The sequence below is a fragment of the Palaemon carinicauda genome, chromosome 45, assembly GCF_036898095.1.
Source record: "Palaemon carinicauda isolate YSFRI2023 chromosome 45, ASM3689809v2, whole genome shotgun sequence".
Lineage (NCBI taxonomy): Eukaryota > Metazoa > Arthropoda > Malacostraca > Decapoda > Palaemonidae > Palaemon > Palaemon carinicauda.
In genome coordinates, this window is record NC_090769.1 from 19,608,772 (window position 1) to 19,737,045 (window position 128,274).

At 39.6% G+C, this 128,274-nt stretch overlaps 2 protein-coding genes and 1 long non-coding RNA gene across 8 annotated transcripts in view; 2 read left to right on the forward strand and 1 right to left on the reverse strand.

Annotated features, from left to right (window-relative positions):
• The window catches only part of nes (lysophosphatidylcholine acyltransferase 3 protein nessy), a 76,085-nt gene extending 36,578 nt beyond the window's left edge, over positions 1-39,507 (forward strand). Inside the window, exons 8-11 of one of the 2 annotated variants that reach the window (XM_068367159.1) lie at positions 9,105-9,249; positions 29,141-29,288; positions 32,815-32,963; positions 36,016-39,507. In XM_068367159.1, coding sequence (XP_068223260.1) covers positions 9,105-9,249; positions 29,141-29,288; positions 32,815-32,963; positions 36,016-36,157 — 584 coding nt within the window. In that variant the 3' untranslated portion in view covers positions 36,158-39,507. Of the gene's footprint in view, positions 1-9,104; positions 9,250-22,834; positions 22,980-29,140; positions 29,289-32,814; positions 32,964-36,015 lie in introns of both variants that reach the window. The other variant, XM_068367158.1, reaches the window with a different exon arrangement.
• An 8,046-nt stretch (positions 39,508-47,553) lies between these two features.
• LOC137634929 (zinc finger protein 143-like) lies at positions 47,554-102,369 on the forward strand. Of its 5 annotated transcripts, none has more exons than XM_068367488.1 (11): positions 47,554-47,626; positions 60,310-60,403; positions 61,567-61,665; positions 64,343-64,545; positions 73,304-73,499; positions 73,637-73,720; positions 82,643-82,761; positions 90,880-91,011; positions 91,364-91,555; positions 101,333-101,518; positions 101,738-102,369. In XM_068367488.1, the coding sequence occupies exons 2-11, from the start codon at positions 60,322-60,324 to the stop codon at positions 101,939-101,941; spliced, it is 1,497 nt and encodes a 498-aa protein (XP_068223589.1). In that variant the 5' UTR covers positions 47,554-47,626; positions 60,310-60,321; the 3' UTR covers positions 101,942-102,369. The 5 variants fall into 5 exon arrangements, with proteins under 5 accessions (XP_068223589.1, XP_068223593.1, XP_068223590.1 ...); XM_068367492.1 differs by having other exon boundaries at positions 101,741-102,369; XM_068367489.1 differs by lacking the exon at positions 47,554-47,626 and adding an exon at positions 47,661-47,692.
• On the reverse strand, positions 81,642-117,134 carry LOC137634931 (uncharacterized). The gene is made up of 4 exons (XR_011042593.1): positions 117,031-117,134; positions 111,409-111,485; positions 101,082-101,250; positions 81,642-81,837 (listed from the first exon to the last, which is right to left on the reverse strand). It is a non-coding gene; the product is annotated as an uncharacterized lncRNA (long non-coding RNA).
• Positions 117,135-128,274: the final 11,140 nt, after the last annotated feature.

Sequence of the window (128,274 nt, forward strand, 5' to 3'; positions counted from 1 at the left end):
AATTTTTCACTATTTTGGCCATGTAGACATTATAACTAATCTCTCTCTCTCTCTCTCTCTCTCTCTCTCTCTCTCTCTCTCTCTCTCTCTCCTCTCTCTCTCTCTCTCTCAAGGACTTTGTTTTGGCTATTGGGGTAGACAGTAGTACTTATACCGAATATAACGCTCTCTCTCTCTCTCTCTCTCTCTCTCTCTCTCTCTCTCTCTCTCATTTTATTTGTAATGCTGGAAAACAATACTACAGATTTAACTGATAATGTTGAAAAACAATTTTGAAAGCCTTGAATGGAAAAAAATAAATGTACTGTTCATTCTATAAAGTTGCACTAGTTGGCCTACGATGTATTTCTGTTGATGCAATGATTGTATAGGTTGTTGCACACCATACAATGAAACAATATTGCATTGCAATACTGTACTTAAAAACACTGGAAATTACTGCATCAGAAATAAGTACCAATCCATGATATTTACATTGTGCCTTTAACTGACATAGTATTTTCATAACTGATAGCAAGTATGAACTACCAAATATAATACCTTTATACATATTTTCAAGTGTCCTGTTTTTCATGATGTAGATTAACCATAATGCTAAGGTGTATTATGGGAATGACATCGTTTGGAAGGTTAGAAAATTATGAAATAAGAATAATGGCAGGTGTAGTGAAGATTACTGAGATAAGAGTCACGACTGGGATGGTGTTGGCACTTGTTACGGATGGATGGTGAGGAGTGAGTGAGAATGGCTTGGGAGGGACCTGTTAGGGGGAAGAAGATGGAGAGGATGGCAGGGAATTAGATGATGAGATAAGGTAAGGATGATATAGAGGGAAGAGGATTCCTTTGATAGGAGGGATTGGAGAGGGCGTATCAGGCAACCGACCCCTTAATTTAGGGATAACGGCGGAGAAGAAAGTGAATGTGAAGATAGAGGTGGTGGAGTTAGTTTTATTGGTAGTGATAGTGCCATTTTTCCATAACCTCTTCTATACAAAATTTCTTTTAATGAGACGCATTTGCACCGACTCGCAGGCGTGCCCTTTTAGCTCGGAAAAGTTTCCTACTATCTGATGGGTTAGAATTATCTTGTCCATCCAATCAGTGATCAGAAAGCTTTTCAGAGCTAAAAGGGCACCCCTGCGAGTCGGTGTAAATTTGCCACACTAAAAAGAATTGACTATAGTCCTTTGTTCAGCTGTGCCCAAAACAATATAGTTCTTGATCAGTTACATCGGTATTTAGCCCAAAATTCGTAGGGAATTTTTCACAATGGAACTATTTTTGTTGTTTGTAAATGCTGGACCAGATTTTCTCATTAACAATAGTCCTGTTGTAGGTAGTATTCAGAATAAAATTTCTAGGGTGTATAATTACATATAGAATGCACATTTATTTCCTAAAAGTTATGATGTTAGCAGAATTATGGTGTACAGATAGAAAAATCAACGAAATAACTGCACTGCTTTTGATGGGGTTCGAAAAGATTTTCCAATATTTGGGTGGTATAACTCAAAAGTTATACTGTACAATACCTGCTAGTGAGTTGAAATTATACTCCAGTGTTGAATCAACATGCCTTTGCACCACTAAAAGCTCTATGAATTATAATTAAAAAATGCAATGCTTCCCTTAAAATTATCTCTCTCTCTCTCTCTCTCTCTCTCTCTCTCTCTCTCTCTCTCTCTCTCTCTCTCTCTCTCTCAATAATAATAATATAATAATAATAATACTGTATATTATTCTCTCTCTCTCAATAATAATAATATAATAATAATAATACTGTATAGGATTCTCTCTCTCTCTCTCTCTCTCTCTCTCTCTCTCTCTCTCTCTCTCTCTCTCTCTCTCTCTCTCTCTCTCTCTCTCTCTCTCTCTCTCATAGAATGAACTCTTACAGAGTTCTCTTGTGCATATAGAAATGTCATGAACCCTTGAAAGTTCCACCATACACAGCACATTTTAAGTTACTTGAATCCTATTATTTAAATGAATCTTACCTGCTATTCATGTCTGTATGACTCGAGCACTGACTATTAAAGAAATTGGAAACAAGTTTTTATCAGATTTAAATTGCCGGCACATAAGCTAACAACTCATCACCAGGTGTCATTATGAGCACGTTTACACTCCTCTCTGTTTGCTTCTTTCTAGAAGCTGGTGAACTACCATTCAGTCAGCTCATGGATATTATTGTGAATGTGAAGGTATTTATAGGATTATTTTGCTTTGCGGGAAGTAAATATCGTTCTTTTGTTTGTATCTATTTTCATCATAGAATTTTCATAAATTTACACTACTGTTTAGCCTTAAGTACAACAGTTACTCGTAAATGTGTTTGGTTTATTGGTAGATTATGGGATTACATGATAGATGTGAGGAATGTAATGTTTATTCTGAGAAAATTTTAACTTTTCATGAGCATCAAGAGAATGTCATGTTCATAAAATTGGGGAAAGAGTTGGGTTGTTGGCCATAGTACTGTACTGTAGTTCAAGTTAAGCTTAGTAATTTTTCCTCAACCCCCTCCCTCGCCATCACCCAATCCTATTTCATATCCACTACCCCCTCTCTCTGTTCTCTTTCTATATTTCCCCTTGAAGTTCAGGCTTATATCTTAAGACACATTGATTTTTTGGATCAAGCAGTAAGGGATAAAACTGGATGCTTTTTATTCTCCCCCTCCGTAAGAATGTTTTAATGCCTCCTTTTTCTACCAAAGGTACAGGTGCATTTCCACCTAACATATCTGAGACCTGGATGGGAGTGCTGTAATTAGCTTGGGATTACGACCACCTTGGTGTTTTTCCCTTGTCACTCCGCCTGTGCCAATTTTGGATACGGTTGCACTCGTCAGTAGGGATTCTGACGTTGTCGCCTTTCTTATGTAAGGTTAAGAGATATGTTAGCATCTCTTACAAGAATTCTGATTTATCAATGGATTGTTATAAGTTAATTAGATCTTTCAATACACTTTTCATTTAAGAAAGAACATATTTAACTGTCGTCAGGTTTCCTCCGATATGAGCCGGCAGACACTTTTTTGCATATTTCATTTCCTCCTTTTTCAACTTCGTTGATGATGAGGGTGACTAATGCCTTTTGTTACCTCAGATTCCTATCCTTCATTGAAACTGTCGCCAGATATAGCCATGAGTCTTGTTCCTTTGGACTACATTTATAAAAGGAATGTCATGTTTACCGGTAACACCATATTTTCCCCTAATTAGGAAGCTTTACATAGTACATCCCTCAATTAATTACATCATTGAAGAGTCTTAGAAATCTTTGATCACTTCCAGGTTCATGGACTAGGAGGGACACAGTATCCTCGTCCACTGACGTTTCAGGTTCGAATCTTTTGAAGTCCCTTTCATATACAATCTCAGGTCATAGCTTCGTCTATTCGCTGTTTAAGGTCCTCCTTTTATCATCCCGCCTGGCCATGATAATACTGTGGCAGGTCACGATATGGTAGTGATCCTTCCCGAACTCTTGAAAGGCGAGGTTTGTGCTCTCCATAACTTTAAAGCAGTGCCAGAACAGGTACTGGGTGAAGGTGTTTTTCAAATTGGATATGACTAGCAGGCTTTTTGGCTGCTGATGGTCCAGCACTTTGCTGCAGTAGAGGGGCTTGAGTGTCTCAATGATGGGGTGGGCAATGGCGGTAGGGTAGTTTATCCACCCTGGCAGGCTCAACCATACCGCTAAGGCCAGTTCTGAGAGACCAGACCAAGACTGGACCCCTATAGGCCTTCAGATAGGCAAAGGCTAGGAGAAGGAAAACTCCAAAATCAAACCAAACCAAACCAAACAAGACCCCAACGGCGGAGCTTCCCAGCGCCGGCGGAAGAGGGCAATGCCTATCGGGCAGGCAACAAGGCGGGCCTTGACATAACAAGAACCCGGCAGCCCGATGCAACCAACATCGGAGAAGCCGCCTGTCTCATATGTCTTGAGCCGCGGTGAAAACGATGTGGGCCAAGTGTGTGTACGTGGCCGTTGCAAAGCCACGACCACCCAAAACAATATACCCAGCTACTGGCATTCTGTCGTTTCCTCCACCCTTCTTCTGATAGGAGGCTGATGGCTAACGACAGAACCCAATACTCAGACACGAGTGGGCGCCGACGACGATTTGGGGTAGTATGGGGTGGAAGGTAGAGGACCTTAATGGTGTAAACTTGAATTGCACAAGAATGTCATCTGCAAGGCTTGGTGGTTGGGCTTGTGTATTGACAAGGACAAGAAGCTCTTGCACGGGTAGGTTATTATCCTGACTACTTCTTGAAGGAAGGGCAAAAGAGCAGGTCTACTCACTGCACAAAATATCCCTGGTAACCCATGTCTTGGGATTTACCCTCCACATAATCTTCAGTTTTTATTTAAGTATCTTATCAGACTTGAAGCTATGGGGTTTTTAGTTATATACGAGTATCGATTTAATCTTACAAATTTTTATGAAATTTATTATTTCTATAAACACAATACTTGCCCCTTATTCATAATGGGCTCGAAGCAAAAAGAGAGGTAAGACTGTAAACACGCTGTCTCAGATGTAACCTGGTGATGAATAGCATTTAACTGATGACAGGGTATTGAAATATGATAAAAACTTTAATTTCCACTTTTCATTTTTGGAAGCTGATGCTTGAAGCATACTTATAGGCATATGAAAGTTAGGTGGGTATTTAAATAATAGATTCTGTAATGAAAATTTGCACCAAAACTTTTGCTTGTTTGTTTTTATAGTTATAGAACTTTTTTCCCATTTGTCACTAATAGATTTCCAGCACCATTGGCTTGTTTTATTGAATTGACATGGAAAATTTAAATGAGAAATTAGATACTAGATACTGTACACTAAATTTTAAGTCACTTTTTTACCTTGGTTTGTTCTGGGACAATCATAATCTTGTTTTGAATCGCTTCTGTTGTACATATGCAGGCTAGTCAAAGCTTCAGAGAAGTTTCATTTAGGTTTATTTTTACTCTACAGTATATTTTAAAAGTCAGTCTGATTATATTACTTATTTTTGGTGTTTTTAAAGATTTTGTTTTAACCATGATGGAACATTTCAAGTTGACGTGAAGCAAATATTGTGTCCGTTCAAATTACAACTATTAGTTCTTACTTGTGCTTAATGCTGATTGATGGGTAGATTAATTGCATGTCAAAAAATTGCTGAAAAGTTAAGTGATGGTTATTGCTTAACCCTTTTACCCCCAAAGGACGTACTGGTACGTTTCACAAAACTCATCCCTTTACCCCTATAGACGTACTGGTACGTCCTTGCAAAACAACTGCTATTTACATTTTTTTTTTTTGCATATTTTTTTTTATCATTTTTTGAGAAACTTCAGGCATTTTCCAAGAGAATGAGACCAACCTAACCTTTCTATGACAAAAATTAAGGCTGTTAGAGCAATTTGAAAAAAAATATACTGCAAAATGTGCTTGAAAAAAAATAACCCCTGGGGGTTAAGGGTTGGAAAGTTCCAAATAGCCCGGGGGTAAAATGGTTAAAGACAATCGTGATCAATCCCCGTAGGGAGACTCTATCTCACCTGCCAGATTCTGTCATTACTGATTTCATGTATAATGAACATGTGTACAAGTGTGCCCAAATTTTCTTTTGATATTCTCTTTATGTTTGTGGTAATTTCTTGTTCCTTTGTTTTTTTATTTTACAAATTTAAATGTCTCATTCGTGAATACTGTACTGCATTTGTCTTGTATCAAGTTGTGTGTCTTTCTGAAACTAATCCTTTTATTGCCATGCATTATTGTTCAATAGTGATTTGTGTATAACTTTCAGTAGGAATGGCTTTGCTTATACAGTATCAAGTTTTCAGAGAACATAAATTAAATTGTCAAATTTAGTCTTTTTTGTCTGTAACCACAATTGTTACAGATTATTTTATTGGTGTATACAGTAGTATCTCTGTTTAAGTTTAAAATGCTCGCATTCTAAAACAATTTTCTAAAAGAAATATGACATTCACTTGATACACTCATTTTCAAAGGAATTTTTAATGGTGATTATTGAACAATTTGTAATTCCTAAAAGCAGAAATTGATAAAAAACAGAATTTTGATAATATTTTTTGTTGAGCTCTCACAAGAAGTATCCAAGTGGGAGTACCTATCTCACATCCTCCCTTACTAGGGCTCAAGTTACTGAAACAGGCAGTTCTTCCTTCTTGTATTTTGATGGTAGGAGTTCAATTGAAGATTCTGGGTTTTTTCTTGGTGGCTGTCTACTCTTGACATGGTAAATTAGGGAACCTTTACTTCATCTGTCAATTGGATGGCTAAATCTGCTTATGGTGAATGTTGCCACCTATGTAGGGAAATAAGTTGACTGAATCTGGGAACAGGTAGGGTATAATTGGTAGGTCTGAAATTCAGATCTGAAGGTTTTCCTGGAAAGAGCATGTAAAATCATCCTTGGATAAGAGCTTATTAGTGCTCTCCTCCTCAACGTTGTTGGTGTCATAATTCAAACGAGATCGGCACTAAAGTGGGTCATAGGGCCACTTAAGCATAGGAGGAATTGTCTCTCAAGGCCAACTGATCACCTGGGAGAGGGTTTCCATGTAAGTTACAGGCAACAAAGACTCTACAGCTGAAAAGACTTTGTATATGGGTTAGTAGTACAGCTCTTATATAGCTTCCTTGAAAAATTTGTTCTTGTAGGTCCTCCAACTACATATTGGGTAGAACTATTGAAACCATTTACATAATTGATGCTGTTAGCAGATTCATAGTTATTGCAAGTCTCTGTCAGAACTTTTCAAATGTATTAATGCTCTAACCAAGGAAGCCAAAGCACCTTCACCTTGTCATGGCTAAAACTGATGTTAGAAAAGATACTACTGTATATAGAATACAGTATAGTACAGTAATACACCGCCCTAATTTGTTAATTGGTTCCACGAAACCCAACCTAGGTCGTATTTTTATCCTTTAAAGTGCCCTATACATTCCCTATGCACATACTGAACATAAAAAGTAATTACGACCCATACCTATTTTATAAAAACCAGATGCATCAATAAGTTTCAATGTGAATTAAAGTATTTTGTGATTTAGAGACAGACATAAGGTATGATGAAATGACACAACTTGAAGTATATATTTGTATTTAATATTTAAGGAGACTGACGTTTATTGAACTGACATAAAGAGGAGTGTATTGTATACTGAATAATGATTACGTACTTGTATGTGTAAGGCGCCACAAGCAAGCATAATCCGTGGGACACGTCTGAAAAGATAAGCAACTTGAAATTTAATCTAGAAAAGCTGCAATAAAAGTTTTTAAAAGTCATTCCAAAAAAGTCTAAAATCAGTAGTAGCAAGAAGTAAGACAGTCTTTTACTGAAAGCAAAGAACACAGAATACAGTGATACAAAAAGCACACAAATATCATTGAATTGGCAAAAAGAACCTCAATTCCAAATAATACAGGATAATGCTTTACAAAAGTACTCAAAAACATCAGTTTGATAAAAACAACTTCTTGAATGAGAGTAATGCTAGATCAGACAGGAAAAGCTAAAAGCCAAGATGTAAGGAAAAACAAACCTGCTTCTGTATAATCGAATCCTAATCAACTGCCTTGAGCTCCCACCCCCCAAAAACATGGATGATAGCTTAGAAAAATTAGCTAATAAGCCTGACATATTTTACATTTAATTTTTCAACTCCGTCCTGGGCAATTGGACATTTTTTACATCCAGTATTTACCTTTCTTTTTCTATTTCGGTTATGAAAATATGGGAATTGTTTAAATCCTGTGGGGGGAGACTAATAGCATGCTGATGTCACAAAAAGTGACAACTTAGCTTCAGGACATTGTAGGCTCTGAGAGGTGTATGTATACTCACCTGTTTGAACTTAGCATCTACTTTTGTTTCATTGACTAGAAAATTCGACCATTATTATAAGTAATTAGGTAACAGGTTTTATGTGGTGAGAGATACTTCTTTTTCAAGTGGTCCTCTATGTAGTTTTGGTGTGTTGTGAAAATTGGAATAAGCGTCTGTCGTGATGGACGGATTATTGCCCCCTAAACTTTTGAGTTCTATGAAGGTCTCTCTTCATCAAAGCTAAGACCTTGGAGAACTAGTCAATTTTTTTTTAGCGAGGCAGATTTGCACAGACTCGCAACGGTGCCCTTTTAGCTCGGAAAAGTTTCCTGATCGCTGATTGGTTGGACAATATAAATCTAACCAATCAGCAATCAGGAAACTTTTCCGAGCTAAAAGGGAACTGCTGCGAGTCGGTGCAAATCTGCCTCGCTAAAAGAAATGGACTATAGTCAATGTCTGCTGATGACCCAGCAAATAGACTTATGCCTCCCCAATCATTAGCTCACAAGGACAGTATGACACTGACAAAAAGTATCATACCGTGAGTGTGTCGCGAACTCGGCCCACTGATTTTGTCGGACATATTCACATAGCTACCCCATAACCCTTAATAGTCATTAACCACCACTTAACTAGTTCAAGCAGCTGTTTGGTACCCAGTTCGTCCACCCTTAACTAGGCATTAGACACAAGTAATGAAAAGAGGTGTGTATGTGTTGAACCTAAAACCATTTTGGATATTTATGTTCTTAGTAGGTTATTTTATACAAGGAATTTAATATGAGACTATGCAGTATTATTAATGAATATCTGTATATGTTTATCTATGAAGTAGTCCACATTTTGAAGTTATTTTTTAGTAATATCCAGATCATTGCAAATGTGCCTATATTTTTTTTTAGTTTGGTCAAAGATTACCTCTATCTGTCTTGTCTTTCCTTAAACTGCATGTCTTATGAATTTTGTCTTGAGTTTTAGAGTTTCTATATAAATTCTATATTTTTTTAGCAATTTTTTATATTTATCTTTAAAGCTATATATAATTATCATGATTGGTGCAATTATTATTACATTGAACATTATTTATTGCTATTAACTATTATTATTTCATTGTTGCCATTATTTTTACTTTTAGTTATTATTACTTAGAAGTGCCATGGCCCTAAGTTCATGGTTACCATCTGTTCATAAGCAGTCTTATTCTAAAGAGTTCTTACTGGCCCCAGGCTTGGCTTTCAATGGCCGGGACACAACTGGAGGCATGCGGTGGGATGGCTGTAGAAACGTCAATGTTCTCCTATGGGAGGGGTCTACCCAATTTGGTCATCTAATTCAGTCCTTCAATTACAACACGAATCAATGGGTTGCGCAGTAAGTTAGTCTGTTGAGATCACTCCAATACTCTCACCAGTTTGGTTGTTCCTGGTTGTGGTTGGGTCCCCTTGGAGGAAGACTGGACATAAAACCACTTTTATTTAGGGATGATGTACTTTTGGAAGTGTCCTCTGGAAGCTCAAAAGAACTTAAGTGTTTCCATTTTTAATTTGTTTTTTTCCCTACTTTAGTTAAGCAAGTACTTGCGTTAGTGTAATGAATAGACTACCCTCAGTAATATGTGGATACATCTGTTGATTTCTCTGAGGTTTTGCTTGGGCATATTCATTATATTTTTAAGTATCTGCAGCTAACCTATCAAATTTTTCTCCTCCCCTTTCTCCTGCTTGAAGTTGTCCCTAGGAATTGTAGCAATATCTTGGAAGAAATTGTAGCAGTGAATGATTCTATGGCTTTTGCATGCTATTTCTTGTACTTTTATCTCCTAACATTTGAGTTCCTGTAATTGTGTCCGGTAATGAGACCTTTAGTTTTCGTTTCCTATTCACATATAATCCCATTTACGGAGTTGTGAAAGGAGCATATTTTTTCTGCGGAAGTGATTTTTGAGCTGTGAATTTTTAGCAATTTTACAGGAAGGTGTACAGCTAAGAGGAATCTGCTTTGAAATAATAACTCCGATGCTGCCAAACAGTTATTGGTTACGTGTTGTTGTGTGTTACATTGTTCATGCTGCTGTATTTAAATGAGTACAATCATGTTATGCATATACTGAACAAATCCTTGTTTTACATAAAACGTAGCTGAACTAGGGTTTTTAAGATTCATGCAGTGTTTAAAAGTATCATTTTCCTTGCTGATCAACATATTTTTCAGAGAAACGTAGTTCACTAGTAGTACAGATTATATTTCTACCAGATGTTTGTGTTTAACCCGGTATTTAGAAAGGATTTTATCTTTTTTTTTTTTTTTTCCTTGAAATATTTTTGAGTTCTCACCCACTATCTCATCTACATTATTACTCATATGGAAAAATTTTATGATTATATAGCCCTTTAAGTTGATGGATCCGGTCTGCTGATAGCTATGCCCACTTTTGCAGGATTTTAATCAGCATGTGCAACTAATTAGTATGTATGAAAGGGGACAGATCAGACTTCTCTAGGCAATCCCTAAAATCAACACATGAGGAGAAAGAAAGGGGACAGATCAGACTTCTCTAGGCAATTCTTAAAATCAACACATGAGGAGAAAGAAAGGGGACAGATCAGACTTCTCTAGGCAATCTCTAAAATCAACACATGAGGAGAAAGAAAGGGGACAGATCAGAGTTCTCTAGGCAATCTCTAAAATCAACAAATTAGGAGAAGGAAAGGGAAGAGATCAGACTTCTCTAGGCAATCCCTAAAATCAACACATGAGGAGAAAGAAAGGGGACAGATCAGAGTTCTCTAGGCAATCTAAAATCAACAAATTAGGAGAAGGAAAGGGAAGAGATCAGACTTCTCTAGGCAATCCCTAAAATCAACACATGAGGAGAAAGAAAGGGGACAGATCAGAGTTCTCTAGGCAATCTCTAAAATCAACAAATTAGGAGAAGGAAAGGGAAGAGATCAGACTTCTCTAGGCAATCCCTAAAATCAACACATGAGGAGAAAGAAAGGGGACAGATCAGACTTCTCTAGGCAATTCCTAAAATCAACACATAAGGAGAAAGAAAGGGGGACAGATCAGACTTCTCTAGGCAATCTCTTGAATCAACAAATGAGGAGAAAGTTGGTGATCCTGATCCTCCCTTTATGAAGCCATGACAAGTCAGTCCTCCAGGTAAAAGCATCGGTGAATATGAAACTAATGCTCTATACGGCTACTGTGACGAGCATCCACGAGAAAGCGTGAAAAGCCAATGTAGAGGCCGTATCCATAAATACCTTCTGCCTCGCAAAGTGAAAATTATTCTTTGGGCATGAATTGACAGAAAAGTAAAAGTATGTATTCCTAAGTCTTTAGATGTGAGAAAAGGTCCCGTACAAATAATTTTTTTTTCTCTAACTCTTAATTCTTCTGAGAAGGGGTCAGTCAAAGAAATTGGCTGAGGTAGCTCTTGTCGATAACTGCTCTAGCCTCCTGAGGCTTCAATATGATGAAGATGCTACTTGAAAGTACACTGTGAAAATTCTTTAAGGGCCCCCTTTACTAACATGAAAGAGACCTCCTTGTCTTGGCTTGGAACTTCTCACTTGGTAGAGTAGGACTCTAAATCAAACTGACATGAGCGATCAACCGTCTCAAAATTAAGATTCACTGTCTGTTCCTATCTCTTTCCATGTATCCATGGAGCTCAAAATTAAACTGACATGAGTTGTCAACCATCTCAAAATTAGGAATCACTGTCTTATCTTATTCCATGGATCCATGGAGCTCAAAATCAAACTGACATGAGCAATCAACCATCTCAAAATTAAGGATCACTGTCTGTTTCTATCTCTTTCCATGTATCCATGAAGCTCAAAATTAAACTTACATGAGCTGTCAACCATCTCAAAATTAAGGAGCACTGTCTGTTCCTATCTCTTTCCATGTATCCATGGAGCTCAAAATTAAACTTACATGAGCTGTCAACCATCTCAAAATTAAAGATCACTGTCTGTTCCTATCTCTTTCCATGTATCCATGGAGCTCAAAATTAAACTGACATGAGCAATCAACCATCTCAAAATTAAGGATCACTGTCTGTTCCTATCTCTTTCCTTGTATCCATGGAGCTCAAAATCAAATTGACATGATCAATCAACCATCTCAAAATTAAGGTTCACTGTCTGTTCCAATCTCTTTCCATGTATCCATGGAGCTCAAAATCAAACTGACATGAGCTGTCAACCATCTCAAAATTAAGTCTTGGTGACTATTTTTATCTTGTTTCATGCATCCGTGGAGCTCAAAATCAAACTGACATGAGCTGTCAACCATCTCAAAATTAAGGATCACTGTCTATTCCTATCTCTTTCCATGGAGCCCAATTTATCTGAGAGCCAGCCCTTACTGAAGGATACGAGACTGGGATGGGAAGAAGAACCTTATCTGTGGTGTCCCCTTCTTCATGGAGACTTGGATTGTTAACTAAATGCCTTTGCAAAATGAAAAAAAAAAAGTGATCGCAGCCAGAGAGGAATGGCAATCTATGATCTAACAGTATTCAATAGAAGGTTTTGTAGAAATAGCACCTTTTTGTGCTATAAAAACTAACACAATTTATATTCGTGAAATTTGATCATTGCCTTAACAGTAATATTTTATCTTTTCTTACTGTATTATAGATACAGGCTTGTCACTAAGCTGTAATCATGGTTAATTGTGAGAATGATTTCAACATTGCATGTGTATGATCATCTTTAAATAAGGCTTGTCAGCATACAGTAATCTCTCACTATATAGTGGTTCACCTATCATCCATCAGTACATTGCTGATTTATGAAGATTTATGTAAATCTATATCGCAGACTCCTCTTTATGTAGTAGTGCAGGTTTCTGATGACATTTATGTTTTATAGTTTTCAAATTTTAATCATGCTTTCTTATAGATACATTAGTCATTTTTGGCGTGAAAATTTAAAAGGCAAATTACAATATCACACGTACTCGTGTAACGCTTGCAATCTCATAATATACGAGCACCAAACTTTCCCCCTTAAAATAATCATTTTATCATATATCTCGTTCATTATGCTTGTTCCTTTTTTAAGAATAGGTTATGGTGAACTAACTTTTTTGTCTCAACATCTTTATCCCAACTTCTAGTTGAACAAGTAAAAAATGTAAGAGAGATTGCGTGGTAAAAGCATTGTTAGTAATGGTTATAGCTATAAACAACCGAACGAACAACAGCTATTCTGTTATAGATAACCGATTCAAATAACTTCAGCTGTTTAGCTTGCATTTCAACTTTTGTACAATAGTAAACAATTTCCGTATTTATTACAAATGCCAATTGGACAAAAACTACCTAAAGAATTGGAAGGAAAAATAAGTATCCTTAGTTTTGCAATCAAGCATTGTAAGAGACTCTTCAGCTATGGTAAGCAGCTCTTCTAGGAGAAGGACACTCAAAAATCAAACCATTGCATTCTAGTCTTGGGTAGTGCCATAGCCTCTGTACCATGGTCTTCGACTGTCTTGGTTTAGTGTTCTCTTGCTTTTCGGTACACTCGGGCACACTTCTATCTAGTTTTTCTTCCTCTTGTTTTGTTAGTTTTTATAGTTTTTATAGGAAATATTTATTTTAATGTTGTTACTATACTTAACATATTTTATTTTTCTTTATTTCCTTTCCTCACTGGGCTATTTTCCCTGTTGGGGCCCCTGGGCTTATAGCATCCTGCTTTTCCAACTAGGGTTTTAGCTTAGCATTTAATAATAATAATAATAACTGTTAAGACTCAAATTATCGTGTATCAGCAACGGTGATTCAAATGCCTCTAAACTTCGATATGCAATTCAAATTTATTATGAATAGAATATGAAGAAGTACTTGTAACCTGTTGATTGGTTTAAAAAAAAACCGTCTAACAAATACATCATTGTAAATGCACATAAAGCTCCATAAACCAATAGGAAATGACACATGTTCAATAAGTCCCCTTCAATATCTCGCGTGTAAACAATGGACTTAAAGGGAAAAACATACTTTACATTTTAGTAGACTGATACGTAACTTATTATGCCCCAGCCCCCTATTAACCCTTTTACCCCCAACGGACGTACTGGTACGTTTCACAAAACTCATCCCTTTACCCCCATGGACGTACCAGTACGTCCTTGCAAAAAACTGCTATTTAAATTTGTTTTTGCATATTTTTGATATTGTTTTGAGAAACTTCAGGCATTTTCCAAGAGAATGAGACCAACCTGACCTCTCTATGATGAAAATTAAGGCTGTTAGAGCAATTAAAAAAAAATATACTGCAAAATGTGCTTAAAAAAAAATAACCCCTGAGGGTTAAGGGTTGGAAATTTCCAAATAGCCTGGGGGTAAAATGGTTAAACATGCAGAGAAAAATACCAAACTAGCCAGCACTCATCCATTTCTTAAAGTAAATGCCCGTTTGGCTTGTAGTTAAAGTATCATATATTTATCAAAGTTTATTTCAAATTGAAAAATGTTTTAAGGATGTATAATAGTTTATAGGATTGCTAGGAATGTTCATAAAATCTTAAGATTTAAATTTATGAAGAAAATACGTAAGATATGAAAAGTTTTGAAATGAATTATAATTATATACCGTAGACTTCAGTGTGTGCCTCCGGGTTTTTCAGCGATCACAGGTGGGCCCGGACCTGAATACCCACTATAGCCGAGGGATTACTGTATGTTGTTTTGATTGATTCCTTTGTTTCATGGTAGTCTCACATTCTAGTAATTGCTCTATTCTACTGTTATAAAGACTTGTTGATGATCGACTCATAACTTTTAAATAGCCAAGCTACGTCCTCTTTGGTCACATCGTTGAAATTTACGTCGCACAGCAACCTCATTGTCGTTACAGATGCTCTCTAGTGTAGGGAAGCCCATGAAATTGTGCAAGTATTCTGACCTTATCTTCTTCCTTCTCATGAGTTTCATAGTAGAAGGCAGGGCTTATCCAAACCATCATTGTCTTATCTGTGTCAAAATGCATGCTTACCTCTAGTTCATATCATGAATTCAGAGTTGAAGGTTTTCCATGCTTCTTGGCCATCCTCTTGGCGTGTCAAAATGCATGCTTACCTCTAGTTCATATCATGAATTCAGAGTAGAAGGCTTTCCATGCTTCTTGGCCATCCTCTTGGCGTGTCAAAATGCATGCTTACCTCTAGTTCATATCATGAATTCAGAGTAGAAGGCTTTCCATGCTTCTTGGCCATCCTCTTGGCAGCTAGAGATACATTCTAACTTACGGCTGGAATAGTTTCCTTCTTCTAAAGAATTTTAAAGAACAGTTGAGTTCCCTACTGCAGTAGAATGTTGAGAGCACTTTGTCTTACATAGCTACACCCCACAGGGTTCACTTTGCTTTGAGTGAAGCTCTAGTATCTTTCTTAGGCTTGGAAACTTCACTCCCTTAAATCGGTTCTGTGTTCTGAAGACACGCTTTCAGGACTTTCAAAGCACCTCTGGTTGGAATGAATCATTATTTTAGTTTATTTCATTCGGAAAATCACAATACAGTACTCAATGCGGCTATTTAAAATTAACTCCTATGCTTACAATGCAATTGTTCATAATTCAATTTGCATACAATACATTCAGTTCTCCCGAGAATTTTCTCAACATGACACAGTAAGATATTAAACCATGGTGATACATATTCTAAAGTTGTCCAATAACAACGGAGTACTGATGTCTACATCACCCAAGTACACTTTTTTTTTAACTTACATTATTGAGATCCTTATTGCAAACTTTTGTTGTGTATGAAAAATATTTTTAAAGTTAATTTTGCAAAGCAAGTATTGTAACAGTATAGGTGAACACATTTGGTAAATAATTTTATGCAAGGAATCAGTGTGACTGAAATGGAGTGCAATTAATGAAAATATCAGATCTTCATTATGACTAGTAGTACGTTACTTTGATCTTTTAGGTCTTTTAATTAGAGTGCTTGTTATGCGTTAATTTCAGGAACGGGCGCTCTAATATTCTAACAGCATTTCACTCTAGTATACAAAGCTTTTATTGTTATTGTGCCATATTATTTTTATATATTAGTAAAAGGAAGTCTTTCAGAATTATGGCATATATAATATATATATATATATATATATATATATATATATATATATATATATATATATATATATATATATATATAATATTATATAAACTAAAAATTCTATAGATTTTAGCATTGTTACTGAAGAGGCATATTAATATTTTATTTCAATCAAGACCCAGAGTAACTATATTTAAGGAACAGAATAAACAAACAGTTGTGTATAAAATCCTTTGTAAAAGGCTTACTAACTATCATTCCTTGCTTGCAAGCATGATGAACTTGTGTTGAATTAATTTTCTAAGTTCAGTATACTGTTCTCCATTTGGTATCTAGTAATTATTAGGTAATGGGAAGAAAGTATATATAGAAACGTAGTCTTCATGCAGCGAATAAATTCATGGGAGAAAAATTTATCGATATTTTGATGTATTAAAAAAAAAAATTCTGTGATCATGTCACCATGACAGATAATGGATTAGTGTGGAAAGTTGTGGTGAGATAGTATGTTGGGAAAACCATTACAGTGTTCAAGGTATGATATATTTTATTTAATTTTGAACGCTTTCATAAGCCGTATGATTAATTCAAAGACCCTTCTAAAGATTCTCAAGTCATTGGAGTATTAAGATTAAGTGTGTAAATCTGCATAAAAGAAAAAAAAAATTATTATTTTACCAATTTTGGATAAATATACTGCTGTTGATGAGGCCTTGTAATATTTATGACATAAGATAACAGTAAGCAGTTAAAAACTGGATAAAATTAATTATACATGGAGCAGCTAAATAGTTCCACTGTACTGTATACAGTTTTACAATTAATTTTGGTCAAGCAAACTGAATTATATTAATCATTATAGGCCAGTGTTTAAATCATTAATGGGAAAAAAGGAATATAATTTAAATTTTTCTATCCAAGTGTCTAACATGTCAACATATTATAGGAGGGCAAACGAAACCATCAAATATTTTTATAAACTTGATATACTCTTATGGTGAGTGTCATGGGCATCCATAAGAATTTTGAATTTTTATTTATATAAGGCTTACAATTAATGTCGTTGATAATACACTCATTTTACATAAGCAATAATCTATCAAGATAAAAGAATAAAGTGATTATAGTTACCACAATCACTCTGCTTGAAGCACCATAGAGAATGAATAACAGACGAATTAGGGTCTAAGCACCATAGAGAATGAATAACAGACGAATTAGGGTCCTCTGTAGTAAAGCAGTGTCAAATGTCTTAAGGATACCAAATACAAGAAAAATTTCTCAATCAGAATTGATGAAACGTTAAAGAACGTTACCTCCCTGTTGATGTCTGAATCTGCTGTAGGGCATTGACCTGGTCTGTTCAAGATCACTTAGATTAAAGAAAGAGTTATCCTTACCGTTAGGACCAGCTCTGGGAAAGTTCATCACGTCGTAAAAGATCTTAGTCCTGTGCATGTATTCGATTGTAAAGAATCTTGCCAAAGGGATTCATTCAAAGTAGGAGATACCAAAGACAATAGTTATAGTTTTTGCTTATCAATTTTGAGCTCCATCTTCAAAATTGGGAAGTTGAGTCCATGATTGTGAACTAGAGGAAGGAAGTTTGTGAGTAAATGTTCTATCTTTAAAATTGATGCAAGTATGAACATTTTATTGTGATATGCATGGGAAAAATATCGGTAGAAGGATCGCTTGTTATTGTTTTCCAGGAAAACTAGATAGATAATTATGTCCATCAAAGAAAGGTTATGTGAGAGAATAATATTTGCAATTTAAATGGCTCCTGAATCTATTTATTATCAGATTGGATTTCATTCTCAATCCTTGTATTCTTAAGGGTCTTTTCAGTGTTCCTTTGGCCCCTAGCTGGACTTGCTTTACATTCTTCTGCTCTACCCCCATTCTCCTTTCAATTCTTTGATTTAGCTGTCCAACCTCTCAATTTTTACCTCTTAGTGTAATAAGAATGGCCTCGCAGGGCCTCAGCACCAGGCTATATATCCTAAATTTATAAATTCAATCCGATATTCTTCTCTGGTGTATCCTCCATATCAGATAGAAACAGAACTTGCCCAGGAAAGGTCCCAGTTTGAAAGAAAGAGAATGGCAGTAAAAGTATCAAATATAATATACAGAAATGCAATTGCATATGCTAGAGTTCTTTTTATGTACAGGAGTCAAGTATGAGGTGTTTGTCAAAAGGCTTAAAAATGGCCTTCAGTCTCCCGAGGTACTAAGGTAAATTGTCATAGATGATTTTGTTATTAGGGTCAGCAGAGGTGATCTAACAAGACTAACTATTAGAATTTTCCATGTTTTTTTTTTTTCAGCAATCTGTTGACTTTGTTAATGTAAGAAAGCCTCCCACTTACGTAATCCAAAAGTTATGTTTTGGGAAATGTTTGGCATTGAAGTTTATTTTGGCCATTTCAAATATTGGATGTTTAAAAGGAAAGTAAACTAGGGAATAAATGTATGCTGATTAGCATTGACTTTAGCGTTTAATTAGGTATCCAGTCGGTAAACGGCCAGTTTTGAATAATATTGAGTTAGACTGAGAAAAATTGCAGATGATTTAGGTTTATGGAAAATATGAGGGGAAAGATTTTTATTTCCAGTTTTGAGACTTGAAACAATGTGATATTGTGAAATCACAGAGGATCTTATGGAAACCAAGTACTATGCTGATTAAACTTTTCTCCTATAGTTCCAGGTCATTAAAGCAAAATTTAAATAAGAAATGACTTCTGCCAAGATTTATAAGAACCATAGAAATTTTGAAGCACTAACTTTTAATCATAGGTATATAGTGCTGATCATTGTATTTATAAAAAAAAACTATATCAGTCTCATTTTTAAGTGTGCAATCCTTGGAGATGCTTTCCCAAGTAATGTTTAAAGATTGTCTGCTGGCTGGTTGGCAGCAAACCTCCAGTTCTATCTTGGTGAAAAACTCCCTTATTTTAGTTATTCATACCTGCAAGTCCCATTGATATTATTCTCGAAGCATAAGCCTCTTGATATTGAAGATAAAAAAAAAAAAATAATTCCTCCTATATCCCCCTGCTCCGAATGACATGCTGGTGATAGATCAGCTTAATTTGAGAGGACAATTCCATGTCTAATAACCTATTAGAGCAAGCAAACTTAATGCATTGTTATAATCTTATATTGCTTGATCAACCAGTTTGGAGTTCCTGAATGCCTTGTTTGCTTTTTGTTTAGCTTTTTTTTTATAGTAACATATAGAGCAGGATTAGCAAGAGATGTCTTCTCTGGTTTTTAATGCACATTTCTGTGCCAAATGCTCTGTGACTAGACTTATCGGAAGACTTCCCTTTGGACATCATGCAAGGGTCAACAATATGATGTTAACCTTAGGTGTGCCGAATGTTCCAATAGTCCCAAGAAACTATGACAAGAGTATGTCAAGTTTGTGACTAAAAGGGTTCATATGTCTATAGTGACTAAGAGTAAAAATGCAGTACAGGGGAAAATTCAGATCAGAACTCTGCTTTTTTGTCTAGTCTTGTATATGGCGGCAGAAAGGTAGAGATTAATGTTCAAGCACCGAAGGAAAACTTAATGTCAGGGCAATTAGTTGGGCTTTAATCACAATTACCATGTCCACTTTAATGAAACCCTTTCTTAATTTTATACCATACAGTACACAGTACTATTTCTGAATCTGCTACTTCGGTCTCGTTAGCAGATAGTTTGTCCTGCTTTTCTTATAAAAGCTTACGTAACTTCTGCCTTGTTAATCGCTATCCTACAGTATCTGGACAATGTTGCTTTCGATAATGAAGTATCTATGGTTGATACTTTCGTTGTTCCGTTGAATTGCAGTAGGGAATCAACTCTTTCAATACACGCTTTGATTCTTTTTGTTTCCTTCCCTTTGTCTGCAAATAAGGGGATTGGTTTCACGATTCCTGAATCTTCTATAGTGCCACCTTTGGAAAACTAGACAGGGTGGGATACTGAATGCTTCAATTTGCCTGAGAGTGATCCTTTGGTTTGACAGCCAATCAGCAGCCAAGATACAGATCAGCGTGCTCTGATTGGTTGTGTCTTCTCTACCGGCCAATAGCGCGCCGTGTACAAAATCATCTGGGCAATTTAGGCTACTCTCCTCACACTTCCTGTGTTTTTATTTTCCATACAGATGCGCAATTCTTTGTTGTGTCAACTCTAGCTTGCTATGTGTTTTTTACTTTCGGATAAATTAAACAACAATAAATTGCTTTCACTGCGAATCCAATTTTTTTTTTTTTTATTACTGTAATTTAGTTTATTAATCTTATAGACCCATAAATGACTATTTAAAAAAAAATTAATTAAAATGTGAAACAATATGAAAATTATCTTCCCGCAGAAACCCGCGATATAAAGAGAACACTGTGATATATATATAGTTTTACGTACTTTGTGTATTTATAAATCCGCGATAAGTGAACCATGATATGGTGAGGGATTACTGTATAATCTCTATAAAGATTTCTGCATATTTTTAATAATAAGGAAAGGCAAGCATATTGCCAGGATTGGTTGGGGGAAAATTAGAGGTATTATGACCATGATACACAATAATTTCATTTAGTATTCCCAGCCATTCCAAAAACTACCTATTGATGACATTCTTATTTTGTTCAAAGGATGTTTGATATTAAAATAGTATATAAAACTAAAAGAAGAGGTATATTTGTGATTGTCCAACTGCAATGGTTTGGACAATATTGTATATACTGGTACAAACATATCTATACCATACAATCAAATGCTAAAATACTTCAGAATTAATAGTGAAGACTATGATGAATCCATATCTAGTAAATGGTTATATTCTTTATACCGATAACTATTATACAAGCCTCACTCTTAAGTACATTCTGCTGTGAGAACAATAATGTCCTTGTGGGTACTGAGCTGGCATTTGAAAAATGTGGATGCAGTGATAAGAAAGTAGATCCCTTCATTGGATCAAAGTACGAGATATCGCAAAAAGACATTTCATGACTGAAGAGCCTATTTTGAAATAGGATGTTGTAGTCAAATACGTGAGACATGATGCGCCTCGTAGATAAATCAGACACTAAATACAGATACTTTAAAATATACAGGAAAATCAAAGTGGTACTGTACCAGAAATTATCTTCCCATTTATTACCTCTGCCATCGAAGTTGGGAGGTTATGTTTTCACCCTAGTTTGTCTGTTGTTTGTGAATAACTTCCTGCCCACAAATTTACTTAGAATAATGAAACTTTCAGGGATGAATTATGTTGAGATGTGGAAGCTATTCAATTTTGAAAGTTTTGGGTAAAAGATCGACTGGATTAACCCTAACCTTAACTCCAGGTTCACATGTGGTTGTCACACTGACTTCAAATATGCCTACCGTCTAAATTGATTCTGAGAAAGGCAATCTTGTTTTGAGAAATAAGCTGCTGTGGCAGAGGTCTGCACTCTGGGTGCTTTTCTAGTTAAATATATGTTTTAGATGCTTACAACCTCCAAAAACACAATAAAAATTGTCTAAAGGCAGTTTTCCTTGAATGTGGTTTTAATGTCGATAAAAGACATGCAAGCCCTCAGTACAGGCCTCTTTGATCAAACAGTGATAACCCTACGGAGACCGCTTAAAGCCAACACAGCAATAGGTTTATACATCAACAACATATTGTGGATTTATATGACAAAACCTTGAGATGACGTCACCTCATCTGAGATACTGATATCATTGAGGTTAAAATCAATTGAGTTTGTCCAATAAAAAGACTTGCCAATAACAAGATGGGCACAAGAAGTGAGCCTTACCTACATTCAACAAAAGTCAAAGCCCATGAATGCTAGATAGACACTTGAGAAGTAAAGTTCTCCACTACTGTATATGGAACAGGAATTTTGAGGCTATGTGGAGATGCAGCCAGCAGATAATCTTTTAATTATTGGGAAAAGGAGTGACTAGGATTTTAAACTACTTACGAATGATGGGTTCGTAAAAAAGGAAAAAAAAAGTGCTAGGACTCTAGTAATGATAGCAACTATTTTGTTATTCATTAAACTTATAGCCTTCAGTTTATGGTAGTATTTCTTTAACTTCAATTTTAAAAAAAACTTCAAGTTAGGAGATTTTCCAAATTAGCTCATGATGCTATTATTTTTTGGCCTTTCAGATCATGTTTTGTGTAGAAATAATCTGTAGTGTGTGGGACAAGCTTGAGCTTAGTAAAAATTGGGCTTAACTGGGAGCTTAATTGCTAACAGAAGGTCTTCCAAGGTTTGATAATTTGCAGGTGAAGAAATTATACTAAAAATGGTGTAGCACTCTCCCCTAGAAAATAAAGATTATTCTTAAGATAGATCTGTCCTTTGTTATGTGCAATACATTGATTTATATTTTTTATTAGAATGCTGAAGTGATACACAATAGTTGTGATACTGTACGTTTTTTCTAGTTTGTATTTTTAGCCTCGGAAATTTTCATTTATAGGCGCATGATTTGGCAGAGCTGTCATTAAAGAGGCCCAGTAGGCATGCTCTCTCTCTCTCTCTCTCTCTCTCTCTCCTCTCTCTCTCTCTCTCTCTCTCTCTCTCTCTCTCTCTCTCTCTCTCTCTCTCTCTCTCTCTCTCTCTCTCTCTCTCTCTCTCTCTCTCATTCCAGTGAAAGTAAAGTACTGTAGTGCAGAAGCTTTTCTTTTACAGGACCATGTAGATTAAGTTTCCTCCAGAGTTTTCTTAGGAAAAAAGTTTTTCCCTTTCCTGTTTATGACAGCTTTTAGCTTTAATCATACTGCTTGTGAGTCCTGTTTCGTAATTTATCCCTTTGGGCCAAGTAATGCGATTCCCTCCCATTCAATCCCGTAGGCCTCTCGTATTCTGGTAAGGATGCAAACGGCAACTGCCTTTGGAACGGCTGTGCTAATGTCAAGATTGGAACATACGAAGGCGCCACAACCTTTGGCCACATGATTGCTTCTTTCAACACTAATACAAACGCTTGGGTAGCACAGTAAGTAGGTGCTTATGCTCCAGCTCCCGTGTTTTTGTGTCGTTCCATTCTTTTTTCTGCTTTCAGGGTAGAGCTGTAGCTACATAAATGTAATTACTTGTTTATAGTTATTATTCGTAATTTCCCCTTGTAGGTTATAGAAAAGTATTTAGATTTCAGGTGTAAAATTTAAATACCCTCTATGCTGAAAGTGAATTGATTTTGGTGTTGCAAAATATATGTGCTTTTGTTGTAGCTAAAGGTGATAAATTCTTATTCTGGGTATGCAATTTTTTTTTTTTTTTCTAAAGTGTATGTAACCTTTGGAATATGGGTAAAAAGTTGTTGAAATACGGTATCTAGTTGACTATTTACACTTCGGAACATTTTTCCTCTGCATGTAGGAAGAATGAGTCGACTGGATCAATATGCATTTTATCGAGGAACAACATTCGTAAATTTCTGTAACTTGAATGACTGCTATATGTACATTGTATTCATTAGGTACATGAATGTCTGTGAAAGGTTAGAAGTATAGCAGTTTCTTAGGGAAGTCATACAGTAAACCTTCAAAGAACTTGACCGAGAAAGTTTTATAGTTTTGGATCTTTAAAAAAAAATACTGTACGTTATATGGCTAAACAAATGTTGCTGGGTCACTACCCAATTTAGTTATGAATTTTGATCAAATCTTTGTAAAAAAGAAATAGTTTACCCTAGTCTTTTCTTCTGCTGAATATCTGAGGTTCCTGGATATAAAGTTTTTGTTGAGATCTTTATGACATCTGGTTCTTTGAGGGTATCTATTGTAATTCTTCCTAAGGTATTGGGAGGATCTTCATTGTGAAGTAGTTATTAGTCCAAAGAAAGTATCTGGCTTTTGATAGCATGCATCTCTGGTTCTGTGTTGTATCATTGTTTAAAGTTAAGGGAAATTACCTTTGCATTAAGAATGCTTTGCAACCATTTTCTTTTAAAGAGTTAGTGACTATCGAAGTAAGGGAATGCTATATTACCTGAGATAGGCCATATACCGTATAGTCACTACTTAATTGAAGTAAGGGAATATTACCTAAGATATGCTACGTATAGATAAGTGTTAATGGTATTATACCTTGGACCTAGAACTGTATTGTGTTATTCCTATTATTTTTCAACCATTTCCCATTTTCCTAATCTATCTTTACAATTTCAACATTTCCTTGTCCCAGTTTCCACTTCTTGTTAATGAAGACATTTTCAGGCAGCTACGAAAGTTTTATGATGTGACTTCTGGCCTTGCGTCATTTTACTAATTCATGATGATAAAGCCTTTTTATAATAGCCACCATTGACGTTTTGGTATTTCATGTCCCTTACGGAAAAAATATTGATGTTTGTTATAATGGGTTCCGTATTTGGTATTTTATGACCACAAAGTAAAATAAGAAAAAGTAATCTCTTGAAAAATATATTATAGGATTTTAGATTAGGGGAATGTTTGTTACCTTTTTTTCTCTTGATGTATCTTTTAAAGGCCAAATTTTAAGTGCCTCCGTATGTATACTATTTCAGTTAATGATTGATTGATATATACAATGCTAATTGGTATGCAGGAAAAGTTACCAAATACAAAACATGCCTCAAATGAATGGTTGTTAGTCTGCATGTATGCAAAATTAGTTTATGCAAACAGAAAATAAGAGAGAATAAAAATGTGAAATAAATCCAATAATCATATATTCTTGAATACATTTTTAAATTTTGTGTGATTTCTTGCGTGGGTTGCGTTGTGCATTATTTCTGTCCGCTGTTCCCCAAGCTTTGCATGCTGCTTATGCAGCTGATTTTGTTGTAGCATTTACAGTGTCTAGAATAAGGTTTGTAATTTTGAGCTTGTGCTGTCTACACTATCATGGTTTATACGGATCTAGAGTGCACAAGTTGTGCGTGTACAAACCATGCTGAAACAAATTAAGTTTATGAAAGTGTTTTCCTATGAATAAGGAAACTAGTGTACAGTTCTAGGTTTGATATATAAGGACAGGAATACAGCTACGTAAGAGACCAAGGCTAGATTTCGTCACCGAGTGAAGATTTAACCTTTCGAGAATATTGTGAAAGACGTTGAAGTGAATTTGGCAAACTATATTATTTCACTTGGAAAGCCTTTGGTGATATCTGTCAGAAGATTACCAAACCTCTCATGGGCCAAAGACAAGGCACTAGTTACACCAAGATCTTGTCTAATGTTAGTGTGATTTGTCCCATTATTGTACAGTAGTTCAAATAAAGTAAAACATTAGTACTTGCTAAAAATTTTTAAGGCAAAGTACCATCTGTAATGAAGGGGGGAAACCACCCCACTATTATCTCCCATCCATCATCAGGAAATCAGAAATACATTTTTTATCCTCATCATGAAAGCATACGTAACAATTCGCAAGTAAAATTAATACGGTAGAAGCAGTTCATGAAAGATCAGCTGTATTTAGAAGGCAATTTTACGCTCGTATAGAAACTTACGAGACTTGTCGCAGCTTGATGATCAGGGATCTGACCATGGAGACATTACTTCTGGTTGACTGCCATTTTCTTTCTTTTTAAGAACTGAAGTGTCTTGAGGCAATTGTGTTTGTTAATTGTGAGTAATGGGTTGTATGTGAAAAGATTATATTGTGGCCGAAATCAGAAGTATAGCCTCTCATATATGAAGGCTTTTAATATAAGCAAGCAGGACAGTAATGAACGAAGTAGATTAAACCTAGTTAGGGTAGGAAATTTTACCACGCTTGCTAATTAGATGTTTATAGTTTAGCCATAGAAATCATATGATCACCTCACAGTATCAAGTTAGAAATGTAGTAGTATAATAAATACCGTTGAGTTTTGTATTGTGACCTTCCTAAAATATTCGACTGTTAATGGTAAGTGTTTGAAACACGTCTCTTGAGGTTTTCAGAATCAATATTTTAAGTTTGTCTAAAAATGTGATATTTGCTACATTAATTCCAATTCATTTAAAAAAAATTTATTTCTTCAGGTCAGCACATTTTAGTGAGCGCACTAAGACTCCGTCAAATACAATGATTGTCGAGTTACATTTGGATTTGATTATTTTTCCTGTTATAGTCCATTTCTTTTAGCGATGCATATTTGCACCGACTCGCGGCGGTGCCCTTTTAGCTCGGAAAAGTTTCCTGATCGCTGATTGGTTAGAATTATCTTGTCCAACCAATCAGCGATCCGGAAACTTTTCCGAGCCAAAAGGGCACCGCTGCGAGTCGGTGCAAATATGCATCGCTAAAAGAAATGGACTATAGTTGATGTACCATGTAGATACATGGTATAAAGGGTTCTTTTGCACATCTGTATTGAATACCTCTGCTTTAGAAGAAATTGCTCTCTCGGGGACTTTGGTCATTGTTACATTGGACTGTTCTCAACTCATTTATCTTTAAATCTCTGCTCTTTTATATGGGTGGCTTACATGTTCTTCTTAGCTTTGCTTCCTTCACTAATTAAACATAATGCTCAGTGCTGCATGTTGTGTTTGTATATGATGTAAGCATGTCCTTTAGATTTAACTGACTTGAGGCATGAGTTCTGTATTTTAGTGCATTATCAGAATTAATTATTTGACTTTGTTGTAACTTTTTATTTTCTGTAAGGTATGTATAAAATAAATTTCTGATATGATGCTCCGTCGTATTTAAGAGTTTTGGAGATTTTTTAAATGTGAAAAAATTACTTTTAGGAAGAATATTTTTATATGAAATTCTATTATTATTTTTTTTTGCCTAATGCAGTAAGTACTCAGAAAGTCAGAAAACTCCATAAGTAGGTATGGATCTTACAAGACATAATTTTCTATCACATAGCTCCTGCTAAACATCACTGCAATTATTTCAGACTTCAGTCTCATACAGTGTCATGTTCGTTTAAATTGCATATTTTTTTCAGTTTTAATTGTTTAATATTGCCTTTGTGTTTATTATTTGTTATTGATTTTATTAGGATTTATAACAAAACAATTAGAGGATTTTTTTTAAATTTCTGGTTGTATTTTGTGAGCTAACTTCACTCTACTGCTATCAAGAATATCCATATTTATTTGTACATAGAAAATATCAAAGCAAATATTGTATAACTTATTTAGAAAATCTCTTATAGAAAACAATTGCAAATAGAGATATGAAACAAAATAGTTAACTTTGAATTGTTTCTAGTAAGTAATGTTTGCTAATTTGAACTGGAAACATCCTGTGAATTTCCATTCAGTACTTCAGAAGTCTAGAATCAAATGCATTATACTCAACTGTTTATTTGCATCCATTTCTTTATTTCTTTGATAATTATGATGTTCATAGTGCTTCTTTCTCAAAGCTTGGTTTGATACCTACATTTACCCTAAGACTAATATGTTTCCCATCTTCTTTCCTTCTACTAGCCTTACCTTTCTTGTGAAATATTGACTTGATCATACAGTTGATAGAAAATACCTCTCCTTGGGTACACCGTAATTCCTTTGTCTTCTAAGTTGACTTGTCACACTTATTTGGTATAGACGGTTGCTTTCCTATATCTAGATTGTAATTTTCTAGTGAGTGTTGGTTTATTAGTGGATTACAGAGGATGTCTTCCTCAGGAATTGTTAGTAATACTTGTGAGAGTTGTTTAAGGGCATTGTTGCTGGGTCTTCATGATTCTCATTCTCTTTGTGTCAGGTGCCGAGGGTAAGATTGTGATTTGAATACAGGTAAACATTGTAATGAATATGAATATTTTTTACAGTTTCTCTAAGGAAGAAGTACTGTATGACAGCTGATATCTGTCAAGGAAATGATCCTAAAATGAAGTTAAATGTTTAGCTCTAGAGAAAATCAAGAAGTGCTAAGCTTGTTGAATATGTACTAATACAGTATTTACTTAAATTTATCTGTACTGTAAGTCAGTGTAGTTTTTTCTGGGGTTTGAAAATACACATGGTTGGGTAATATGAAAATTGTGTAGTTTTTACAACCTTGATAGTGGGGATGTTTTTGAGAACCCAATATGGTAGCTCGAGTTGTAATAGATTGTTTAGTTTACGGTTGGCACTACAGTTGAAAAATTAGTCTTAGATGCGTAATATAGTTTATTATTCTAAGACATTGGAATTCCTATCTCATTCCTCTACTAACATCATCTCCATCAGTGTGTGAGACTGTACACTATGAACATCAGTGGAGTTTCATAGAAATAAATGAAATTTTAATAAGATATATTATTTCTATACTCGCCTGATATTTCCCTCATCCTCATGTCAAGAGGCTGGTGATTTACTTTTGACCTAAAGACTGGAAAAAAGGAAAAAGAATTATGGTGTACCTGCTCTGAAGTAATTGTCATTAACAACCAGATAGTATCAGTAATTCACAAGGGGCATAAGACTATTACAAGGAAAGAAAAAAAAATCAGTTTTAGGTATTAAACCAATCTTTGAGAGAGAATCGCTCTGAGCATCAGGTGGAAATAGAAATAAATTTTATCGTAAACTTTGGTGTTTATTCTTTAGGTTTATTGTATATATTGTATACATTGTATATATGTATATATACTTGTATATATATGGTTATAGCCTGCCTCAGTTTGTTCTATGTGTAATACAAAACATATATATATTAGTTATTACTTGGATGTGTGAAGCAAACAGATGGTAACTGATGTTGAAATAGACTATAACAGAGATTTAGTATATGATCACTGATAGTAGGTAGTGCATTTCTTTAGTGTTGGACATATTTTAAAGTATTTGGTATAAGCTTATTGTTTCCTCAGAGTTATGGTTACAATATGACTAATTATTCAATGTTTTGAATTACATATTTGTGTTTATTTTGTATCTGATATTCATTTATTAATATTCTTTTATCAAGTCTCTCTCTCTCTCTCTCTCTCTCTCTCTCTCTCTCTCTCTCTCTCTCTCTCTCTCTCTCTCTCTCTCTCTCTCTCTCTCTCTCTCTCTCTCTCTACACCTTTTTAGTAAATTTGCTAGAAATCAAATTATGCTCCAAAGGTTAGAGCCCCCTTTAGTCCCACTTGATGAGTACTTACTGTATGTAACATTTTAGTTAGTATAAACTAAGTGCAAAATTCATTACTATTATTTTTATTGAGTTGGTACTAATATGTATTTTATTTGTTCTCTCACTTTTTGTAAGGTATGTCTACAAACGACTGAGATTCTTAAACAACCGTTACATATCTCAAACTGCTGCACTCGTTTTCTTAGCTGTGTGGCACGGACTCCATTCAGGGTATTATGCCTGTTTCTTTATGGAGTTTGTTGTAATGAACTTTGAAAAAGATGTGAGTATGGTTCAATTGTTGTTTGTTAGAATTTTAGCCTTTTATTTTCTTTGTTCTTACACATATACAAAACAGTCGTCCTTTAATGGGAGTATGATTTCAGTGTAGCTGGAATGCACCTTTTAAAATTTTATAGTAAGGTGTCAGTGTTTGGTGGAAGGGAATCCAGCCCTACTCCCCCTCCCATACTAGCACACTCAATTGTCACTTTCATTTCAGCCAGAGAGAAGTATACATGGATCCTCTCCCCTTAACAAAACTTCTGTGGTTAATATTTTTCTTTTTCAAAGTTTGTGTGATTAATATGGAGGTGCCATGTGCAGGCATGCAGACCTGTCCTGGAAACCTCGTTGCAATTGTGGCAGGTATATGTCCTGGCAGAAGGTGGACCCTGTTCTTTATGTCCTTTTTGCAATTGTCAGAATACAGCAGATGGAGAATAAAGTCCATGAAGGATTCTTTGTCTTTAGATCATCCCCTAAGCTGAAAAAGTCCTTGAGCTTTCTTTTTTCCCCTTCCAGTGCTGAGGCTCGTGCAGGAAAATTACAGAAGGAAGGTGACCCCGCTCTTCCTCTTGTAATGATCCTGCTATTGCTGACAAAGATTCCTTTATGTATGAGAAGCATCACCCAGAAATCTCCAGGGTGAAGAGGGTGATCCAGTTTTTGCGAGAGCTTCTCTCCATTGCATGAATATGGCTCTGCCCTCTTGTAAACGTTATGATGAAGGAGAGGTATACAGCCTACAAGGCCTTCTTTCATTCTCCCCATTTCTGACCAGGAGTTCAGCTGGAAAATAAATTTCTCTTTCCAGAGGAGTTCATTTACTATTTGGAAGAATTTTTAATAATAGGTTTCAAGGTGGTGATTTTTAACAGGAGGATGCCCTACTCAACTTAATTAGCCCATAGATTCAGCAGCACCCAATGAGGTAAGCCTCCTTTCTGGTGAAGGGTACAAGGTAAATTACTCCCCTTGGAGCAGACCCCTATTTCCAATAGCAGCCCACATCCAAGTTTCAACAATAAACCTCAAAGGTAGTAGGTTGGCCAGGGCACCAGCCACCCGTTGAGATACTACCGCTAGAGAGTTATGGGGTCTTTTGACTGGCCAGACAGTACTACATTGGATCCCCCTCTCTGGTTACGGTTCATTTTCCCTTTGCCTACATACACACTGAATAGTCTGGCATATTCTTTACATATTCTCCTCTATCCTCATACACCTGACAACACAGATTACCAAACAATTCTTCATCACCCAAGGGGTTACTGGACTGTAATTGTTCAGTGCCACTTTCCTCTTGGTAAGGGTAGAAGAGACTCTTTAGCTATGGTAAGCAGCTCTTCTAGGAGAAGGACACTCCAAAATCAAACCACTGTTCTCTAGTCTTGGGTAGTGCCATAGCCTCTGTACCATGGCCTTTCACTGTCTTGGGTTAGAGTTCTCTTGCTTGAGGGTACACTCGAGCACACTCTCCTATCTTATTTCTCTTCCTCTTGTTTTGTTAAAGTTTTTATAGTCTATATAGGAGATATTTATTGTTGTTACTCTTCTTAGAATATTTTATTTTCCTTTTTTCCTTTCCGCACTGAGCTATTTTCCCTGTTGGAGCCCCTGGGCTTATAGCATACTGCTTTTCCAACTAGGGTTGTAGCTTAGTAAGTAATAATAATAATAATAATAATATAACCCATAATTTCAGTCCGGCAGAGGAGCCATGGCAATCAACAGGTCCTTACGAAGGCATAGCAAGAGGAGATGAGTGCAGTATTTTATCTTCTTCCTCTTCCTCGTGGGTTCATTGTAAATCTTGATAAAACAACAGCAGAGATCTTGGATTATGGATCCTAGATTAAGCTATTGCCTTTCTTAACTGGACTCAAAATCTTTCTCCCCTCTACTGATTAGTTTCAATTCCTCCCTCTTGGACTTGGTCCATTCAGTGTTCTTGAGGTAGAAATCTGCTTGATGTTGAGGAGCAGAGCTGTGCAAGTAGTCTCACCAGTTTTTGCCCCCTCACAAAATGTGCATTTTTTTTAATCATAGTTTGGACATTTGCCTAACTTGTTGATTGATATAAGCTTACCCCGCTCTATTGTCTCTTTCTGTGCTTATTCTTATACTGTAAGTTTAAACACATTGAAGATATATAACAGAAGCAATCTCTCTTGTGTATAGTCCATTTCTTTTAGCGAGGCAGATTTGCACCGACTCGCAACGGTGCCCTTTTAGCTCGGGAAAGTTTCCTGATCGCTGATTGGTTAGAATTATCTTGTCCAACCAATCAGCGATCAGTTAACTTTTCCGAGCTAAAGGGGCACCGCTGCGAGTCGGTGCAAATATGCCTCGCTAAAATAAATGGACTATAGTTATGGTTTACTAAAGATTATTATAGCATTGAAAAGTCACATTTATGTGAACTCTTACAATCAATAAAAATGCACTACCATAAGCGTTTAAACATCTTTGTTTGCTTTAGAAAATCTTTCTGCTCTCACAGAATTACGTACAGTATATAATAACTGATATTGTAAAATGTCATTAGTTACGTGGTTTGGTATAATAAATTGTAAGCTATCATTACTCTCTCTCTCTCTCTCTCTCTCTCTCTCTCTCTCTCTCTCTCTCTCTCTTCTCTCTCTCTCTCTCTCTCTCTCTCTCTTTTTCTTAGCAAACTAAACATTTTATAATATTAATAAAATTAAAGGTAAATATTACAATACAGTACTACAGTACTGTAGTAAGGTATGTACACTTCAATGCAGCCTTGTTACAGTCCACAATATTTTCCAAAAATTTGCAGAATAAAGTCATTCTATTTCTCCCATTCAAGCTTCTTGCCTTCCAATTTAATAATGAAACATTTAGCTGTAATATATTGCTAAATCCAACAGTTTTGGAGAAATAATTTGTCTAGAATGACTAGATATTGTTTTTTATTCAGTAAAATAAACAGGTAAACCTTTAAGCTCTTGTCAAACTGGGCGATGCCCTGTATTCTTCAACATGGTAAGATTTTTGAGGGCTTTATCAGTGAAAAGCTTATTTTTAAGAAGTTGTCATCGTGAGACCAAGAACTTCTTCTTCTTCTTCTTCTTCTTCTTTTTTTTTTTTTTTTGCTGTAAGGTCTTGAGTATATGCATGCAGACCAGGAATAATGTAGTACAGTAGATGACACCGTCGGAAGTCTAGGGCGTACAGGTACTGGTCCCAGATTTCACTCGATGTATCCAGACAGGATAAAAATCTACGGAAATAAATGAAAAAAGATTCATCATACTTAAAAACTAACTTAACAATAATAATAATAAAAACATTTTCAAAAGAAATTTATATAAAGTGATTGATAAAACCCATAGACTAAAGATAGAAAACTGAAAAATTAGTCAACGTGGTGGAGACAATACACCATGCAAGGATAAATACCCTCCAGGATAGCCTCTTCAGTTATATTTATTTTAATTTTCCTTGCTCTAGTAATGAAGGCTTTTCATTGGTTTTAATGCGTTGCGTGTTTGTTTCAGCTTGCAAATTACGTAAACCAGTATCCAAAGATTGTGTCCTTATTAAATGCTGGTCCGTTGAAGTACATCAAGTTTGTCGTCTTGAAAGTCTACGTCGTCATCTTTATGGGATATTGCTTAGGACCTTTCGTGCTACTAAAACTTCACAGGTGGGTTATTATTTTGTTGATTTTATGAAGGATTTTTATTCATAGAAAGATAAAGAATATTTAACCCTTTTACCCCCAGGCTATTTGGAAATTTCCAACCCTTAACCCCCAGGGGGTTATTTTTTTCCCAGCACATTTTGCAGTATATTTTTTAAAAATTGCTCCAACAGCCTTAATTTTTGTCATAGAGAGGTCAGGTTGGTCTCATTCTCTTGGAAAATGCCTGAATTTTTTCAAAAAATTATCAAAAATATGAAAAAAAAAAAATTTTATAGCCTTTTTTTGCAAGGACGTACCGGTACGTCCATGGGGGTAAAGGGATGGCTTTTGTGAAACGTACCAGTACGTCCTTTTGGGGTAAAAGGGTTATGTGTTGTTCTCGGTTAATAATGAATTGCAATAGGTAACCATAATTTGTCCTTATACAAGTACAAACCAATCGCTTTTTACTGTACTATGGAAATATTGTTATGGCATAGCTGGAAACTAGCCATAAACTTTTTACATAAGATGTACAACATGCTGCTAGTTAGCCGCATGTAGATCAACCCCCTTGCTCACGCCTTCCTCACTTTGATAGGAGACGGAACTTTCTTCTGGGCGTAGGTGGTGGTGGATAAAGTATGTGTAAAGAGCTCTGGCTTGTATAGTTAAGAAAATTATTATTATTATTATTATTATCTTTTTTTTTTTTTTTTTTTTTTTTTTTTTTTTTTTTTTTTTTTTTTTTTTTTTTTCTTCTCCAAACTCAATAGGCTCCAAGAGCTGTTTGCAAGTAGAATTTTGTTGAATTTTGGCCTAATCTGAATCCCATGCTTACGATTTCCAGCTGCAAAAGCAATAAATATTTGGGTTTCATATGAAATAGATACCTGGTTATTACAAATGTCATTTTGATTACCCTATTACAGTATATAGTATTACAATATTTCTTTATCTTATCTTTACTCTCTCTTGGATTTGTGTTTTTATCTACGAATGTTTGTAATACTACTGTATAATGGAAAAGGCATTGCATTACCAAATGTGGACATATTTGGTTAATTTCTTGTTTGTGCACTGTATATTTACATCTTCATAGGTTGCTGGAATGGTGAGGGCTGCTGAAATTTTTCTTTTTTGATTACAATACTGAACATTCTGAAAATTTGCTGTTTGTCATTGGTTACAGATTAAACACGCTAAAAGAAATTGACAAGTCGTAGTTAATTATGATTGATAAAATTTCTACTTGTGTGTGCATATTCTATAATTTTATTTTCATAAAATGCGATAATATAAGGTGTTCCCTTTAATTACACCACTAGTGCTTCAATTCTAATTAGCTACGGTGGAAAATACCTTTCATTTTAATATTTTTAAGATTGTGGTTTGGTTTGATGCCAAATGATTTTATTAAAATGAATGTTGACAAAATTTGCTAAATTTGCCAGCTGTTACTTCATCGAAGCGTAGTCTTGACAATGAAATTCATAATACTACTATTTGCTTTTAAAACGCTGCAGTCACCAGACTCCAGCATGAACCTCCATCCCTGCCATCTTGTATTATTGTTCTATTTCTCTTTTGTGTGAGCAACACTTGGGTTTCAATTTGTTGCTTTTCTGGTGATTTTATCGACCATTACAACGTCTAACCTGGTGTGTCTTGCTTTCCTTAGCTCTTTGGTGATCACAAGTATTTCTACAATTTAACAAAGCATTTCTTTGTGTAAAGTGCTTTGTTAACTTTGACCTGCATACCATATGCCTGGTGTACTGTTTACTAAGGTAAACAGTACACCATGTTAGATTGGTGTTAAGAGCTACAATTTCAGCGGCATGGATGGAGGAATTTTTAAAGTATCAGACCTTAAGGGAGAAAGATAGGAAAACAGTGTAAAAAAGGGTGTTTAGTGCTAGTTCCAAAAAATTTTCTGATCAGGGTTCAGTACTATAGTACTTTTCCTTTCACCTCCTTTGGAGGTAGGTCATGTTGGTTAGGTTTGTAATATGAACTAGAAAAGCACTCTGAGAGTGCAGACCTCCGCCACAGCAACCTATTTTTCAAACCCAGCTGGCCGTTCCCAGAATCAACTTAGACCGTAGGCATATTTGAAGTCCGTGTGACAACCATTTGTGAACTTGTGTGTTAAGGGTAGGGTTAATTCTGTCAACCTTTTGCTTGACCTTGATCTTTGACCTAGGACTTTAAAAACTGAATCATGTCCACATCTCAACATAACAATTAATCCCTGAAAGTTTCACTATGAGTAAAATTGTGGCCAGGAAGTTGTTGACAAACAAATAGACAACCAGAGCCAAAAACAGAACCCCCTCCCAACTTCGTTGGCAGAGGTAATTACTTCAATGACTACCCGGGAGTTACATAGCTTTACCCTTTGATGGAGTTAGTAGCAATAATTTTTATATGCATGGAGTTTAGATCAGAATCAACGTTGTTAGTTTCTAAACAAATACAGAATACTGTCTCCGTTTATTTATCTTTCCTAATGTCCCTAGTCCCTACTCATGTTGTGTCTGAGCTTGAGCCATTTCACAGCACTGCACTAGATGCTCCTGGACATTCTGATAAAGGATTGAAGAAATCCTATTTGTGTATATCTGTCTCATCAGACAAGCTCTGATGATGAGGCTGTCATCATCACATCTTGCACCATGCTTGCTTTTCCGTTATTGTTGGGTATAATATTTCCTTTGCCCTGTTCCTTTTTGGTAGGTGAGTAAGGCTCTACTCTTCCTCATTCTATTTCAGTGAACAAAGACTTTGGTAAGTCATCTACTTTAGTGCTTGTTATAGTACGCACAACTTCTCTAATGATGGCAGTGGTGCCGTCACCTTTAAAGTTTAAATTTGACGCTAATTTTTAGAACTTGAATGCTGTGGATGATTTTGTGAACATTCGAAGGGCTAATTATAAGTATGTACCTATTTTTGGGTTTTGGTGAGTCAGGGAAATGTTTAAAACAATACATTATCTAAAACCACATTTGACTTTTGCAGTTGAAGCTTTTCATGATATGGAGGAATGATTTATCCATTCTTTTTTCAGGTGGTGGCAGTTCTACACTTCTTTGTATTTTTCGGGCCACATCTTCTTTGCAGGGTGGCCCCTATATGGATCTGCCGTCAAAGCCTTGATAAAAGCAATAGGTGGAGAAAGAGTGAGAATAGAGAAAGGCAAAGTTGAATAAAAACAGCCTTTTTAGCGTTAAAAGATTATCATATAAACTGCAAATAAATAAGATAGTTTTTTAAAAGGAGTTGACGATGTCGAAGGTGACCTACCTCTTATAGTTAGTCAGAAAAATAAATCTTTCAATAACAGCATCGCACCGACATCAGATTTAAGTGTTCTAAATGAGCATGCAAACAATGTGAGGAACTATCAATAGTTATTTTGCAATTCTTTGCTCTGTGTAATATTTCACTACAGGTTTCATTGTGTAATTTGCACAACTATACAGTACCATTCATTCTTGGAATGGTTATGTACATGCAATAATAATGACAGCAGCACTGGGCATTCGTAACGATATCGTAAAAGGTTCCTTCAAGTATGAGCTTGCAACTTGATAATAGTTTATTTATGTAGCAGGTAATTTATACCTGATTTCAAGTCTTAATGGAAATTATATTCATAATAATTTGGATTGCTTGATAAGATATTGAATATCTAGATTGTAATGTGATATGTCAGTAAAACCAGTCATGCGCTATTGGCATTTTTAATAATAGGAGAAATGTTGTTGTACTTAATAAAAATGTTTGTATATACTGGCAATTGTTAACGTTGAAGATATGCATAAGTAAGTAATCTTTATGCCCCATTAGTTAAGGAAGTGCTTATGTGATGAAGGGACTTGTACAAAGCTAAATGTATATTTTGTTTCTATTTTCCTAAAATGTCTTCATTGTATTAGATTTGCAGCTCATGTATGATGGTAGAGCCATAGATAGGTTTGTTTACATTCATACTAATTGTCAGTAAAGTATCATTTCACTTGTCAGAATAAGTGTGGTTTATCTATTTTGTATTTTCTTATTTAATTTTTCCATTGCTTTGGAGGCTGCCTTTTGACACTGAAGAGTTTACCTATTGTTCAGCATGCTTATAGCTATAAAATTTAAGTTTTAGTTCTATATCCAGTGATTTTAGCACTTCTGATATATCCATATTTTTTTTTAAGTTTGAGAGTACATTTTACTTTGACTCTACACATATCTTAGCCATTTGTATGCGTTGAAAACTAGGCATTTAGTGGCTTTGCTGTTGCATCAATATGGAATATGGGAATAATAAAATAGCATGTGTAACATATATTCACGAATGATATTTGGGTATTAGTCTTCATGTAGGAAATATTTGATAATATTATGTTAGCCAAGAAAAGTAAGCCAAGTTCATTAGTACCTTTCAGAATAATTTATACTGCATTTTTAATTGTAATTAATCTTTCTATGGGAAGTCTCAGTAATGATATCCATTTTCTGTGGAATGGAATAGCCAGTTTCATGGAGAAATAGAAATTATCTTAATCATGAATTTAAAGTAACTTTTTAGCGAGTTATCCTTTAGGAGAAATGACTGCAAACTTAATGATTTATTGATAAGATCATAAACATCCTTATGTTACGAAGAGTGGTTGCCTTAGTCAGGAGTGGTTCACACAATAGCTGTTGAGTGGAGAATGTTAACTCAATAGCTTGGTTAAATTGTTTAATAATAATCAGGTTCTCTCATGTGCTGGGGGCATCATATATTTACTGGTGGTCAGTAGCTTGATTTTGGTATTAGTAGCAGTTTTCGATCATTGTTCTCATAATAAAATAGCTTAAAAAATTTTAAAACTCATTTACAAAAAACCAAAACAGTTTCAGTATTGCCAACAGCACCTAGGGACTGATTCTTATGACAGAATGGCCTCTCATTTTGTACTAGTTTCATTCCGAAAGTTAGCTGTCACCACCACTTAGTTGTCATGGTGGTTAAGTTTTAAAAATGTTCATGTTTGACCTTTTGAACACTACTTTTAGGAAACTACAGACCTAGCCCTTGTCCATAAACAAAGTTTAGATGAAATTCTCTGGGTGCCTAGAAATGTAGATATTTCTGAATTCTTCCACTTTTCTTTTATCAGTGTAACCACAATGCATTCATGTTTCAAATATATATTTGGTTGGCATATTGACTTTCTCAAGAGTCATGACTGCTCCTCCTTAGATGTCTGTGATGATCTTTTTATCTTTGCACGTCCTTGCACATTGTATATCGACTATTACTAGAGTGAAATCACAGTTCTCGTATTGAAACATTTTCAGCCCTTTAGAGTTTTTGTATGCGAGGGGCAAAGTTAAGTTTTGAAGAAAGTATTCTCTTCCACTTTAAACAATAATCAAAGAGTACATTGTGGTATAGATAATGTAAATTACTTTGTAAACTAGTAAACTGTATTTAGGAACTCACTTCATACATAGACTGCCTAGATCTTGTGGATCAGGTCTTCCTTTATTGAGAGTATTTATGCATGCTTTTATATTTGTTTTCTAGTAATTTAGCAGGGAATGTCTTAAGTTAGATTTTGATATACCTGCCAATACTCCTAACAAAATAATTTTTTGTGGACCATAAAAGGAAGGAAGCAGGTACAAGGAAAAATATCCAGTGGTAATGAAAGTACAACTACTGTAAAATCAAGGATGAATTTTACGCAAGTTAATGTCTCCCTTTCTGTTTCTCACTGTGATTTTCAGGAAATTCTCTCTCTCTCTCTCTCTCTCTCTCTCTCTCTCTCTCTCTCTCTCTCTCTCTCTCTCTCTCTCTCTCTCTCTCTCTCTCACAGGTAATGTTATGTTTTAAGTCTAATTTGTTAGGTGCGGTAATGTCTTATAGAATTTATTCTCTCTCTCTCTCTCTCTCTCTCTCTCTCTCTCTCTCTCTCTCTCTCTCTCTCTCTCTCTCTCTCTCTCTCTCTCATATGTTCAGACAAGCTGTTGATTAAATCCCTTTATGTTTACACTGCACTACTAGGATTTTTAGTGGAGAAAATGGATTGTCTTTCTTTCCAAGTAGTACCATAACCAGAGTTTTGTATAAGTACCATCTCTGTAGTTGATTTTATAACATTTTTAAATTTATATTTGTTGGATAATTATATTGGAGTTTAGAGTAGATCATGAAGCGCGCGCTCTCTCTTTCTCTCTATCTCTCTCCCTTTCTTGATAGTGTGGAAAAGTATATAATGCATTGAGATGTCAAAAGTAGTACTGTATTCCTTTTGAGTAAGGAAATTAAATGAATTCCATGGCTCTCAGTATGGCATTTGGTAGTTGGTAGAAGTTGTAGAATAGAGTAAGTAGTTTACTGCCTATTATTGACTGTCCATTAAGAACTGTATATAGTTTATCACTTTTGTATTAGCTTTAGATGTGAACCAGTTTAGAAGTGTTTGATGTTGTTGTAATATTTCTTGAAATATTTTTCTTTCTTTGATCATCCTGATTTGTAGTTTCTTCAACAAAAATGAAATGGGGTTATTCACTCTGTTTTGGTTTCATTTGTCCTAAAACATCGTACTGTACTGATTTTCCGCTAGCTAGTTCAGTAACTTATTGGTACCAAATAAAAGACTTGTCACTTTATGGATGTCGAAGATTTCTTGTCACTTTATGGATGTCGAAGACTTCTTGTCAAGGAGCAGACCAAAGGAGTTTTCACCCAAGATAAGGCTTTTATTTTAAGAAAATAAGGTATATTTTAAGTTAATACCTATGGTATTTCCACAGTTACTGTCAATTTATCATTCTTGGTATTCAAAATAATCTAATAAAGCTGTCATCTTTTGCCAAGTTTTAATTACTTTGATAACAGACTGTATGAAGGAAAATTAGGATAAGGAAAGAATATTTTGCGTGGATGAGACATCTGGGTCAGGCCTTAAAGGAGGCTAAACAGGATTAGCCGCTGGTTAGGTACAAGTAAGAGTCGAGTGGAAAGAATATGTTGCAACAAAACTTTATTAACTATTCCCAGGTGTGTTGTGTATTTCTTTACAAATATTTTTATTTCTATAAACCCTCCCTGATGTTAATACTGCTTGTCTCAAAGCTCATTGTATTTCAGCATTCACTCAAAAACTAAAAAAATTCCTGTTTTCTTTCCTTCCAAAATACTTGGGCCTCTAGTAGATAAATATGACATTCTAGTGGCTAGTGCTATTAACAATTGCTTGGATACGCCATACCCTATTTTCTGTTGGTTACTGCGTCTTGGGTTGTTTGGTGGTACCCCCTTTCTCAAGATTTTTTTTAGTTAAGTTTTAGTGCTTTTAAAGATACCTTCTGGATTTGTTGAAAATTAGTAGATTGCTCTTTGGAATTGTTTCTTAGCAGTCAAGACTGGTTTTCCTTTGTATCGTGGCAGTGCCAGCACTGTAATGGGATTTAGAAATTTTGAGGATGCGGAGGCCTTACTGTTCTAATTCAAATTTTTTATGGTTTCTGAATTAGGAGTTCAAAGCATAAAAGAAAACTAACTTTTAATTCCAAGAAGAATTCAGAGAAGATTAGGCTAGTTGATATTAACGGGGATAATGCCAATCCAGCCAATTAACGAGTATACTGTATCTTTGATAGTGATGAGCTTCAAAACTTCTTAATTTCTCTAGCTTCTCGTAAAATCTAACAAGATTAGGGAGTTATATTGAAGGAAATAATGATTTGACCTGCCGTCACCCGAGTTTCAAACCCTAGCCTATGCCTAAGGTCTAGTGCATCATTCAGTAAAAATTCTGATTTTATTCATTGTAACATGAGATAATTTTTTAGAGCCTCAGATTCTTTACTTACTTTTGACCTTTCAGCATAATCCTCTCATTCCTGCTATCCAGTCCACTCTATTAGGCAAATAGATTGTGAGGCAGAAGACAGAGTTAGTAGGCTAGATCAGGATCCTAGTATCCCTCAACTAGCTGATATACAGTATGAATAGCATGGCATATGGTATGATTCCTTATAGCAAAATGCACCTGTAATAAATTGTTAAACTTTTGACTAAACTTTTTTTGCATCAAATTTCGGATGGAAGTGTGCATCTATTGCTTTACGAACTCTACCACTAGCACGTTAAAGGTTTGCCCTAACAGTGTAAATGGATTGGCAAGTACATCAGCTGTAAAAGCAAGTTCCTTGACAAAATGTGCGAAGGTTCCCATACAAAATAATGTTTTGGAAAATCCATGAGAACAGAAAGATTATGATCAAAAGAGAAATGGCTGAACTAATGACATACAGTATGTCCTTTACAAACATTAAGGAAACCGATTTCGGCATTGTATCCAAATAAGTTGCTTAACCCTTTGGCACTTATGCCCTTACAAAAGTTGGGGTGAGGTACAGCATATATCGCCTTAGCGGAAAAATTGTCGTTCGCTACAAAAAAATTTTAATCGGTCCATCCAAACTATAATAGATTATGGCTTCTGGTTTGGTCCATTATATTTGCAAAAGATTGAACTTTGTACTAAGGTAAAAAAAAAAAAAAAAAAAAAAAAAAAAAAAACTGGAATCCTAATAAATTAAAAATGAGTTTATCGCATTTTTTTTTTAATCTTCAATATCTTTTTTATAGAAATTCAAGAAAAATATTATTAAAATTCAAAGAAAGAGGAGGAAAGTTGTAGAAAATGTCTACCACTATGTGGAAGGAATCAAAGAGATAAAATTAGAAAACATTAAATAAAGGATTTGTTTTTATTAATGTTACTAGATTAAATAGAAAAACTAATCCAAAGAATGAAAAATGCACTCTGATAGGCTATCACTTTTTTGGGGCCAGATCATAAGAATATATCATGGTTGAATTGATAGAATGGAATAGGTTGTGGAACTGTGGGAACAAATACTTTACATCATATTTTGGTGATGGCCAGAATCCTGAAAAGATGGGAATGCTACGTTCAAATTATTATTATAATTCCAACAGGGAAAATAGCCCATTTAGGAAAGGAAACAAGAAAAAATAAAATAGAAGAGTAACATTAAAATAAATATCCTATATAAACTATAAAAACTAACAAAACTAGAAGAGAAATGATAGAATAGTGTACCCTCAAGCAAGAAAACTCTAACCCAAGACAGTGGAAAACCATGGTACAGAGGCTATGTCACTACCTAAGACAAGAGAACAATGGTTTGATTTTGGAGTGTCCTGTTTATCTCTGTAAAATAGGCCATACCCAAACTCCGATGGTTAGGTTACATTTCGGGTAGAATTGATGAAAACTGATTACAGTGCTATGCTTTATAAGATATAAAGCAGACTTGGTTTTCATCTCTACCCACTTACGAAGGGACTTTCATAATTTTGAGCCTTAGGTATGAGAATGTATCATACATTATTTCAGGACAATGTTGATTCAACACATCCTATTTGTGTTTCATTAAGAGAATTTGTTTTGCTCTATCTGGATAAATCATAGAATCAACCTTCGTCCAGTTTCTTTTCTAAATGTGCTGATGGATGGCGCTTCTACTCGAGGTAAAAAGGAAAAGGAAAAAAAAATCGTCAATTGAGATCAACTATTTTCCGGGTCCCCCATCACTCTCACAACACGGTGATGGGGGGGGGGGGTTGTTATACCTCAAGGGTAAGTGCAGTGTGTTACTTGTTTTAATTCACTTGACTAATTTAACATATTGAATTAAATCTGTTGTTGAATTCTCTAGTTTTTCATACACCCATGCTACTACATGTGATTTTATTTTATAGTTTTCTACAGCCAAGAAAATGCTCTTTATTAGGTTAGGTTAGGTTAAGAAATTGAGTGCTATATAGACTGAAAATTTAACGAGTATGCCTATTCAACAATCCGTTTTGCAGTTTGAAATGGAAGCTGAGAAGAAAAGCTTTCTGGCAAAATAAAATTCTGCATGGCAAATTTTTCTTCTGTATTTTAGCCATTGTTTTAATATTTTGTATAACATAAAAAAGAAATTCAGGTCTATACATATCCTATATATTGCTATTCAGCCTACTATGGATTCTTTTTGAGCTTCTGATGAGGTAAGTTTTGGTATAAAATCAATATGAACTCAAAACTCACAGCCTTATCTCATGAAATATTCAAAACGATGTTAATAGTGACGATGATAGAAATAATGATAAAAATTATATAAAAATATATAAGAAATGGGAAAATAATATTCTGTCTACTTATATATACTGTATCATAGTTACATGTATAAAAATGAATTAGGATAAAAAAAAACTTAGCTAGAGGAGCATTTGAAAGAAATTACTTTTGTAAATTTAACTCTGACATAAACAGCAAGAAGATGTGTAAAAAATATAATAAAAGCAGAAGAAATCCCGTATTAGCTAGAGCGGTTTGAACAAAATAACTCGTGGATTTAACTGGTTCGCCAACAGCAGCCCATAAATCAGAGGAACCCTCTCGCCTTATGCCTTTTTTTAGCGGGAAATATCTGGTTTCTCATTGGCTGAATCTTTCTCAGCTCTGATTGGTGGTTGTATGTGACGTCATGCAATCGTATTTTTATAGAGAAAACTCTATATTTATTTCAGATAAATTAGTGATAAAAAAATAAAATTTTTACAAAAATAAACTTTGAATGATCATTAATTTGAAATAAAAAAAATAATAGAGCTTTTTAAAGTGTATAGGTTGAATAAATATGTCATAATCGAAGAAATGTTTGCCTGAGTTCTGGCTACGATGTTAGATGTGCGTGCGTTTGTCTGTGAAGCTGTAGTAAGCGAAGGCAACCACCAATCACAACGGAGGAAGACATAGCCAATCAGAGGACTTGAATTTACCGATGGCAGAACGTTACGTAACCAGACTTATGAGTTGCTGTTTGAGTAACCTACTCAAATTTCTAGAACATTAGTTTTAAACGCTCTAACCATGTGGAAGACGGAGGTCACTTTCTGTTTATTTTCATTCTTATGTGAATTAGAGTTATATTTTCTTCAAAATATATAAAGTCCCTAATAGAATGTTTTATAACACATTTCATTAGGATAATTTTTTATTACCAAATAATCTATAGTGAGAAAATACATTTGTGACGTCATTCTGAGTAGGATGAATTTTACAGCTGGTCTAAATGACGTCACCAAGGCCATCTTTACTTGGTTTGGTGAGGTGTTGAGTAACACGTGATATATGGATGTGCAGTTTGGAGGGGGAGGAGGAGGCTAAAGAGAAGGTGGATGGAGTGTGTAACAGCGGATATGGAGGAGAAAGATCTCAGAGGACACTGGAGATAGAAGAAATTGGAAACGGCTTTCCAGAAATGGCGATCCTGCATATCGGGAAATGCTTTAGTTGAAGAAGAAAAATTAAGTAACACGTGAGTTACATTATCATGTTGAGTTAAATAGTGAAGAAACTATATGACTTTAGTTCTCCTATTTTATTACATTTCAAGAAAAATGTAATTTAACAGATCATTACCAAATCATTATCATCTTTATTACAAAATGCGTTTTTGTTTGGGTAATTTATATCAACAGTATGCATACATATTTCAGATATATTACTTGAAAAATTTAACTACTGTATTACAGAAAGAAAATTTATTCAACAGCAGCCTATATACGAGAAAGGCCTTCTCCCATTATGTATTAAAGCGGGAAATATCTGTATCTCATTGGCTGTTTTGTTTTCTGTTGTGATTGGTGGTTGTATGTGACGTCATGCAATTGTATTTTATGACTAAATTCAACTAACTGGGTAGTGATGATACCCTATAAAAATATACCAGATTATTATGACTTGAAAACTACGAATTTTATGGAAACAAACTAAAAAAGCAGAGCATTTGAACGCAATATCTCGTGAAAATTTGACTCGTTTGCCAACAGCAGCCCATAACTCGGAGGAACCCTCCCACCTTATGCGTTTCCTTAGCGGGAAATATCTCGCGTCTCATTGGCTAAATCGTCCTTTGCTGCGATTGGTGGTTGTAGGTGACGTCATACTACCTCGTAATTTATGAATGAATTCAACTGGGTAGAGGTAAATTACCTATACTTATTGTAGATAAATCAAGACTCAGAAATTATAACTTTTATGAAAACAAACTCTAATTATTATAAACTTTTTATTATGATATGCAATGAAGCTTGTTCAAACGCGTAAGCTAAATAAATACGCAATTTTCAAAGGAATTATCAACTGAGTTCTGGCTACAATGTTAGCCTGTGTGTGCGTTTGTGTGTGAATTTGTAAACAAAGGCAACAACCAATCACAGCAGAGAAGATACAGCCAATCAGAGGACTGGAATATCCGCCAAAAGAGAGTTCCTGGGACTTATGAGTTGCTGTTTGAGAAACCTTCCCGAATTTCCACGAATCGCTTACAAAACGCTCTAGCTATGGGGGACGGACGGACCTGAAGATTTTTTTTATGGGAATTAGAAGTATGCTATCTTAAAATATATCGAGACAGTCCCTTATAAGATGTTTTGAAAACATGATCTATGAAAGGGATAATTTTTTTATTATCAAATAAATATTCTTATTAAGAAAATTACGTCTTTGTGACGTCATAAGTAGGATGAACTTTAAAATCTTGTCTAAATGACTGATTGATTCTGTTTGCTGGTTCGAGTGAGGTATTGGTCAGTATTCGATATTCAAATAAATACTTTTTATTGATCTCATATAGTGATTTACTACTGTACAGGACTGCAATTCGCATTTTGTTACGTTTCAAGTATAATGTAAATTATCAGAGGGAATTGTTGACTTTTTATACGTTAGATGCCTGGTTGTGAAACTATGGTAAACAATTACTATGAAATTACGGCAGCTGAAGGTTTTGTTTTGGCTTTTAAGGAAGGTATGTTTTCTTTAGAACATATAGACAGTACTTTATAAGATGTTTTCAAAACAAATTCTATCGGGAATAAATTTTGATTACCAAATCATTATTGGGATGTCATAAGGATGGACTTTTCGGTTTAGCTAAATGATTAATTAATTCTATTTGCTGGTTTGAGTCAAGTATTGAGTAGCATGTGACTATTGTTCGATGGTATTATAATTATTTTCAAAAGTAAATTTGATATCGAGAGTCACTCCTAAAATTTAAGTCATATAGTTAAAAAAAAAACATTATTAATGCTGAGATGTGGATATTGAAGAGCTACTGTCCAAGACCTACTTACAATCATTATATTATATTATTATATCGAGCTTAGATGGTGAAGGAACTGAATGCATGAATGTAATTCGTATAACGTATCACCAATATTGTTTATTCTATCTTAATAGTTTTATGCTCATAATTTCTCACGTTTGTACTCTCGTTTTCTTCTTCTAACCTATTTTATCTATTGTTCAATATACCCCCTTGTGTTGTTCATCTTTATTTCCATCATTAATATCTAATATTGATTTTATTAATTTTGTTTTATATTTCCAGTTTAATTTTAGTTTCAATATGAATGTATTGTTCTTATAATCCTGAACGTCTTTTGCTTATGCATTTTCTTTTGCTGTTTATATAATACCTTTTATACATTTTCATTGGGAAGTATACACCTTGTGTTATTCATCTCTTTTTTATTGCCGTCACCAATATTGTTTTATTTTTCCAGTTTGACTTTAGTTTTATTATGCATGTGTTGTTCTTATAATCCTGAACGTCTTCTGCTTATACATTATCTTTTGCTGTTTATATAATACCTTTTATACATTTTCATTGGGAAGTATACACCTTGTGTTATTAATTTTTTTTATTGCCGTCATCAATAGTTTTATTTTTTCCAGTTTCATTTTAGTTTTATTATGAATGTATTGTTCTTATAATCCTGAACGTCTTCTGCCTAAACAGTTTCTTCTGCTGTTTATACATTTTCATTTGCTGTTTATACAATACATTTTATACATTTTCATTTGCTGATTATACAATACATTTTATTCATTTTCATTTGCTGTTTATACAATACATTTTATACATTTTCATTTGCTGTTTATACAATACATTTTATACATTTTCATTTGCTGTTTTTACAATACATTTTCATTTGCTGTTTATACAATACTTTTTCATTTGCTGTTTATACAATACATTTTCATTTGCTGTTTATACAATACATTTTCATTTGCTGTTTATACAATACATTTTCATTTGCTGTTTATACAATACATTTTCATTTGCTGTTTATACAATACATTTTCATTTGCTGTTTTTACAATACATTTTCATTTGCTGTTTATACAATACTTTTTCATTTGCTGTTTATACAATACATTTTCATTTGCTGTTTATACAATACATTTTCATTTGCTGTTTATACAATACATTTTCATTTGCTGTTTATACAATACATTTTCATTTGCTGTTTATACAATACATTTTCATTTGCTGTTTTTACAATACATTTTCATTTGCTGTTTATACAATATATTTTCATTTGCTGTTTATACAATACATTTTCATTTGCTGTTTATACAATATATTTTCATTTGCTGTTTATACAATACATTTTCATTTGCTGTTTATACAATACATTTTCTACATTTTCATTGGGAATCAGGGATAGTCAACATCGAAAAAGAAGCAGAAGAAGAAGACCACACGTTCCATGACGTCACGGAGACAAACAACAACCCTCGGTGAGAACACAGGTGAGTGATGGGTAATATTTCCCAACATGCCCAGCTAAAACTCGGGTTGCATTTTATTCGAATCTAGTAAGAACTTCAGTCATGCTTAGGATGTTGCAAGGTTTACACCCGCTAAAATTTTCCTGTACTTTTATCAATGGTGGTTTTTCTTCGCGAAAAACAGATCGAGATGAGCTTCAGGTCTTTTATCAAGATGGCGGAGGAGGATGACAATAGGTTATGACTAGTTTAATCCTAATGTCAAATAGGGTTGCAATGTAGACTAGGCCCTAATTTAAGCCATGTCATCACCTAATTAAGTTATACCATGTCAGGTTTGTTGTAGATCACGATATATCATAGGTAGGCCTTTGTAGCATAATATATATATTCTATGGAATCATAGCCTATACCGGTGTCGTAGATTTTTTTTTCTTTTACCAACAGTAAATTTCCTCATAAGGATGAACCTAGTCTATTATATATTGCCTGTACAAAATTAATTAAGGGACGTAGTTTTCACTTTTATTTAGGGATTCATCAATTATCAAGCTGACGTATCTTAATTGAACAAACGAAGGGTGCTATACCTAACCAGGCTGGGAAATGAAGTGGTAAATGTTTATACTAGCACCACCCACAATTTTTTACTACAATTTTATTGGTAAAATCTCGATGCCGTTTTTGCCAAGTCACCCGGGTAGTGTGTAGGTGGTTGGGTCACCAAATTTATCTCCACCAACGAGTGTTATTTTCGAAGAGAGCGTAATTTTTCCCTATAAGAAAAAGTTGATTTCCTAGGTTACATTGCCCTGTAATACACTACAATGAAACCCAAAATACTTTGCTAACACATATAGAGCTACATGTTCCACTTTCCATAACAGATGAGCATTGATATAATGTTTATTTGTGAGCAAGTTGAGCACATTTGAGCAAAGACCAGTAAGTGATTAATTAGGGTTATCTCATTGACCAACCTATTCCTTAACACGATTGGTAGTGTGGGTAATACCAGGCATGGATTCTAATATTCTATGCAAGCAGCAGCCCTGGTAACCCAACAATCTACGTACGTATTGCCGAACTATCGCTAATTAATCACTCCTATTGCTCGTAGATTAATGTAATCTCCTTGCGCTTTTGTTTTGTTATGCAGTAAGTTTTGCTTTATGTGCATTAACTCTATCTACTGTAGGTTTTTGTGCTTTTATAATTATGGACAGAAAAAGGTTTCCCACGAAAAAGCAGGTATTTCCGCTAGAAAAATTTCAGTTTTCTTTGAAAATGGTACATTTTCCACAGCAAATAAAAACTTTATTATCTGAGGGATAATAATGGGGTTAGCGTGCGCAGTAGAGCATGTATCGCTTGCTAGTGCATAGGAGCTTGATGTTTTCCTTTTTCCGCAAGCGAAGAGAGCGCACGGTGGAACGAAAAGTTTGATTTCTATAAAAATATCCCCATTATTAGACGGTCTAACGGGTTTAGGGTTTATTTGCTGTTGAAATGGTCAAATTCAGTGAAATCACAGTATATGTACTACAGGAGTAACAATTTTTTCTGATCAAATGTTGTTCTCTCCGTAACTCTAGTTTTACTTTTTTGATTCCTTATTTTCCCTTAATATTAGAAGCTGTACACCATTCACAATTTTAGACATTTATCCCTTAAAACCACATTCCAATGATTTTAAACCCACTGGAATTGTAAATTTTATGTTTGAGGGCTTAAGCGAACTTAGTATTGTTTGGAGGTGTTAATCCAATGTTATCCACTATACAGTACTATAGTCCGATGGTTCCGGTTGAGCTTTAAGTGATTAATTGTAGAAAATTTATTTTCCAAGTGAAAGTGTCTGTATTAAGAAACAAAAAGATCAAGGTTATTTCCTGGTCTTTGAAATAGGGAATTTTTTGTGGCATCTCCAAATGTATTTTTTTTTTCTATAATTTACAATAATTGCCATGGTGTAGGCACTTAACACAATTTATGTCATCACAAAAGCTTTTTCATATTTAAAACAAATAGAAATTATCATATAAAAGGAATGCTTTGGGGTACAGAAATATGCTACTAATAAAGATAAATGAATTGTATGAAAATAAAGATGATAGTTGGTGGCTCAAAGAAGGTTGGTGATAAGCCAAAAGTCACTTTATAGTAAAGAGCCTGATCAGGTATTTAAACTTCTAATTATAAGAGAAAAAAGAGAAGCTGAAAATGGCTATTTTAACCAAAATTTTTTTTGTTTCCAACTAAGTTTACATATAAAAAGTGATTTGTCAAGAAGAGTGTCAGGAGGATAAGAAAACACTGTCGCACATGCAGGCGGAGTTAGTGCTGATATATCACAGTTTTGAACCTGATCCAATTAGCCATGAGTCATAGACAGCATTTGCTTTTTTGACTACTTTGTTTATTGGGTGCCCTGCCATATTCAGTATCCTCAAAGGGATACCGGGACCTTTCTCCGACTGAAATAGTGAATAAGAATTTGTCAGAGGTTATTGCAACCATATAAAAAAAAGTTTGCAATTATGATACTTTTAATTACACGTCAAATACTCAAACCAAATACTTTTCCAGCTGGTTATCTTATGTTTTATGCATTTCAGAACATTATTGTTGTTGCAAAACAGTTATTTGTGTTCCCCATGTAGCAGTTATTTGTGTATCCCAGTGGGAAACTATGGTTTATGGGTGGGGAAACACACACCATGCAGGTAGCAGATGTGTATAAACCACACCAAAGTTAGTTTGGGAAATACATAGGCTAATGTCATGTATGCTGCTATGTAGTGAATGGAGTGTGTTATGAATATAATTAATTACCAAAATAGTTTAGATCGAAATAGGTAACCTAAATATACTGAACGCCCTTCTAGGAAACATGTCACCCTGTCACGGTAGCCAAACGCTTACTAAAGAGCACATCATAAGAAATGGCCGAACTATGACATCATTGGACTTGACAACTAAACTGAATTTTACTCCTAAGCAAATAGTAGCTCTATGCTGTTCGAAGAGCCTTAGTTGAACTTTATCACCTTGGGTTTGGAATAGCGAATGAGTCTGCATATTTGTTTTCTAGCGATCACTTTTCGCATTGAAATTTTTCTCGTGATCTGTTTGTTTCGTAACTTTCTTAAAAGATTTCTGGGTCACATTTTAAAAATTATGAACCCTTTTTATACAATATTTATTAAAAAAAACAAATCACAATGATTTTCAAATTCATATTTATTCATTAATTTTTTAAAGGTATTTTTGTACGTATAAGTAGCTTTATATTTCTGCCCTCATATCTTTAGATTTATTATACTGTATGTAGGCATGTTCTGTTGCAAACATAACCCTTGAGAAAAAAAAAACGAAACCTAAGTGAATGATATAGCTCAAATATTATGGTCTCTAGTGATTTGAAAAAATATTCCTTCTAGTTTCTGTTTTTTGCTAACACTCTGAAGCTCGGTCTTAAGAATGAACAACGGTACAGTAATTAATTGTGCAGTCATCGAGGAGATATTTTAAACAGTTATTAATTGCATTTATTATTTGTTCCGTAACTGACATACAAACCACGCTATTTAATAGGCGTTATTACTTTCGGCGTAGCTGAAGTGACGAGCCATTGGAATTTTAACGAGGGTTTACTACCCCACCACTGGTTAGCGGAGATAGGGTGGGTAGCCTGCTCCCCCCCCCCCCCCCCCCTCACACACGCCTGTGCTTGAGCTCACTTTACTTTTGGCTCGGAGCGAGAGTGGTTGTTCCTCTCTCTCTCCTCGCCTATTTTGGACTGCCATTAGTTTTTGTCTTTTTACTTACTTGTAATATATATATAAACATTCTTAATGTTTTTGTATATATTTGTGTATAGAAATGTAGTAAATGTTCTTTTCAGTGTTTGTGCTGTGTGTGTGATGTACGTCAACGATACCACAGTTCCACTTCGTGGGGAACGACCTCTCCCTCTCTGGTCCATCGCTCTTCCCGTCGGCATATATCCGTTAGCTCGGCCGCCGCAGGGGAATCGTCATCGGCTAGACCCTCTTCATTCATCTATTATCTTTGCTTTTCCTCTTTTCCTACGGGAAAAATTGGTTCTCAGTGAAGAGAATGTGGCCTTTTTTTAGATTGACTACGGTCTCTCTACTCGAGGTCGTTCACCTTTACTACAACTACAGTGAACCCTCGCTACTTCGTGGTTCGACCATCGCGGATTCACCACTTCGCGGATTTTTTTCATAACCCATATATATATACATATTGGTAATAACAAAATCAACATACTGTACTGAATAATCAATATAATCGATGCAAAAACTAACTTATACACAGATGTGTACAGTAAATGCGTTTGTTTCTTCATGAGGATCAGAGAAACGTAAACAAAACATTGGTTGCCATTTTTTATCGTGCTTTTTGGCGTGTTTATGAAATGCATGATATAAAATCGCCTTTAATATTTGTGCCTGTTTTAGTTTAGGGTACTGTAGTATATGCATTAAGTGTTCTGTACATTAAAGGGTAGTTTGTTAACAGTACTACGTACAAGGGAAGGTTTTAAAAGTCTGAATATACATGTTAAATAAATAGGTAAATATGGTGTCACTACTTCGCGGATTTACACCTATCGCGGCCGGGTCTGGAACCTATCTACCGCGATAAACGAGGGTTCACTGTACGTACTATTATGGAAGCTCCTTTCCCATTGCGGGTTAGGTTGCTATTCCGTTTGTTTGTCTCAATTATTTTTAGTGAAATCTAATTGTATTTTAACTTTTCAGCCTTCTCCGTGGGGAACGCTTCATTTCGGGGGGGTCAGTGTTTCTCACTATTAGTGAATATTCTTAGATGATTAAGGTTATTATAATTTTGTTATAATTCTGTTTTTATTACAGTTACTGCGCCCCCCCCCCTTCTCCCGTGGATGCCATCTGGGGAAGGACAGCGCATACTTAATTCTTATTTTATGTTATTCCCTCAGGGTTCCTCTTCGGAGTTCCTCCCTAGGGAATTTCTGTTGAAATAATTATTTAATTTTATTTTCCCAGTTAACTATGCAGTTTGTTCCGTAACCGAAATACAAACCACGCTATTTACGTGGGGTATTACTTTCGGCGTAGCTGAAATGACGAGCCATTAGATTTTTAATGAGGGTTAGCTACCCTCTCGCTAGCTAGCGAGGGGGTAGGGGAGGGGTAGCTAGCTACCCCTCCCCCCTCACACACCGGTGAACTGATTCACTTCGCTTTTGGCTCGGACGGTGTGCAGACGTGTCTGCTCCCGCCCTCGCATGGCAGCCATTAATGTTTTGTCTTTATTAATTACTTACTTTTCTTATACTTGATATATATGTAAACATTCTTATGTTTATGTATATATTTGAGTACAGTATAGGAATACAGTAAGTTTCCTTTTCAGTGTTTGTGCTGTGTGAGTGTAGTGTACGACAACTTTTCCGTGTAGTTCCAGGCCTCCACGGTGTCATTTCATGGGTCGCGATCTCTCCCTTGGTCCTTCGGTCATCCTTCAGCTTCCGATTCTCGGGCGCCGTGGGGAATCGTCATCGCTGGACTTTATTCATTAATCTGTTTTCTCCGCTGTTCCTCCTTCCCTACGGGGAACTTGGTCTATCAGCGAAGGGAACTTGGGAGTTTAGTTTGACTACGGTCTCTCTCTCTCTCTCTCGAGGTCGTTCACCCTTTTACTACTACGTATTACGGTAGCTTCCTTTCCGTTGCTGGTTGTGTTGCCTCTCCGTTTATTTTTTCTCAATTATTTTTAATGAATCTAATTGTATTTGTTAACTTTTCAGCTTCTGTGTAGAACGCTTCCCTTCGGGGTTCATTCGTTCTTACTATTAGTGAACATTCTTAGATGAATTACATAATTATAATTGTTATAATTCTGTTTTTGTTACAGTTCTCCGCCTTCCCCCCCCCTTCCCCGTGAGTGTCAGTGGGGGAGGAGGACGCATACCTTGTGTAATTCTTATGTTCTTTTCCCTCGGGGTTCCTCTTCGGAGTTCCCCGGGGGAATGAATGTTAACTAATTATTTATTTTATTTTCACAGCAGAGCTGTCCTGTTTGGGCCTGGGCAGTCTGCTGTTGCTGCCTCCTCTCTAGGCCTTCGTCATGGGCGTGTTCCCTTCTCCTAGAAGTTCTCCCATGACAACTGTCAGCTCCTTAGTTCATCTTAGAACGCTCAGGAGGTTCGCCTCCATGGGTGGGTAACTTCCCTTCCGAGGGAGGTTTCCTTCCCAGGTTTGAGTTTTTTTCCCCTTCAAGGGGGAGGGTGGGGGGGGGGAACTTCTCTTACCTTTATAATTCCTGGTTGGTTTTTTCCTGCTCTTAGGGCGGTTATGCTCTTGGTGCTGAGCGACCGCTCTTGTAACCATGCTTAAGGGGCTGAGCAGTTGCAAGGCTGGACCATGGAATTCGTGCGACTATGCTCTTAGGGCTGAGCGGTCGCACTTGCAGCTAGGTTCAAGGGGCTGAGCCGCTGCAGGAGCTCCTCTTCGGAGGATCTCTCCTTATAGGTCAGCTTGCTGATCCAACGGCCCTGGGGGGCGCCATCATCAGTTTCTTCTTGTCTCTTCTACGAAGTGTTCACCTCTCTCGTTCACGAGAGAGGACGCTCCTAGAGACTCCTCCCTTCTGATGTTGCTGATGTTGCTGAAGGCTCAGTTCCCCCCTCCGAACATCCTTCGAGGGGGCAGCTGAGTCCAACGGTCTCTCCTGCGAGTGCTTCTCCCCCTCGGGGGAGTTCACTAACAGAGACTCTTCTTCGGAGGACTGATGATGGTGCTCCTGTCCGTGGTCATCTTCATCTTCACCCCCTGCAGAGGATCCTCCTCGACGAGAGCAGACTTGCTGCTGCATCGCTAGAACTTTCGGCTGATCATTCGCGATCTCCGACACATTCCAGATCTTCTTTTCTTCCATCTCCGTTCCTGGACGCAGATGCGCAGTGGGCGCCATCGCACCCCGTTATCCAACGGGCACCGGTCCCTTCGGGGCAAAGGGCTTACCTCACAATGTGAGTAAGTCCCTTAAGTGCCAGGTTTTACCTGTGCTACCACGTTCTCCTGCGCGCAATCTCTCTCCTGCTGTGGACCAGACTTCTGCTGAATCAACTCTCCAGCGATCTCCTGTAGCTGAGTCTCGCCGTAGATCTCCTGATCGCCAGCGCTCACCTGCACTTCTGAGACCTTCTGTGCGGCAGACTCTTCAGCTCGCCAGCGCACATCTGCGTGCCATGTTCTTGCTACGCGCCAACGGTCTCCTGAACGCCCACGATCGCCTGCTCGCCAGCGCACATCTGCGCGCCCTTTCCTGATGTGCGCGCCCACGATCTTCGGATCTGGGCGCAGGCAAGGAGATTATTCCTTCGCTGAACGCCCACGACCGCCTGCTCGCCAGCGCACATTTGCGCGCCCTTTCCTGATGTGCACAATGCGTGCCAACGCTCGCCCTCGCGCCCACAATCTCCGGATCTGGGCGCAGGCAAGGAGATTATTCCTTCGCCTCCTCGCTGACGATCACCTGCGCTCCCTCAGAGCTCACCCACACGCAAGCCATCGCCTGTGCACCATCACCGGTGCGCACTTCAAGACTTGATCGAGTCTCTGCTCGCCCGCGCTCCCACGAGAAGTCTCCTGTGCCCGCCCACGAGCGTTCGCCCTTGCGCGCAACCTCAACATCTGTTTCTGCACCCTCGCTGATATCTTCTGGCCGCGCAACGGTGCACCAACGATCTCTTGCGCGCCAGCGATCTCCTAAGCGCCCGCGCGATTCTTCGCCTGCGCGCAAGCGTTTTTCAACGCGCCCACGCTTCAGATCGCCGTAGGTCTCTTACGCGCCTACGCGTTAACTCTCCTGTACGCGATCGGTCGCTACGCGCCAAAACGCGCCATCGGTCTCCCGACCGCCAGCGCTCGCCCTTACACCCGCGGTCACCCTCACCTGCGCGCCCTCGAGCCCATGCGCCTGTGCTTGGCCGTGCGAACCAATGATTTTACGATCGCGTGAGCACCAGCGTACTTCCAGATGGTCGTCGTCACGATTTCCACTCCGTAAACGCAGAGCAGCGCACGTGCAGCAGCAGGAAGAATCTTCAGAGAGGTCTGGGCAACATTCTTCTCCTTCTTTTCTTCTTTTCAGGCAGGCCCCATCATCTCTACTCCTCAGGATTACCCAATCCCCTTTCCGCCAGTGGGAGTCGCTGACACTGCGTCTGTCAGCCGTCAGCAGAGGAGGTACTTCGAGATTATTTGGGAGCCTGGTTTAGCTCTGCCTCTCCACCATTCCGTGGAAGGGCTTACCAGGTAAATTTCTCTCGAGAAACTCTCCGCCCGGCAGGTGACATTCTCGGCTTCGGAGATCTTGAGCCAAGAGAAGGCCGCAAAGTGTGCCGTGCAGGCCACTTCGTGGCCGGTCGTCTGGCTTGGATCTCTGGGCATCCTGTTGCGTTCCGAGGACTTGTCCAAGGAGAGCACCAGGAAGGCCATGGAACTTTCCTCCTCTCGGGCACGAGCACCATCGATTTCCGGCTCACCAAGTTTCGAACTTGTGGGCAAACTCGATGTTGAAGCATTGAGATGCAGTGACCGAGAGGTTCCTCTCAAAAGTCCCAACCGTGGATGTCGGCAAGCTCAGACACTTCCATTCTTGGAAAGAGCTTGTTTGAGCCCAAGGACGTGGGACGGACAGCTGAGAGGTGGAGGAAATCGAATCACGATTTGCTCCTCCAAAAGGCGCTTACATCCAGACCCTACAGGCCTCCAGCGCCTCAACAACAACAGCCTCGTCAGCCTAGGACATCGGAACCGGCTCCGGCAGCAAAGACAAAGGTGTCTAACAGCAGCCCCCTCCTGTTAGGGACAAGAAAGACGGGAAGTCCTCCTGGGGAGGCAATAATCCTAGAGGGAGCGGCCGAGGCTGCAAACGCTAGGATTGGCACCCCCCCTGCATGTCCCCCAGTGGGGGGATGCCTAAAGTTGTGCGTTCAGGTGGCAGCAACTCGGGGCTGATTCCTGCACGATCTCCGTGATCAGCCAAGGATATTGTGTCCCGTTCATAGCATCTCTACCTCCCCTGACAGCGAATCCAGTGTCGCTGAGCTCCTATACCATGGGATCGGCAAAGAGTCTAGCCATTCGGGCAGAATTCGAGACCATGCTCTAGAAGGATGCTCTCCAAAAGGTCGTCGACGGCTCCCCCTGGCTTCTTCAGTTGACTCTTTCTTGTAAAGAAGGCATCTGAAGGCTGGAGACCCGTCATCAGCTCTGAACAAGTTTGTCGAACAAACTTCCTTCAGCGTGGAACAGCAGAGTCGATCAGACTTGTAGTGAGACCACAAGACTTTAGGTGCACACTGGATCTGAAGGCCGGGTACTTCCAGCTCCCAATCCTTCCGTCTTCCAGGAAGTACTTGAAATTCAGCTTAGACAATAAGATCTACCAGTTCAAGGTGCTGTGTTTCGATCTCTCCACAGCACTGCAGGTGTTCACCATAATGTTCACCCTGATATTTTTGTGGCCACGCAGGATCAGCATCCGTCTCCTTCGCCATCTGGCTGACTGGCTAACCCCGGCAGTCTTGGAATCGGCCCTTCTTCGACACCGAGACAAGCCTCTGGGACTTTGCTAAGATCTAGGGATCATGGTAAATCTCGAGAAGTCTTCTCTGCTCCCATCCCAACAGCTGGGATATTTAGGCATGATATTAGACACCAGTCTCCACAAAGCCTTCCCATCAGACGACAGGATAGCAAGGCTGAGGAGAGTCGCAGAACCTTTCCTCAGACGAGGAGAGCTTCCAGCCCAATCTTGGTTAAGTCTCCTAGGTCACGTTTCCTTCTTGACCCGTCTAGTTCCGAACGGCCGCCTCAGGATGAGATCCCTGCAATGGCGGCTCAAGTCCCGGTGGAACCAAGGCAACGTTTCCCCGGACACTCGGGTCCCTATGGGACCTGCGGAACGAATGGACCCGCAGTGGTAGTTGACCTACGGGAACCTTTGAAAGGGAGTGGATCTTCTCGTCCTTCCCCCACATTTGATGCTGTTCTCGGACGCGTCAAAAGAAGGGGGGGGGGGGGGCACGTTCTGAACCAAAGGATCTCAGGCCTATGGTCAGAATCAGAAAGGTACCTCCACATCAATCTGCTAGGAACGAACGTCTTATATCTAGCCCTTCAACAGTTCCAACAAACCCTGGCGGGTCACTCCGTGAGCGACAACACCACGGTTGTGGCTTACAGTATATCAACAAGCAGAGAGGTACCTTTTCATAACAGCTTTCCCATCTTGCAGTAGAGATACTGAGATGAACTGAAATCCACTCAATACCACTATCGGCTCGCTTCATTCCGGGCAAAGGAATGTGCTCTCCAACAGTCTGAGCAGAGCCTCGCAGATAGTGAGTACCGTTTGGACTTTGGACCCTCTAGTAGCCAACAAAGTCCTGACTTTGTGGACATGTTCGCGACAGCCTTGAACTTCAAGCTGCCGCTGTACTACTGTACTCCCCAGTCCCGGACCCCGAAGCACTCTGGCAAGATGCCTTCCTACAACGGTGGGACAACATCGACGTCTACGCCTTCCCACCGTTCTGTCTGGTGAGAAGGGTACTCAACAAGACCAGACTATCGGTCAACCTGTCGATGACTCTGATAGCTCCGCTACGGCATCATGCAGAGTGATTCCCGGGCCTTCTGCATCCCCTGACGGAACTCCCGAGAGAGCTTCCCCCACGACACGAGCTACTGAAGCAACCACACTGCAACATCTACCACAAAGCCATAGCATCGCTTCGGCTTCACGCCTGGAGACTATCCAGCATCCCCTCACAGGAAGAGGCGTTCCGCAACAAGTTGCGGAGGGGATGTCTCGACACTTGCGAAAGTCATCCGCAGGGGTCTACCAGGCGAAGTGGAGTGTCTTCTGTGGTTGATGTTGTGGAAGAGGTACCTCTCCCCTTGATCCAACTTTGTTCCGTAACCGAAATACAAACCACGCTATTTACATGGGGTATTACTTTCGGCGTAGCTGAAATGACGAGCCATTAGATTTTTAACGAGGGTTGACCACCCTCTCGCTAGCTAGCGAAGGGGTAGGGGAGGGGTAGCTAGCTACCCCTCCCCCCTCACACACCGGTGAACTGATTCACTTCGCCTTTGGCTCGGACGGTGTGCAGATGTGTCTGCTCCCGCCCTCGCATGGCAGCCATTTATGTTTTGTCTTTACTTAATTACTCACTTTTCTTATACTTAATATATATATAAACATTCTTATGTTTATGTATATATTTGAGTATAGAAATACAGTAAGTTTCCTTTTCAGTGTTTGTGCTGTGTGTTTGTAGTGTACGACAACTTTTCCGTGTAGTTCCAGGCCTCCACGGTGACATTTCATGGGTCGCGATCTCTCCCTTGGTCCTTCGGTCGTTCTCAGAAGAACGGCTGCAGTCTGTCCCCAGGTGCAAGCATTGTTAGCACTGGGAGGATTAAGAGGAGGGTCACCAAGAACACCATCTCGGCATGGATTCGTAGGGTGATCCATCTCTCCCTGAATCCAGACCCTCCTCCGTCACGTCGCCCTAGAGCACATGATGTCGGGCGTAGCTACGTCCCTGGCCTTCAAGAGAAATTTCTCAGTGACGCAGGTCCTTCAAGGTGGGGTGAGGAAATGTCAGACGACCTTCACAGCCCACTACTTGCACGACGTAACCCACAGGAGGCTCGATACGTTTTCTATCGGCCCTGTGGTAGCTGCACAACAGCTGGTTTAAAACCTCAGGCTCCTTAGTGGACAAGTAGCAGAGGGTTGAGGGCATTGTTACCCGGTCTTAGTCTGCATGAATGAAAAGATCTGTCTGGCCCTTACTCTTTTCTTCATCCTCCCCTCTCTTGGGAAAGCAGCATCCTGGGTTCTCTGCACAGCTGACCTCAAACCACTGCAGGTAAACCATGTTTCCTTGTGTTCCGAGTATTAAGATAATACTGTCACGTCCCCATACCCTGACGAGGTGGTATTGGGAGAGTCCTAGCCTAAAGTTTCCTTCTAAGGGACTACAGGTCAACTTCTTAGGACAAGTCACACTTTATTTTACCTTCACACACAGCTTGCGTAGCAAGGTTCTAGCGAGGTGCAGGGACTCCTTATTGCCGAGTGCGAACACACTCAAATATTGAGTCCACGGGCAAAGCCAAAAGCCAGTACTGGCAGGGACTTTCCACCCTTCCTAATGGGTGAGTCACCCCTATTAAATAGCGTGGTTTGTATGTCAGTTACGGAACAAATGACAAATTCGAAGGTAATTTGTATTTTTCCTAACTATACAAACCTTAGCTATTTAATCAAACTTGCCCGCCAGCCCTATCCCCCGTGAAGTCCTACCTCCAAGCAAAGTGAGCTCAAGCACAGGTGTGTGAGGGGGGGGTGTGTAGCAGGCTACCCTCCCTACCCCCGCTAACTAGCGGTGGGGTAGTAAACCCTCGTTAAAATTCTAATGGCTCGTCATTTCAGCTACGCCGAAAGTAATAACCCCTATTAAATAGCTAAGGTTTGTATAGTTAGGAAAAATTACCTACGAATTTGTCATATTCTATCAATAAGTATTTTATTGAAAATCTAGTATGTACAATACAGTACAGTACTATATTTACAATCCTCTTTTTTCTATTTTGTTACAGACTTAGTCCATCATGAACAAAGAAGGTATTACTGTCTCGGCACTTATGACAGGGGAGGCAGGAGAGTTGCTGGATGATGGAACTGAACAAACAAGTTAGTCCCAATGTTTATTTTTCAGTTGTTATAAAAATGTTCAGATAAAATAATTTGGAAGGTTTATTTTTTTGTCCCTTAAGGTGAAAGAAGTTACAATGAAACTTGAGGTAATTGTTGATACTTTTATGAATGAAACTGATTGAGTTTTGTACTGAAAAGTAACTTGCTTGCTGAGCATTTATATTGAGAAATTCAAGACGTCGGATGTCTCCAAAATACACTATAGTTTGGAAAAGAACATTGAATTTGGGTTGATGATTTATTTATAAGCGGCCATAATCAATACAATAGACACTACTTTTTGCGAAGTTTAATTTCATTATATCATACACCAAGTGCTATTTGAAAAAGTGAGGATTTAAGAAAAATATGGTTCCAGTAAAGAATTTATTATAGTTAATTTCTTAATTATATATTGATACAGTAACCACGACACTGGTAACCAAGCCCTCATCACATGAATCACTTGCAACTTACATAAAAGAAAATAAACACTCATGAAATATCAGCAACACCAAACTTTAATAAAGTACAGTACAAAAAATGTAGTAGAACAAAGATTTAGACTATTGTAAGGAACCTTATTAACCCTTTTACCCCCAGGCTATTTGGAACTTTCCAACCCCTAACCCCCAGGGGTTATTTTATTTTTCAAGCAAATTTTGCAGTATATTTTTTTTTAAATTGCTCTAACAGCCTTAATTTTTGTCATAGAGAGGTCAGGTTGGTCTCATTCTCTTGGAAAATGCCTGAAGTTTCTCAAAAAATTATCAAAAATATGCAGAAAAAAAAAAAATTTTGCAAGGACGTACCGGTACGTCCATGGGGGTAAAGGGAGGAGTTTTGTGAAACGTACCAGTACGTACTTTGGGGTAAAAGGGTTAACTGTCTTTCAAGATGAAAGAAAAAGATGAATTAGTTTTGAACCGATTGGCCAATAAAGTTATAAGAAAAAAATTGAAGTAATGACAGTATTACAAGATACAACTTTAAAATTGAAAAAAGTCAATTGAACTTAGATACAACACTGAGTAAACCATTGAATAAAAACTACTTTACATTACCAAAAGATCTTTTGGTTGTAAGTGATTAGAGGTATCCATTAATGTATTTTTTGTATCATATGTATATACTGTACTGAATGTAACTTATTTTGACAGGTGTTATGGTGGTTGCAGAAGGTGGTGGAGCAGTAACAGTAGAACTCCCGGATGGTACTCAAGCTATTGTGCACAATGCTTTGGGAGAGGATCACACAGGTTTGTTGTTGTGTTACAATATCTCTTTTATACCACCCATATATAATAAAGAGCAAGTGTCTGGCTATGTATGTAAAGATATACAATATATATTACTTTCCAGTAACACTGAGCAACATTGCCAGACAAGTAACTACTCACTCTCGCCCTTTCCCTCGTTTAGGGTAAGGGAGAGGGAGATACTCCGAGAGGTACACTCGGAAACTACAACTACTGTGTTAAGTAACTACTCACTCTCGCCCTTTCCCTCGTTTAGGGTAAGGGAGAGGGGGATACTCCGAGAGGTACACTCGGAAACTACAACTACTGTGTTGTAGTTGGGAAAGGTGGAGGGTGGGAAGGGTTGAATCTGTGCACGTGCATGTCTATTTGAATATTTAGCTGTCATTTTTGATGGGTTATGTACACTATTACAGGATGTATGCTTGGTTTTGATAATTCACCTAGCATTTTTCTGCTGGAATTGAAGAATAATCTTTGGTTAGACATTAGAGTAGGTCAATAATGTACATGCCCCTGTTAACTCAAATTAACTTTGGTCTTGATTAAATTTCTACTACCATGTTTGCTCTGCCGTACATCACTTGTTTGATGTTAGATATTGGTCTACAGTGAACCCTCGCTACTTCGCGGTTCGACCATCGTGGATTCACCACTTCGCGGATTTTTTCCAAACCCATATATATATATACAGTAATATATATATATATATATATATATATATATATATATATATATATATATATATATGTATGTATGTATATATGTATATATGTATGTATGTATATATGTAGGTATGTATATGTGTATACATATAAATATATATATATATATATATATATATATATATATATATATATATATATATATATATATATATATATATATATATACACACACATATATATATATATATATATATATATATATATATATATATATATATATATATATATATATATATATATATATATATACACATATATATATATATATATATATATATATATATATATATATATATATATATATATATATATATATATATTATCTAAAGTAGGAAGATGTGATGTAGTTCTAAGGGAAAAGTATGGGAAATATGTCTGGGTAATAAGCAAAGCTCTACCTCCAGTTTGTTTCTTCATTATGATCAGAGATAAATGTAAACAAAACATTGGTTGCCATTTTTTATCGTGCTTTTTAGCGTGTTTAGGAAACGCATGATATAAAATCGCCTTTAATATTTGTGCCTGTTTTAGTTTAGGGTACTGTAGTACATGCATTAAGTGTTCTGTACATTAAAGGGTAGTTTGTTAACAGTACTACGTACAAGGGAAGGTTTTAAAAGTCTGAATATACATGTTGAATAAATAGGTAAATATGGTGTCACTACTTCGCGGATTTTCACCTATCGCGGCCGCGTCTGGAACCTATCTACCGCGATAAACGAGGGTTCACTGTATAAGTTAATCCCTTTAGGAAGCACTAGTTTTTTGTTGTATTTAAGTTTTATACCAATGGTTTTAGTTTCAAGGTTTAAAGGCTGCTCATGAATGGCAGAAGCAAGGGACAGTGTCATTACCCTATCTAGCAGGGAAATGTCCTAGAGACTGACCATATACTGTATACATATGATCAGCACCCAAGCCCCCTTTCCACACAAGCTAGGGCCAAGGAGGGCCAGGCAATGGCTGCTGATGACTCAGCAGATAGACCTATAGGCTCCCCCAAACCACCCATCTGTAGCCGAGGTTGTAGCAATCAAAGAACCCAACGAGTTTGAGCGGGACTCAAACCCCAGTCTGGCGTTCACCAGTCAGGGATGTTACTGCATTGCCCACAACAACCCTTAGTTGGCATGTTATCAGTACTGTTTATTTCAACACTAACAAACTTACCGTTATTTATATGTGGATGTATTCTTTTGGCGAAGCTGGAGGGTAGCCAGTTAAACTTTTGGTGCAAGGTGGCAACTCTGCCGAGAGACTGGGTAGGGGGTGGCCGGGGGGTTAATATAGGCAATATTAGCGGAGTTAGTGATGGAGAGAGAGTGGTGTGGATGGAGGAGTGGCCGCCTTGCCTGAGAGGAGCCTAAAGAAGCAAGATATTGAGCAAATGGATCTACATTTATGATTAAATTATGATATCCAAAAAAGAACATAAAATTCATAATACTCATGATTTATTAATATCGTCTTTAAAAATACAAAGGAAAACTTTGAATACCCATATCTCAAAACTATACTTATTGACCTTCTAATTCTATCTTCTCCCTTAGTTTTAAGGATATAGCATTGAAATTTGGTATATAACTTAGAAAGACATAAAATAATCAAATGAAGCCTTTTTCCAATTTTTGGTTCATATTTTTTTCCTAATTTTTTTTCTAGATTTATATGGTTATTTTTTTGTTACCATAATGAAAAAATTCACATCTAGAATAAAAATTACTTTTAGAAAAAACTCATGATTTGATTGGAGGTCTATATAGGGTAGTAATCCCCGGTCTTAATATTAATTGTTGAGGGAGGAGATAGAATTTGAAAAAACACAAAGTACAAGTTAAGGGTGGCAATAATAATATATTGTAGGTGCAATTTATGATAAAAGTAAGATATTATTTACATTAGGTCTTATTTTATTTTTACAACCAGTTGATTTGTTCATTTTTTTCCAGAGAATATGGAAGGTATGGCAGTGCAACTAGACGATGGGAGAATTGGCTACATATACAGTGATGCCCTGCTTCAAGAGGTATCTGAAAGTGACAGTCACCCAGATCCTCTTTTTATAGAAAATTCAAATGGAAAACTGAATGGAAAGTTTGTCTGTAACTACCCTAATTGTGAAAAACTCTATTCAAATGCTGGTCACCTCAGGGTAAGTGTTACTAACTCTTTTGTACCTAATGTATTATTTTAATGGATCTTATCCAATATGCATATGCTTCATGTTTTAAGCACTAGCTTTATGGAGTTGATGTGCTGTTTGGTCTTTAAAAGTTTTCCTGTGGAAGGCTAGAACAGGGAATCCAATGTGACATGAATACCAAAGAAATATAGGCTAGGGTATTAACGTACAAAGCACGGGCTCAGTGTGTACAAGGGAGGCCTTCAAGCTCAGGCTCGATAGAACTCGAAGTAGTATCTCTAATGCTTAAGTTACTCTGCTATAGGGGATATCATCACTTCATATAAAGGAACCATCAATTAATTTGGAGACATGGCATCACCTTGCGCCCCACCTCCACATTTGTTGTTTGTTGGAAAGGTATTACAAAGGTGCAGTATCTTTCTTCAAAGTGCAATAGAAGCCCAAATCATCCAGTAACCGTAGTCAGATTTTTCTTGTTTTTGTTACTATAAAGTGAATTTGTTCCGTAACTGACATACAAACCACGCTATTTAATAGGGGTTATTACTTTCGGCGTAGGTGAAATGACGAGCCATTAGAATTTAACGAGGGTTTACTACCCCACCGCTAGTTAGAGGGGGGTAGGGAGGGTAGCTTGCTACCCCCCCTCACACACACCTGTGCTAGAGCTCACTTTGCTCTCGTCTCGGGTGGTAGTCGGACGTGTCCGCTCTCACCCTCGCCTCTCTGACAGCCATTAATGTCTTTCTGCTTTTTCTCCTACAGGTGTGTGTGCGAAGTTGGCCTCTGCGAAAATGCGCAAATGTCCTGGATTACCCGACCGCCCTTTTGGTACATTTATGTCGGCGGTCGAGACGGACCCTAACACCCTTTGTCCTTACGGTAGGGGCCAACGGTGTGATAGTAGTAATAAGTGTGGTGAGTGTAGGGAGTGGTCTACCTCCCAGTGGGAGAGGTTTTCTCGGCGACGGAAGAAGAAATCCAGGCTGGATATTTCTCCTTCGAAGATTTCTTTGAAAGAAGAAAATCCCAAGGACTCTTCTTCCGTTGCCCAAACCTTCTCCGAAGGTCCCACTCGATCGGTTTCTTCCGAGAGACCGTCGAGGGGTAGCGTAGACCATGGTTCTCTTTCCCGATCTCGGGGTTCAAGAGATGGCGTTGCCTCCCCTAGCGAGGCAGCTCCACCTCTTCCCCCGGGGGAGGATTTAAATGTTAATGTCAATGTAACTGATTTATTCCAGCTTTGGTCTTCCTTGGGGCTCGAAGGTTCGTCCTCCAAGGAAGCCTTGTTTGACATCATCCGGTTGGGTGCCGTTGTCAACCAATCGTCGACTTTGGCAGAGGTTGATCCTCTGTCTATCGTCGACGTTGTGGTGGCAGAGGTGTCCGATGCGGTATCTCCTACCTCTGCAACTTCTCAACCTGCTGTAGCTGAAGGCTTAGTTTCTCCCTCTGCTCAACCTTCGAGGGAGGAACTAAGTCCAACAGTCTCCTGCCGGTGAATCTCTCCCTCGGGGGAGTTCACTCACAGAGACTCCTCTTCGGAGGACTGCTGATGGTGGCGTCTACTCCCCTGAAGAGAAAAAGAGGAGTTTCGGACGCGGTGACTTCTCCGAGGACTAAGGTGTCTCCTCGCAAGCCTTCGAGACAGCCAGCACCCCCCCCCCCCCCCCCCCCCCCCGACTTTTTCTCCATCCCCTTCAGACGAGGATTTCCCGTCCTCAGGGGAGTCTCGTGAGGTGAGGCGTTCCCCCATCACACCAATGAGGGAAACCCCACCTCGTGCTGGAAAGTCTTCTCGGGTAGGGGCGGAGAAGAGCCTACCTCCGTCATTGTTGGAGTCCTGCATCCCTCCCAGGAAGGAGTCGAAGGACTCCAAGACAGTACCAAAGTCCTCGTCTAGACTTAGACCGGAGCCAGCCAGTCACTCGGAGAACGTCTGTGAGTCTCCCCAAGAAGAGCCTTTGAGGCCAGGAGACTTCGCTGCTAGTCCTTCTTTAGGAGGAGAGCTGCAGGAGTCAGAACATGCGTTTTGGCAGGTTCTGACCCTTATGAGGACTCGATGGGTTTGCTGACCCAGAGATTCCTCCTCGAGAGGGCAAAGACACGGTCTTGGACTGAGTGTTTGGGACCCAATAACCCTCTAAGGCCAGTGCAGCTTTGCCCTGGTTTCAAGGGGTTAAGAGTGCCAGGGACAAGATCGCAGTCCAGCTCTTCGAGCTAGCCTCCTCCAGCCGATCCAGTGCCGGCAACAAGCTTCTCCCACCTCCTCGTGTACAGCAGAGGAGGTACTTCGTGATCTTAGAGGAGTCTTGTTTAGCTCTTCCCCTTCACCATTCATTGGAAGAGCTTACCAGGGGAGTCCCTCTTGAGAGACTCTCCAACCGGCAGGTCTCATTCTCAGCGACTGAGATCCTTAATCAGGAGAAGGTTGCGAAGTGTGCCATGCAGGCCACTTTGTGGCTGGATATCTGGTTAGGGACCTTAGGTATCCTGATACGTTCGGAGGATTTATCCAAAGAACGTACCAGGAAAGCTATGGAGACGTTCCTACTCTCAGGCACTCGCTCAGTCGAGTTTCTGGCCCACTAAGTCTCGAACTTGTGGGCAAACACCATCCTGAAACGTCGGGATGCGGCATCTGAGAGGTTCCATCAAAAGGTCCCTAGCACCGAGATCAGCAGGCTCAGACATTCTTCCGTGATGGGAACGAACCTGTTTGAGCCTAAGGACGTAGAGCATGCCGCTGAGAGGTGGAGGAAGTCCCACCAAGACTCCCTCCTACATAGGGCTTTGACATCCAAGCCCTATAAACCTCCAGCACCCCAGCAGCCCCGTCCTACCAAGACCACAAAACCGACAACGGCAGCGAAGACAGTGGTCTAAGCCCTGCAAAAAGCCCTCCAGGGGAGGGAAGAATCCTAGAGGGAGCAGCCGAGGACGCAAACGCTAGGATTGGCAATCCCCCTGCATGTCCACCAGTGGGGGGATACCTTCAAAGTTGCGCAGACAGGTGGCAGCAACTCGGGGCCGATTCCTGGACGATTTCCGTAATCAGTCAGGGATATCGCGTCCCGTTCACAACATCTCTACCTCCCCTGATGACGAATCCACTGTCATTGAGCTCCCTTGCCATGGGATCAGCAAGGGGGCAGGCCCTTCTTGCAGAAGTCCAGACCGTGTTGAAGAAGGGCGCTCTCCAGGAGGTCCTCGACGGGTCCCCAGGTTTCTTCAGTCGACTCTTTCTTGTAAAGAGGCGTCTGGAGGCTGGAGACTAGTCATCGACCTCTCGGCTCTGAACAAGTTTGTCAAGCAAACTCCGTTCAGCATGGAGACCGCAGACACGGTCAGACTTGCAGTGAGACCTCAAGATTTCATGTGCACACTGGATCTGAAGGACGCTTACTTCCAGATCCCAATCCATCCGTCTTCAAGGTGCTGTGTTTCGGTCTCTCCACAGCACCACAGGTTTTCACCAGTGTTTTCACCCCAATATCGTCGTGGGCACACAGGATCGGCATCCATCTCTTCCGTTATCTGGATGACTGGCTGATCCTAGCAGACTCGGAGTCATCCCTTCTTCGACACCGAGACAAACTTCTGGGACTTTGCCAGGATCTGGGGATCATGGTAAATCTCGAGAAGTCCTCTCTGCTTCCCATTCAAAGACTGGTATACCTAGGCATGATTATAGACACCAATCTCCACAAAGCCTTCCCATCAGACGACAGGATAGCAAGGCTGAGGAAGGTCGCAAGCCCTTTTCTCAGACGAGAAGAGCTTCCAGCCCAATCGTGGTTACGTCTCCTCGGTCACCTCTCATCTTTGGCTCGTCTAGTTCCCAACGGTCGCCTCATGATGAGATCCCTCCAGTGGCGACTCAAGTCTCGGTGGAATCAAGATTACGATTCCCCGGACGTCATGATCCCTATGGGACCTGTGGAACGGACGGACCTCCAGTGGTGGGTGACAGACGAGAACCTACGAAGAGGAGTGGACCTTCTCGTCCTCCCCCCAGATTTGATGTTTTCGGATGCCACAACGAAAGGGTGGGGGGCCCATGTTCTACACCACAGGGCCTCAGGCCTGTGGTCAGAATCAGAAAAGTGCCTCCATATAAATCTTAGAGATGAAGGCCCTTCAGCAGTTCCAACAATACCTGGCGGGTCACTCTGGTGGTGATGAGCGACAACACCACAGTAGTGGCTTACATCAACAAGCAAGGAGGTACCTTTTCGAAGCAGCTATCCCATCTTGCAGTAGAGATACTGAGGTGGACCGAAATCCACTCAATTCCACTATCAGCACGCTTCATTCCAGGCAAGAGGAATGTGCTCGCCGACAATCTGAGCAGAGCGTCTCAGATAGTGAGTACCGAGTGGTCTTTGGATCATCTAGTAGCCAACAAAGTCCTGACTTTGTGGGGTTCCCCGACTGTGGATCTGTTCGCGACAGCTTTGAACTTCAAGCTTCCACTATACTGTTCCCCAGTCCCGGATCCCAAGGCGCTCTGGCAAGATGCCTTCCAACAACGGTGGGACAACATCGACGTGTACGCCTTTCCCCCATTCTGTCTGATGAGGAGGGTGCTCAACAAGACCAGAATATCGGTCAATCTTTCAATGACCCTCATAGCTCCGCTATGGCATCACGCGGAATGGTTTCCGGACCTTCTGCAACTCCTAACGGAACTTCCGAGAGAACTCCCTCCATGACACGATCTAATCAAACAACCACATGCCAACATCTTCCACAAAGCTGTAGCTTCGCTACGACTTCACGCCTGGAGACTATCCAGCATCTCCTCACTGAGAGAGGATTTTCCCAACAAGTTGCGATCAAGATGTCTGGACATCTGCGCAAATCATCCGCATCTGTCTACTAGGCAAAGTGGAAAGTCTTCTGTGGTTGGTGTCGTGTAAGGGGTATCTCTCCACTCGATGACACTATTCTAACAATAGCGGAGTTCCTCGTGTATTTGCGGGAAGAAATGCGCCTTTCAGTCTCGGCGGTGAAAGGCTATCGCTCAGCCTTAAGTCTAGCCTTCAGGCTCAAAGGAATGGACATTTCTTCCTCGCTGGAACTTTCCCTACTCATACGAAGTTATGAACTTACCTGCCCTCAGTCGGAAGTGAGACCTCCATGGAACGTGGTTCGAGTTCTCAGGTCTCTTAAGAGACCTCCCTACGAACCATTACGCCAGGCTTCTGATCGCCACCTTACCTGGAAGACGGTGTTCCTACTAGCTTTGGCATCGGCCAAGCGAGTCTGTGAACTTCATGGTCTTTCATATGACATCGCCCGTTCAAGGGGATGGGGGGAGGTAACGTTCAAATTCATCCCTGAGTTTATTGCTAAGACTCAGAATCCGGGGGTGCCGGATCCTCGGTTTGACTCCTTCCAGATTTCGAGTCTTCGTTCTGTAACAGATGACCCAGACCATCTCCTACTGTGTCCAGTAAGGAGTCTGAGGTTATATCTCAAAAGAACAGCTGCAGTCCGTCCTCAGGTGCAGGCATTGTTTGTTAGCACTGGGAGGACTAACAGCAGGGTCACCAAGAACACCATCTCGGCATGGATTCGAAGGGTGATCCATCGGTCCCTGAATCCAGACCCTCCTCTGTCACGACACCTTAGAGCACATGATGTCAGGGGCGTAGCTACGTCCCTGGCCTTCAAGAAGAATTTTTCAGTGACGCAGGTTCTTCAGGCTGGGGTGTGGAGCGTCAGATGACCTTCACAGCCCACTACCTGCAAAACGTGACCCACAGGAGGCTCGATACGTTCTCTATCGGCCCTGTGGTGGCTGTACAACAGCTGGTTTAGAACCTCAGGCTCAGTGGACAAGTAGCAGAAGGTTGAGGGCATTGATGCCTGGTCTTAGTCTGCATGAATGAAAAGGTTTGTCTGGCCCTTATTCTTTTCTTCATCTTCCCCTCTCTTGGGAAAAGTAGCATCCTGGGTTCTCTGCAGGTAAACCGTGTTCCCTTGTGTTCCTAGTATTAAGCTAATACTATCACGTCCCCATACCCTGACAAGGTGGTATTGGGAGAGTCCTAGCCTAAAGTTTCCATCTAAAGGACTACAGGTCAACTTCCTAGGACGAGTCACACTTTATTATACCTTCACACACAGCTTGCGTAGGCCCCAGTCCTTGCGTTGCAAGGTTCTAGCAAGGTGCAGGGACTCCTTATTGTTGAGTGCTGACACTCAAATAATGAGTCCCCGGGCAAAGCCAAAAACCAGTTCTGGCCGGGACTTACCACCCTTCCTAAGGGTTGAGTCACCCATATTAAATAGCGTGGTATTTATTTCAGTTACGGAACAAATGACAAATTCGTAGGTAATTTGTATTTTTCCTAAATATACAAACCTTAGCTATTTAATCAAACTTGCCCGCCAGCCCTATCCCCCGTGAAGTCCTACCTCTAAGCAAAGTAAACTCAGCACAGGTGTGTGTGAAAGGGGGGTGGGGATAGCAAGCTACCCTCCCTACCCCCCGCTAACTAGCGGTGGGGTAGTAAACCCTCGTTAAAATTCTAATGGCTCGTCATTTCAGCTACGCCGAAAGTAATAACCCCTATTAAATAGCTAAGGTTTGTATATTAGGAAAAATACAAATTACCTACGAATTTGTCATATTTGAGGGTAAATTTTGGTTAAATATTCTGGTAATTGGGTTTCTGATTGTGATCTGTTCAGCATTGTTAGCATTTGTTTCGGCTTCTAGTAAACATGGATGGGCTGTAACTGTTCACCACTACCCGTTGTTAAATTTTGAGTTCCTATCTGAATTATTTTTTTTTTCATTTTAACTTGTTTAGCGCCCATTGGAGCTTCTCTTTCCCCTGCAAAGAAGGAAAATTAAAAATTACTATTTTGTAGAAGAGGAAATGATCAAAAGCGTTGAGATACTTATGATTTGAAGTTCAGAAAACTTGCATGTATATATAGGGAGTACTGTACTACACCAGCTTGCAAATCCAGCCTAAAAATGTCCAGTAGCAGTCCATCAGATGAATGAGCTGGCAAAGGAGAGTACATTATTGCACTCGCAGTGGTTATTCCACTGTGATAAAACCCTTTTACCAGTACTGTACACCAATTTGGCAAACCCCACATGCAGTACGACTTCTATATAGCCATCCATAAGTACAGCCGGACATGCTAGCATGAGAAATAACGCTGCCACGCGGATTCTATCACCAGCTACTGGATGAGACCTTTAGGGAGTGTTGGCAGGTACCCCTTTAATAACACTTTTTTCATATAATTCCCATGTCTTTGCTTTAAAATGGCAGGGAAATTACATGAAGCAAAAAACTAGGAACTCCGCTCTTCACAACCCCTGATTTGAGTCCTTTTCCATCTACCTTAGAGATGCGACTAATTATCTGGATGATTCGCGTGTTTGTCCTGGGATTGTTCTGCAACTCTAATTGAAGCGAATTGAGTCTGTTAGACTGCAGTTACAAAATAGCTTTATCAGCATAGGCAGGTTCAAAAAGATCTTTAGCCAAACCAATTCCAATTTCCGTTGAGAATCCGGAAGAACCCATCAAGCATGTGATCACAAAGTCAGAGATTGGTTCAACTTTAACTTTCAAGAAGACTGTCAGTTGCACAATTAGTGAACCTATCTCCTTCACAGAACAAGAAGCATCTCGTCTATGATAGCAATCACGACATAAGTCTAGGATAAGAAGTAAGAATGCCGGACCTTTTTCCTCTCGTTTTATCCCTCCCTTGGGTTGCTATGCTCGGGCCATTATTTCCTGGATCGGAAGTTGATGCAGGTTTGTAAACTTCTCATGCGGAGCACCTTTTCTGTACATTTAAATATACAATACAAGTATCTCCCCCGTTCTCCTTACGAAAGGGAGGATGTACTGAATGTATACAACCTATTACTTTACTTTGACAATACATATAAGATATATCCTCCTTTGGATAAAGATTTAGCACTTATGCACCTCTACAGATCCAAGTGTTCTGTCATCTCATGATTTTAAACCAGCCAGCTTGGTTATAGGAACTTCCTACCTCCCAAGGATATGTCTCCTTTTGAAGGATGAGGGTTTGTTTTTGTACAGTATAGGAATAAATGAAATATTTTAAATGATTTGTATTTTTCCTTACTATACAAACCTACCTTCCTTCAAGTTACACTTCCGTTTTGGGCCTCGACCACCCTGCAAGTTCTAAGTGAAAGGTTTTAAGTAGGTACTCAGTGTGCTGGCATAGGGGTGGGGCTTCCCTACCATCCACCAGTAATTGCCTACACTTATAAAAATTTTCAGCCGCTTTCCAGATTTGCTCAAATTATACACCTATTGTAGGACTTAGCATGTTTATTTGAAAAAAAAAAAAAAAAAGAATTACTCTAGGATCCTTCTGTTGATCCTGCTTGTGAAGGAATAGCTGTATGGATAATGACTTGGCCTAGGATCAGTGATGTCATGTGACAACCAACTTATGATGTTTCATAACATAACTAACAAAGGTAGAAGAAACTGAAAATTGCACCAGAAAGCTAATTAAATTTTCTCTATAGCACTTATGGCTACACGAATGGTTAATGCCATTGGATCCTCAGAGGGTTAATTATTTACTCGGTAGCAAGTTTGTGGGAATTACATCAGCAATATTATTCAAGTTTTATGAAAATATTTCCTTTTAAATTAAAGGTGCCTTAAAGCAAAAGTATTAATGTTTTCATCCTATTGTTTATATGTGGATTTTTATGTAAATCTGAATTTTACAGATTCATCAACGAACTCATACTGGCACAAAACAGCATGAATGTGGAATATGTAAAAAGACTTTCACCACCAGATATGCCTTAAAATCACACATCAGAACTCATACTGGAGAGAAGCCATATCAGTGCCCTGAAGAGCAATGTGGAAAGTGCTTTAAAACGTCTGGAGACTTACAGAAACATGTTCGAACTCACACAGGTGACTATATTGACAGTTTTTTTTTTCTTTTTAGCCTATACTGAAAACTGTTGATCATGTCATACAGAATAACTGATGAATTATTGTATTGGTTGTTTTATTTAAAAAAAAATATATATTTCTAAATTTTATTTTAGGTGAACGTCCTTTTAAATGCCAGATCTGCAACAAGTCGTTTACTACATCAAATATCAAAAAAGTACATATGCGTGTTCATACAGGTATGTTTCTGAGTGATTTCCTTGTTACTGTAAATTGATACACACAGTATTTTAAGTGTTTCTGTATAGTGAATCATCTTTCCTTTTATATCTCTACTTTGTTCCGACAGAGATACAAACCTTCGCTATTTATAGGGTATTACTTTCGGCAACGCTGAAAACCAGCCAAGACAATTTAAGTGAGGGATAATTACCCCATCCGCTAGTTAGCGGGAGGGGGTTGGGGTAGACCAGCTACTGCTCACTCACACCTGTCGGTTGAGTAACCACTTTTGCTTTTGGCTCGGTAGAGTTAAACAAACTGCTTTGACTTTATTACTTTTTCTTTTGTGTGTATGGTTATTGTCCCACTACACGGACATGTCCAGGGATTGAAGGCCGCCGCTGCGGCACCTTCATGTCGTCCATGGAGACGGACCCACATCCTTTATGCCCGGCTTGCCGGGGAACTCGGTGTTCGCGGGACAACACCTGTTCTGAGTGTAGGGAGTGCCCTGCCTCCCAGTGGGAGAGGTTTGCGCGTAAGAGGAAGAAGTCTAAACGCGAATCTTCGCTTTCGGGGTCTTCCTCGAAATCTAAGAAATCGCGGGCTTCTGCTTCCTCTACGCTCAAATCTCTGCCCAAAGCTAATCCTCGACCAGGCCCTTCCGGGGCACGGTCGAGCAGTAGCGCAAGGCTTGTGACGCCAGGTCAACCCTGTGGGATAGACGAAGGTGGCGGCTCCCCTAGTGAGTCGGCTCCTTCTCTTCCCCCAGGGAGCGCCTGTTCTTTTCCAGACCTTGTGTCTATATGGCCATCACGGCGTCGATGGTCCCCCTTCGAAAGAAGTTCTCCTCAAACTCCTCCAAAGGGGAGCAGAGAGAAGGCGGTCATCTCCTTCCTCTGCGGAGGTCGATCCTCCTCTTCTGGGCACAGGCGCTGTTGCCCGTCAGTCAGGCCGAGAGAGTGGTTCCGCCGCCGAGGAGTTAGCTAACCCACCAGGGGCGGTGGCAGGGCTCTCTCCAAGGCAAGCTTTCCCTTCGGGGGAACATATCTCTCGTTCGCGAGAGAAGATTGCCCCTGTGCATCGGCAATCTCCTTACGCTTTAGGTTCTCCTCCTGGGGCGGAAAGAGAACCTTGTTATAAACGTAGTTCTCCTTCGGGCGAACTTTCCTCCCCTGCGGAGGAATTATCTGTTGACCTTAATTAGTCTCCCCCTCGGGCGGAGTCTGTTGAACGTTCCTCTCCGGAGGTTCGTAGAGTGGAGGGGTGGGTAACCCCTCTCCACCCCGGACGTTCTCCTCCTCGGGCTGTGAGGAGACGTCTTTTTGAACCTGCTGGTTCTCCTCACGTTGACCCTTCAGGGTCTTGTGACGATTACCCTTTGGGCTGGCGTGATCGTGAGCCTTCGGGCTCTCGTCATGTTGATCCTGCGGGTTCTCATGACAGCAGGAGTCCTTCGGGTCTCCGTCGCGCTGAACCTTCGGGCTCTCGCGACTTGAAACCTTTGGGATTCTGTTACGCTGAACCCTCGGGCTCTTTTAACGACTGTAACGTTTAACCTCCGGGTTCTTGTACCATCAGTCACGTTGATCCTACAGGATCTCGTGACAGAGGAACCTCGATTCCTCGTTACATTGACCCTTCGGGGTCTTGTAACCTGAGTTACGCTGAACTCCTTGGGCTCTCGTAACTCTAGTCGCGCTAACACTTCCGTGTATCGTGACAGAGAAACTCCGGTTTCTCGTTGCGTTGATCCTTCGGGTTCACGCAACAGAGTTCACGCTGAACTTTCGGGTTCTCGTGACCAGAGTCATTCTTTTTATGACGAGAGTTTTCAAACTCTCGTTGTGTTGATCGTTCGCGCTCACACAACACAAGCTATCGTGAACCTTCGGGTGAGCATAGCAGTGTGTTCTCTCTCCAACCTGAGAGCTCTTGCGCGCACGACCAAGTTGGCGCACACGGCCAAATTGGCGCGCGCAAACAAAATGGCGATCATGGCGCGCGAAGAACACACTGCACGCCATGCGCGCGAGCAACCTTATACGCACTAGGTGCGCGCAATCGGGAAAGGCGCGCGCACAAGCTCCCTTCTTCCTACCAACAGTTCGGTGCAAGAGCGCACGACCATCTTGACACTCACAATCAGTCTCTCGAGCCCCTTAGGCCTCAACAGAGACAACAGTCGCTTGCGCGACTGAGCCCAGACCCTATCCCTGTGCCGATCTTGCCTGTAGGGAAGCCTCCATCACACAAGAGGGTTAGGAAACCTGCCCAGGTTCCTAAACCCAGGGAGCAATTCTTTCCTAAGGACCTTCCCCTTAGTTCCTCAGGAGCCCGTGACCCCCCGTGGCTTAGCACCTTATTCAATGTACTGTAATGCGCCAAGCCATGAAGGGAGTCGTTCCCCGCTCCCATTCCTTAGGTGATATACCTAGGATTTCCTTGTCACCTCCTCTCTTCCCAGGGTCCTCTCGTCCCTTCAATCCTATGAGGAGGTCGGAAGTTCCCGTACAGGTGGGTCCTTCAGGCAAGGGAGACGATCATCCCCTTGCAAAAGACCTCTGGAGGAGATAAGGCATGAACCTCAGGGTAGCCCCTGCAGTTCAAGACGCCACGGGCCGGGCCAAAGGGGAAAAGGAAAAGGATTTGTCCTTCGCCCCCCAAGGAGGATAGGGTTATTTCCAATGGAGACTCCTTCCGTTCTTTACCGGTCGAGATAGTGTCTAAGGAGGCACGACCTGCGACCGGACAGGATTCACCCCGTACGGCAATGGACTTACATTACACCCGTAAGCCGACGGAGTCCTTTAGGCTCTTGGGGACAGAGGACCTCCGGCCTCGTGGGAGGGAACCGAAGGATTTGTTCACCATCCCCAAATCCTCGGCCAGACTTCCTTCCCCACTGCCTCCCAGGCAGCCGGAAGCGAGCACCTCCCCGGTAGTCTCCCTATCCCCAGTCTATACAGTTGTGACTTCGACCCACTCCGAGCTCCTATGGATGAGAGCTCGGACGTGGAAGGGCAGAGCAATCTCGAGGACGACGCTCTGCCAGAAGCCGCTAGCCTTAAGCTTACAGAGGATGAGAGGAAGGAGTCGGAACACGCCTTCTGGCAGGTCCTAGCCTGCATCCGTTCCATCATTGGACTTCCAGAACCATCGGCAGCCCCTCTAGATGAAAAAGAAACGGTCCTTGACCAGTTCTATGCCACTCAGAAACCTCAAAGGATCAGTGCAGCTTTGCCCTGGTCAAAGGGGTTGAAGAGTGCCAAACAGAATGCAGTGTCCCAGGCAACTGGGTTCACCTCTTCTCTCTGCTCCAACTCGTCCTCCAAGCTCCTACCTCCTCCGTATGTGTTTCAGAGGAGGTACTACGAGATCCTTGGGGAATCTCTTCCAACGCTGCCTCTCGACCACTCTATAGAGGCACTCTCGAAGGCCACCCCCTTTGAGAAACTTACGGGACTTCATCTCCTTTTCGGCCTCTGAAATCCTAAACCAGGAAAAGGTGGAGAAATACGCCATGCAGGCTACTTTGTGGCTGGATTTCTGGTTAGGATCCTTAGGACAACTGATGCGGTCTAAAGACCTGTCTCAGGAGTCCTCCAGGAAGTCTTTGGAGACTTTCCTATTGTCTGGCACTCAGGCCATCAAGTTCCTCTCCCATCAGGTAGTGAACCTTTGGGCCAACACTATCCTGAAGAGGAGAGATGCCGTCATAGGCAAGCTCTATAGACATCTCCCTCAGGTCGAAGTTGCGAGACTGAGAAATGCTCCTTTCGAGGGCAATTCTTTGTTCCATCCCGAGGATGTCGAGCGGGTGGCAGAGAGGTGGAAGTCTTAACAGCTAGACCTTACCCCTCTCATCCACAGCGGAAAGCACAGCAAAACCCGCAGCCGAAAAGGGCTAGAGACCCAAAACAGCAGGGTAAAAAGTGTGCAAAGCAGGCCTTTCACTGCAAAAAGTCCTTCCGTGGAGGAAAGAAAGGGTAAGAAGGGATCTGGCCGAGGCCGGGTCCCAATAAGACAGGCAATCCTCCCATTTGTCCACCTGTGGGGGGATGCCTGCAAAGCCGCTGGCAGAGTTGGCTTCACCACGGGGCCGAACCCTGGACGGTCGAGGTGATTCGTTCAGGGTATTGTATCCCGTTCACGCTCCCTCTCCCTCCTCTGACTAGAGTGCCGATTCCATCAAACTCCTGTGCGAAGGGATCCGCACAGGAGTTTGTCCTTAGGGCAGAAGTCCAGTCCATGTTGGAGAAGAACGCCCTCCAGGGAGTCCTCGACGGGTCCCTAGGCTTTTACAGTCGACTCTTTCTTGTGAAAAAAGCGTCTGGAGGCTGGAGACCATTCATCGACCTCTCGGCCCTGAACAGGTTTGTCGAACAGACACCTTTCAGGATGGAGACTGCCGACACAGTCAGACAAGCGATAAGACCCCAGGACTTCATGTGCACTCTAGATCTGAAGGACGCATGCTTCCAGATCCCAATTCACCCGTCTTCCAGGAAGTATCCGAGATTCATGTTCAATCGGAAGCATTACCAGTTCAGGGTACTGTGTTTCGGTCTTTCCACAGCACTCCAGGTATTCACAAGAGTATTCGCCCTAGTATCATCTTGGGCTCAGAGAGTCGGCATCGGTCTCCCAAGAGACTTGGACGACTGGCTGATTCTGGCAGACTCGGAGGCGGCCCTTCTCCGCCACCGAGACGAGCTTCTAAGGTTTTGCCAGGATCTGGGGATTGTGGTAAACCTCGAGAATTCTCAACTGCTCCCCTGTCAAGAACTGGGATACCTAGGCATGCGATAAGACACCCTAAGGCACAAAGCGTTTCCATCAGACAAAAGGATCCAGAGACTGAGGGAGATAGCACAGGCCTTCCTCAGTCGGGAAGAGCTCCCGGTGCAGTATTGGCTTCGCCTTCTCGGTCACCTCTCTTCCCTGACCCGACTGGTCCCCAACAGTCGCCTCAGGATGAGATCCCTCCAGTGGCAACTAAAATCTCAGTGGAACCAACACTCCGATTCCCGGGATCACCTAGTCCGCATAGGGTTAGAGGTACAGTCGGACCTCAGGTGGTGGCTGGCGGAGCTTAACCTCTGCAAAGGGGTCGATCTTCTCATCTCTCCCCCGGAATTGATGCTTTTTTCGGATGCATCAAAAGAAGGGTGGGGGGCTCACGTGCTGCACCATTACATCTCCGGCCAATGGTCCAAATCAGAAAGGTACCAGCACCTAAATCTCAAGAGATGAGTGCAGCCTTTGTGGCCCTCAAAGAGTTCCACCAGGTCCTGGCGGGGCACTCAGACGTGCTGATGAGCGACAACATCACGGTAGTAGCTTATCTAAGCAAACAGGGCGGTACTTTTTCGCTGCAGCTGTACCATCTTGCAGTAGAGATACTCAGATGGGCAGAGGACAACTCGGTGACTATCAGCTCGCTTCATTCCAGGCAAGCAGAATGTGCTAGCAGACAAGATGAGCAGAGCAACTCAGATAGTTGGCACCGAATGGTCTTTGAATCCTCTGATAGCTAACAAAGTCCTGATTTTGTGGGGTTCCCCGATTGTGGATCTGTTCGCAACGGCCCTGAATTTCAGGCTCCCGTTGTACTGCTCCCCAGTCCCGGATCCCTAAGCTCTTTGGCAAGATGCTTTCCAACAACGGTGGATAAACCTGGACGCTTACACGTTTCCCCCGTTCTGTCTGATGAGAAAAGTCCTCAACCAGGTACGAGCAAGCAACAACTTGCAAATGACCCTCATAGCTCCGCTATGGCATCAAGCAGAATGGTTCCCAGACCTGCATCTCCTCACGGAGATCCCGAGGGAGCTTCCTCCACAGCCCGACCTCCTCAAATAACCACATGCCAACATCTTCCAAAAAGCCGTAGCCTCGCTTCGACTTCACGCCTGGAGACTATCCAGCACCTCCTCACACAGAGAGGCTTTTCGCAGCCGGTTGCGAAAAGAGTGGCTGGACACCTCAGGAGATCCACAGAGGCAGTCTCCCAGGCGAAGTGGTCAGTTTTCTGTGGTTGGTGTCGTGGAAGGGGTATCTCTCCCCTCGATGCCTCTGTTCCAACTATAGCAGAGTTTCTTGTATACCTTCGGGAAGAAATGCTCCTCTCGGTCTCGGCAGTCAAAGGCTACCGCTCAGCCTTGAGTCTCGCCTTTAGACTGAAAGGCGTCGATATTTCCTCCTCGGAACTTTCTTTGCTCATACGCAGTTACGAGCTTACTTGTCCCCAGGCAGAGCTAAGACCTCCCCCTTGGAATGTGGTTCGGGTCCTCAGGTCTCTGAAGGGCTTCCCCTATGAACCACTACGCCAGGCCTTAGATCGCCACCTCACGTAGAAGACGGTGTTCCTGCTTGCTCTGGCTTCGGCCAAGAGTGTCAGCGAACTTCATGGTCTATCTGCTGATGTCTCCCACTCTAGGAGATGGGGGGAAGTAATCCTCAACTACGTCCCTGAGTTTGTAGCTAAGACTCAAAATTCGGGTCTGCCGGACTCCAGGTTTGGCCCATTTCGGATAGAGAGTCTTCGTTCTGTAACCGAAGATCCAGACCAACTGTTACTATGTCCAGTAAGGAGTCTGAGGTGTTACTTAAAAAGAACAGCAAAAGCTCGCCCCCATGTACGAGCACTTTTTGTCAGCACGGGGAAGGTTAAGAGGGTGGTCACGAGGAATACTACTTCCTCCTGGATAAGTAAAGTAATTGAATATGCTCTACTGTATATCCAGATCCTCCTCTGTCCAACAGACCCAGAGCTCATGACATCAGAGGCATTGCAACCTCTCTGGCGGTCAAGAATTTGTCTGTGGCACAGGTATTGCAAGCGGGCATGTGGAAGCGTCACACGACCTTCACAGCCCACTACCTAAAAGACGTAACCCAGAGGAGCATGGAAACCTTCTCCATTGGTCCTGTGGTGGCCGCACAACAAGTGATCTAATGCCTTAGGCTCCTTGATGGACAAGTAGCAGAGAGTTGAGGGCTGAGGTTACCCGGGTTAGTCTGGGGTGAATGAAAAGAATGTCTGGCTCACTTCTTTCTTTCTCCTTCTTCCCCCCGGGGGAAACAGCTCCGCAAGACCGAAGCATAGCTGACCTCATCCTTCTGCAGGTAAGAGTCATTTTCCTTGTGCATCCTGAGTATGAATAAATACTTTGTTACGTCACCAATACCTCAAGAGGGAGGGTATTGGATATGTCTTAGAATCCTAGAGTTCTTACATAAAGACAAGCCACGAGTCTCTCTCACACAAGCTTCTGCAGGCCACTATCAGTGAGTTACCTTGTAACTACTTTGATTTTAGCGAGGGTAGGGTTTCTACTAATTAGATCAAAAATCAATTAGAAGGAACCCCAGGTCATGACCAAGGCCAGTTGGTAGAGCTTCCTCCCTCTTAAGAGTAAGTCACCCTATAAATAGCGAAGGTTTGTATCTGTGTAAATATTTTTTGTTTTCAAGTAATATATTTTATTGCTGTTTAAAAAAATCATGGGACCTTTAATTATTTTATGATTGGAGAAAAGAAATAAAAATTATCGGAATAAACCAGTTGCTAAGGATTTTTAGTTTTCCACCTCAACTGTATTGCTTTCTACCATTTACTTCTCCTCCTTTCTTAAGTACTGTGTTGTCCAACTTCTTGATATTTACCTTTCTTCAATTTTGAACTCAAATGAAAGTTTAAAAATCTGAATCGATGGTTGTTCTGACCAATACAAACCATTAGCTTTTCGCTATGGAGATAATGTTAATGGAAGCTGGCTCATGTTGATCAATCTTTTAGTAAAAGAACTCAGGTTTGTATAGTAATAAAAAATATAAATTTATTAAACGAAATCTGCGTAGCAGGATAAAGTGGTATTAATAGAGGATTCTTGAAGCTAAAGGAAAATATTTAGGAATAAATAATGGAGCCCATTAAAATCCATTTTATTGAGAGATTTCCATTTCATTACATGAATACTATACTTTTCATTACAGTATTAGTTAACTTCTGAATCCCAATAAGGGATTATATGCATATACTGTAAAGTCAGCTCCTGCTTTTTGTAAAATCACTTTGTGCCAAGTTGTAGCTTTTTTGACGAGCCATGGTCGCGATCCTCGAAATGTGCTGAAAATAAACATTAAAGAAATTGATTTTAATCACTCTTAACAAAATTATAAAGATGAGTTTAAAACATTGTAAAAAATATCACAATGGAAGAAAGCTTGGTTGAACAAGGGTGTGATATGAAATTTTATACAGTACTTCCTATTTGTAAGGTTGAGAACAAATTAAATTACTTTAAGAATTTATAATTTTTTCATACAAACATCACTCATACAGTGACTTCCCACATCCCAACCCTGCTAATATTTCAGCCTCACATCTAATTTAAACAAAAAGTGAGACAGGTGCTTAATGGCTACATGAAACTTGCAGGATTAGAGATATTTGAGCACCACAACAATGTGGATAAGTGTGATAAATGGTTATAAGTTTTATTATCAGTTGAACATGTGTTTAAAAAAAAAATGTCAAATGACTGATCCTTTGTTCATCCTTTCCCTGTATTATCTCTTCATAATTTATTAACCCTTTTACCCCCAAAGGACGTACTGGTACGTTTCACAAAAGCCATCCCTTTACCCCCATGGACGTACCGGTACGTCCTTGCAAAAAAATGCTATAAAATATTTTTTTTCATATTTTTGATAATTTTTTGAGAAAATTCAGGCATTTTCCTAGAGAATGAGACCAACCTGACCTCTCTATGACAAAAATTAAGGCTGTTAGGACTATTTAAAAAAATATATACTGCAAAATATGCTGGGAAAAAAATAACCCCCTGGGGGTTAAGGGTTCGAAATTTCCAAATAGCCTGGGGGTAAAAGGGTTAAGGGATTGTTTTGTATTAATACCTTCTTCATTTTAGGTGAAAAGCCCTATGAATGCCAGTATGAAGGATGTGGTCGAAGATTTGCATCCGCAACCAATTTCCGAAATCACTGCAGAATTCACACTGGAGAAAAACCGTATGTTTGTTCAATTGGGGTATGTCATAACTGGATATTTTTATTGGCCTTTTAGATCGCTCGCTCATTTTTAGCATTGAAACAGTAGTCTAGTACTGTATAGCCTAGCTTGTTTGTAAATGTTTTCAAGTATATATAGTCCATTTGCTTATCCCAGAGATAAAATATTGGTACAAGGTTACTATGTTGCCCAAAGTTATGCTAAGGTAGTGACACTATCATTACAGTTTGCAATAAACTGTGTTTTATTTTAAACAATGCCATCTTGTTTCCCCCAAGGTATGACTAAAAGACTAGCCCTGTGTCTCATAAGCAAAGCTGAAGTATCTGGCATGCCAGTGTTTTCTCAGGTATTGATGACAATGCATAATTACCAAGCCTGACTTCATAAATTTTATGATACTGTACTATATTACAAGTAATTTTCATGAGCCCTTTAGTTATTTTTATGACAGGTTCTACAATTTGAAAAAGAATTTTCATGAGCCCTGTTATTATTATTGTTATTTTTATGACAAAAGTTCTTTAATTTGAAAAGGAATTGTTTTGTGAGTTAAAAAGCAAAATTTGGCTTGGCATACAGTATAGATATATTGATGAAAGCATGTATTTTTAACAATTCTAATTTATAACAGTATAAAAAATTTAAGTTCATGCCTTGATATTTTCTTTTTAACTGTTTTGCTTGGGAGACTTGCAATACCTATAATAATATTTTAAATATTAAACTTAGCCGGTGAATATATAATAGCTGACGGCTCGACAGATTCCAAAAACTCGCGAGCGATCGCCGTGAAGGTTGCGGGTGTGACCACCAGCGCCGACTATCGGCCAGATACCGCATATACTTGTAAACATCTCCAGTTCTTCTCTGTCGGTCTTTTCGACAAGTTGGTTCCACTCGCTTTATGACCTCGAGTTTTCTACCGAATTGGTGAAGTACTTGGTTTTGGTTTTATTGCTTTCGCCGTGTTGGATTATTCAATACTATCTTCAAAAGAAATGCTTTTGAAAGGAGAGAAAAAGTGTTTTGCCCTTGTGTTTTTTTTTTTTATCTCTGGTTTTTCCATAGAGAAAAGATGGCCGACCCTTCCCTCAGTGTACGGAAGTGTGTTTAAGGCTTTTAGTAATTATTTTATCACGTTATAAATTTTTGTTGATATTTATAGATTTTCCTCTATATATTTTATATCTCACCCGCCTTTATTAGGCCTCTTCGATTAGCTTTCCATTTATACTAAACATCAAATAAATTTTATGTTTTGTTTATTTGCGGCCTTTACCTATTCCTTGTAGGCGGTCCTAACTTGGAAAACGAAGTTAAACAACGTTGAGCCCATTCAACTTTTATTTTTGTTAAGTTTAAATCAATTGCTCTATGAAATGAATATTTTTTTTTAGAAAATATTTTAAGAAATATATTCTTTGAATAGTCTTCGTGCTGTTTTTTCAAAGATGAACTAACGTTTGGTTTATTTATGCTACGCAGTTTGCGCTCTATCGTTACGATAGAGAAAGAGAGAATCACGGTTTCACTTTGCAGAAAGAGTAAATCGATTTTGACATTTTGTTCATTCTTTCAGACTGAAGTGTTTTAGATACTAATTTAAAGGAACTTGTTAATTTTCAATTTCTTAGTCCTTTCAGTTTTTTTCCTTTGGTCAAATAACCTGTTTATTGACGAAGGGTGAGTGGGCCATTCTCTTGTGTGTGACAAGAGAGGGAGAGAGAGACGGAGAGAGAGAGAGAAAGAGAGAACGATACGATCTTTACTCTCGTCCCAAGTCTCTGTACAAGGAGTTTGGGAGCGAGTAACGTTGTTCTCGATTCAGTTTTTTACTCTCGTCCCAAGTCTCTGTACGGGGAGAGAGGATAAAACGTTTTAGTTTTCATTCTCGTCCCAAGGCTCTGTACGGTGAGAGATTGAAAACGAAGTCCTTAGTGAACTAGTGTTTAGTCTCCTCCCCAGTCACTGATCCTTTTTTAACTATATATATTTCCGTTTTATTCGATATATATGTATATGTTTATTGATTTTTGCATGTGTGTTTCATTTTGTACTAATGTGCTTACATTATGCGACTCATTTCGCAATTCTAACCTTTTGATGTAAGGGAGAATTGCGTGCTTCAGGTAGAAATCAGTTTTATTCATGCCTAATGTGAAATTATTGAAAAATACGATATCAGTGAAGTAAGTGCAAAAACATGTTCTGTGTTGCGGAGGGTTCGTTTGTTCGTGCTTGTCGCTCCCCTATTCCGAGACCTCTTTCAGGCTCCCCTGCACCAGGGAGAAGTAATGTCGTAGGACTTAAGGGGACGAGAGGCTTTAAACAACGTACAGTACAGACGTTCCCTCTTTGGTATCGGACGTTTCTCGTCAAGATCTCCCTTACCATAAGACGGGTGAGACTGTGTTCTCCTCGTCATCTGAAGACTTTTCGCAAAAGAAACCTTGGCGCAAGGTTTCTAGACCCTTGAAGCGAAAGTCAGTCCCTTCAGGACAGGTCCAGCGTCCTGGCTGTAGCCATTGGGACAGCTCTAACCCTTTGCAGTCGTCGGAAGACTGTTCGCCTATTAAACGCAAGCATAACACGGGGTCCGAGGGTCGCGGTAAAGGCAATGTTTTGCCAACACAGACGTTACCGTCGTCTCGGCCCGTTCCGACTCCCGTTGATCCTAAATGGGTTGTCCTGCGGGACATGCAGACTAAGCTTGCCTCCCTTATAGAGGAGTATGACGTTGAGCAGGTTCACGATGATCCTTCGCTTTCGAATCGCCGTTACGCTGAACGAGACTCTGGCCGTCAGCCGCCCAAACGAGCTTTTACTCGTCCGTTTGACGTTAGTGCTAAAGTTTCTTGTGCTTTGAAACGTGATGTCAGTAGTTTTTCACGTCAGTCACGTGACATGGATCCTCGCTGCAGTCCCGTGTTGGCTTTCAGCCGCTGCCGCAGTCTCGTGTTGACGTTCAGCCGCTGCCGCAGTCTCGTGTTGACGTTCAGGACGTTCGCCAACCGGCTCAGTTGCCTCGACTTGACGTTGAGCGTCAATCACCGCAGTCAAAGGTTGTTTTGACTGCTCAGTCTATGCAGTCAAGGCAGTTCCGACGTGACGTCGAGCGTCCATCAACTTCTGTTGTTGTTGTTGGTCAGTCACAAGGAGTTCAGTCCTTTCAGCAGCGGCGTGACGTCGCTTCCTCTACTGCTACTGCTGCTCCTTTGCTTGTTGACATTGCCTGTCAAGCGTTGTCGCCGCGGCAGGTCTCTCCTTTTCATGAGACTCGGCAATTGTCGGACGAGGTTCCTTCAGATGAGGAAGTTGCTGATCCCCCTCCTACTGATATTCCTTTGGGGACTTTGTCAGACGGAGAGGAGCCTAAAGCTGCTCAGCCCTCTATGGACTTTAAAAAAATAATGCTGATTTTTAAGGATCTTTTTCCGGACCATTTTGTAACTGCGTTCGCCTCCGTCAGAGTTTACGCTAGGCCTAGCTACTTCGAAGCCTTCGTTTACTAAGCTAGTGCTCTCTCGCTCCTCTAAGAGAGCTTTACGTTTGCTAGGAGACTGGTTGATCACCAGGAGGAGTTTGGGGAAGACAGCCTTTGCTTTCCCTCCTTTTAAACTGGCTTCGAGAGCGAGCGTCTGGTATGACACGGGAGAAGTTCTCGGCTTGGGGGTTCCTGCCTCTGCCCAGGGAGACTTCTCAAGCCTCGTAGACTCTCCCCGTCGCCTGGCCATGAGACGCTCCAAGATTTTATGGTCGGCTTCAGAGCTAGACCATCTCCTGTTAGGAGTTTTTTCGAGCGTTTGAATTTTTATTTGTTGGATTGGTCCCTGGGAGCCTTAAGTAAGAAGGTCTCTCCAGCTGGCAATGTATTGCTGCACAATTATGTCATGCATGAACAAGACTATCAGGGATGGCTCCAATGATCTGACAGCCACGTTCACTGCAGGAACAAGGCTATCAGGGATGGCTCCAATGATCTGGCAGCCACGTTCACTGCAGGAGTACTTAAGATGTAAGTACGCTCAATGTGTTCATTGTCAAGACAAACTTCACGATGAAAACTACCAAATCTGTCTTGGCAGCAGTAAGGGAAGGGGACTGGATGGTCTCTCTCGACCTTCAGGATGCATACTTCCACATCCCGATTCATCCAAACTTTCAACAACATCTGAGGTTTGTGGACGGGAAAGTAATGTACCAATGTCGAGCACTGTACTTCGGCCTCATTCCTGCTCCTCTTGTTTTTACAAGGCCCTTGCAAAATGTAGCAAGCTTTCTACATTTTTTGAGGATTCAGAGCCTCCCTTTATTTTGACGACTGGCTAATCAGGGCGTCGTCATTATATCGCTGTCTGGAGAGCCTCTAATGGACATTAGGCCTAACCAAGGAGCTAGGTCTCATAGTGAACGTAGAGAAGTCGTAACTTACAGTACCCCATCCCAGACTATTCTTTTTTTGGGAATGGAGATACAGTGTCTGGTTTTTCGGGCCTTTTCGTCTCCCACAAGAATGGAACAAGCTCTGTTAAAAGTCCTTCACTTGCAAGAGAAAAACAGTTGCTCTGTAAGAGTTTGAACTAGCCTCGTAGGAACTCTTTCATCGCTGGAGTAGTTTATCTCTCTGGGGAGACTCAACCTATGCCCTCTCCAATTTCACCTAAACCTTTGGAACAAGGAGAAGGGCTTAGAGAGTATCTCTTTCCCAATCTCCAACTCAGTCTAGACATGTCTGACTTGGTGGGACAGCAACATCAGACTTCGAGAAGGTCTTTCTCTTGCGATCAAGAACCCAAACCATGTGTTGTTTTCAGATGCATCGGATTTGGGTTAGGGAGCTCCACTGGACAGTCTGGAATGCTCGGGTCTTTGATCCACGGATCAGAAGGAACTCCATTTAAGGCAAGTAACATCTCTCCTTTGGCGAGATTTGTGCAAGGAAAATGAATGTCTGGGCGGACTGCCTCAGCAGAAGAGGACAAGTCATCTCCATGGAGTGGACGTTGCACAAGACTGTGTGCGAGAAGCTATGGATGACATGGGGTCAACCCACCATAGATCTTTTTGCGACTTCACTGACAAAGAGGCTCTCGACTTACTGCTTTCCAGTTCCAGATCCAGAGGCAGCCCACATAGACGCTTTCCTGCTGGACTGGTCTCACCTGGACGTTTATGCCTTTCCACCTTTCAAGATCCTAAACAAGGTGCTGCAGAAGTTCACCTCTCACGAAGGGACCAGGTTGACATTGGTTGCTCCACTCTGGCCCGCGAGAGAGTGGTTCACAGAGGTACTTCTATGGCTGGTAGACGTTCCAAGAAGTCTGCCGTTACGGATGGATCTCTTGCGACAGCCTCACGTAAAGAGATTTTATCAAAGCCTCCCCACGCTTCGTCTAACTGCCTTCAGACTATCAAAAGACTCTCTTGAGCTCGGGGGATTTCGAAGGAGGCAGCTAGAGCGATCGCGAGGGCTAGAAGATCCTCTACCATCAGGACCTATCAGTCGAAATGGTTGGTATTTAGAGACTGGTGCAAGTCCTCCTCTATTTCCTCTTCCAAGTGCCTCTGTAGCGCAGATTGCGAATTTTCTGCCTTATCTGAGAAACGGTCGCTCCCTCTCTGCATCCACCATTAAAGGCTACAGAAGCATGTTAGCTTCTGTTTTCAGGCATAAGGGTTTGGATCTTTCTAATAACAAAGATCTCCAAGACCTGCTTAAGTCTTTCGAGACTTCCAAGGAGCGTCATATTTCGACTCCTGCTTGGAACTTGGACGTGGTCCTACAGTTCCTTATGTCAGACAGGTTTGAACCATTAAATTCACCCTCCCTGAAGGATCTTACCCTCAAGACACTTTTTTTTGGTGAGCTTGGCTTCGGCTAAAAGGGTTAGTGAGATACATGCTTTTAGCAAGAACATCGGTTTCTCCGCTAATAAAGCAGTATTCGCTCTTCAACTTGGTTTTGTTGGCCAAGAATGAACTTCCGTCTCGTCCTTGGCCTAAATCTTTTGAAATCCCCAGTCTTTCTGAGATTGTGGGGAATGAAGTTGAAAGAGTGCTGTGCCCCGTTAGAGCTCTTAAATTTGGTTTATCCAGAACTAAACCGCGACGAGGTTGTTCAGAGGCTTTATGGTGCTCCCTTAAAAAGCCCTCTTTGCCCATGTCTAAGAATGCGTGGTCTTATTTTATTAGACTTTTGATTCGGGAGGCACACTCTCAATTAAGTGAGAGGGATCATAATTTACTTAAAGTCAAGGCTCATGAAGTTAGAGCGATAGCAACTTCTGTAGCGTTTAAGCAAAATAGACCCATTAAAAGTATTATGGACGCGACCTTTTGGAGAGGCAAGTCGGTTTTCGCTTTATATTACTTGAAAGATGTCCAGACTCTTTATGAGGACTGCTACACACTGGGACCATTCGTAGCAGCGAGTGCAGTAGTGGGTGAAGGCTCTACCACTACATTCCCTTAATCCCAATATCCTTTTAATCTACTCTTGAAATTTTTAATCTTATTTTGGGTTGTACGGGAGACTAAGAAGTTTTTCGCAATCTTTTTGATTTGGCGGGTGGTCAAAATATTGTTTCTTGAGAGCGCCCAGATTAAGGGTATTGATGAGGTCCTGTTATAGGGGTGTTCACCCTGGTTATAGCAGATCCTGGGAGTCTTTCAGCATCCTAAGAGGATCGCTGGGCTTCGTGAGGATAGCGGACTAATGAGGCAGAGTAATAATCAGAGTCTGCTTCCTTACCAGGTACCTATACTTAAGTCTGTTTTTTTGAATAATTGAATAACTGGTCTCTACCCACCACCATGGGTGTGATTCAGCTATTATATATTCACCTGCTAAGTTTAATATTTAAAAATGATATTTTGATTATAAAATAAATTATTAAATATACTTACCCGGTGAATATATAAATTAAAGGTCCTCCCTTCCTCCCCGATAGAGACCTAGGGGACTGAGAAGAACTGGAGATGTTTACAAGTATATGCGGTATCTGGCCGATAGTCGGCGCTGGTGGTCACACCCGCAACCTTCACGGCAATCGCTCGCGAGTTTTTGGAATCTGTCGAGCCGTCGGAGACGTCAGCTATTATATATTCACCGGGTAAGTATATTCAAAAATTTATTTTATAATCAAAATATCATATTTGCATATTTTGTTGCCTTCTCGCGGTGTTCCGTCTGTTAGGATCAGTGAGGTTCAAAACTTAATTGTTTTGCATGCTTCCCCCCCCCTCCCCCACTATTTTCAAAGGCTTGAAAAGTTGCTTGTATAACAATGTTAGTTTCTCCTTTTTTCAAGAGATTTTTCTTTGTACTAATTATTTTTACCTTTCCTTTATAGCTCTCTTATACTAGAGCCATATCTCGACTCTGTCACCAATTCTTAGCTAGCAATAGAGTAGAAATTAATGGGAACAAAATAATTAAAAGAAAAGGTTTCAATAAAATACTCATTATCATAAAAAAAATTACAGTACATTTTTTGTTAAGCAAAGGAAACATCTTTAGCTAAAAGGGAAATGGAAAAATACTGTAATAAGCAAAAGACTTTTTAACAGCTGATATAGAAATAGTGTTGTATCCCCCAAAAGTTGTGTTTGAGTCTTTCCCAAAGTCATAGGCAATTGGTGCTAATCACATGACCATTATTTGGTAAATTATTTTTCATTTACTGTATCACATATAATCCCTCTATAGACAACTAACAAGAGAACCTATGCTAAAGCATAGTTTATATAGCAGAGGTAGCAAAGCTAAGCAATCTACCTTCTAAAAGGTCTTTTTTCACCTAGTCATGCACTGTTATTCCTAAATATATAACTTAGTGTAAGTCAAATTTTCTTGCATACTCTTACCAGTTAACGCAAGTTACAGCAAAAGCATAACATCCTAGGATGATTTAGAAATATATTACTTAAATGCCTGGAAATTGTTAAAAGATTGTTACTGTGAATTGTATGTGTTATAATATATATAGGAATTGTATGCATTTTCCAAATATGTGTTGGTTTCAAATTATGGCTAGTTTTTTAAAATGTTACATGGTTTAAACAATCACTCCTTAGCAAATCCAGTATACTGTATAGTTTTTAATGTGAGCCTAATTTGACTTGATTTTTCAGAATTGCAGTAAGAGGTTTACTGAATATTCATCTTTATACAAACACCACATGGTTCATAGTCAACCGAAAAGCTATTATTGTGCACAGTGTGGTCGCTTTTATAGGCAGCTTTCTACTTTAAATGTGCATCGGGTAAGTAGTTTTTTTTTATTCATATTCTTTGAAACTACTTACTGTATTCATCCATTTCATTTGGACAGTCTCCTACATTTCTGTCTTCTTATGGAAAATAAACTTGTGAAATCACAGTGTTCACTCCCAATTAAATATGAGCAAACAATGGGTAAATAGCAAGACTCGCTGAGATAGGCCCTGGTCATCCATTGTAAAATCTTTATCCGTCAGTAATACAATTAATGAGTAATATACTTGACTATGGTAGGATTTTAATTTTATATATCTTGTTTTGACCTGATATTAGTACTGTATATCAATCCTCTAATACCAAAATATTGTGGCTAATTATTTTTTCTTTTTATTACAGAAAACTGCTCACAATATTATTGAAAATGATGAAGGACAATTGATATGGATGGGTCAAAGTCTTCCAGTGGGATTTTTAACTGATGACCAGGGTGGAACGCAAGAGGGAACTGCAGTGCTAACTCCAGCCACAACATCCAACACAAAAACTGTCCGTATTACTTCAGATTTAGACATAAAAAAAGAACCTCGGGTACGTTTGGTTTCTACACAAAGGGAAATTTCAAGTGGAATTAGAAAAATTGAATTTTTTATAAAAATAGTTTATTATTTCTTTACTCACCTAATGTTTACATTGCTTCTCTCTCAAAGGTATTTAAATGTTAACAGCTACAAGTTTTCTTTCCTTGCAAAATGCCTCCATCTCTAGTAAGTACTGAATTCACCTGGAGGTTGGTGGCAGCTATGTAGGCATGGATATGTCATATTTCCTTTGTCTTTCTGTTCTGTTTTATAGAAGGCTTATGAGGCTTCAGACAGGCAATGCTTCTAACTTAAACTGCCCTGATTCACAAACCCTAGGCAGTTCTAGTGTGCCACAGTAGGTTTCTGATAGTACACAGCACTGATGGGAGTATATTGCTTCTACCAGAGCCTTTTACTCTAGAGCTACTTCAGGTCCTTATATTGCATAACCCTTACATTTCCATGATCCATTTTGCTCTATATGACCACCGGATTCACAAATAGAAGACTGGACTAGCAGTGGATCCTTATATCCCCCCATCAGGACATCAGCTGAAATAAGTGCTCATGAAAAACCTTTACATGTACCATGTACATATCTTTATAACGAGTCATTATGAAAAGAACAGCTTTTACACAAGTCTTAGTTTGATTGGTGCCCGATTGGTTGATTTATGTTTTGGATGGCAATAAGGTTTGGTCCTGATTAGGCTTGTCCACTAGTTCATCTCTAGTTTTCCTGAGAATCTTTCCATACTCGAGTGGCTTGATCCAGTCACTCCGACTGCTTGGTTGGTCACCTCCAGGGATCAATCGGGTAAGAATGGAGGTGCTTTAACTCTCAGAGTTTTGTTGCCCGTAGAGAAGCAGCTCAGATTTCTTCTGCAGGGGTCTTTCCGCTGATGCAGTACGTCGTCAACTGTGGCCCTCCTTGGGGCTACCAGGCCTCCTTGTAAGAATCACCTACTATTTGTGTTTTGGCAAGGGACACGAGGTGAGGGTGAGGCTGCCTCTTCCAAGGGTTCTTACGATCTTTCCCTCCAACTCACTGGCGATCTACCAAAGTCTCTTGTGCCATTTCCCAGAGTACCCTCAGCACCTGCCGCCTCTTGTTCAGCTTCTCACCAGCGCTTGGCTGATACTCGGGAGTATTCCGTCAGCGGATTTCTTTGCAGAAATTTCTCAAGGTGTCAGACAACCTTCCCACTCAAGGGATGGATACCCTTCATCAGCTGTTGTGAGGGACAGTCTTTCTGTTTGTGGAATGATCCTTCTACATTAGCAACAGGTGTCTTTTGTCCTTCTTGCCTGTGGGAAAGGAAACGTTTACCAGAGTGGTTATCTTCTACAGGTTTCCTTAAATGGGTACAATACTTCTAGACCAACCAAGGCTAAGCTAGCTTTTACCTTGGTCAAGGGGGTTGGGGGTACCAGGAAGAGAGCCTATGCACAGGTGGATGGAGAATCACTATCTTTGAGATCGGTGAGATTGTCTTGCTTAATTCCACCCCCTTCCTGTTGTAAGGTGGTGGAAGTAAGCGAGACAAATTCACTGATTTCAAAGTAGCCGATGCCCTGCCCTCTTTCCCTCTATATACAGCAATTCTGGCGTTGATCCAGAATTACCTTTGGACAAGCTCTCCTCCTTGTTGGTGAAGTTTTCTGCGGCAGATAGTGCGAACGTGGAACGGGCTTAGAAGTGCTCTTTGCAAGCCACCTCATGGTTAAATTACTGGTGGGGGGTTGGTGGGTTTCCTATTCAGAACCAATGATTTTATCATCAAAGAGAACAAGGAGGCAGTGTCTACTTTCCTGCTTTCTGGAACCCTGACTGTTGAGTGCTTAACCCACAATGTCCTCAGTCAGTGGTCAACTGGTTTTTGAGATGACTCTCTTCAGCAAAGAGAGTCGAGAGGACTCCTAGAGCAGTAGCACTGTTGCTCTCACAGGTAAAGAAATGGTAGTTGTCAGGTGTAGACAACTATCAATTGGTGTTCTTGGACTTCGTCCAGAAAGGGGAAAAGTAGGGCGGAAACCTTCTATTCTGACCGTCAGAATTTGATAAGAATTTTCTCCTTCTGAGGGTTGTCGAGGGCAATGATATTGCAGCTGTTGAGGGATACCGGAAGTCCTTTTAGAGGCAGCACAACCAGGCCATACATCCGAAGCACCTTATCAGGAATAAGAAGACCATTCAGCAGCAGTAAAACCTCTGTTGTCACATAGCGTACATAAATGAAAACCCCATTAGGATTATGTTAACGTTGTCTTCGCCGTTGCACAACCACACAAGCTAGGGAACAAACAGCATTCTGTGCAGGAGTGCAATCTGACAGAAATAAGAATGTGGATATTAGCAGGTTTGCCCAGTAAACTGTCACCAACTAGTTTTAGTGAAACCACTGCAAATCCTTCCCATCTTCTATATATCCCTCACCGATAACTATCTGCAAACACAATTACAGTGCCTAAAGGAAAAAGGCTAGATTAAAACGGCCTGTTGAAGGACGGTGCTAAAAGTATGTCTATACAATGCAGCGGCTGAAAAGAAAGTGAGGGCTCAGTGATCTGTAAGGTGGGTATAACTTCCCTACCACCCAGCATTAATTACCATCACCTTGTCACAATTTTAATAGCCATGACCAATTTTGTTTAAAGTATAGGCCTATTAAAGGACAAAGTTTTGTAATTGTATATGAACAAGGGAATTGTAAGGCTGATCATCATAATGCACAAACTGTACCAATTTTAATCCTTATAAGTAGTAGTTCTTGCAATAAATTTATGGATGGCTAACTAATTTTGATTAATACTTTTAAAAGAAAGCCTTGTACAAACCAGAAGATTCATTTTCGCAGGGGCATATTGAACAGGTTTCATAAATCTTTGAGCATCCACAAAAATTTTGCCTTCCTTATATTTTAGCCTGTGTTGGATGCTGTTTTACATAGACACAAGAATCCAAAAATAATTTCAATTTGCATATCTATGGTAAAACAGACCATATCTAAACAAGTATTTTGTTATCTCACCTGTAGTTCCAACTAATATGGCAGAGTAAGGTGAAAATTCCCACCTGCCAGAAATTACTGTAAAATTTCAACCATTTTGATTCTAATAACCTACTTTTGCTAATTACATGAGCAAAATATTTGAGCTTATTTAATAAAATGAATATTTTAATGCTTCAAGATGAAGGTATAACAATTTATTTATTTGAGTTTAAAATTAGGTTCTTTGTCAATAAACTAGAATTTTTTAAATAGGTAACTTCCCTGGTAGTTACATATATATAGCTTAGTCCCGCTAACTTCCCTAGTAGTTACATATGTATAGCTTAGTCCCGCCAATTCGTCGCGCGCACGGCAGAAATTCAAAATTCGCGGCAATTGCAGACAGGTGGCCAGGTGGTCATACCTGTGCGCCCTCTAACCAGGTACCTGGAACCATTCCCATTTGTCCTCGGAAATTCCCTGCCGTCGTTCCAGCAACACGTCAGAAAATTGCTACACGTTGTGGGTTTGCTTTGTCTACAAATTTGGTGAAGTACCCATTGTTTGGTTTTTTTCTTGATGGCTTTCACGGATTTTGGATTTTCCCTATTGACTTTTCACTTGCATAAGATAGATTTTGTTAGTTTTTTCGACTACGCTTGATCCCCACTCAATATGTAAGAGTTGCAGAGGGCATGAGTGTTAATTTAATGACATATATAATGAATGTGAAAGTTTATCTGAGAGAGAGTGGAAAGAGTATGATCGCTATGTTAGGCGATTGGAAAAGGACAGACTTAAGAGAGCTAGATCATCAAGTGTTCTTTTTAATAGGTCTTCGGATAGTTAAGTCCTTTCTAATTTGCATAAAACTAATATTCCTGATCCTGATCTTAAGGTTATAGTACAGACCCTCCTATGGAGTCAGAGGTAAGTGAGCCTTCTTTGAAGGATATTATCGCTGCGATCTCTGCCTTGGGAGTGAAAGTGCAATCCCTTACTTTGGATAAGGAAGTGATGTGGGGGGACAGTGCGTGGTTTGCAACACAAGTTCGGGGATAGTGATAGTGCAGTGGAGGCTGTGTCCGTTCGTGTCTGCCATTCTCCTAGCCCTGGACCTCTTCCATGCTCCCCAACCCCTGGCAGAAGGGAAGTCGACAGGATAAAGGAGGTGAGAGATGTTGAACAGCGAACGGACGTCCCCTCGAGCGATCCTGTTGACGCATCCCAGGACGCTCCCCCTCGCCTCAGGAAAGGTGAGATGAGGAAGTGTTCGTCTTCTTCGGAGGACGCAAGACCTAGACGCGATTGGCGTCTACTTCTTCAATCAAGACCTCTCAAGAGACATAGGTCCCCGTTAAGTTCTAGCAACCTTCGTGTAGCAATTGGAGCTCTCCGGAAATCTTCCTGTTGGAAGAAGACGTGTCCGCGCCTAAACAGTTCTGTAGGACGCATAATTCGTCGGAGGAAGAAGACGTGCACTTTACATCGGTTCACGCTTCTCCCCCACCCCCGGATTGGTAGATGTCGCAAGGGACTTCACTTCCTCTTCGCCAGATGACCCCAGCAAGGATTTCCGAAACTGTGGACGCTCCCTTGCAGCGATTGGGGCGTATTACAGGAAACGACAAGGATTGTGACGCTCCCTCGCAGCAGACTGGACGCATGCAGGACGCACCGCAAGCAGCATGCCTGTCAGAGCTTCAACGGTCCATTACGTCCCTGTTTGATGTTTATAAATCGCAAACAGAGGAAGCTCGCAAGAAGGAACCTAACGACATCAACAGACCTAGGAAGAGAATAAAATCGAAGCGAGATGCGAACAGCGAGCAAGACACGGACTCGTGGCAAGCTGCAGCGCTCATGGACGCTCCCTTGCAGCGATCTGGATGCGTTACGGGAGGCAGCAAGGATCTTGACGCTCCCTCGCAGCATGACGCACGCGAGCAGGACGCATTCTTGACGCTCCCTCGCAGCATGCTGGACGCTTGCATGACACATGCAAGCTTGATGCTCCCTCCCAGCATACAGGACGCACGCAAGCATGACACTCCCTCGCAGCGTGCATGACGCTCCCTCGCAGCATGGAGGACGCTAACCCTATAGAGGAGATCTCAGAGGAGGAAACGCAGGAAACTCTTCATGCAGCATATCTTAAAAGATTACTAGCAGTTCTGGCGGACTTATATCCGGAGGACTTTCAGCAAGCTATACCTCGGAGCCCGCCCTCGCAGTTTTTGAAGGGTAGACCCCAGAAACAGTCCTCTTTCAAGAAAACGGTGCTAGCCAAATGAGTCAAGAGGGCTTTCTCGACTCTGAACGATTGGATTCTCAAGAGAAATGAACAAGGAAGGACAACCTTTTCCTTCCCCCCTACGAGATTGGCTTCTAGATCCAGTATGTGGTACGAGACTGGGGGAGGTTCTCGGTTTGGGAGTTCCTGCCTCCTCCCAGGGGGACTTCTCCAGACTTGTTGATGCCTCGCGTAGATCAGCCATGACTAAAGCTAAGGTGATGTGGTCCATGTCGGAGATGGATCAATTGCTGAAGGGCATCTTCAGAACAATCGAGGTCTTCAGCTTGATGGACTGGACTCTCGGAGCTCTCACAGATGTCACAGACGAAAAGAACGAGACGCAGATGCACCTTATTACCTGTCTCGATAAAGCCGTGAGGGACGGGATGGCCGAACTCTCCGCCTTTTCACGGCAGGGGTTATTAAGAAGAGATCCATGCTGTGTTCTTTCCTGTTGTCAGGATTGACTCTCGCTCAAAGAGCAGAGCTCTTGTATACTCCTTTAAATAATCATCTCTTCCTTTCTGATGTAGTGAAGGACTTGTCAACAGCTCTTGCGCAACAAGCGACGCAAGATCTTATTACCAGGACTGCGAAGAAAGTCCTCCCGGCTAACTTTTTAGCCAGGAACCAGAAGGAAGCTCTTTCATGGGAGGGCCCTTTCCAGAGGCAGTCAGAGAACAGAGAATTGCTGCTGGAGGACAACCTTGTAAATACACAAAGCAGCAACCAAAAACCAGAAAGTATGCTCTACAACCTCCAGACACAAGTGGGAGCCAGGTTATCCCACTACTGGCAAGAGTGGAGCCAAAGGGGAGCGGACGACTGGACAGTCGATGTCTTGAAAGAGGGTTACAAGATCCCCTTCCTAAGAAGGCCTCCTCTTTCGCCAGAGCTGTTAGAGTTGACTACGACATACTCTGGGAGCAAGGCAGCACCTCTTCAAGAGCAGGTCAACCAGATGCTGTCAAAAGCAGCGAAAGAAGTGTAGAGGACCCTTCGTCGGAGGGATTTTACAACAGACTTTTTCTGGTTCCCAAGAACTCGGGGGTTGGAGACCCGTTCTGGACACAAGTCCACTGAACAAGTATGTAAGCAAAGTCAAGTTTGCTATGGAGACATCTGTGTCAGTCCTAGTAGGCACCAGCCAAGGAGACTGGTTGTTGTCGATAAATCTGCAGGACGCGTACTTACACGTCCTAGTTCACCCGAACTACAGAAAATTTCTGAGATTTGTACACCACGCAACTACTTATCAGTTCAAAGCACTTTGTTTTGGACCAAGCGCGGCTCCTTACGTTTTCACTCGAGTGGTGTCGAACGTGGCTCGCTGGTTACATTTAAAAGGGGTAAGGATATCAATGTACCCAGATGTCTGGCTAATCAGAGCCAGGTCACAAGAAAAGTGTCTGGAGGATCTACGAGTTACAATGTCCATGACGCAACAGCTAGGTCTGGTTGTAAATCTGGCCAAATCACAACTGACAACTTCACAAGACATCATTTACCTGGGGATGAGGATTCAGTCAGTGGTTTTTTGGGCTTTCTAACTTTAATTCAATCAATCAATCCAGCCCCGAAACGCATTCTGAAATGCTTAAGAAAGGTGAAGCATTTCCAAGACAGAAGGATCTGCTCGGTGAGGGAATGGATGAGTCTGCTGGGGACCCTTTCCTTGATCGAGCAATTCGTATCCCTGGGAAGACTTCATCTACGTCCACTGCAATTCCATCTGTCAAGATATTGGACAAGAGACCAAGGCCTAGAGATGTGGATTCCGATTCCTCTGGGAATCAGGAATCAGTTGAGTTGGTGGGACGATCCCAACAAACTCCTAGAAGGCCTCGAACTTCAACAGAAGAACCCCGACCTAGTGTTGTATTCAGACGCATCAGACAGGGGTGCAACACTGGGGAAGGGCAAGATCTCGGGTCTGTAGGAAGATTATCAGAAGGAATGGCATATAAACGTCAAGGAACTAGTGGGCATTCATCTAGCATTAATCCACTTCCAGGAGGAAGTCCAGGACAAGTTAGTTCAGGTCAACACAGACAACACCACAGCGTTGTCCTACATCAGAAAACAGGGAGGCACTCATTCGGATTCCCTTTACGAGGCAGTAAAAGATCTCCTACTGTGGGTGAAAGCGAGAAATATTACTCTGATAACACGCTTCATAGAGGGGGAGAAGAATGTCCGAGCGGATCTTCTCAGCAGAGGAAGACAAGTTCTCACGACAGAGTGGACCCTACATCACGAGGTGTGCAGCAGGCTTTGGAATCTGTGGGGAGACCTGTCAATAGACCTCTTCGCGATGCAGGAGACAAAGAGGTTACCAGTTGATTGCTCTCTAGTCCCAGACCAGGAAGCAGTGGCAGTGGATGCCTTCCTCATGGAGTGGGAAGGACTAGACATGTACGCCTTTCCCCCATTCAAGATCCTAGACAGAGTCTTGAAAAAGTTCAGAGTCGAACAACGCCCGCATGACCCAGATGGCTCCGTTTTGGCCCATGAGACCTTGGATCACGGAAGTGATGGAGTGGTTAGTAGACATCCCCAGAGCATTATGGTATTGGAACGATCTACTCAGACAGCCACACAGAGAGATATCATCAAAATCTCCTCACTCTCAATCTAACTGCCTTTCGACTATCGAAAAGCTGACAAGAGCGAAGGGCTTTTCGAGGGAAGCTGCAAGAGCTATCGCGAGAACTAGGACGTCCACAATCAAGGTGTACCAATTTAAGTGGGACATGTTTTGAGAATGGTGCAGGATTAACATTTCCTCTTCCAGTACCTCTCTAACTTAACTGGCAGTAGAACACAAGAGAAGCTGGCAGTATCGAACATCAAGGGATACCGCAGCATGCATAGCCTTCGTTTTCCGTCGCAGACATATTGACATGTCAGGAGACAAGGCTCTCTCGGACCTCATAAGATCGTTTGAGACCGTTAAGAGGAAGGACAACCCAACCCCCTCTTGGAATTTGGATGTAGTCCTGATGTTTTTAACCTCGAGCAGGTTTGAACCTCCGACAAGGCTGCATGGAAGGATCTTACTAAGAAGACCCTACTCCTGGTTGCGTTGGCTACAGGCAAGAGAATAAAAGAATTGCAAGCCATTAGCAAAAAGGTGGGCTTCAATAGAGATAATGCAGTCTGCTCTCTACAGCTAGGTTTTCTCGCCAAGAACAAGAATCCTTCGCGACCATGGCCCAGATCCTTTGCCATTCCAGGGTTATCTCACTTAGTAGGACTGGAAAAGGAGAGAGGCCTTTGTCCAGTGAGAGCCCTAAAATTTTATCTGCAGAGGACCAAAAACCTGAGAGGACAGGCAGATAACCTCTGGTGCTCGGTAAAGAAGCCTTCGTTACCTTTGTCAAAGAATGCACTGGCATTCTTTATTAAAGATTTAAAGGAGAGAGGCCTTTGTCCAGTGAGAGCCCTAAAATTTTATCTGCAGAGGACCAAAAACCTGAGAGGACAGGCAGATAACCTCTGGTGCTCGGTAAAGAAGCCTTCGTTACCTTTGTCAAAGAATGCACTGGCATTCTTTATTAAAGATTTAGTAAGGGAAGCTCACCAGAACTGTGACGAGAAAAGCTTTCCAATCCTCAAGGTCAAACCACATGAAGTAAGAGCTGTGGCGACTTTGGTTTATAGACACAATAAGTCGATGAAATCAATTTTGGAGGCGACATTGTGGCGAAGTAAGTCAATCTTCGCAGATTGCTACCTTAAAGAGGTACAGACCCAATATGAGGATTGTTGTTCCCTGGGTCCGTATGTTGCCTCCGGCGTCGTAGTTGGAGAAGGTACTACTGCATCTAACCTTTTATAATATACCCTTGCCTTTTTTCTTGAACTTGGTATCACAGGTTGTCTGTGAAGGTTGTTGCAGCCTTCCACAGTCTGGGATGCAAGTCACAGGTTGTCTGTGAAGGTTGTTGCAGCCTTCCACAGTCTGGGATGCAAGTCAAAGTTAGTTTTTATGGTGTGTTTTTAGTGTATTTTGGGGTCAGGTGGTCAGATCATTGTCCATGGGTATGCCAGGATAGCAAGGGTGTTGGTCTAGTCATGTTAAGGTCAAGGACCATGTGGCAGGCCCACAGAGACTTTTACAGCCCCCTGGGGGGATCGCTGGGTCTCTCAAGGAACACAGGCAAATGAGGCAGTATATATGTAACTACCAGGTAAGTATATTTAAAAATTTATTTCAAAATGAAAATACCATTTTTACTTGCCTGGAACTTAAGGATACAAGGATACATTTGTGCATATCCAGTGCTGTTCAAGATGATGCCAAATTGTTCCTGAGTTCTACATGTTCCATAAATTTTGAGGGCCCAAGTGAGAAGTGTGCCCAATTATGGAAAGGGTTCTGAGAGGTATAGCATATACCTAGCCAACAATCTGGAATAAAATGTGTATATTAATGAAGACCATATATGATTGACTTTAGAAAAAAATGTTAAGATATTTTTTTTTGTTTCAGATTCTTCCAGACACAATATTAGACTCCCATTTTCTTGAAGATGAAGTAGAAGTGACGAATGTCCACCTCAGTGGTGAAACTTTAATACAAGATGGTCAGGGATCAACTCTAACCAGTTTAGAATTAGATGAAAGTAGCAATGGAATTCTTGTCCTGACAGACCCCTCGCAATTAGCAGCACTTCAGGTATGGAACAATTCTATTTTGTTGTAAACTTTATTATCACAATAAAGTTGGCTGCAGAAATGTTTACTAGTCTACTAGCCTTGAGAGAGAAAATAGTGAATTATTCCCTATTTATTTTGATTGAATAACATTCATATTTATATTTATATTAGTAATGGAGTCATTCCATGTCAAAAACATAACATGTATAAAAATTTGTAATGTTTTTTTTTCCTCCAGCAGTTGGCTGTGGCAAGTAGCAGTACGGATAGTGCCGATGACAGCGTAAAGGTCATAAGCTTTGATGATTTCACATCTGTGGCAGAGTCAACAATTACTGAAGGCCACAATATAGAAATAAAACATGAAGAAATTAGATGTGATAGTAAGAACATTATTATTGTTAGGGAAGTTGAACAGAAACTGAAAAGTGATCATTGCTGAGAAAGGATCAACTATTAGACATTTATAAGTCTAGTTATGCTTTGTATATGCAATATAATCAAGGATAACAAAATTACTAAGCATATTGTTAGAAAATTTGGTTATCTTCCATCTGGTGTTAAAATTACAGTATACGCAGTAAGTATTAGCAAATTAAATTTACATTATAGCACACGCCAAGCTAGCATATGTGGATCGATTGAATTCAAGTGTAATGTCATTGATGGCAAAAGGGAAGAATTGTTTAAAATTCTTGAAGGCTTTTTTTTATTGTAAATTTAAAAAAAGATACTTTGAACTTTTTGCAATCAGTAAATTGCTTCTGCAAAAACATCAGTATTAGTATCTCCCACTACCTTAAAGAAACTTAATATTTATTGCTTGATTAATAAGTATTTGAATAATTCAGAATTTGAAATACTATACATTTTTTTTGGAATACAGTACTATACAGTATTACTTTGTACTTTCTGAAATGTAGTATATAGCCTTATTATCACTTGATACTGTATATTTAATAAAAATGGTAAAATATATTTTTGTGTGTTTCCTTTATGCTTTAAAGATCTTTATAGATATTTAATTAGGAAATGACCAATTTATAGATACAATACATACATTATACTGTAATGACCTATTTCAATTAAGGTACATGAAATTGTCCTCTTTCTGCAAATAGATCGAATTTTGTGAGGGTCTGCGCTTGTAACCAATTGTTGGGCAGAATGTCTATGTCGTAAATAATACTGATGTCGCACCCACAAGTTGAACTTCAAACATATAACTCCTACGTAGTCCAATGATGATTCCAGCTTTCTTAAGTAAAGCTTTTGGACGATATGCTCGCGCATACACATACTCATTCAATACAAATGCTCCAGGATGATTTCTGGTGGTTGATTCTTTCGGGCTTTCCCTTGGTTGAAGAGCATGTAGTACTGTACCCAGTTTCTGTCCAATAAGGAAGGGCTTCAGCTGGAGATACATTGTTGATATTAAACTTGGGGGTTGTCCAATAGTTAAAAAAAAATACTTAGTTTTCTTCTGTAGTTTCCTTCCATCTGCAGAGTGAGCTTGAATGTGTCTACAAACCACTCAGTAAGACCGTTGGACTAAGGGTGGTATGGTGGCGAATGTATATGCTTGATGCACAGGGACTTCCAAATTGTTTTGAACAGGTCCGAGGTGAATTACATCCCATTGTCTGAGAAAATGGATTCAGGTAACCCGTGCTTGGTGAAAAGACATTTGAGTGTTGATATTGTTGAAATGATATCAGTCTTGTTCATCAAAAACACCTCTGGGCACTTGGAAAATGCATCTACAATAATGAGATAGCTTTGGCCATTGATAGGTCTGGCACAGTCTATGTGAACTGGAGAGCTCAGTTCCTGTCGTGTTGGCCAAGAAGAAATAATATGTGATGGGTCTTTTGCTACTTCGGTGCAGAGATGGCATAACTTGACTGTTTTCACAATGTGAATGTCCATGTTAGGCCAGTGAACAATACTGCGAGCCATAGACTTCCTGCGAGTGATATCAGAATGTGCTGAATGCAACTGTTTGAGCACACTGGCCTGAGGCTATCTGGAATGATGATGCAATCACCAAACATCAAACAATTATTAATGATCAAGAGTGAGGTGCTTGACTGCTTCAATTGCTCCAAGTCCCCATAAAGTGATGATGGCCAATTTGTCTCCAGCTAGTCCATGACTTCTTGCAAAAGTTCATCTTTCTGGGGTTGCTTGTTGTACTGCAGATGCTGGGACGAATCCAATCTGAGAGGCATCGAACATCCTGTTTGACTGAAATTGTGGCTATGACGACATTATCACCATCCACTTTTCGTTAATTGATGAGACGAGATAAGGCACCAGCCTGACCAAAATCAGTTGTCTTTGTGTACTGAATGGAGTTAAACCAGGGTGTCTTTCTTAAGATCCAAAAATGGATAGTAACGCATTATCATCCATCAACACAGTGAAGTGTCGACCGTATAGAATCTTGTGAAAGTTTTTGACAGTGACAGCTAAGGCCTCCTTTTCAGTTTGGCTGTACAGTCAGCCCCACTCTTTGCAAGGGTTAGGTAACGGAGACAGGTGCAAAAAGCACGATGTCATGTATATTTGGTGCCCTAGGGTGATATAATGCAGCCTAACCTAACAACTTGCTACCCCATGCCTGCATTCAGATAATTGACACACTAATGCCTAATATTATTTTTACTTGGTTTCTATCACAGTATAAGTAGTTTGTAATTGAAAAAATATATATACCGGTATATATAAGTAAGTATTCAGTACATGTGGACATGTGTAGGCTACACTACGCATTGGACACATTAAGGCTACAGTACAATACATAACATGTTATTTTCATTAGTAAAATAAATTTTTGAATATACTTACCCGATGATCATGTAGCTGTCAACTCCGTTGCCCGACAGAAATCTACGGTCGGGATACGCCAGCGATCGCTATCCAGGTGGGGGTGTGCTCAACAGCGCCATCTGTGGTCAGGTACTCAAGTACTTCTTGTCAACAAGACCTCAATTTTCTCCTCGGTCCACTGGTTCTCTATGGGGAGGAAGGGCGGGTCCTTTAATTCATGATCATCGGGTAAGTATATTCAAAAATTTATTTTACTAATGAAAATAACATTTTTCAATATTAATCTTACCCGATGATCATGTAGCTGATTCACACCCAGGGTGGTGGGTGGAGACCAGCATACATGTTAACAAAGAAGCTAAGTATCCCGTATTTCATTTTATTAGTTATTCAAAATAACAAATATAAAATAAATAAGTACCTGGTAAGGAAGTCGACTTGAACCATTACTCTGCCTTTATTAAGTACGTCTTCCTTACTGAGCGTAGCGGTCCTCTTAGGATGCTGAACGACTCTTAGGTGCTGAAGTATAAAGGGCTGCAACCCATACTAAAGGACCTCATCACAACCTCTAACCTAGGCGCTTCTCAAGAAAGAATTGACCACCCGCCAAATCAACCAGGATGCGGAAGGCTTCTTAGCCGACCGTACAACCCAAAAACAACAATAAAAAGTATTCAAGAGAAAGGTTAAAAAGGTTATGGGATTATGGGAATGTAGTGGCTGAGCCCTCACCTACTACTGCACTCGCTGCTACGAATGGTCCCAGGGTGTAGCAGTTCTCGTAAAGAGACTGGACATCTTTGAGATAGAATGATGCGAACACTGACTTGCTTCTCCAATAGGTTGCATCCATAACACTCTGCAGAGAACGGTTCTGTTTGAAGGCCACTGAAGTAGCCACAGCTCTCACTTCATGTGTCCTTACCTTCAGCAAAGCAAGGTCTTCTTCCTTCAGATGAGAATGAGCTTCTCTAATCAGAAGCCTGATGTAGTAAGAAACTGCGTTCTTAGACATTGGTAGCGAAGGCTTCTTGACAGCACACCATAAGGCTTCTGATTGTCCTCGTAAAGGTTTTGACCTTCTTAGATAGTACCTAAGAGCTCTGACTGGGCAAAGTACTCTCTCCAGTTCGTTCCCCACCAAGTTGGACAGGCTAGGGATCTCGAACGATTTAGGCCAAGGACGTGAAGGAAGCTCGTTTTTAGCCAAAAAACCGAGCTGCAAGGAACATGTAGCCGTTTCCGATGTGAAACCTATGTTCCTGCTGAAGGCGTGGATCTCACTTACTCTTTTAGCTGTTGCTAGGCATACGAGGAAAAGAGTTTTTAATGTGAGGTCCTTAAAAGAGGCTGATTGGAGCGGTTCAAATCTAGATGACATAAGGAACCTTAGGACCACGTCTAGATTCCAGCCTGGAGTGGACAACCGACGTTCCTTTGAGGTCTCAAAAGACCTAAGGAGGTCCTGTAGATCTTTGTTGGTGGAAAGATCCAAGCCTCTGTGGCGGAAAACCGCTGCCAACATACTTCTGTAACCCTTGATCGTAGGAGCTGATAGGGATCTAACGTTCCTTAGATGTAACAGGAAGTCAGCAATCTGGGTTACAGTGGTACTGGTTGAGGAAACTGCATTGGCCTTGCACCAGTTTCGGAAGACTTCCCATTTAGACTGATAGACTCTGAGAGTGGATGTCCTCCTTGCTCTGGCAATCGCTCTGGCTGCCTCCTTCGAAAAGCCTCTAGCTCTTGAGAGTCTTTCGATAGTCTGAAGGCAGTCAGACGAAGAGCGTGGAGGTTTGGGTGTACCTTCTTTACGTGAGGTTGACGCAGAAGGTCCACTCTTAGAGGAAGAGTCCTGGGAACGTCGACCAGCCATTGCAGTACCTCTGTGAACCATTCTCTCGCGGGCCAGAGGGGAGCAACCAACGTCAGCCGTGTCCCTTTGTGAGAGGCGAACTTCTGAAGTACCCTGTTGACAATCTTGAACGGCGGGAATGCATACAGGTCGAGATGGGACCAATCCAGCAGAAAGGCATCCACGTGAACTGCTGCTGGGTCTGGAATCGGAGAACAATACAATGGGAGCCTCTTGGTCATCGAGGTAGCGAACAGATCTATGGTTGGCTGACCCCACAGGGCCCAAAGTCTGCTGCAAACATTCTTGTGAAGGGTCCACTCTGTGGGGATGACCTGACCCTTCCGGCTGAGGCGATCTGCCATGACATTCATATCGCCCTGAATGAACCTCGTTACCAGCGTGAGCTTTCGATCTTTTGACCAAATGAGGAGGTCCCTTGCGATCTCGAACAACATCCTCGAATGAGTCCCCCCCTGCTTGGAGATGTAAGCCAAGGCTGTGGTGTTGTCGGAGTTCACCTCCACCACCTTGTTTAGCTGGAGGGACTTGAAGTTTATCAAGGCCAGATGAACCGCCAACAACTCCTTGCAATTGATGTGAAGTGTCCTTTGCTCCTGATTCCATGTTCCCGAGCATTCCTGTCCGTCCAATGTCGCACCCCAGCCCGAGTCTGATGCGTCCGAGAAGAGACGGTGGTCGGGGGTCTGAACAGCTAAAGATAGACCTTCCTTGAGAAGAATGCTGTTCTTCCACCACGTTAGAGTAGACCTCATCTCTTCGGAAACAGGAACTGAGACCGTCTCTAGCGTCATGTCCTTTATCCAGTGAGCAGCTAGATGATACTGAAGGGGGCGGAGGTGGAGTCTCCCTAACTCGATGAACAGGGCCAGCGATGAAAGTGTCCCTGTTAGACTCATCCACTGCCTGACTGAGCATCGGTTCCTTCTCAGCATGCTCTGGATGCACTCTAGGGCTTGGTTGATCCTTGGGGCCGACGGAAAAGCCCGAAAAGCTCGACTCTGAATTTCCATACCCAGGTAAACAATGGTCTGGGATGGGACGAGCTGGGACTTCTCTAAATTGACCAGGAGGCCCAGTTCCTTGGTCAGATCCATAGTCCATCTGAGATTCTCCAGACAGCGACGACTTGTGGGAGCTCTTAAAAGCCAGTCGTCTAAATAGAGGGAGGCTCTGATGTCTGCCAAGTGAAGGAATTTCGCAATATTCCTCATCAGTCTCGTAAACACAAGAGGTGCCGTGCTTAGGCCAAAGCACAGGGCTTGGAACTGGTACACAACCTTTCCAAAGACGAATCTTAGGAAAGGTTGGGAGTCTGGATGGATGGGGACGTGAAAGTATGCGTCTTTCAGATCTAACGAGACCATCCAGTCCTCCTGCCTGACCGCTGCTAGGACCGACTTCGTCGTCTCCATCGTGAACGTCTGCTTGGTGACATAAGCATTGAGAGCACTGACGTCCAGCACCGGTCTCCAACCTCCTGTCTTCTTGGCTACCAGGAAGAGACGGTTGTAAAAGCCCGGGGATTGATGATCCCGGACTATGACCACTGCTTCCTTTTGTAGCAAGAGCGACACCTCTTGTTGCAACGCTAGCCTCTTGTCCTTCTCCTTGTAGTTGGGAGAGAGGTTGATGGGAGATGTAGCTAGAGGGGGATTGAGGCAGAACGGAATTCTGTATCCCTCCCTTAGCCACTTCACAGACTGAGCGTCTGCACCTCTGCTCTCCCAAGCTTGCCAGAAGGTCTTGAGTCTGGCTCCTACTGCTGTCTGGAGAGGAAGGCAGTCAAAACTTGCCTTTTGCGGACTTGGAACCCTTCTTGGACTTGCCACGGTGACTGTCTGCACGATTACCTCCTCTTCTGGAGGTTCTGCCACGAAAGGGCGGGATGAACCTAGAAGCAGGTGTATCAACTGCTGTAGGGCGGAAGGGTCTAGGCACGGAAGGTAAGGTTTTAGCCTTACGTGCAGAAGAAGCCATGAGGTCATGAGTATCCTTCTGGATAAGAGAGGCAGCCATCCCCTTAATCAACTCCTCCGGAAACAGACACTTGGAGAGAGGAGCAAACAGCAACTCTGACTTCTGGCAAGGAGTGATACCAGCAGATAAGAAGGAGCACAGATGTTCTCTCTTCTTGAGGACTCCTGATACATATGAAGCCGCAAGTTCACCAGACCCATCCCGAATTGCCTTGTCCATGCTAGACATGATCAGCATGGCCGAGTCCTTATCTGAAGGGGAAGTCTTCCTGCTTAATTATTATTATTATTATTATTATTATTACTTACTAAGCTACAACCCTAGTTGGAAAAGCAGTATGCTATAAGCCCAGGGGCTCCAACAGGGAAAATAGCTCAGTGCGGAAAGGAAAAAAGGAAAATAAAATATTCTAAGAAGAGTAACAATAAATATCTCCTATATAAACTATAAAAACTTTAACAAAACAAAACAAAACAAAACAAGGCTCCCAAACACCAATCGAGGAAGTTGAATATCTCGAAGGCACGAAAGACTCCCTTCAACATATGATCAAGATCGGAAAAGGACCAGTAGATCTTCGAACGTCTCATAGCCAACCTGCGGGGAGAGTCAACCAGACTTGAGAAGTCGGCCTGGGCAGAGGCAGGAACCCCCAAGCCAGGTTCCTCTCCCGTGGCATACCAGACGCTCGACTTAGAAGCCAGCTTGGGAGGAGGAAACACAAAAGAGGTCCTTCCCAGTTGCTTCTTGGAATGCAACCAGTCCCCCATAACCCTCAAAGCTCTCCTTGATGATCTGGCGAGAACAAGCTTGGTGAAGGCAGGCGCAGCAGACTGCATGCCCAGAGCAAACTCGGAGGGAGGAGAACGAGGGGTTGCAGACACAAAGTGTTCAGGATACAAATCCCTGAACAAAGCAAGGACTTTGCGAAAGTCTAAGGAGGGTGGCGAAGACTTGTGTCCTTCAACATCAGAGTGAGGATCATCCAGATGAGCAGCTTCATCATCCGATACATCATCATCCGAAAGTTGAGTTGTGAGTGGCAAAGGCAGAGCAGCAAGCTGAACGGCTGAATCCTGCAGAACGGGTGCATGCGTACCTGCGGATCCATCATCATGCCTCTGCTGGACAGTCTGCGAGCTGGCAACAACAAAAGCAGAGGGCTGGTGTGTGGGAGGGTCTGCGGTGGGCTGAGGAGCATGCGGTATGGTATGCAGAGCATGCTGTAAGGTATGCGGCTCATGCTGCATGGTATGCGGAGCATGCTGTAAGGTCTGCAGAGCATGCTGCATGGGCTGAGGAGAATGCCGCATAGTGCTGGAACCCGGCAACTCCTGATGCGGCAGCTCACGCATGTTAGCAGATGGTGCAGCAAGAACATGCGTCTGGCAGTGAGGACTGCGCATCGGTGGAGGAGCTCTCACAGGTGGGGTGTGGGAGCAGGCAGCCGCAGTATCTGCTGAGCGCACAACCTCTGCGGGTTGTAGGTTAACAGGAGAGGTGTTAACCTTCTCGGCATGATACTCCTGCATAAATGCCGCAAGCTGAGACTGCATAATCTGCAGCATGGACCACTTAGGGTCTACTGTGGTTGGAGCAACAACAGACGGAGCAGAGGCCTGTTGAGGGACCACTCTACCTCTCTTAGGAGGTGTGCAGTCATCAGATGACTGCGGCGAGTCCGAACTGACCCAGTGGCTACACCTGGGCCGTTGGACTAGCTCGGAAGGGACCTTACGTTTGAGCGGTCGTGAGACCTTGGTCCACCGTTTCCTCCTGGAAACTTCTTCCACAGACGAGGAATGTAAGGGCTCATTCGTCTGTAAGTGGATGGGACGATCCTTAGCAGATACGTCCGCAACCACTGAGGATACATCCGTGCGCCGATCAAGGCCTGCCGAACCCTTTGGTCCTTCGACATTGCTTCTCCCCTGGGCTTGGGAGCTTGCAAGAGGTCCCGGACTGGGAGGACGACTGGCACGCACAGATGTACCCTCATGCGCAACACTGACACTGACACTATGCACATCACTAGCACTAACACTTCCCACTGCACTCTTCGCTTTCAGCTCTCTGACATCTGCCAAGAGCTGATTGCGGTCACTAACCAACGACTCCACCTTCTCACCGAGAGCCTGAATGGCACGCAACATATCAGCCATTGCAGGCTGAGCACTCGTAGCAGGTTCGGGAGTCACCACCACAGGGGAAGGAAAAGGTTGAGGGGCATGGGGAGAGGAAAAATCCACAGAGCGAGAAGAACTCCTCCTATCTCTCTCCTTCTCTAACCTACGTGCATATCTGAGGAATTCATTAAAATCGAATTCCGAAAGCCCAGCACATTCCCCACATCGATCTTCCAATTGACAGGATTTTCCCCTACAATTGGAACATACGGTGTGAGGATCTATAGAGGCCTTCGGAAGACGCCTAGTACAAGTCCTAACACTACACTGCCTGTATTTAGGAACTTGGGAAAGGTCAGACATCTTGAATTTAGAGGTAGTCAAGGGGGAATTCCAAAATTAAGCAAAGATCGTTAACCAATGAATCAAATTAATTCCAAAAGCTTGCTAAGCTAAGGATAAAGCTTCCTGAACAGCGAAGGCTAAACTTCAGAGCAAATACATCACCAAATCGTGAACAAAAGACTCCAAAATCAACAGCGTATCCATGTAGGTCTTGCCGGCGGCACGACAGAGGAAAAATTGAGGTCTTGTTGACAAGAAGTACTTGAGTACCTGACCACAGATGGCGCTGTTGAGCACACCCCCACCTGGATAGCGATCGCTGGCGTATCCCGACCGTAGATTTCTGTCGGGCAACGGAGTTGACAGCTACATGATCATCGGGTAAGATTAATATTGAAAAACTAAAGTACAGTAGTCGTTGCCTTAACTAGAACTATAATTTTACCAAGTAATCATACACTTACAGTGTAAGAACAAAACACTGTGGTTCCTATCTTGTAATACTGTATAACACTCGCTGAAACTGTAGTGTATATTACTGTAATATATGTACAGCACTATCACTACTACAGTAAAGCTCAACTGTTCTATAAGTGTCCGCTGTTTTCGTTTGGATGACTTCACTCACCCCACACATACCCTACATTTATAATACTGTATACATTACTGTAATTCTGTACTGTACAATATGTATATAATTTAAGATTAACTTATGTGTACATATTTTATACAACGACCACTAACCATTTTTGTATGAAGTTCTGCGCAGTCTTGAAGCATGACGCAACTCCTGATGTATTGGACTCATGTCTTGCACAGTACTGTAGGAAAACATATCTACATTATATTACCCCGTAAATTTAAACAATGTCTACAAGTACAGTATGTACTCCTGTATAAAAATAAATAAAATTTTTATATGAAAACATAATTCTGTTCAAAAAGGAGCAAAATGGGAGATATACACACGAGGAGAGATGATGCAAGACATAAGCAGGGTTACCTTTCTGATGTTTAATATGCGTTATATGAACTTCCAAAACGCGCTAGAAAAGTGCTAAATCATTTTTTAACATTTTATAATTATTACAAGCTAAGTTACAATCACTGTTGGAAAAGTAAGATGCTATAAGCCCCACTGTTGGAAAAGTAAGATGCTATAAGCCCAAGGGCTTCAACAAGGAAAAATAGCCCAGTGAGAAAAGGAAATAAGGAAATAAATGAATGATATGAGAAATAATGAGCAATTAAATATAACTTAAAAACAGCAACAACACCCGAACAGATATTTCATGTATAGACTATAAAAAGTACCTGTACTTATGTTTGCTGCAAGTTTGAACTTTATAACACTGATAAAGCTGAAATTGTTTCAATAAGTCAAGTTGGGAAGAATGACTGGAAGGCCACCAGTTTATCATATCAGTGTCCTGATATTAGTGTCGACTTTGCCTAAGTCTTCATACTAGTCTGAGAGCTGGACAGCTAAGCAAGTGATATGGAAAGTCTAATGGCAAATAAGTCAATGAGTTTGAGTTGTGCCATTAATGTGCGAATATCTTCAAAAGACATAATTAAAAATGATCCTCATCACAAGATGTTATGTCTCTGTTTACACACAATTGATAATTACAGTATTACAAAACAGGAAAGCAGACTACTATAAATCCAATACACACTGCTACTGGGAAAACACCGGAGCAACCGGCGTGCATACACCAAGATGTATCCAACAGTATGTGAAAGGCCCAGGAGCCAACCAAACCAAATAAATTACGAGTGTTCGAAAACAAACGGGACAACGAGGAACGAGCAGTACTTTTCACACAATGACACTACTGTACCATTAAACAACAAGTTGAGGGTGCGAATGAGCGACCCTAACACTCGGCAGCGTTAGTTGCTCTGCGCATCAGAAAGTAGTTCGTCGTATCAACTAACAAAACGTTGTACTGTAGCTCGAAATTCAGCTACAAGGATTATTTTAAGTACTTTATGGGAGCCCATTTGTAACAGTGAATTATTGTAACCAGAGGACCTCCTTAAGAGGAACATTGGCTTAATGAGATCACTTCACTGTTGTCTACTAAACTGGTACTTATTACGTAGCTGGCTCCCATTCTTTTCACATTCTGACTCCTCACTACATTTTCTTTTAAAGATTTAAAGGTTAGTCATGAATGGCAGAGGCAAGGACAGTGACATTGCCCTAGCAAGCAGGACAATGTCCAAGAGACACTGTATCACATGATCAGCACCCAAGCCCTCTCTCCACCCAAGCTAGGACCAGGGAGCGCCCAGTAATGGCTGCTGATGACTGAGTAGGTGGACCTATAGGCTTCCCCAAATCCTCCATCCTTAACTCATAAGGATATTGAGGTTGCAGACATTCGAGGAACTAACGAGTTTAAGCGGGACTTGAACCCACCTCTGGCGATCACCAAGCAGACACGTTACCAATAAGGACACAACCCCATCAAGTTTCTGCTGCTTGCATTTATATGCAATTATTTTCAATTCCACATTTTCTTCTTTTAAACATCAACCTCTTCTTTTAACATTAGCCCTCAACAGAATGCTGTCTAAATACAGCAGCTTCCAAGTGCCTCCTTGTCTGAACTCCTTTGTAACTTCTTCCATTATGGTAAACAGTAAAGGATGACCTAACCCATGATGCACATTTCTCTCCAATTCTTCTATTATTACACCTGCTATTCTCTTCTACTTAGATCTTGTTACGGCTTAGCAAAACCTCTCATTCTAAGAGTTTCTGATAATGTTATTGTAATGCCTCTTTCATAGTTGTCTTAGCACCCTCTCAAATGCCTTTCTGATTTTACCTAATAGAGATATATCTCTCTTTCTATAGGTTCCTAATCAATTTTAAAAGATTTTAACCATTCAATATGTTTATAGCATGTTAAAGCAAACCTTTAACTTTTTCCATTCAATTTTTTATTGTACATCTTTATTTTACCCGCATTAAATCCCATCCCTCTTATGATATACCACATACTATTTCTCATTTCAACCCGGTAACAATGAAGTTGACTCTTTGACAACTGCACAATTAATTAGTATTGTTTGTTCCCTAGACTGAGTTAAGTGCTAACTAGAAACTGGATTGAAATATTTTTTTCAAATTACTATAACTATAGCAACTGTAATATTTGAGCAATGCCATTCACTTTGGTTTACAATAATGCTAACACATATAAGAATGGATAATAGATGTGAATGTGTGAATTGCTGTATTTTGTTTTTCAACAAATTTGGTATAAAGAGGGTTCTTAGTTTTCCAATATGACCCTGGAAATTTCATTTAAAATCGCAAAGAAAAAAGGTCCTAGAAAAAATTTTGTGTGAAAATAGTGATCCCTAGACAATAAAAGGGATTTTGAAGAAGGAAAAATCTATTTCTGGGCGAGGAACCTGTGTCGCCCAGTGAAATGCTCCTTAAAGCACCATTTCAAAGGTATAAATATTGCTAAATATACCAGAGAAAAAAGTTGCATGGAATGCTAGGAATATAATAGTGATCCCTAGACAATAAATAGGCCTACATGTATGCGGGTTGATTTGATAGTCCTAACCAATAGCAATAATGTTCAACTAAGGCCTTACCACTAGTCTGGAGCAATTTTATGCTTAAGAACAAAATTATTTGTTTTAATGAATATTTGAAAAATTATCTACAATATTTGGGGAAACATTATGTTCACGGGGTGTCTAGGTGGTGAACGTATGCAGCTGGCCCTCATTATTCGTAGGTCCTATTTTTGAGGATTCTGTCATTTGTGATACAAAGAATCATATAACCAACTGAATAAAAAAATCACCTATTCACAGTTTTGCAATAACTACTCTCGAACAAATTCAATTACTGTCTTTCCATCACTTTCAATCCCCACAACTCTGATCCATACATCGCAGTTGGTACAATCACTTTCTCATACAGAACCCTCTTTACATTCATCCCTAACCCTCTATTCTTAACCACTCCCTTCACTGGCCTCAACACTTTACATCCTTTATTCACTCTCTGATGTACATCTGCTTCCACTCCACCATTTGCAGCAAAAACAGAACCAAAGTACTGTACTGTTCTTAAACTGATCCACTTCAAGTAACTCACCATTCAACAAGACATTCAACATTCAATCTAATACACCCTCCCTTCTTGTGCACCTCATGACCTTACTCTTACCCACATTAACTTACAACTTTCTTCTCTCAGACACCTTCCAAAGTGTCACTAAACGACACGGCTTCTCCGAGTCTGCAACCAATACAGTATCATCTGCAATCAACAACCGATTCACCTCCCACTCATGATCACTCATCAATTTCAATCCTTGACCAAGCACTCAAACATTCACCTCTCTTACAGCTCCATCAACAAACAAATTGAATAACCATGGCAACATCCCCTGTCTCAGCCCCATTCTCACTAAAAAACCACTCACTCAATTCATTCTCTATTCTAAAACATGCTTTACAGCCTATGTATAAACTTTTCACTGCTTGCAACAACCTTCCACTAATTCCACATAACCTCATCACATTCCATATTGCATCCCTATCATTTCTATCATAAGCTTTATATAATAATAATGCTAATATACAATAAATACACTAACATAATAATTAAAGGAGAAAGTATCAGTATAACACCATTAACCATTTACGTACGAAGTTCTACGAGATAATTCTGAAATATGATGCAATTCTTGAGTTGTCGACAGTACGGCACGTGGGATAGCTTAAGTATGTGGTTTGTATATAAATAATATACAATAAATACACTAACGCAATAGTAATTAGAGGAGAAAGTATCAGTATAACACCACTAACCATTTACGTACGAAGTTCTACGAGGTAATTCTGAAGTACGATGCAATTCTTGAGCCATCGACCGAATGGTGTGGAATAGCGTAAAGTATGTATCGCATTTTATACTAAAATCACTTTAAACACACTGGATTTGTACAGGTTTTTACATCATGTGATACTGCACAAAAAGGACCGAAGTGGGAAATGTGCACGTGAGGCGAGACAATGCAAGACCAAGGCCGAGTGATAGAGATGGATGTTGTGCTGGGCAGAGAGGGAAGTGGCACGAAGCATTCCTGGTATAAAGCAGCACAATCGGTTCGAAATCGTTGGGTTACGAGAGTACTTAACACGAAAACATGATTTTATATTTAATAGGTTTTATGGTGCTCTGTATCACGAATGACCAAATTCACGAAGATAGAACTTGCAAAGATCAAGGCTGACTGTATCCTGAAATACTTGATTTTTGCTCTTCCCTCTGCTGATAAGAGGCAGGAAGAGGGTCCTAACCCCACCCATAGGCAAGCGGTACGTACGCCTCCACCGCTGGCTCCTGGTCTTCCATTGCACACAAGCTCTCAATGGCAAGCCTCGAGCAGCGCCATCTTCACAAGTTGACCTAACGAAATACAGGGCCATACACCTCTGTCCCAGCTGGGGCCATGACATAAATCTACGACATAGGCCCCAAACATAAACCCAAGGGGAAAGAAACACGCGATGTGGTTCCCGCCAGGAACCACACGGGTGTCGGTTAATAACTTACATAATGACAAGGGAAGCAAGGCTATGCAGGTGCAGGGGGGGCTGCTGTAAGCCTCCCCCATTATCGTAGGATATATATATATATATATATATATATATATATATATATATATATATATATATATATATATATATATATATATATATATATATATATATATATATATATATATATATATTTCTGAAACTATTCATTTGCGACAGGTACGAGTGTCATTTTTTTCGGAGTAATTTTTTCTAAAGTAGATTTTTTCCTAGGTTACATTGCCCTGTAATACACTACAATAATACCCAAAATATAGCTCTACTTAACTCTCTAGACTATGATCATTATCTAAATTACACTTCTTCAGCATAAGTAATAAGAATGAAAATAAAACTATCATTTTATGGTGCAGTATATTACAGGATTTAGAGGACTCCCTTGAGAGATAAGTACTAGTGCCCTATAACAATGAAAGCCTTTTACTTCAATGTGGGAGTAGTACAGTACCTAGGGTTAGGAATGGTAGAAAAAGAGGAAATAAGTAAATAACAAGAATGATAATGTATTCTATTTCTTGTAGCAGTACAGTATTAGTGGAAAAGCAAGATGAAATACAGAAGGGGACAAAAATTAATGAACTAATGTTAAATGCACGAGCTGGAAATTTTGCAAACAACATGGATGGAATAGTGGTGAAGAATACAGATGCATACAGGCAATTCATTTGCAGGCAACCAAAAGTTTAAAACATTTTTGCAATTGATAAAGAAAGAGCTTACCTTCTGGAAACAGCCCAAACAATACAGATGAAATAAAAATTGCCAATACTATTTGTGCGTCTGTCTAACACTTTGTTTACAACTTTTTACTGTCTTGAGTCACGTGTTCTGTGCAGCAAACCATTTTCGGTGAATAACAGGTGTAACACTTTGCTAGTTTTAACTTTAAAACATATTAAATTTGTAGAAAATTTATGCCTAATAGGAAAACTAGAACGGCAACCCTGTAGATTTCATACCTTAGCCTATATCATGTACAGTACATCACAATATAAACAATTGAATTATTCATATTTTTACGAGTTTCATGCAAATCTGGTAAAATTGATCACGCTATAGTAAAAAAAGACAAATTTTTCACATTTTTTATCATGTATATCACAAGATAGGTAATTGAATTATACACTTTTTCGTAATTTCATGAAAAGGGCGTTTTTGACATTTTCATTACCTTAACCTTTCACCCAATCACTCCCAAAATCTAAAATTGTATCATGGTCAATCATACCACCAAATTTCATGAAATTCTGTCAAATAATTTTGAGTTATTCTAATCACAAATAAATAAATACACGCCTATCAAAACACAATCTTCTGGGGAATGTAATCAAAGACTTAGAGATGTAAGAAAAATAATAACAGACACGTCATGACTTGGACACCAACCTTTGCGTAGGCAAAGGGAAATTGTAACCAGAGAGTAGGCTCCAATATAGCACTGCATGGCCAGTCAAAGGACCCCATAACTCTAGCGGTAGTATCTCAACGGGTGCTTGGTGCTATGACCAACCTAATACCTACTAAATACTAAAATCTTATAGATCCTGCTGGGCACAAACCTCTTCCATGTGTATAGGACCAGGAGAAACTCCATTAATTAAAGTAATACAAACTAGTTAAGTTCTGGATTCTTCCGTGTAAGCACCGCCATGTCTAGAGCCTTCAAGAGATGCAAGACTGTAAAATTAGTTCAGACTTTTTTTTAAGAGGAAGATGGTAAATTGTGCATTGAAAAATGTCAGTCTTTCTTACTTTAAGAGTTTTATAATTGTGTGGGTATGACACTTAATATGGAGTAGGCTACTCCGAAAGATTTTTTTTTATAGATGTCTGCTATTTTTTTCCCTGTTTGAGCCCTTATGCTTATAGCATCTTGCTTTTCCAACTAGGGTTGTATCTTAGCTTATAATAATAATAATAATAATAATAATAATAATAATAAAAATCATTATTATTATTATTATTATAACAATTTCAATGGCCTTGCTAGAGTAGGCTCAATATTAATTTAATGAGTCAACTTCGTCATATATGTAAGACAATTTCAACTTAAGCAAAAATTACTTGAAATTTTCCAAAAACTGATGCAGTATTATCAATTGTCCCTTTAAATATAAAATAAATATCGATAATAGCCAACCAGGAAGAGCTGTCACTAACAGGGAGTCAACTGTACGTCTCTCTCTCTCTCTCTCTCTCTCTCTCTCTCTCTCTCTCGTTTAATCATTGATACCATACTTGGGTAAATAATTCCCCTACGAGTCATTTCAAATTCTCTCAATTTGAAAGATATAGATTTACACTAATGCTTTACCAATTGAAATATTGTGATAAATATAAACTAAATTCCACGGTGACATATATACAGAATCTAAAAATTATTTTTAAAAAATCAAATAAAACTGGAGTAAAGAAGAATATTTGCTAAGATATTCAGTAGAGCATTGATGGCTAGTAATAATGATAATAATAATAATAACAATAATAATAATAATAATAATAATAATAATAATAGGCCTAATAATACTAATAATAATTATAATAATAATAATTATAATAATAATAATAGTAATAATATTAATAATAATAATTATAATAATATTAATACTAATAAAATAAGAAGAAGATGAAGAATACAGTAACAACAATAATAATAATAATAATAATAATAATAATAATAATAATAATAATAGAAATAGTAATAATAATAATAATAACAACTGACCTATTTTGATAAATATACCTAAATCCACCGTGATGTCAGCAGAAAACTCTTTGACAGTATTTTAAGGAAACAATTAAAAAACTGAACTAAAAGAAGAGTATTTGCTAAAGATTACCAGACAACTTTGTAAGGAGGAACTTGGCACCTCGTCCTAAAAACAAGGAAATTGGTGAACAAATGAAGTCAGGTCTATATACATATCCAGATGCGTCTACTCCGATGGCACACGAAAGGAAGAGAATTTCAAAATTAATATTTAATAGCCGAATGTCTTTTTAAAGAATCTTATACTTTTAATTTGTCAATAGCTTGAGGGTACACTCGGGCATAGGCCTACTGTTCTATCTTATTTCTCTTCTGTTTTGTTTTTTCAAGTTCTCCGATGGCACACGAAAGGAAAAGAATTTCAAAATCAATATATAATAGCAGAATGTCTTTTAAAAGAATCTTATACTTTTAATTTATCCATAGCTTGAGGGTACACCTTGGCATAGGCCTACTGTTCTCTCTTATTTCTCTTCTGTTTTGTTTTTTCAAGTTCTCCGATGGCACACGAAAGGAAAAGAATTTAAAAATCAATATATAATAGCAAAATTTTATTTTTAAAGAATCTTATACTTTTAATTTATCAATATCTTGAGGGTACACTCTGGCATAGGACTACTGTTCTCTCTTATTTCTCTTCTGTTTTGTTTTTTCAAGTTCTCCGATGGCACACGAAAGGAAAAGAATTTCAAAATTAATATCTAATAGCAGAATGCCATTTTAAAGAACCTTATACTTTTAATTTATCAATAGCTTGAGGGTACACTCTGGCATAAGCCTACTGTTCTATTTTATTTCTCTTCTGTTTTGTTTTTCCAAGTTCTCCGATGGCACACGAAAGGAAAAGAATCTCAAAATCAATATATAATAGCAGAATGTTATTTTAAAGAATCATATACTTTCAATTCATCAATATCTTGAGGGTACACTTTGGCATAGGCCTATTGTTCTATCTTATTTCTCTTCTGTTTTGTTTTTTTTTAAGTTCTCCGATGGCACACGAAAGGAAAAGAATCTCAAAATCAATATATAATAGCAGAATCTCATTTTAAAGAATCTTATACTTTTAATTCATCTATATCTTGAGGGTACACTCTGGCATAGGCCTACTGTTCTATCTTATTTCTCTTCTGTTTTGTTTTTTTCAAGTTCTCCGATGGCACACGAAAGGAAAAGAATTTCATAATCAATATATAATAGCAGAATCTCATTTTAAAGAATCTTATACTTTTAATTTATCAATATCTTGAGGGTACACTCTAGCATAGGCCTACTGTTCTATCTTATTTCTCTTCTGTTTTGTTTTTTCAGGTTCTCCGATGGCACACGAAAGGAAAAGAATCTCAAAATTAATACATAATAGCAGAATCTCATTTTAAAGAATCTTATACTTTTATCAATATCTGGAAGGTACACTTTGGCATAGGCCTACTGTTCTATCTTATTTCTCCTCTGTTTTATTTTTCAAGTTCTCCGATGGCACACGAAAGGAAAAGAATTTAAAAATCAATATCTAATAGCAGAATGTCTTTTTAAAGAATCTTAGACTTTTAATTTGTCAATATCTGGAGGGTACACTCTGGCATAGGCCTATTGTTCTATCTTATTTCTCTTCTGTTTTGTTTTTTCAAGTTCTCCGATGGCACACGAAAGGAAAAGAATCTCAAAATTAATATTTAATAGCAGAATCTCATTTTAAAGAATCTTATACTTTTAATTCATCAATATCTTGAGGTACACTCTGGCATAGGCCTACTGTTTTTTCTCTTTCTCCTGTTTTGTTTTTTCAAGTTCTCCGATGGCACACGAAAGGAAAAGAATCTCAAAATTAATATCTAATAGCAGAATCTCATTTTAAAGAATCTTATACTTTTAATTTATCCATATCTTGAGGGTACACTGGCATAGGCCTACTGTTCTATCTTATTTCTCTTCTGTTTTGTTTTTTCAAGTTCTCCGATGGCACACGAAAGGAAAAGTATTTAAAAATCAATATATAAATAGCAGAATGTCATTTTAAAGATTCTTATACTTTTAATTTATCAATAGCTTGAGGTACACTCTGGCATAGGCCTACTGTTTTTTCTCTTTCTCCTGTTTTGTTTTTTCAAGTTCTCCGATGGCACACGAAAGGAAAAGAATCTCAAAATCAATATCTAATAGCAGAATCTCATTTTAAAGAATCTTATACTTTTAATTTATCCATATCTTGAGGGTACACTCTGGCATAGGCCTACTGTTCTATCTTATTTCTCTTTCTCCTGTTTTGTTTTTCCAAGTTTTTATGCTTGAGGGTACACTTTGGCATAGGCCTACTGTTCTATCTTATTTCTCTTTCTCCCGTTTTTTTAAGTTTCTATAGTTTTATATGAAATATCTAATTCAATGTTGTTAATGTTCTTTGTATATATTATTTTGATTGTTTATTACTTCTCTTGTAGTTTTTAATTTCCTTGTTTCATTTCCTCACTGAGCTATTTTTCCCTGTTGGAGCCCATGGGCTTATAGCACCTTGCTTTTGCAACTAGGGTTGTAGCTTAGCTTATGATGATAAAAATAATAATAATAATAATAATAATAATAACAATAATAATAATATGATGATGATGATGATAATAATAATAATAATAATAATAACAATAATAATAATAATAATAATAATAATAATAATAATAATAATAATAATAATAATGATGATGATGATGATGATACTCATAATAATAATAATAATAATAATAATAATAATAATAATAATAATAATAATAAATTAATTTTGCTGCTGCTGATAATAATAATAATAATAATAATAATAATAATAATAATAATAATATGATGATGATGATGATGATGATGATGATGATAACAACAACAACAACAACAACAATAATAATAATAATAATAATTAATTTCGATGTAATCAAATACTTGCGTGTTAAATTCTCCCTCCCATTGGCTTTATGTATTGCAATGTAATTTCCTCGTTTAAAAAATGTAATCATAAAAAAAAGAGACGTAAAAAAAGTTATTCGAAATCCGTGTCGACACTAAACAATAAATGGAGAAACGTATATATATATATATATAGGTGTGTGTGTGTATATATACCCGTATATATATATATATACGGGTATATATACACACACACACCTATATATATATATATACGGGTATATATACACACACACACCTATATATATATATATATAGGTGTGTGTGTGTATATATACCCGTATATATATATATATAGGTGTGTGTGTGTATATATACCCGTATATATATATATATACGGGTATATATACACACACACACCTATATATATATATATACGGGTATATATACACACACACACCTATATATATATATATATAGGTGTGTGTGTGTATATATACCCGTATATATATATATATACGGGTATATATACACACACACACCTATATATATATATATATATGTATATTTGAAAGTAAAAACAAATCATCACATTAGCTCGCCTCTCTCTCTCTCTCTCTCTCTCTCTCTCTCTTTGATACAAGTAACTAAAAACAACTTTTAATACCTAAATATAGACCAAATCGTTAAAGCGTTGAAAAAACTTTGAAATCTATTGAATAAGGAATTTAAAGAAAAGCACTAAAGTTGAACATAATTAATAGCAACTTGCAACTACATAAAACGAGAGAGAGAGAGAGAGAGAGAGAGAGAGAGAGAGAGAGACTCATTGTCTTCAGGGTGACCTCCGTGGTAACAAAACACTACCTTGAGGCAAGCCGATAACCTTTACCAAGAAAACTCCCATTTCAATGGAGAGAGAGAGAGAGAGAGAGAGAGAGAGAGAGAGTATCAGTTCTGGAAACGTTGAATGGCTGGAAAAATATAAACAATAGTTATCATTACTATAATGTTAAGAATATTTTTGTAATTTGAATGAATCGTCTTCAGTTCATTATGTAAGACTAAACACTTGAGTTACTAACTGTAGTTTTTTTAAGTAAACAAGATACCTTTAAATGTCTTTGGTCTCTCCAGGACCCACTTAGTGTTAAGCAATGGGAGAAAATACTTTTTTTTTTTTTGTATTTTCTTTTAATTTACTGTATTGGTTTGCAAGCATTTTTATTTATCTATTTCTTTCTGACTGTAATTAAAATTTTATGCATTAAAACTTATAAAAGAATAATGTGATTCGGATATCTACATCACACCTTATACTGAAGAATAGGCTTTAAATGGCGAAAGATATGAGTGGTTGGAAGTAGCCTGTAGCTAGAAATATTTTTTTCAAGTAGGCAGAGGAAGGGACAGAGAGATGATCTGAACGGATGCAAGCACCATTATTATTAAAAAAAAAAAAAAGATTGTAGGGACCCTATTTTCGAAAAAAAAACCTAATGGCGAAAGATATGAGTGGTTGGAAGTAGCCTGTAGCTAGAAATATTTTTTTCAAGTAGGCAAAGGAAGGGACAGAGAGACGATCCTTTAAGGAGCTTAGGCAATTTTTTATCATAGAGTAGCCTTTATTTCTACCAAATCCTTGTGCCAAATAAATACTTATGCATAAACTCACGCTTCCATTGCGCACTTTTAGCAGTATTACCTTTACTTTGGATCTATTCCTGCTAAGGTACATCCAGCTAGAACAGGAATGCTGGCAGAATAGAAATGCTTCCAGAACAGGAATGCCGGCAGAATAGAAATGCTTCCAGAACAGGAATGCTGGCAGAATAGAAATGCTTCCAGAACAGGAATGCCGGCAGAATAGAAATGCTTCCAGAACAGGAATGCCGGCAGAATAGAAATGCTTCCAGAACAGGAATGCTGGCAGAATAGAAATGCTTCCAGAACAGGAATGCTGGCAGAATAAAAATGCTTCCAGAACAGGAATGTTGTCTGAACAGGAATAACGTCAGAACAGAAATGTTGTCACAGAGATGTCTTCAGAACAGAAATGCTATCAGAACCGGAATGTTGTCTGACAGAAATTATGCCAGAACAGAATTTTTGTCAGAACAGAACTATTGCCAGAACAAGAATGTTGGCAGAACAGAAATGCTCCCAGAACAGAAATATTGCTAAAACAAGGATGCTGTCAGAACAGAAATATTACCAGAATAAGAATGTTGTCAGAACAAAAATATTGCCAGAATAAGAATGTTGTAAGAACAAAAATATTACCAGAATAAGAATGTTGTCAGAACAAAAATATTACCAGAATAAGAATGCTGTCAGAACAAAAATGCCGCCAGAACAGAAATATTGCTAAAACAAGGATGCTGTCAGAACAGAAATATTACCAGAATAAGAATGTTGTCAGAACAAAAATATTGCCAGAATAAGAATGTTGTCAGAACAAAAATATTACCAGAATAAGAATGTTGTCAGAACAGAAATATTACCAGAATAAGAATGTTGTCAGAACAAAAATATTGCCAGAATAAGAATGTTGTCAGAACAGAAATATTACCAGAATAAGAATGTTGTCAGAACAAAAATATTGCCAGAATAAGATTGTTGTCAGAACAGAAATATTACCAGAATAAGAATGTTGTCAGAACAAAAATATTGCCAGAATAAGAATGTTGTCAGAACAAAAATATTACCAGAATAAGAATGTTGTCAGAACAAAAATATTACCAGAATAAGAATGCTGTCAGAACAAAAATGCTGCCAGAACAGAAATATTGCTAAAACAAGGATGCTGTCAGAACAGAAAATGTTGTCAGAACAAAAATATTACCAGAATAAGAATGTTATCAGAACAGAAATGCTACCAGAACAGAAATATTGCTAAATCAAGGAGGCTGTCAGAACAAAAATATTACCAGAATAAGAATGTTATCAGAACAGAAATGCTACCAGAACAGAAATATTGCTAAAACAAGGATGCTGTCAGAACAGAAATATTACCAGAATAAGAATGTTGTCAGAACAAAAATATTGCCAGAATAAGAATGTTGTCAGAACAATAATATTGCCAGAATAAGAATGTTGTCAGAACAGAAATATTACCAGAATAAGAATGTTGTCAGAACAAAAATATTACCAGAATAAGAATGTTGTCAGAACAAAAATATTACCAGAATAAGAATGTTGTCAGAACAAAAATATTACCAGAATAAGAATGTTATCAGAACAGAAATGCTACCAGAACAGAAATATTGCTAAAACAAGGATGCTGTCAGAACAGAAATATTACCAGAATAAGAATGTTGTCAGAACAGAAATATTACCAGAATAAGAATGTTGTCAGAACAAAAATATTGCCAGAATAAGAATGTTGTCAGAACAAAAATATTACCAGAATAAGAATGTTGTCAGAACAAAAATATTACCAGAATAAGAATGTTGTCAGAACAAAAATATTACCAGAATAAGAATGTTGTCAGAACAAAAATATTACCAGAATAAGAATGTTGTCAGAACAAAAATATTGCCAGAATAAGAATGTTGTCAGAACAGAAATATTACCAGAATAAGAATGTTGTCAGAACAAAAATATTACCAGAATAAGAATGTTGTCAGAACAAAAATATTACCAGAATCAGAATGCTGTCAGAACAAAAATGCTGCCAGAACAGAAATATTGCTAAAACAAGGATGCTGTCAGAACAGAAAATGTTGTCAGAACAAAAATATTACCAGAATAAGAATGTTATCAGAACAGAAATGCTACCAGAACAGAAATATTGCTAAAACAAGGATGCTGTCAGAACAGAAATATTACCAGAATAAGAATGTTGTCAGAACAGAAATATTACCAGAATAAGAATGTTGTCAGAACAAAAATATTGCCAGAATAAGAATGTTGTCAGAACAAAAATATTACCAGAATAAGAATGTTGTCAGAACAAAAATATTACCAGAATAAGAATGTTGTCAGAACAAAAATATTACCAGAATAAGAATGTTGTCAGAACAAAAATATTACCAGAATAAGAATGTTGTCAGAACAAAAATATTGCCAGAATAAGAATGTTGTCAGAACAAAAGTATTACCAGAATAAGAATGTTGTCAGAACAAAAGTATTACCAGAATAAGAATGTTGTCAGAACAAAAATGCTACCAGAACAGAAATATTGCTAAAACAAGGATGCTGTCAGAACAGAAAATGCTGTCAGAACAAAAATATTACCAGAATAAGAATGTTGTCAGAACATAAATGCTACCAGAACAGAAGTATTGCTAAAACAAGGAAGCTGTCAGAGCAGAAATGTTGTCAGAACAAAAATATTACCAGAATAAGAATGTTGTCAGAACATAAATGTTAACAGAACAGAAATATTGCTAAAACAAGGATGCTGTGAGAACAGAAAATGTTGTCAGAAAAAAAATATTACCAGAGTAAGAATGTTGTCAGAACAAAAATATTACCAGAATAAGAATGTTGTCAAATCAAAAATATTACCAGCATAAGAATGTTGTCAGAATAAAAATGTTGCCAGAACAGAAATGTTGCCAGATCAGGAAGGCTGTCAGAACAGAAAGGTCAGAAATCTTCGCTGACTGGATTACATTTCATCCGTATGAAGATGGGGGACAATTAAGTGCAAAATAGTGTCACTCAGAGTTTGAGGAAATAACATTACTCACAGAACAGGTGATGCGAAAGGGTTGTACAACACATGTGTGAAGGGCCACCTGGGCATAAACTGCACTTATCTCCTTTGGAATGACGATGAAAGTTCTCAAAACAAACTACAACGTAATTTCTCCTACATTATAGCATAATATTTAGTTCTATTTTGAAGGCTTTCTTGAGAACTTTAGGAAAAAGGTAGTTCAGTTTGATATATCTTCTCAAGCTTCTTTTTAACATCACCAAAAGCTAAAACTTAGCAAAAAATATTGGTCGCCATGAGCTCCTTCATAACGGAATTAGTCATAACTACGTCGCAATCCCCCTATTATGAAGAAATAAAATCAATTATTTACATTATTATCATCTTGTCATGTTTCTTTATTTGACAAACTTTCATATCGCAAGCGTGTTGTATACCTTATCAGGCAAAAGCATAAAAGCTCTTATAAACACACAATGACACAGTTAACTTTTCATTTTGCTGACACGATACTTTGGAAATGTGCTCCTATATAAAGTGATCCCTGGATCTAATATCTATCAATTTTTAATGTGGTAAATGATCCTGACATAGAATACTAATTGCAGTGACGTTCTTCACTTGTCTTCATCATCAAGAATTGAACGCGTACATAAAAATGTCAAAAGAGCTTTCCAAAGATGCGTGGTCGTTCTTCACTTGTCTTCATCATCAAGAATTCAACACATACAATAAAAATGTCAAGAAAGCTTTCCAAAGAAGTGAGGTTAGATAAGGAAGTCTAGAGTAGCTCTCAAATTGACAGGTGATAGAATTATCTTCGAGTAGACCACCTCAATGGAAATTCTTTTATTCTCAAGGCCTTATTTTTTTTATTTTCTGCTGAAAGAAATGTCCCTTATCAAATACGTTGGTTTCCAGTATCTAGTAGATCTGATGTCATGTTGAGTTCTGGTATTATTGGAATTATATTTTCATTCAAGTGTTTCAAGAGTCTCGCTATATTTTTCTACTGTCAGTATGGGAATACTGTCAGAACTGGAATGCTGTCAGTACATGAATGTTTTCATAACTGGAATACTGTCAGCACAGGAATGTTGTCAGAACAGAAATGCTGTCAGCACAGGAATGCTTTCAAAACAGAAATGCAGTCAGCATAGGAATGCTGTCAGCACAGAAATGCAGTCATCACAGGAATGCTGTCGGTACAGGAATGCAGTCAGCACAGGAATGCAGTCAGCACAGAAATGCAGCCAGCACAGGAATGCTGTCAGCAGAGAAATGCAGTCAGCACAGGAATGCTGTCAGCACAGGAATGCTGTCAGCACAGGAATGCTGTCAGCACAGGAATGCTGTCAGCACAGGAATGCTGTCAGCACAGGAATGCTGTCAGCACAGGAATACTTTCAGTACAGGGATTCTATCAGAATAGAAATGCTGTCAGACCACGAATGTTGTCATAACAGAAATGCTGTCAAAGCAGAAATATTGTCAGGACGGGAATGCTGTCAGAAAATTTATCTTTCATAATGTATCGATAATCTAAATTCAGAACTTCTGCAGTTTCATACATATGCGTATATATGTGTGTATATATATATATATATATATATATATATATATATATATATATATAT

What these genes read in the sequence shown, in the direction of transcription:
- LOC137634929 (XM_068367488.1), top strand. Translation starts at nt 60,322, where the DNA reads ATGAACAAAGAAGGTATTACTGTCTCGGCACTTATGACAGGGGAGGCA. An exon ending in ACATGTTCGAACTCACACAG is followed by an intron (nt 73,500 to 73,636) that starts GTGACTATATTG and finishes ATTTTATTTTAG; the next exon opens with GTGAACGTCCTTTTAAATGC. An exon ending in ACATAAAAAAAGAACCTCGG is followed by an intron (nt 91,556 to 101,332) that starts GTACGTTTGGTT and finishes TTTTTGTTTCAG; the next exon opens with ATTCTTCCAGACACAATATT.